This window comes from Mytilus galloprovincialis, chromosome 9, assembly GCF_965363235.1.
Source record: "Mytilus galloprovincialis chromosome 9, xbMytGall1.hap1.1, whole genome shotgun sequence".
Lineage (NCBI taxonomy): Eukaryota > Metazoa > Mollusca > Bivalvia > Mytilida > Mytilidae > Mytilus > Mytilus galloprovincialis.
The window spans coordinates 14062356-14188647 of NC_134846.1; the positions used below are offsets into that span (position 1 = coordinate 14062356).

The following is a 126292-nucleotide window of genomic DNA, read 5'->3' on the forward strand; positions in this document are numbered from 1 at the left end:
TACATAAGGGGAACATCTCTACTGCTGTCCATACACGTAAGGAGAACATCTCTACTGCTGTCTATACAATAAAGGAGATAATCTCTACTGTTGTCCATACATGTAAGGAGATAATCTCTTCTGCTGTCCATACATATAAGGAGATAATATCTTTTGCTGTCCATACATGTAAGGAGATAATCTCTACTGTTGTTTATACAATAAAGGAGAATATCTCTACAGCTGTCCATACATGTAAGGATAACATCTCTACTGATGTCCATACATGTAAGGAGATAATTTCTTCTGCTCTCCATACATGTAAGGAGAACATCTCTAAAGCTGTCCATACATATAAGGAGATAATCTCTACTGCTGTCCATACATAAGGAGAACATCTCTACTGCTGTCCATACATGTAAGGAGATAATCTCTTCTGCTGTCCATACACGTAAGGAGAACATCTATACTGTTGTCCATACATGTAAGGAGATAATATCTACTGCTGTCCATACATAAGGAGAACATCTCTACTGCTGTCCATACATGTAAGGAGATAATCTCTTCTGCTGTCCATACATGTAAGGAGAACATCTCTACTGCTGTCCATACAACATCTGTACTGCTATCTATACATGTAAAGAGATAATCTCTACTGCTGTCCATACACGTAAGGAGAACATCTCTACTGCTGTCCATACAATAAAGGAGATAATCTCTACTGCTGTCCATACATGTAAGGAGATAATCTCTTCTGCTGTCCATACATATAAGGAGATAATATCTTCTGCTGTCCATACATGTAAGGAGATAATCTCTACTGCTGTCCATACATATTAGGAGAATATCTCTATTGCTGTCCATACATGTAAGGAGATAATCTCTACTGTTGTCCATACAATAAAGGAGAATATCTCTACAGTTGTCCATACATGTAAGGATAACATCTCTACTGTTGTCAATACATGTAAGGAGAACATCTGTACTGCTATCTATACATGTAAGGAGATAATCTCTACTGCTGTCCATACAATAAAGGAGAATATCTCTACTGCTGTCCATACAATAAAGGAGAATATCTCTACTGCTGTCCATACATGTAAGAAGAACATCTCTACTACTGTCCATACATGTAAGGAGATAATCTCTTCTGCTGTCCATACATGTAAGGAGAACATCTCTACTGCTGTCCATACAACATCTGTACTGCTATCTATACCTGTAAGGAGATAATCTCTACTGCTGTCCATACAATAAAGGAGAATATCTCTACTGTTGTCCATACAATAAAGGAGAATATCTCTACTGCTGTCCATACAATAAAGGAGAACATCTCTACTGCTGTCCATACAATAAAGGAGAATATCTCTGCAGCTGTTCATACGTGTAAGGAGATAATCTCTACAGCTGTCCATACATGTAAGGAGAACATTTCTACTGCTGTCCATACAATAAAGGAGAACATATCTACTGCTGCCCATACAATAAAGGAAATCATCGTTTTTTCTGACCATACCTAAAAAGAGAACATATAAAAGGACTTGTATCGTCAGATAAAAAGCCGGCAACAATTTCAACAAGCACAAGGCATGGTAGGTTACTTTGGTTTGTTTGTTGTTGTTGGTTTTTTTTTTGTTTTTTTTTTTAAGCTGCTTATTCAACCTTGCATCAGGTCCATTTCAGGCATGTTCAAGGGATAATTAAGTGTCTTAATATCATAATACCAATCTAATGAAAATATTGATCTCCGAGTTCGTCTCATGTGTAGTATAACGAAATCAGAGATCAATATTTTAATTAGATTGATCATAATACATGTACATGTATGTCGTAGACGAAAATATTGGTTTGGAATGTCCTCGTTAACACGCAGAAAATATTTGAAACTATATATTATTTTATTCTGGTATCACCTAAGTTGGACAAAGGTATACAGAAAAACATATTAGTTTACATTACATTGCATATATATACATTTGTTGAGGAAGCATTAAATATGAGTTTTTTACAACGGTATGATCAGTATAGCCGACAGGAGATTCAGCATGCAGGAATCAATCGTATTTGTTGATTTGCATGAATGGAATGAGAAATGACATTCGAAACCTTTTCTTTTTTTTTTGGCGAGCCTTGGAAATAGAATTGACCGTTAAATTAAGTTTTAAGGGTTTAAATCTATTCAGAAATATAGCATATAACGTATTATATTATAACCAATTTTCCTAAAAAAAAAAAAAAAAAACTTCTCATTTAAATACGTTAGTAGGTACTTTTTTTAATCAAAGTCTTCCTTTTTGTAAAATACGTAAACATCGTCTTGACCTTTTTCTTCTTCTTCTTTGTGTCGCAACATATGATGATATTAATTAAAACGATATCTTCCCTATGCAAGTACGTCGTCCAATTGACTTTCCAACTTTAAAAATAAATAAAAGATAAGTATACAGAAGTCGCCGAAACATAATTTTTTCTCTAAATTGAGTCTTTTCTGCATGGTATGTTTAAGCTGAACATTTCACTTTACTTAATATTAAAATTATTATTTTTTTAATATAAACAAATTCTGTTTTATTATTTAGATTCAATATGAGACTAGAATAATACACAAGCAGCTCAAGCACAAAAAAAAAACACTTCTAAGGATATTTATTTCATATAAATATGTTTTAATCTTTAATCTTTAAATTTTACGTCTCTTGTAATGCAGTGCACTTGACATTGGTCTTTATTTTATTATTTTTTTTTTTTTTTAGATTCTATTGAAAATTGAAAATTACATAAAATAATTTAAATTGTTTAATTTCCAATTGAGAATCCACTAAATATATGTGGGCATAACTGATTATGCATACCATATTTTGTTCAAACACATTAGTGTTTCAAAATAAATTATATTGGGAAAACTACTTTACCAGTTAGGCAGCAACCATTTGATTTTCGGGGGGGGGGGGGGGGGGGGGGGGGGGGGCTATGGGTTTTTTTTCTGGACAAATTTTTTTTTTCGACTGCGGCGAAAAACAATCTATTTTTTTCGCGACAAGTCGAAAACAATTTTTTTCTTTCAATTTTAGCATTACATATAGTGGCAGCTGAGGGTGAAACAAACAATTTTTTTTTCTCAGAATCAAAAACAATTATTTTTTTCTCCAAAAACTGGAAACAAACTTTTTTTTCCAACCCCCCCCCCCCCCCCCCCCCCCCCCCCCCCAGAAAATCAAATGGTTGCTGCCTTAATAGTTATTTTTATGAAAGTTGCAAAACATATTCTTCTTGAGAAAAAAAAAACAATGTTCCTATAAAATACGGCCTTATAAATATCGATATGATTGTTTATTATTCATTACCACACGTGCCCGATAATGCAGGAAAGATGCGAGCGAGGGACGGAGAAGTAATCATATCATATTCTCTCCATCACTCTAAACTAAGTACGCACATCCGGGATCTTCATTTGGTGTAATTGACCCACTTTTCGACAAAAAGTAGCAGACGAACTAAAGTTGATTTTGTGAAAGTTTTTAAAATGTCCGAGGACCAACCCGTCTTCGTCCAACTAAGGAGAAAGGATCCTTCTGTACAGTGGGGATTTCGTATGAATGGAGGAAGAGATCAAGGATCTATATTATATATTCAGAAAGTAAGTTTAATGATTATTTGCACTAAACATATATGTGAAGGTTGCAGTGATGCAGCATACATTTGATTACAATAGTATCTTATCTTGTAAATACAGATGGAGATTTGTGTAGGAGGAGGTATAAAATTAAAGCTGTATTTTACAGAGAGAAAAAAAAAATATTCTGAACAGACATTTTCGCACATTATTTTTCTAAAATATGTTTACAATTAAAGCAATGGTAACCGTTTTACAGTGGTTTTGTCAAATTGCATTTTCTAAGTAAATGTATAATCTCTTAGTTTGAAGCAAAATAACCTCTCCCCCTTTATTTTCCAATCGCTAGTTTCCAACATAACGCGACCATACATTTATATATCATTAAAGTTCAACCTCTCATCATTATTTCCAATCTCTAACTTCCAACATTACTCGACCATATTTTTATAAATCATTAAAGTTAAAATTGCATGAGAATGGAAATGGAGAATGTGTCAAAGTTGTGTATTTGATACATCGATATTTACTATAAATATCATCGTATAAATGTAATTTCAAAATATTATATTCATAATTATATTACATGTAACCGAAGGGTTGACATTAATGTTTATTTTGTTTATCTTTGAAATCAGAGACTTTTACTTGTAATTATTTGCATTCCTGAGTTGTATGAATACATCGGTGATACATATGAATATTTGGTTAATAACACTTGAAATTAAATCTCATGAAGTATTAAAGCAACTCAAAGAACAGAAGAAATGAATAGCGATAGAATTTCAATTTTGACGACGTGATAAATATCTGACCCTCTTAAATAATGTCTTATTTGTACAACTATGAGATCAAATGTACATTAACAAAATGCCCTTATACATTTTTAAATGCAGAGATATACATTCCACATCGGGTCCATAGCATTACTAAGTAAACCTTGTTCAATAATTATTTGCTATCTTTTCACTCTTTCCCATGCATGTGGAGTAAGACATTACAACGAACATAAATTAAGAAAAACTCAAATGTAAAAACTACAGATTATTTTCTTTCATTCGTTATCAAAAGATCTTTCATCATTTAGTAGTTTGGTTAAGATGTTGTTGTAAACAAAAATATACCTATAGGGATATCTGACACAAGGACCATAGGCCCTCATTATTCATACTGATCATACATTCGTGACAAAAGACCATATCTCATACTGTTCAACTTAACAAGCCAATTAGGCTGCTGGGACATTTAACATGTACATATTTAACATTGAACATGAAATTATTATACGTTTGACATAGTACAGGTTATTTTATTCATATATGCTGACAGGGGGTGACCTCTCCCTCTTTTTGTGACCATTAAAATGCAGAGACAAAAAAAATCACCAGATATACGTAAATCGCATTGAAGCTTTGGTACAATAAAGTTTTCTATTCTTTCTGAAACTGTAAAATATATTATTGATATGAAAGCACGAATGTAAAGACTGCTACCAAACAACTAAAAATAAAAAGCGGCAACTAATGGCCAGCTCAAAAGAATATACTTCGTGTGCTCATTTTATAGTCAAAAAGCCCCAAATGTTCGCCAAATTCTATTGCTTGCATAGTTTTTTTCTGCTGATTGCCAGTTTACTGTGTGCCAAGTTTTCTGTTGATGATATTGCGAAAAAAGCACTGCCAGATGTGTTAAAACAACAATGATGTTTTATTATGATGAATATTCTGGAAACAGATAGCAATCAGTAGCAACATGTATTATGTGGATAACTGTAACTGCTACTTAATGATAACAAATTGCTGTAATTTTTGGTAATTTTACAGTAAAGTTAAATATTTAATACTGTAAATTGAATATTTAGTACTGAAATGTCAATAAGATTAACCTTGTCTGTGTTTTATAAGTACATAACAAAACGTTTTAACGTATGTGTCCAACTGTTTATGGAAACATCTCTTGTTATTATTTTTTTTTTTTGGGGGGGGGACACTTCCATTGTCAAATCTACAAATATTTTACATTCATTTTACCAACTAATAGGGTAAAGTGTTTGAAACAGTACTTGACAGAAGAGCCAGTAACTGAAAATAATACACTTAGAAAGAAGATAGAAAAACAGGTCATTTTTTTAAAGAAAAAAAACCAATATTTATCTGAAAACATCAAACAGAAAGATGATAGCTTTCCGTTGACTTATGATTTTCATAAAAACGCTCAAATGTCTTCAGAAAATGTCCATAAGATCTAAGAATTTAACTTATGGAAAAAATCGAGTGGGAGTTAGTGAAGTAGTTATGATGAAAAAAAGGAGTAAAAATTAGAAGTCGTTGACGTCTTACACGACTTCAAATAAGTTATGATTGTTTGTTTTATGCGGTTTTATTAAGAATATAACCACTTTTATCGTAGTATGTGTAAAAGGATAGATCAACACCACAGATGCTTTGAACAGGTTTTTCCTATTTTCTCGAAGTAGTTAGGAAAATAGTTGTCTTTCTGTGAAGCAACAATTGTCAGGACACGACTTTAAAGTGTTTTTAGTAAGAAATGGAGTGGTGGATTATGAATGTGAAGTTATTATACTTATAAGATGTCGGTAATAGACAGTAACATGTGAAGTATATCACGTATAGGGGTCTAACGTGACTAAATCATAGCCCCCCCATGAGGAGATTGTATTACGTATTGATCAGTCTTGTTATTGAATGATTATCTGAATATAGCCAAATTGTTTATGATCATTTACACATGTATCAATCAATGCTCTTTCTGATAATCATGTTTGATTACTATTATTACGAATCAATATGAATCGGGCATATTGCTATGTAAACCCCTCCCCACAAAAGACCCAAACCCACACACGCAAACATTTTTTAACAGATCTAATATGAAATGTACTGTTATACCATGAAGTTCCGTTTATTTCAAACAATAAAATAAAAATAGACGCAGAAAATTGCAATATTTGGCAAAATAATGTTATTTATTACAAAGTGCCGTGTTGATAAGTATATAACAGTTGCTGATAGCTATAAAGCAGTTAATGAGTTCACTTTCTGAAGTTCTATGAACCTCTTTACTGAATGGTGCAACAAACAACATACGTTTAGGCAATGACTGGTTGGTCGGATAATCTATGTTATCTAAATACTTGAATACCGTATGCTTTTATATTGCAAAAGAGTTGGGTTTCGTCTATTTTTTCATTCAAATCACATATTAAGTGTTCACCAAAGAAGAACCTGGTATTAGTATCTAATATACAACATGCAGCGTTTGGTCTTTTGAAACCTTCAATATCTTGTAGCTACTGTCTGTAGCAATGTTCAAATATTCGGTAAAATGGGCATGGTTTATGTTAAAGTTGCATCTTGCCAAATTGTCTATAAATATATGATCAATAAAGATGTACATGTGGTTACAGGTATCACAAACAGGTAGTTTGTATTATAACTAAGATTATTAGATAGGTACTTTGAGAGAATGATAACAGATCAGTGCCAGCATTAATTTCTCTATCTGTAAATCTCATCAGAAGATTCTGAAGTGGAGGTGGAATATGACCTCCATTAAGGTCAAATGCATGCTCTTTACAACTGACAATGATTATCATCTTTTGATTTACTAAATACATTATCTTTATCGTAATACCCTGTAATGTTACAGATAAACTCGTGCACAAGGATTCTGTAAACATGGTAAAAGAGGAGGGCTTTTCATCTCTATAAAATAGAGACATGAAGTCGTATTTTTCCGTTTCTGTTTCTTCGTAAGGCACAAATTGAGGTATCCATATAATACTTTTATTTTGCTTATTTATAATTGATGAATATTTCAATATAATAAGTATGTAAAATGCACAAAATATACATTCATGACATTTTGCAAAGATACTTAAATGTGTATCACTCTTCTCAGTTCTCTCGTAACTGTGATGTATTAAAAAGATGTAAAAGATGTACCAGCTGTACAACATAATGTCACTTTGATGAGTACAGAAGACTTTTACTGGCAAATGTACATAATTAGATTAGTAAAACTAAATATTAGTACTACCATGAGACGTCACACACAAATATATTAAAATAAAACGCTACTTGTCGATAACTTAGATAATTGCCTCGAACTGTCAGTTTAATTTTTTTTTACTTACGAGAGAGAAAAAATGAACTAAATAAATTCACCTCGGATTATTACGTTTGAACTTTCAAGTTGTCATGCCACAGGTTATCCTATTATTTGTAATGCATGGTATATAATAACCTATTAATGATACATAGATGTCAAGGTACTTAACTCTAGGATGGACGAACTCGGTTTTGTCACTTTTATATTTAAGTATGTAGGATTGAAATTATTTAATAATGATACATTCTCTTAATGAAGTGCACCACAAAAGAGATATTTGATTCTAAAGTTTTTGACGTCAATTTTGATGTCAACGAACTTCGTTATTCATTGCTCTTGAACTTGATTCCTCAAATCATTCAGGAACACAATAACGCTAATCATTTTACAAAGTTTTGGGCCCGGCATCATAGAAGTGCACAGTCCTTTTAGGGTAGAGTTATATGTGGTATCCTGGGTATAGAGCCTTCGATCGTCGGCATGGGGTTATATAGGTGCTTACACGGTTTGTTTGTGTACACAAATGCACAAACAAACGGTGTAAGCACCTATACTATTATAATAGAGCGAGATGCGTTTAAATGGATAAACATCATTTCAAAAACACCTCCGTGTTTCTGTAAAAAAAAAAAAGAAGCAAACTATCAGGTGACCCCATCCTGATATGTTCTCATTTTCCAGTATTCTGTCGGTCAAACCACTTTCATTGGTTTAGCGTATTAATTAATTGCTTCGTCATTAACATGTGTTTGATATTTGCCGCTGAACATTGAGCAAACAACTATCAAATTATTCAAAACGATAAGATAGGTCATAAAACTTAAAAGAAAGCTTTTCATATAATTTTTTATCAAATTTCAGCTATCACGTAATGGCGTAGGAGACCGGAGTGGCTTACGACCGGGGGACGGAATTCTCAAAATAAATAATGTACCAGCAACGTATCTAGACCATGAACAAGCTAAAATGGAAATTATCAGAAGTGGAAATGAACTAGATTTTGTGGTGCAAAGGTATGGTTATACTTTACATTTAGTTAGATCAAGTACATGAAACTAGCGCCAATTGAATAACGAGTGAAAAAAAGACTTACGAAAAAAGTGTTGACAACAAGCGAAAACAAGAAGCTCAGAAGGCAAGCTTAGTATATGGTGTCCTTGAATTAAATATACAGGGACTTGTGAAATATGCGCAACGAGGCAGCTACCCAACGAAAATACACGACAAAGAGGAAAATTAACATATAATCTTCCAAAATCATTCACAGGTTCCATAACATAAATACACACCGAAATTGTAAGACCGAATGATGAAACATTGTATAAAATATGTACTTCATTGTAGGTCAAATAAGACCATGAATGCATGCACCTCCTCCTCCATTGCTAGACGTGCATTTTATTGCAGTCGGCTTACTAAACACATTTTTTTAAACAGTTATTGGCATGACACGGGTTATGTTCTTCTCATATATTTTATGATAGTATGATACTAAACCCCCAACGGGAGGGATTGTGCCTGATATTCATATGATGAAGACATAATCTTTCAATCAGTTTAATTGAGGTCTGAAGCTGGCATGTCAGTAACTGCTAGTAGTCTGTTGTTATTTATGTATTATTGTCATTTGTTTATTTTCTTTGGTTACATCTTCTGACATCAGACTCGGACTTCTCTTGAACTGAATTTTAATGTGCGTATTGTTATGCGTTTACTTTTCTACATTGGCTAGAGGTATAGGGGGAGGGTTGAGATGTCATAAACATGTTTAACCCCGCCGCAATTTTGCGCCGGTCCCAAGTCAGGAGCTTCTGGCCATTGTTAGTCTTGTATGATTTGTAATTTTAGTTTCTTGTGTATAATTCGGAGTTTAGTATGACGTCCATTATCACTGTACTAGTATACATATTTTTAGAGGCCAGCTGAAGGACAACTACGGGTGCGGGAATTCTCGCTACATTGAAGACCCATTGGTGGCCTTCAACTGTTGTCTGCTCTATGGTCGGGTTGTTGTCGCTTTGACACATTTCCTTTCTCAATTTTATTACTAAAGGCAGCATCCACCTATCAACTTGCGTGGGACTGACTTATGGCTTTATTTTTGAAAGGAATGTAGATTTATTGGTACTCTGTACTCGACAAACTAGTTAAATGCTGTCGGAAGCTAGACTCTCAGAAATATAAACTAATGTGCTTTACATACATTATTCTTTAGTTTTCTATGTTGTGTCGTGTGTGCTGTTGTTTGTTTGTCCTTTTCATTTTTAGCCATCGCGTTGTCAGTTTGTTTTAGATTTATGAGTTTGACTGTCCCTTTGGTATCTTTCGTCCCTCTTTTATCGTGCTGAAACCATACCTGTTAAAAATGACACCATTTTGTTTAATTCGGATTTTTGTGACTCAAATTAATCGTCTCAGTCCACTGAGTTAAACAGAATAAAACAAAACATACAGGAATTCGTTAAAACAGTAAATGTACAACATTACAAATGTAAACGAAGTAAAACGCACTTATGTTATTAATTCAGAATGACATAATACTACATCTCTTAGACCATGTAGACTAAATGTAGAATAATAAGATGTAATTCCAACAGAGTAATTATATAATAAACTAATTACTGTTCTGGTATAACTTTCCTTTTTACCATGTATATCAATGAAGTTATGTGAAGGCTGTCTGACGCTACATAATTAACATTGTGTTACAGCAAATAACAGTTGAGGAGAATTAGACATGTGACAAATATTAGCCAATCTATAACTTCTAAACAAGTCTTTGCATCTCATCTTTAATATGAATGAGATTACTAGAACAACTATTTTCAGCTAATTTTACTCGGTTCCATATATCAACTTTCTTTCAGTTGTCCCTTTGTAATAAACATTTAACATGTGTTCCTTCCCTTATAGGAAAAGCTGACAAAATATGGTTTAGGCTATTCTTGATTTAATGTTCACTATTGAATGTATTTATCTTTTGCTGTATGTATGTCCGGCATGTAAAGATCATCTGACCTTAACCTCATTTTTATGGTTCATTGGTCAATGTCGTGTTCCATGGTAAGGTCATTTCTCATTTACTATAGTGATATGGTCAACTATATTTTGTGTACGGTTTGTCTGGAAGATTTATCGTACCTAACTTTGGCCTTCGCCTCATTTTCGTGTTGAAACAGTCGCCAATATGTTGGCTTCTCGGATGATATAAGAAATTATAGGTTAGTATGGCGACATTGGCACCCATTAATTATCTTTTAAATCCAAGGACAGTCTCCTCTAAAACTGCAGGTCGAATTAGATAGAAATATCCATTATTTCGAGATAAAAAGCATTGTCATAAATTGTGGGTCTTGCTGGAGGTATATACTCTTTATTTAAAACAGTTATGCATGGCTGATAGTTTATTATGTACCTTCTATCCAAGACAAAAGTTTTATGAAGAAAACAAATCATAAAAATTCAGTGGCAGGTCTGTGAAAGGATGCAGTAGGTGTCCATCTTCTACTCTAAAGGAAAACATCGCCATCGGGTAATTGGCATAAAAGAAACCCGAAAAAAATATTGTCTCGTTCTGTTCACCGAATATCTAAGGGTTGCAATCCCTATTATCAAAAATTGTAATCACCCCCTGACTCAATCTAAAGAAACGTGTGTTTTTAAATTGTTTATGCAATATGACGAATTTCAATGGTCTCTTTTATTGTGTTATTGTCTAAATTTCAGTTTGAGTTAACTTTGATCGTTTTGAAGACGTAAACAACATGTACTCGGTATGCATAGTGTTAAATCTCATGAAAAACATGAATTTGTCACAAATAAGCCGTTAGTTTTCTTGTTTTACATTTTTTCATTTCGGGGCCATTGCTGACTATGCGGTAAAGGCTTTGTTCATGGTTAAAGGCCATACGATGACCTATAGGTCTTAATTTTTTATGTCACATGGTATCTTGTGGAGAGTTGTCTCATTGGCAAAGATAAAGTATGATGATGATATTATCAATCATTTTGGGAAATTTTGTTTTACAAAGCCAGGATAACAGACACAGGTGCTTGTTTCTGTAAAGATAACCTGTTTATTTGGGTTAGCTTTTTCAAAAGCTGAAGCCTGAGGTAACAAAAAGAGAGGTACACCTAATAGTGAGATAGAAAATATATATAAATATAGACAGTAAAATGACATATATATGTTTTTATTTCATTCTTTTGATTTTAGAGATGCCATAGATGTAGGTCAGCATAGAGGAGCACAAACTAAACCAGCACCAAAACAACGTTCTGAAGTTGACGAGGAACCCTCGATGTATAAGGGATACACAAACCCTAATGTACAGTCTAGATCATTTAAAATATTACAACAATCATTAAATTATTCAGAAGCACCACAAGGTAATCATCATTTGAATAATGACTTGCAAGAAGAGGGCGGGTTTGGATACTGCACCAATGTTGCCCCAACAATCATTGTTAAACGCGCAAAAGGTAAAACGTGTCGAAGATTTTTGTTGTGTTTTGTCTCTGTGTGATTCAGATGTCCCTTATTATTGAATGACATATTTAATATTTTTGTTTCGTTTTGTTTTGATGGAGGTTGCGAAACGGCAATGGGGTTTCGATGTCATAGATGGGGGAGGGGATAGCGATAGGGAAGAGTGTTTTCAGATGTCAACAATGGGGGGATAGCGGTAAGGCAATGCGTTAATCGATGTCATAGATTAGGGAGGGGATTGTGGTATGGCAGTGTATTATCAGATGTCATACATAGCAGAAGAAAAAAGTTGCTAAATGGATGTACAAAGGATTTTTATTAATCTGGTTGTATGACAATGTTAGCATTTATATGTATGTTGTACAAACATCTACAGAAAAATAGAAGAATTTATTTTCGTATATCTGTGCATTATTTAGCATATATCTGTGCATTATTCAGATATTTTGAAACAAACCGGTCCGCTCATCTTTTCAACTTTTGGCTCAATTCTTAAAGAAGAAATAAACTTTGAGCAAACAATACAGGTTCTGGTCAAAATTGTCCACTATTGGTTTAATTGTACAAACAATTGTGATATTTCACTCTTGATCACTCTTTGCACGCTGTTATAGTAAATATTATGGATGGACTTGAGATGGTCGTTAATTGCTTTTTACAGATGGACCTGCCAGTGAATCTGGACAAATGAAATTGATGACAATGTCTGACTTCATGTATTCTACAGGAATGTCTGATTGAGCCACAATGATATCGTCATTTCCTTATATTTCGAAGTTGTTTCGTTTTTATTTACATTCCTCTGTCCTTCATATGGTGTCATGTTCGTCTGCACAGAATTTTCTATTGTTGGCCTCGGTTGGTTTGAGAGGGCCGTCTACGCCAGACTGAGAGGTAGTGTGATCAGTCGGCTACCAAAACCGAGGGAATACTTACAGCTATGTTAAAATTACAGAATTGTGTTAATGTACGAAAACTGATTATTCCGATTTTAAATTTATCGTTTAGAAAACAACCATTCAACATTTATAACCACTCGGATTTGGTAGCTGGAACCAGAGCTCTAAAGCTGTTGTTCGTATTCCATCACTAATACTCGCACCACTACTAATAATTTATTCTATTTGATCATTTCTGTTGTCTTTCACATTTTGTTCTGCATATTTTAGTTCTGTTTGTTTCAAGTTTTAATTGTCCCTCGTTTATTTACGTTACTATGTTTTATAGTCTTTTGTTTTATTTCTCTCAGTTGTGAATCGTGTTGTTTTCTTCTGTTTATGTTGGTTATGAAAAGTTTTGTAAAAATGAAAGAATGCGTCTTTTCTATCTTTGATTTTAATGTATTTCTGTACTGAAATTTAATATGATTCGGAAAAAAATAATGGTTTTCTAATTTTTTTTTCAGCAATTGTAATTGGAGAAATATTTTAATTCTTCACAGTTTTCACAGACTTTAATTGTCTATAAACTGTCATGTCATTTCTTAAAAGAAAATACGGGTCAAAATTTCACCAAGCAGAACTAAAATATGTAAATGATATTTTTTCAACAGGCGATCATTATGGAATAATCAAAGAAAGATAACTCTAATTCAACAGACAAGTTAAAAACAATATTTAAGATTTTTTTCTTCTCTTTTTCAGAATCAGACTGAATAGGAGCATTTTTGCAGCCATACCTATCCAGGTTATTATAAGAGGAGGAGATTATAAAACACTCATCATCTAGACTAAATGTGATGCACCATTCCTAAAACTTGTATACTAGCGATGGAAAGTAGTTTGAAGGCAGTTCTTTTATTAGAGAAAATTAGTTATGATTTAGTGTTATGCAGTAGTTTCTTTCAATGAGGGCTATACTGAGGCACCTCATTCATCATATTAACTAAGTCACACATTTTGCATGTCTCATCAATGTTGATCTGGGTTTTTTTTATTTGTTTATCAATTTTTTGTTGTTGTAAATTGACGATTTTATATTTATATAACCTAACCGATATTGTAGTAAATTCATGTTTATGTGATAACACACTGTTTGGATGTAAAAAAAAGTCACATGAAAAAATTAGTGAAAAAGGGGTGAAATTACCACAAAAAAGCAGTTTATATCTCTGTTATATCCTCTTCAAACCGGATTTATTTTTTCAGCAAAAATTTACATTTTGTTAGAATATCTTGCAAAACTAGCCTTTATTATTTATTTTATCTTTGTTTTGTTTTATCTTTACTTTTTTGTGCAAACAGTCGCTTTCAAAAGCGAGGATTTACCTTTAAAAAAAAGTAGTTGCCATTTTTACGCGACAATCACAAGTTATATTTATATAAGCGATGTATCAAAATACTGTTTTATATATATATACAGTCCTGGAAAAAGATGCGTTTGACCTCCTGTTTGTCAGTCGGACAAGGTTAGGTCAGACATGAGCTTTAGGTCTTGATTCGGAGATTGTATTTGTTGATATTATTTATAAATATGATATTATATATATATATATGTATACTGGAAAGTTATTCCTTATATTTTTGCGTTATAGTGTGACGAGATTGAATAAATATTTTATGTTTAGCCCGTTGTTTTTTCTTAATAATCCACCTATAAATGGTGTTTGTTGGGTTGATTGGTTGACTGTTGGTTGCCTAACGTCCAGTGGCCGAAATATCTCATTCCTTTTCAGGTTGAGTAGAAGTTAACAATAAATACAATAAGTATAGGTCTTGTAATAATAGAGGCCATCCGGGATGATGGTCGGGGAAATATGGACTGCCACTGGAAAATGAGGGTAAATTGGAAAGGGAAAGAACTTTTGACATTCTCTTTACACGATTTAACTTCCCCATTCTGACTGGACGTGGCTGTAAACTAAGTTACTTGATACATCCCGCACAGCCAAACAGACGCCCCACTTTGGCAAGCGTTTTTCTGCGACTCGGAAGAATACCAAGTGACCATATTGCTATTCGCCACTCACCCTTGGAGTGTGTGTGAGTTGGAACAGCTGTTCTAGATTTACATTCATTGGAAACCCTCAAGTTCTCAAAAATAGAAATGTTAGTCAATATAAACTCTTTATAAGTTCGAAGCTTCATACGACTATCAGAAGCATTAAAAGAAACATAGCAAAGTTCATCAAAAACCAATATTGCCCGAGTAGCTGACACTTAATATAAACTTTAAATTTCAAAATCTATTGTTTAATATCCTCCAGGACCACCAGCCCACGCACCTAGTGGCATAGCTTGGTCCTTATTTGAAGCTAGACGTACGATTTGAGGTTTTGTATACAATGCCTCACCACTGTTGTAAACGATTGAAAGTTGAGACAAAACAAGCGTCGTAAAAGAGTAAAAATGGAATAAGTCGATTTTATTTTTCTGATCAATCAATTCAGGTTCTTTGCTTAACGCCCTGTCATTAAAAAAGTCGTGCATTTTCAGGACGAGTACAAATCAATACGTGTCCAATAGATGTTTATCTATCTGTGTCGATCAGAATGAAGAGCACAACTTTCGACTGCAACTGTAAAAAAAAATTCGTGTTAGACATTGAGAGAAAATAAATTTGATTTGCATTGAAACAGCACCCCTACAGACTATTCAGGTTCTTGCTTAACGCCCTGTCATTAAAAAAGTCGTGCATTTTCAGGACGAGTACAAATCAACACGTGTCCAATAGATGTTTATCTAGCTGTGTCGATCAGAATGAAGAGCACAACTTTCGACTGCAACTGTAAAAAAGAATTCGTGTTAGACATTGAATTTGATTTGCATTGTAACAGCACCCCTACAGACTACTGTAAGGTTTTTTTTAAATACTTCTTCATCGTGAAATAGGCGTGGCACTCTACTTACACGAGGCATAGGATTTAACGCTGCCAATCAGTTCGACCGTACTGGCGTGGCTAAGTATTTATACATCCTACACAGTTATTGTTAATCCTTAATCGTGGGTTTTACTGCTGGCAAGATTGCCAATGAGACAACTCTCCACAAGAGACCAAATGACACAGAAATTTTACAACTATAGGTCACCGTACAACCTTCAACAATAAGTAAAGACTAGTGTTCGTTTTCTTGTCTTTTTTTACAGGAGGTAAGGATTGGCGCCACACTGGTAAAAAAAAATATATTTTGTCTTAACTTTAATAGATTAAAAATCACTGAGATTCGTGGAATTTTTATATCATTAAATGTTATTTTCCAATACGCGTTAAAAGTAACTACTAGTATGCTGGCTAGAATTTCATTCTCGTTAACCAAATTAAGAAAGATCCTGACTACCAAAATGAATATTTATTTTCTGTAAAAGTTCTCGATTAGAAGATATTCCATATCGATTAGTTTTATCAAGGAATTGTATATTTAAATATACAATTCCTTGGTTTTATCAAGGATTTGCAAATCCCGTAGTTGGATTTTATATATAGACCCCTTTCATAAAATTTCAGTTGATCGTATCTATGAAATTATATAAATACTACAATTATCAGGCCGCATTATCATTTTCGAAATTCAGACGCAGTTGAACTAGTTCCGTAAACCTAATCATTATACAAAATTTCATCAAAATTCGAAAACCGCCCGATTACGTATGCATTACTGCAATGCAATGTTAATTTCAAGTTCGCAGCGAAAAATAGAGAAGATGAGGAGTACTGATTTACATCACCTAGACTGGCGTGAATCTGTTCTGCCAACAAATCATGGCGCTGACAAATCAAGTTACAAATAACTCTTTAAATTGATACAAAAAAGTACCCACATGAAGCTGTAGTCACTGGACAGCACAGGTATGACCTACTGACTCAAAAGAGTCTGTATTATATATTTTAAAACCTGTACAACAATCATGTCCTCAGCGGTTTTATTCGCTATGGTACACATACGAGCATCATGCACAACGGATGGCACATGTGGAACAGGGTGTACTTACCTTCCTAAGTTCAAACCAAGGGATTTTTCTCTGACAAATTATTGATTTTCACTGTGTTTTGTGTGGCTCATTTGCCGTGAGTAAATTTATTTGCATTTTGTACACATTTTATTTCTGGCGTTTTTGTTGGGCAAAACACTCCGATTTTAATCATTCAATATTTGTTCAGTTCTAACAGAGATATGTATTTATATGTCTCTGGTTCTAACAGAGAAATACAATGGTACAAATCAAAAGACAAGCACTGAAGTTATAAAAAGGCCCAGCTATTGAGAGAGATGCAAAGTAAAGCACTCACGGTATATCTGCAGTCCTTTATATCTAAATATACAATTCCTCGAGTCCTATATTGGAGATGTTTAAGTCTGACAGCGCTGGAGATAGAAAGACCAGTGCTGACTTCAATGTTGCGCGGTCCGCACTTGAATTGATTCATCATGAATTTACAGAGCTCTATGATCTGGTTTTTATATCTGCAACGCTATATGTACTGCACTAGTAATCTTTGAATAAAACACACTTAGGGTAGAGCTCTGTAAATGCCGAACCAGTCCACGGGGCGATGAACAGTTTTGAACAAGGATTTGTATGGAATGGACAAGTTGGAGGTAAAAACATTAAACATTCGTTCCTCTCCCCTTTTTGGACAATTTCTGAAAGCATGGAAGACATATCAATTTTCGAAGAGGAGCCCAAATGCGAGCCTAAATGTATGAAGATGAAAACCCTTGTGAAGTTTGTGTCCATGTCTAATCCATTATTATATGATATAAGGAAGATAGGGTATGAATTATTAAAACATTTGAATAATTTAATACTTTAGTCTTTACTTTGCCCAAATCTGGTTCATTCAAAGAAAGATCTTCAAATATTTGAGACGTCTTGATAGGTAATTTTTAATTATTGCTGCTGCGCCTCCCTGGATGTCAAAAATACATCTAACATTATCATCATATGACATCATAAAGTCAAAAGATTCATGGCATCATGTTTTTTTTTCCCCCATTTGAACCAATGGTTATACTAGAGTTATCCCTCTTTCCACTTTTTAAAGTTGTCAATGTGAAATTGTGCATTTCATACCGTGTTGAAATAACCTGTCCATGCTATTCAATATTTCATCAAACAGTAGACATCAGTGGAGGATCCAGAAATTTTCATAAGTGGGGGCCCACTAACTGATCAAGAGGGAGCCCGCTTCTGTCACGCTTCAGTGATTCCCTATATAAGCAACCAAATTTTTTCCCAAAAAGGGGGGGGGCCCCCTCTAAATCCGCCTCTGGACATTTAAAAAGAGGACATTACTGTAGAATTATTAAAAATAAAGAATTTGGCAGAGTATAAATTTGAAAATAAATGAGTCTTCAAGGAACTAGATAGACAGTTTTCTGAACAAATTCATTCCAAATTTTATTGTCAAGTGAAAATAAATATAGATAAAAAAAAACACACAAGAGAAAACATATTCCTAAAATGTATGAGAGCAAATAATTCTATTTACATATATATGTGTACATACACAATATGAATAAATAAAGTAACCCTTAAATTGCCCTCATGTTGCATTGTTTTAGTGTCTTAAGGCCACGGTTTTTTAATTTGTTGGTTTACGGATTTTTCTCATAAAAAAGTCGGGTCGGTCGGTCGGAAAAAAAAAGAAAAAAAATATCTTTCAAAACAGGAAAATATGCAAAATAAATATATATATTTCACCTTACTTAACAAAATGTTTGTCTTATTTGCTGTTTTGTCATCATTTTTTAACATTTAGTTCGATGAAATATTATTGATCAGTGATCATGAACATCGCATGACATCGTTTAATAACTTCCTGTGAAAAAAGGGGGGAAATGCACGGACAAAGACGAAATTAAATCGTCATTTCACAAACAAGAAACACAGATTCCCGTAGTTCTCAATCATTTCCAGAAAACTTGGTAAATAATGATCTTCAGTCACAAAAGCTGATAAAGAAAAAAAAATGTAAAAACGTCGTACAAAAATGAGTTTCAACACACGTGTCGAAAAACGTAATAGACTAGTCCACTGGAAAAACGACAATATCGGGTTAATCAGTTGTCATGCAATCCGGTTTCTATCACAATGATTGATAATATGAAACAAGAAAATTTCAAATGATTTGTTAATATTCAGTACTTTTAATTGGTGTATTCCACCTGTCAACATTTGGACAAGTCTATTTCTCTGAGATGATGCATCTTACGGACTGATGACAAATAAGGGAAACGAACTTATTTTGTAATAGGTTTTCAACACAGGTTTCGTTCCGCAAAATTATTCGCGCAAAAGACATTTCAAGGTCAGTTATAATTGATTTGTCTATTTTTAGAAACGTAAATTGGAAGTTTTATTTTTCACAACAGAAAGTGTCATCAACTTTGTTAATGATTAATGCATTTCATGTTATAAAAAAAGAAATTTTAATTATTTTTCAGGGATACTGCATTGATAAGGGTCAGCAGGAATAAAAAAGCATGAAAAGTCAATTTTATTTTTATTCTGAAAATCAGCAAAATCGGGTCGGCGGATCCGTAAACCAACAAATAAAAAAACCGTGGCCTAATGAAATAGAAAAATCCTGGTATTATTTTAATTTTCCTTTTTTTTTATTGGCACAACTTATTTTATATCTAAAATGGAATAAAAGGCTAAGAGTACAATTGAATTAATAAATTAGATGTCCAACATCTAGAACAAAGAGGGAGACAGGTGTTTGTTAATTTTAAAAGTGCATGCTGAAATGTACATCTTTCAGCCAAAAATAGACTAGAACTTTATGAGCATGTATATTGCCTGCAAAGCATGTCTGAGGAGGTTAAAAGTTGAAAGTCAGGTGATCTTGAAATTTACATCCAACCAATCAAATTTGTTCTTTGATATTATTGACAGATGCCAGTCGTAAAGTTTTGTAAAAAAGCATGAGACAAACCAATATTTAAGAAGACAGATGAAGGCATTCAAGAACAAAATAAAAAGAAACCAAAATGACCTGCTTCTTTTCATATGAAAAATTGTAAGTAAATCAATAAACTGTCTAACTATCAAAAGTCAAAAGTTATTTTTTGTTTGTTTTGGTTGTATATATTTAGGGAAAAGACTATAATATTAAATTGTTTCATTTGCTAGAAGTTTCCTCCTATTTAATGCTTTAGCATGAGGACAAAGTTATGAAGGTGAGAAATTGGCATGCTGTTTCAAGTGGGGGCATAAAAAATTTGTGAAATATAAATACAGTGAAACCTGTTTAAACCAAACTTCTCCGGGACTTAAGACTTTGTTCGGTTTTGGCCAATGTTCGGTTTTATAAGGTTCAGAACGCATGAAATTTGATATAAGTATTTTTGTGAAATTGACCCCAGGTTTGTCTGTACTCTGAGTAAATTTTGAGGTGAAAATGCAGCTATTTTAGCCAAAAGTTCCACATGAACCGTAAAAACATTTTCAATCCAAAAAGCCTTGGGCTAAATACTTAAGCCTACCCTGAAATGGGTAATTTAATCGGACTCATACTTCTCTTGAACTGAATTTTAACGTGTATTGTTATACGTTTACTTTTTTGCATTGGCTAGAGGTATAGGGGAGGATTGAGAAGTCCCAAGTCAGGAGCCTCTGGTCTTTGTTAGTCTTGTATTATTTTCAAATTTTAGTTTCTTGTGTACAATTTGGAGTTTAGTATGGCGTTCATCATCACTGAACTAGTATATATATTTGTTTAGGGGTGAGCTGAAGGACGCCTCAGGGTGGGAAATTTCTTATGCATTGAAGACCTGTTGGTGACCTTCTGCTGTTGTCTGCTCTAGAACTCCAGAACATGCATACAGATATCTGTGTTGAAATTTAGTATAAGAAGACTAATACTTCTGTGTTTTTGTAGGTCATAATGAAAAGGAAACCAGTCCAGAACAGTCAGTGATATAAATTTCTATATCATGGTTGTCAAGATGATGATGGAATTGTTATACAGGTATTTACTCAGTCGGGTTGTTGTCTCTTTGACACATTCCCATTTCCATTCTCAATTTAATCAAATAGGTCTATTTTTTGTTTTGTTTTAACAAAAATCCTTATTTAAATAGAAAAAAAGAAGATGTGGTATGAATACCAATGAGACAACTCTCCACAAGAGACCAAAATGACACAGAAATTAACAACTATTGGTCACTGTACGGCCTTCAATAATGAGCAAAGCCCATACCAGATAGTCAGCTATGAAAGGCCCCGAAATAAAATTGTAAAACAATTCAAACGAGAAAACTAACGGCCTTATTTATTTATATAGAATGAACACAAAACAAATATGTAACACATAAACAAACGACAACCACTGAATTACACACTTATGACTTGGGACAGGCACATACATAATGTGGCAGGGTTGAACATGTTAGCTGGATCCCAACCCTCACCTAACCTGGGACAGTGGAAAACTTTTTTCTAGGTATCATTGCTACCTTTGCATGCAGTCATCTATCTATTAGGTACTGTACATAGTTGTCAAAAATAAGATCTAGAGTTCAAAGGGAAAGACTGTGCATTTTGTATAAAATTTCCATATGTTTAGCATTGAAATAATAAAAGGGTACATAATCCTTAAGATTAACCTGTATTAGCATGATTAGCATTGACATACCTCATTGTTAGGGAGATTATTTATTTCTCAGATTTCAATTGGCATTATTTTTTCTTTACTTTAAAAAAACTTTTGCGGATTTTGTACTATTTCTTTGCAAAATTTTTAAATAAGAAGTTGTATTTTACACATCTTGATTGTCATGATAATATTATTATGTGAAGATATTTTTTTATAGGAGGAGTTTTTAAGTGTTACCCTTGACCATCTGTCCTGGAATCCTTCTTTCTGACTTTGTGTCTGTTTATCATTCCCTCAATCTTTTCCTTTGTCCCATTAATGTTTCTTATTTGTTATTTGTTATTTTGTTATTATGTTTCTGCAACCCTCCAAATAATTTTGTCCAGGGGTCGGTATTACGAAGCATTCCTAAGACCTGTCATAAGATATATCTTAGGACTTGTCTTATGATCCTCTTAGGACTATATCTATGACATATCTTTATTTGATGAATTATAATTGTGAATGTCCACTTTAAAGGCATAGTAAAATACTTTCATTCTAGTTGACACTAAAAGACATAAGAGGATAGCCAGGATAGATGTGTCTACAAAGACAATTGGGAATGGAAATGGGGTATGTGTTTAAAAGACAACAACCCACCCATGGAGCACACAACATCTAAAGGCCACAAATACATGCTCCCAAAGTAGAGGATATATATTTAAAACATCAAAATGACAATCGCTTCATGCAATGCAAAAAAAAAAAAATGAATTTAAATTTACATAAGTCATGCTGAAGGCCAAAAATGTTGAAGAGTAGATCCAAAGATATTGATAATGAAGCGTGGTCCAATGAAGAATATTTCAGCTCTCTCTTGCTTTTAAAGAGTAAGCATATAAGACATTGTTTTAGTCTTTGCATGCTATCAAACAAGAGGTAGGAGTATTACCCAACATTATTAGGCATCGTTCTTTAAATTTTTGGAAGAATTTAGTTACTAGTATCTAATGTAATAGTCATTGAGGGAATGCAAGCTTTTAGTAAATAGTGTCACACTTATTTAAGCCATAATGGACTGCATAAATCATACAATTACATGCAAACACATTTTGCCAACATAAGTCATGAAAAATATATTTCTGAAACTTTGTGAGCATTGTCCTCTACAAAAATAGACACATTCTGGCCTATTTATTGTGGTTCTTTATGCATTGGTGAATTCAAATGTATATTTTACTTCATTAAGATTTATCTTAAATTTTGTACAATTTAAAACCATTTTTAAGCAATATTTTGTACAGGTTACAACATGTATGAGGTACTTTTGTACATGTTATAACATGTATTTTTGCAATATACAACTTATAACATGTACAATATTTTTGTACATGTTATAACCTGTACAAAATCGCAATTTGTACACGGCATATATACATAGAATTAATTGAGAATGGAAATGAGGAATATGTCAATGAGACAACAACCAACCAAAGAGCAGATAACAGCCAAAGGCCACCAATAGTTCTTTAATGGTGCGAGAGCATCCCTCAACCTGAGATGGGCCTCGGCTGACCCCTCAATGAAAATGGGTACTAGCTCAGTGAAAATAGACGTCATACTAAACTCCAGAACATGCATACATATATCTGTGTTGAAATTTAGTATAAGAAGACGGGTGCCACATGTGGAGCAGAATCTGCTTACCCTTCCGGAGCACCTGAGATCACCCCTAGTTTTTGGTGGGGTTCGTGGTGTTTATTCTTTAGTTTTCTATGTTTTGTCATGTGTACTATTGTTTTTCTGTTTGTCTTTTTCATTTTTAGCCATGACGTTGTCAGTTTGTTTTAGATTTATGAGTTTGACTGTCCCTTTGGTATCTTTCGTCCCTCTTCTATTACTTCTGTGTTTTTGTAGGTCATAATGAAAAGGAAACCAGTCCAGAACAGTCAGTGATATAAATTTCTATATCATGGTTGTCAAGATGATGATGGAATTGTTATACAGGTATTTACTCAGTTTAACTGCACATTAATGTTGAGTTGGGTTTTTTGTCAAGGAGAAACCAGTAGAAGAAAATAAGTAGAACTTGCTCTTTAATACTATATATAGGTTCTGACATACTGTGCATTTTCCAATTCCTATAAAGCCTTGATCTGTTTTCATATATTAGCATAATTGCATTCTGTTCACATTTTGTCATTCTGACCAGAGATGATGAAATTTATAAGATGATCCCTCTTTAATAATTCACAACTTCCCATTACTATCCAATACTACCATTGTTACTACATGTATAAGAATTTGTATTAGAGTAATTAGGAGAAGATCAGACATAAAGACATTATTATTGTGTTTCAAAAATAATTGTTTAACCAAGTTTTCATACATTTTGTTGATTATATCTTTCCTTCAATTTTCTTCTTTTTAAGTTCTCACACAACCATTGTCTGAGTCAAAACTTCTTTTTACCTTTGAACATTGATAAGATTTAGAAATACATTGTTCTAGAGATGTCATATAATTGGTAAATTTACCAATTGATTGCTATTCCCTATAGTGATGTTTTGACAATGAGTCTGGGTTAGCATGACTGATGATGAATTCAAAGCAGGAGACATTTTCCCTCTCACTACACTGTCTAGCTCTGTTTTGGCTTCATATGATTCATTTATACTTTTAGCTTTTTAGTTACTAAGCCTTTTAGTAAATAACAACATTTTGACCAGCTCATCATGTTCAAATTTTTGAATGACTTTTTGGCTGAAATGAACCTTGGACTGCACAAAAATCAAAAAAGAAAAATTTATCTAGAGTTGTCTCCCATTGTTGGCTAACCTTTACTTTATGTAATTACCTTCCTCTTATCACCAGTGAATAATAAAAAATATCAATAATTTTCTGAATTTATTCACAGTTAATCATTAATAACTCTTTTCAGGAGTTATTGCCCTTCAATGACGAATTTTTACTTATTGATTTAGAGTTAATGTTTTTCACTAATTATCTTTAACACTGTTATAGAAAAGTACAAACTGTAAACAGAAAAAATTATCAGCAGTATAATACTAAAAAATTGTCTAGTATATAAACAAATCAATTGGAAGACTTCTTATAGAAGTTATTGCCCTTAAATCACAAAATTTTACTCCTTTCGTTGGAACTTCTTAAAGGAGTTATTGCCCTTGAATGATATTATTTGACTTCTTTCATTGAAAGGTTTTGGTAAAATTATAGTTGATCATAATTCTTTGTCATAAATATATTTCCTTGGATTTTACTTTATTGTTCTTAAAAACCTATATTTGAAAATGAGAAACTTTATATGATTGCAATAAAGTTAAAATAAATATCAAATTGCCATATCTTACAAAGTGTTTAGCAATCTCTTTTTACTCTTTGATTTGTATTTTCGAAAAATCATTTACTCAAGTTTTGAACATTAATAAACTACATTTACCAGTACCTCTTTTTAATGATAAAACTTAGAAATAAAATCTGTAGATTAATTATCAAAATTTGATATACCAACTGTTTTAAGGCTAAATACTTCAGCCTTAATATGAGACTTTTATAGAATTTTTTTTCAAATAACTGACTCTTAGAGCAGATGCCTTTTTTCACTTGGAAAATATTAATCTATTTGATGTAAATTGTCAATATCTTTTAGTTTTACATACAAGCATAGGACGTTTTGATTAAAAATTGTGTCTGGTTTTGAATGGTTGACTAGAGCTATTGATTTCTAGCAATTTTTGTTTGTTCCTTTCTAAAGATTATTGAAATATGATAACCTGAGTCTAACAAGAGAAATCCATATATGTAATATAAAGATAGTTTCTCTCTCTATGAGTGGGCAATATTAATTACTCTGGATAGATTTAATACTCTAATTCTTGTGATATTACTGGTTTATCACAGTCCCAATACACCATTTATCAGACATAAACATTCATGTTATATACTACAAGGTTTGTTCTGATTTAACAGGATTCAGTTTAAAATCCATAGAAATTCATAAGGAATAACATTTGTGGTTATATATATTTTTACAATTATTAGAAAAAATGTATGTCCAAAAGTACTGCAAAAAATTGTTAAATGAAAAGAAAAAATTACCGTAAACCAGAATAAAATAAAATTTATTTATTGGTTTAGGTAAATGTGTTATTTTTGAATGTATCAAATGCAACTGTTCTAAGGCCAAATAAAAATTAATGTGTGGTTCCAGTAACCCTACCGTCCCTACTTTTTCAGCTTAAAAATAGCCTACCCTAAAGATTTTATTGTCATTTTTCATTAAGCACTGTAAAAGTCAGAATGTTGCTCCCATAGACTCAATGTAAAAAAAAACATAAAATAAAAAAAAATCCCTACCTTAGTAACCTACCCAAACTTTTTTTCAGCTGTAACTGGAACCACACATACTTTTTTATTTGGCCTAATCTTAGTGCTTCTGCAAATGTAATAACAATGCAGGTACCTGGAGTTACCACATCTGTATATAGAAAAAGCTATAGTGAAAATCTAATACTGGTAGTCATTACAGGTTTAAGATATAATGAATTATGCTTAGAATCTGCCTCTTGAGTTGTTAAAGATACTACCAAAATTGATTTGAATGGTTTATATTTGAAGTAAAAGTGGACCAAAGTATAGAATCACCTAGTATGAAAAGTGAATGTCAGATTTCATCTTCTTATGGTATGACAAATCTGTTTTTATAAATCATTAACTTGAATCAATGAACCATTTCTTCTAAAAATATTTAATAATTAGGAAGTGTTTTGAAGGGAGAAATTGATGTATTAGTAGCTGTGAACTCAACTGGAATAATCAATCTGTTTTCTTGAAGAAATATTTCGAAGCAAGTACAAATTAAACAACTGCTGTTTTTTATTAACTGAAACTTTACTTTGTACGCATTCATCTCTGATATATGTCAGAATACTTCATTAATGGGCCAAATTGATTTTTTGTCTGAAATCATTTTTTTATTAGAAGATTAGAAATGTTTAGGTCTTGTCAAAAAAGATATTGGCATTTTTTTTTTTTTTTTTTTTTTTTTTTTTTTTATCTATGAGTGACTTTATCATGCAGAAAATTAGGTTGGAAACTTTTGAACGAATGTTGTACTATACATGTAATATCTTGTCAATGACATGAAGAAAAAAGACATTAATAGTAATACATTTAATATCAGATGGGTGAAATAAAACAAGAAACAATTATATCATTGTATATGGTCACATGTTTGTTGTTGCATTGAAAACATACAAATCAATCTGCTATGTTTGCATGATGGTAGACCTGACTTTCCAATACTCGTCTTTTATGTCTTTCTTCTATACACATAATTGTAGGTTGTCCGAACTGAGTCTGATATATGGAAAGTCATTTTTGGCTAGTTTGACGAAAATGGACTTGTTTCCATGGTAACAATTGTGCACTTCGTCAGACACCAATATTTAAGAAAAAGTGACAAGCTTTGATTATAAGGAGTACGTGGTCTGATATATGGGACATTTGAACTTTTTATAGGATTGGATTATCAATAACGAATATTATCAGAAAATTTCATTGATGCTGAAATGAATTGTCGATTTGCAAGAAATAAAGTCAAGGCTTTGTTTTAATTTCAAATTACAAATTTTTCGATTATATCTCAAGGAGGTTGCATTGATTCTCATTTGCTAGTTCCATAAAAAATTAATTCACCACCCACAAAAGTGTCTTCAATATAAACACGGAGTTGTAGAATAATAGCATTTTTGTTTTTTGATTTTATCTTAATCAGCAAGAATATCAAGCAAGTCCTGGTGAGCTGATAGTCAAGCTCAAAAAAAGTATATAAGCTTCCTTTAAGATTATTTTTTCAGCAGTTTTCCTTATTTTAAGCACTTTTCTGAAGTATTTTAATACATTGATTACCTTAAAAATAAATCTGACCATGTGTAGATATAGTATTTTTATGTTATAATTCATTCCATTTTCTAATAAAAAAAAAATATGAACAGCTTGTCTGAGGATTAGATGCCGGTGTCTATGAAACTTTTGTTGAAATGATTGTTTTCATTGGGATATTTGCTTTAAAACATTCTGTTGCTAATAATCATTTATGTTCAAAGTTTGGTCATAGTCTTACTTTCATTATTTGCAACTATTTCTATTTTAGTTATGGCTGCCCTGTTTTGGAGGAAAGATAACCACCAAGAAGTCAGCTTGTTAACAAGATTTCTGCAGAGTGTTTGTTATTGACAGTTTTTGAGACATGCAAGTTATTTAAGCTCAGAATTTGTAAAGTGAAACAATGTATCATTGTCTTTAATTGTATGAAATTCCTTCATTTCATGCTCTTTGCTCATTTTAACATGTGCAGGCATAATTGTTGATAGTTTACCCAGAATATTAGCAAGATATAAAATATAGTCAAATATAATGCCTATTTTTGTAAGAAAAAAGCACAAGACATAAACATGATAAAGGAATTATTTCTATACTAATAGGAAAAATACTTAAGAAATGTTTGGCTAAATACAATTTTATGTAAGCAGCAAATACATATTGTTTAGGATAAAAACAGTTTGTGTGCATGTGTCAAACATGTTTTGTGCTTAATTAGAACACAGCTTTGTATGCAAAGCAAAATGAATAAAGACATCATATTATTCTTCCAAATTCAAACTTCATTTGAAATTTGTATTGAATATTCTGTTTTTAAAACAGTAAAAGGATTCTCTTAACAAGCCAGGATATTGTATTTGCTTCATTATTGTCAGCACCTCTGCAGTTTTAAAAATAAAAATGAAATAAAATCAATTTAAAGAACCAGAAAAATATCTCTGACAATAAATTAAACATGAAAGTAATGATGTATTTAAGAATCGTTGAAAATAAAAAAGTTCAATAATTATGACACATTTATGTAATAACTAAATTGATTTGTATTAATCAGCCAATATTCAGGAAGTTAATTTAGCATTGTTGTTCTGTTGCGTATTATGTCATTGTCTGATTGATTTCTGATAATTTTAAATATTGTTCTCCTAACGTGTTATATTTGAGTATATGTATCTTCTTTATTTACCAAAGTCATAACAACTATAGGCATACAACATATAAACTACACAAGTATACATAGATAGCAGAAGGTAATGTGTTTAACATATTACATCATGTTAGATCTTAATTTTTGTGCACGAAATATAAATTTACCCAAATTACATAATTCTTTAAGATTATTAGAACTCATTAATTGTATATATTTATACATAGAAGGTTTTCTCCAATAATATGGTTTTATAAAATAAGATCTAAGACCTTGATAAGTAGGACATTTCAAAATAAAATGCATCTCATCTTCAATGTCGTCTTTACAAAAACTACATAGTCTATTACTTCTTGGAATTGCAGAATAGCGACCACATTCTATAGCTAGATCATGACTACTAAGTCTTATTTTGGTAATACATGTCTTATAAATAACTGGTATTGGTTTACATAAATAATTTTGTAAACAAAAATTATGAACCATATATCTATAACTTGTACATTTAACTAAATTATTCATCAAAATACAGTTTGTAGTACATAACAGCTTAAACCAGTATTTAAAAATTCGACATTTTCTGGTGTGCAATAATGGTAATCTACCTAGCTCATAGTACACCATGACATTACTAGTAGAGCTTTTTACTTTCATAATATTTTTACAATAGCCCAGATGTATCCTTTCTATAGCTGGTGCCTTGTGAGCACCCCAAATTTCACAACCATAACAAAGTACACTGTTTATATAAGTATCAAAAAGTGAAAGTAGAGTTACAAAATTCAAATATATATCCTTTACATTTCTCCTTAAGGCAAACACAGCTTTTCTACCCTGTTCTGAGAGTTTCTGCTGTAACACATTATATTTACCATTAAAATTCAACAAAATACCAAGATAACTAAACTTATCTACAACTTCTATTTCCTGGTTATTATAATACCATTTTTCATTGCCATGTATTTTTCCACCCTTTCTAAAAACAACAATTTTCGTTTTTGCTATATTCACACTAAGTGACCATTTAGAGGTATAATCATACAAAGTATCAAGTAACGTTTGTAATCCAGATACAGTTTCTGAAAAAATAACCATATCGTCAGCGTACATTAGTAAAAATAAATTTAGTTCCTTCATCTCATAAGGAATAGAGTCACTATTTATAAAAGCCATTTCACAATCATTGACATACATAGAAAAAAATATCGGTGATAATACTTCACCTTGCATCAAACCTACTTCATTAGTAAAATAATCAGAATTGAACCCATCAACACTTACACAAGAAGTGACATTAGAATACATAGCTTTGATAACCATTAAGAATTTACCTTGTATACCAATTTTTGATAGTTTATACCATAACATATATCTTTGAACAGTGTCAAAAGCTTTCGTGTAGTCTACAAAACAACAATACAAACGATTTTTGGCTGATAAAGATTTGAAAATTAATGATGTAAGAGCAAAAATAGCATATACTGTACCCAGACCGGGGCGAAAGCCGAACTGGGCATCGGTCACAATATCAAATGTTTCCGACCAGTCTATTAAACGTTGATTAAGAACGGACGTAAATAACTTTCCAAAATTACTGACTAAACTAATCCCTCTGTAGTTGTTCGGATCAAGCACATTACCCTTCTTGAATATAGGTATAAGTATGGCTTTTGCCCAATCCGTAGGGAAAATTCCGGACTGTAAAATTCCATTAAAAATGTACAGTAATACAGGCATAAACACATCTTTGTATTCAATAAAATATTCGTTAAGAATTCCATCAACTCCATGACTTTTATCACGTTTAAGGTTACGAATAGCTTTCAAAATGTCATTTTCTGTAATTTCTCTATCAAGTTCCTCATATACGCATTCACCATCAGTGTTATTAAATTGGCTGTCGTCCAGTACAGCATCTGTGTCTGATGAGCACAATGACTTAAAATGTTCATGGAACAACTTTAATGGTACAGCATGTTTAGGAGACATTTTTCTTTTAAATTTCTTGTAAAATAATTTAGGGTTTGTAAGTCTCATTATGTCTAGCATGTTTCCTTCAGTGCGCATATACTCATGTTTCAAGCGACGTTCTAGTGTTTTATAGTCCTTTTTAGCTCGGATTAAATTACTATGGTTTAGTTGCGATTTTAGTCTATTAAATATATTTAAACAGTTTATATAGCGGCGATGAAGGTCTTTACACTGGGCGTTGAACCAAGGTTTATCATCACAAATGTTAGATCTGCAAGATTTAAAATTGATTGTCCTCTTTTTAAAAAATGGTGCCATAATGTCATTTAACGTACTAGTGAATTCGTCCAACAAATTGTCGAGTAATTGCTGCCCATCAAAGTCAATCCGTTCACGACACATATTTATCTTTTCCATATTATTCAGTAAACAATCTCTACATTGTTCTTTTAATTCATCATTCCATTTAAATTTGTCCTGCGACAGTTTCTCTCTGTTTTCATCATCCGGGAACCGAGTTGAATTTTGTTTGTTACACAGTAATGAAAGTTGTATATGTAGAAATGCGTGGTCGGAAAAAGTTGTAAAATTAGACACAATAAGTTGACGCACTATCGGGAAAAGTGACACTGGGACTAATAGGTAGTCTATAACGCTCATTCCATTCGCACCACAAAATGTAAAATCATTGGCAAAACCATTTTTATGCCGGCCATTCAATATTCTCAAACCCGAGGCTTTACATAGCGAGATAAGTTTTGGACCATAGCAGTTTGTATTGTTGTCCGGATTATTTCTTACATTGAGTTCTATATCAGCAGAATAATCAAAAATATCATCAAGTCTATTCCTTATAGTAATATGAATACTATCGTTACTCACAAAATCATCTATTGCCCCAGTTCGACTGTTTGTATCACCCAAAAGTATAACATCACCAAGTGAAGAGTAAAGTTCAATGCTATTTTCTAAATCAACAAATAAATCACAATTATAAAGTTTATAAAAATTTGATCTGACAGGGGGTATATAAACGCAGGCAATAAATAAGTTTTTATCACTTGTAACAATATCCTTTTCAATATTCAACCATATAATTGTATCATGAATACATGTTTCGATAGAAATTTTATTAGAAAAACACTCTTTTATTAAAATTACAATACCTCCTCCTTGAATAGATTTAGACTTGCGTCTAGCATACAAAAAACAATCATAACCAGGAATAGACAAACTAAAATCATTTTTAAACCAACATTCTGTAAGAAAAACTATATCATATGTGCAAATAAAATTCAAAAATGCAATGTTATCAAGTTTATTTTGAATACCACCATTCACGTTCCAAGAAATTACTTTCAAATTGTCACAGTTTTTTGAATGAGACACAAAACCTCCAACGCTATCCTAGTCTTCTTTGGTAGTAGCCTGCTTCTCGTCAGTTTGATGAGTTGTCTTGTCAGTACATATATCTACCTCGATCTTCTCATTCGGTATCTGAGTTTCCATTTTCGGTAAGAATTGTTTGTGCTTAATCTGATCGAAAAGCTCGTTATTTATATACAGTTTATCTCTGATCATCACTGCTTTAGCTTGTTGAGCACGAGCCTCTCTTTGAATTGGGAGCAATTGTTTTCTTTTAGCGAGCACATCTGGTGTATACTGTACACTGAGAGCTCTTCAATTTGTAAGCAGATGACTTCACTACCTCACGCTGTTTAAAATTGTCAAAAGTTGCAATTATTGGCCTTGGCTTGAATTTGCTATTCATACGTCGAACACTGCGGAAATTGATATTTGTTTTAACATCCATTTCATCGCGAACAAAACCACTCAGCAGATTTTGGACATCCTCACCTGGCATGTCCACAATACCGTAGAATATTAGATTGTTTTTTGTAGCCTCATATTGCAAATCAGACACGGTTGACTTTAACTCGCTGTTTTGTTTATGTATTTCAGCTATTTCTTTCTTTAATTTCGACCCCTTTCCTGGACTACCAGAACCCCCAGATGCCTGTGCAATCCACAAATTATCCTTTTCTGCATTTAATTCGTCAAGTTTGATATTAAAACTGTCACACGTATTATTTAATTCAGATACTTGAGAAGTTAGTTTTTTAACATCAGATTCGGATGTTCTTACCCTGGTGAATAAACTATCAACTGCCTCACAAAGACCGTCAAATTTATCCAGTTTTTTATCCATACTTTCAAGTTTGCTCAATCTAGAATCAATAGAACTGATGCTGTACATAATATGACTGAGAATACTACTATCCGCAACGAGTAGTACCCATTTACTAATGTATTGTTAAGCATACTTCAGATATTGAATACTGTGAATTCATTTATTTTCATGGATACCAATTTTTGAGGATTAAAGAAAACTTAAATTTCCGCAGACTGATATATAATTTTGTGGTTTTACAGAACTCTGCATACAAAGCCTATAAAAAATTTGTTATTCTTAGAACATTTAATTTAATGTTTAAATGTACCCACGGTATCCGCAAAAAATGGTATCCAATGAATAATAATGAATCCACAGTATCATTTTAAAATTTTGTACAAAAGTTTTTTTAAATCTTCATTGAATTTTCATTTCAGGAATTTTGTAAGATGGTAGAAAAGTGTGTACGAAATTTGCTAGGTAAGGGTAGTTTAAACCTCTTTCAATATTGTTAATGCTTAGATATTTCCAAACACCTAGCCTTTATTATATTGTTAATGCTTTAGATATTTCCAAACACCTAGCCTTCATTATATTTGTTAATACTTAGATATAGCCATACACTTATTTAGACCTCCATGCTATTACTGTGAATTGCTTTTATAATTGCATTCTGAGAGGTTTTTAAGTTGTTTTGTAAAAATTTGTCATAAAAATCTTTTTAAAGTGTATACTAATGATGTCCTGTGTACTTTTACGTTACAGTATTGCACAATTCTTAGAAACTTAATTAAATTTTGTCATGCTAAGATGTCGTCTGTGCATACTATTCACAGGAAGCTAGGGTGCCCGGAGAAAACCACAGACCTTCGATAGGAAAACTGACAATCCTGGTCAATTAAGATTGGAGTCGAGTGCATCTGCATGAGCAGGGTTCGAACTCACTATTTCAGTGTTGACTGGCTAGTGATTACAGTAGTAACTACTTAGACCACTCGGCCACCGAGTCCCCACCAATCCCTTTGAAGGAAATGGGTACATACATTTGATTCAAGTGGGCTCTATTGTTAAGTGCTTTGTGGTGTGAAAATTTTGAAGGTACTTTCATTTAATCTGCGTCAGCTTTTCATTAGTGGAGCACTTTACTTGGAAAGTGAGTTTGAATGGTTATATAATTATATAAAGAACCATTTTCTATGTAAGAGTTCAAAAGTTCATGTAGTGTATGTCCTAAGAGAAAATTAGTGAATAACTGCTGTTTAATTAGAAGGTTAGTAAATTAAACATGTTATGAGTAAAGACAACTATTGAATTTTGGGCTTGCATGGTTTTTTTTCAGTATGATGACATTAGGGAGCTACCATTTGATTTTGATGGGGGGGGGGGGGCTAGGATGAAAAATTTTGTCCTGCATTTTTTTTTAGCTGTAATCTCTGTCCTGCCTTTTTATTTTTCACTCTGTTTGGTCCTGCTTTTTTTTTTTTGGTTTATCCTGACTTTTTTTACCTAAATTGTCGTCCTGACTTTTTTTTTTGGCAATTGTCTCATCCTGCCTTTTTTTTTACTCAAAACTCCTGTCCTGCCTATTTTTTCAAATTTCATCCTAACATGTTGTCTGGTGGGTGAATTTTTGTTGGCAGAGGTATTCCAACAATTATATTTCATTTCCCTACAAGTGTGGACATGCACTTTCTAGTGTTGTCTGATGGGTGAATTTTATTAACTTGTACATGTGCAGTATGTGGCAGCATGCACATTAATGAGGTACTCTAAAATCTTTAATTTTGTTGTGTCGTCTGCTGGTCAACTAAAGAGTGTTTAACATTGAAATAGTAATATAGATATTTTAGGAAGTCAGAAAACATTAACAGTGAACAATGGTGAATGACTTTCAACCTTTTTGTGACGTACACTCAGGAGAATTGCTTGAAATTAACGATGACTGGTGTGGTTTTGCAAATATGTTGCATATTTGATTTTTTCATGCATATACTTTAAATACTAAACTGAAATTTGAAGAATTTAAATAAAAATGTTATTTGATAGAAATGAATTTTAAGCATCTGTTTGGAAATGCGGGTTCCATCAAATTTACGCTGTTCAAAATGTGATCATTCGTAATGGAACACATAAGAAGGTATAAGTATTTTGGTTTTTCTATTTTGATTTCACCGTGACTCCTACATTTTTTCCTGTAAAAAATATAAGTTGACCAAATCTTTTGAGTTTTGACTCTAGGGTATGCCCGTAGCATTAGAAGGCTTATTAAGTTGCATATATGAGTTGACACTGTGATTTTTTTTTCTTGAAAAGAAAAGAGAAAATGAAAATGTTTCATTTATTTCTGTTTATTATAGGTATAAATTTTGATAGGTGGGAAATCAAATTGTAAAAAAATGAAATGAAATGATAGCTTTTGAAGGACCTGAACATTATCACTGAACATCTAAAAAAATTTTAGATATATAGGCATAAATTTTTAAAAGTGGGAATTTGGATTGTATCAAAAATGTAAGAAATAAAGTAATCTTTTGTTGATGTGGTTCATTTTGGTGGACAACAAGTTTTTCCTGTGTCCGTCAGTACGTCTTAAAGTTTAGTTGTAAGAAAATATAATTGAATTAAGGAAAGCTTTAAATCATTCACTGTTCATAAATGTGACATGAAGGGAAATACCATTGTTAAGAAAAATCTTTTTAGTGAAACTGTTTCTTATGGAAATAATCTAGACTAAATAATTATGTATGCATATTGCTTCCAGATTTGTAAAGTTTTTGTCAATGAATTTCCTATATGCTTCAAAAGGTATTGTAACAGAGAACAGATTTCAACTTGACATCTCTATTCAAACTTAGTTATGTTTTTAATTAACTAAGATCTTGCAGTTTTTAGTAGATAATCAGTTTAAGACTTGTCAGGAAATCACTTTGGAAACATATATACAGTAATTGTCAATTTCATAAGTATAATGATTAATCACAAAGTGATCAATTTCAGAGAAGGAGGAGTCATTTATATTGATCAGTCTAAAAAGGAAAACTTCTCAACCCGATACTTTTATTCTGGTGTTAATTGTGAAATATTTTTGGTAGGAGTGAGGATATAGATTTTTGTCGTCCTGTATGGATTATTATAGTGAGAAGTTTATGTAACGATTTCTATGATGTATTTGTAGATGGTGGGTAGATCTCTAATCATGGATCTAACTGGTTAACGAGTGGGTAGTTTTGGTTTGGTTGTACTGTCTAAAAGAAACTTATACTAAAGGTAAGATTTTAACTGAAAAAAAACAACATTTTCTTGATTTTTTATATGATATATTTATTTATTTATTTATTTCATGTTTAAGCAGTTGCTATTGTAAGATTATATTTAGATATAATTCAAAAAATTCTTAACTTGAATAAATTATGTAGGATGCAAAAAAAAATCATATTTAATACTGTTACTGCAGAAATTTATTCCAGACTCTGATTCCAAAACAAAATGTGGTAAAGAGATAAGCTTTACATATAGAATTTGAACTACTTTTATATTTGTCTCGTTATTTCAATTATATATAAGTCAAAATAGTCTTGTATAGTTGTAGGCATATTTTAGTTTATTTTTTGCTTTAGATAAAGTTAACAAAATAAAACACATCAAAATAAGACTTCCTTAAAAAAAATCAAATGCATTTAGGCTTGTAATTATCATTAGTGAGCTATTTTAAAGTCATAAGAAACAAGTGACTGGTGAAAAATAATGTTTATCCAATTCTTGAACCAATGCATGTGTTTATCATTAAAGATTGCATATTTTGGCATTAATATTGATTCACTTATAGGGTCTTTGCATTGGAACTAAACACATTTATTCAAAAACCAGTTGTTGGCAAGACACGGGTTATGTTCTTCTCATATATGTTATGATGGTATGATACTAAACCCCTAACGGGAAGGATTGTGCCTGATGTTCATATGATGAAATCATAATCTTTCAGTCAGTTTAATTGAAGTCTGGAGCTGGCATGTCAGTTAACTGCTAGTAGTCTGTTGTTATTTATGTATTATTGTCATTTGTTTATTTTCTTTGGTTACATCTTCTGACATCAGACTCGGACTTCTCTTGAACTGAATTTTAATGTGCGTATTGTTATGCGTTTACTTTTCTACATTGGCTAGAGGTATAGGGGGAGGGTTGAGATCTCACAAACATGTTTAACCCCGCCACATTTTTGCGCCTGTCCCAAGTCAGGAGCCTCTGGCCTTTGTTAGTCTTGTATTATTTTAATTTTAGTTTCTTGTGTACAATTTGGAAATTAGTATGGCGTTCATTATCACTGAACTAGTATATTTTTGTTTAAGGGCCAGTTGAAGGAGTCAGGACGCCTCCGGGTGCGGGAATTTCTCGCTACATTGAAGACCTGTTGGTGACCTTCTGCTGTTGTTTTTTTTCTATGGTCGGGTTGTTGTCTCTTTGGCACATTCCCCATTTCCATTCTCAATTTTATTAGTCTTCTGTACATGATTTTATCATTTTTTACGCAAAAATGTTGTATAATTGTCAATTTTTTTTTCTGTCTGTCTGAGTTGAAGTGAAAATATGGCAGCTGATTAATTGTTGTGTTTTGAAGCCGTAGTTTACTGATTGTCACCTTGTAGTAAACAATCAACAAAGAAGCATGGATATTTAGCATGAGTATAACATGTACAATTAGATGAAAAGTTTATTTTAGTGACAGATCCGTGCGTATTTCCTTCACCAAATTTTTTCAAGAAAGGTCACCCTGCGGTCACTTTGAATAAGGAAAAAATGTCGGCAAATTGCTTCCTAGAACCAAGCAATTAAAAAAAGTAAAATTCTTCTTTATGTGGACAAATTAAAGAATTTTCTTCAGAAAAAAAGTATATGTACATAAGTTTAATAATGACAACTATCCATTTTGTTATAAAAAAACATATGCATAATTTTTTTTTTTTTATTTGAGGTTTCATATGACTTTAAGCCTCGATAGTCAAAATGAGAACATCAAATTTATATACAGCATTTAATAGTGTTATTGAAGTGAAATGATGAAGGACTAATTTAATTACTTTACATGATATTAACTTTAAAAATAGACAATCAATAAACAGGACCAACAATAGACTATTTCCAAAAATATCATGTGACTGATACCATCAGTTGTCTCTGAAAAGATGTTCTATTACTAATAGCATTAATTTAAATTGTACATAGTTTAATAGCAAATTTGAGATTTTTATTGCACTTTAATTACATTTTGTTTAAATTGGGGTAAAAAAAAAATTGTAAATAGTCTTTGTATGCAGTATGTAATCATCGTTGTCAATGGAATAATGTATTCCAAAAGAAGTTATTGTCCTTCAATGATATTTTTTAAAGATTATAGCATATTTGCCAAAAATCTTGAAAAACTGTGATAAATAAACTGTAAAGGACTAGCAACAATGAATAATGATACAAAATGTACAACAAAGCAAAAAACAAAAAATACTGAATTGTAATTCTCATCCGTTATTTTATTGATTTTGTATTTACATTTTTTCATAGATCAAATTTTTTATGTTCAGTGTATGTTCACTTGTGTTAATATGTTGAGGTAAGCCATTTTAATTGATATTTTATAGTGTGTCTTTCCATATTGTGATGTTACACTATTGTTTCAGGTAAGGGTGAAGGTTAGTACCTATTAAAATGTTTGAACCCGCTGTATTTGTTTGCACCTGTCCTCAGTCAGAAACCTGAATTTCAGTGGTTGTCGTTTTGTTGATGTGATTTCTTGTATATTCATTTTTGTCGAGCCTGCAACTTTTGTTGCAGAAAGCTCGACATAGGGATAGTGATCCGGCGGCGGCTACGGCGGCGGTGTTAGCTAACTTCTTAAAAGGTTTATATTTTAGAAGGTGAAAGACCTGGATGCTTCATACTTTGTATATAGATGCCTCATGTTACGAAGTTTCCGTCAGTCACATGTCCAATGTCCTTCACCTCATTTTCATGGTTCAGTGACCACTTGAAAAAAAAGTTCAGAATTTTTGTAATGTTGAATTCTCTCTTATTATAAGTAATAGGATAACTATATTTGGTATGTGCGTACTTTGCAAGGTCCTCATGCCCGTCAGACAGTTTTCACTTGACCTCGACCTCGTTTCATGGATCAGTGAACAAGGTTAAGTTTTGGTGGTCAAGTCCATATCTCAGATACTATAAGCAATAGGGCTAGTATATTTGGTGTATGGAAGGACTGGAAGGTGTACATGTCCAACTGGCCGGTGTCATCTGACCTTGACCTCATTTTCATGGTTCAGTGGTTATAGTTAAGTTTTTGTGTTTTGGTCTGTTTTCTCATACTTTATGCAATAGGTCTACTATATTTGTTGTATGGAATGATTGTAAAGTGTGCATGTCTAGCAGGCAGATGTCATTTGACCTTGACCTCATTTTCATGGTTAAGTGGTCAAAGTTAAGTTTTTAAGTTTTGGTCTTTTTATCTAATATTATATGCCAAAGGTCAGCTATATTTGGTGTATGGAAATATATTATGATCTATATGTCAGTCCCGCAGGTTTATTTGACCATGACCTCAATTGCACGGTTCATTGCACAGTGTTAAGTTTTTGTGTTTTGGTCTATTTTTCTTAAACTATAAGTAATAGATCAACTATATTTGTTGTATGGAAGCTTTGTTAGCTGTACATGTCTGCCTGGCATGGTTCATCTGACCTTGACCTCATTTTCATGGTTCATTGGTCTTTGTTTAGCTATCTTGGTTAATGTTAAGTTTATGTGACAGTTGTAATAAAGCTTTATACTTAGGACTTTCAACATAATATCAATGATTAGTAAAGAAGGCGAGACATTTCAGTGTGTGCACTCTTGTTTATATATATACATTAGACAGTTGGTTTTCCTGTTTGAGTGGTTTTACACTAGTCATTTTTGGGACCCTTTGTAACTTGCTGTTTGGTGTGCGCCAAGGCTGCATGTTGAAGGCAGTACTATTATAAATTGTGACTTGGATCGAGAGTTTTCTAATTGAAACTCATACCACATCTTCTTATATTTATGAACTTATATAAATTTTTAGATTTATTGTCCATAAAAACAATAGTCAGGTTATAATCTTGACATCTGTGATTCAAGTGAGCCGATTGGATCAGAATTAGGATTTGTTCAATTTAAAACATATTTGATCTCACACCCTGTGACGATAAAACATCTTTGATATCGCTTAAGTTTCAAAATTTATTACCAGCAGATACAACCCCGCAGCTGGTTTCCAAAAACTTTGGATTAAACAGGACTTGACATGAAAGATGTTATTTTCTCAAAATGAATGCTTTTTTAAATCCGGCTGTTTTAGGTTTGATTTCTAATCTATGGTTTGTTGTGAGGTCTTACGATTTATTGTCCTCATTGAAAGCTCGGTTGTTTTTTGGACAGGAAGACTTTTGATTATTATCCCTCATTCAAATTCAAACATTAGGAAGAATCTGTTGTCAATGTATTACAAATATTTATAATAGACATGATATTTATTGCAGTTCCGCCACTATTCAAATGCAGATTTTCAGCATTTCCCGCCATTCATTTATGCATTTAATTTGTAAAAGATAACTGATTAAAGGAAGTCGGTAAAGAGTCTGAAGTGGTTATTAAAACAGAAATTTCCATTGATTTTTGGATTGGAAGATGTCTTATCCTCAATTATTGTTATATTTAAGGGGGTTTTATTGCAATTAAAGACAGTAACAAGAATATAAGCCTGTCAATACTAGGGATGAAGTTAGAGTTATAAACAGCCTGAAGCTCCTTTTTGACTTTTACTCAAGTGGTGATATGTGAATGGATTGTGATTTCATTCTAGGATTTGTTTTGTTAACCGGAAATGTTTCTCTTGGAAAAAAAATATACATTTTTCAAGTGTTGTTTTGGATAGATTTTAGATTTTGAATTGTATTTTATTTTTGTCAAACGGAGAGAAAAAAATCTTATGCCTGGAGACAGTATGTGACTTTCCTATAATTGAGTTTGGGGTGCCTTACATTTAAGCAACAAAGCCAATCTTCATTTTATCATGTGACACAATTGCTCCCAGGAATTTAATTATTAAAAGATTGAAGTTTTTTATCATTTGAAGTCAGCTTTAGTTGCAAATTTCTCAAGTTAAAATAAACAAAAAAGATTTAACACATACTGACAATAAAATGGTGTATAACCCTGACCAGCAACTTCAAGAAAGCTCACTGACACAATAAGCTTCTACTTATAAAACGTAACTTTAATGAACAGACTTTTATATATCTACTAGTTTCCACATACATTCATGGTTCATTAGACAGAAAAAAATCTACTGACAAGGTTAAAAAAGCACAAAAAGGACAACAACTGACTACCTCTGTACAAACCTATTCTGAAAAAATTTAAGAGACCTCCACCTAACACAGTTTGACAAATATATTATCCTGATGATTGGATGAATTCCAAAAGAAACATTGTAATCTTAAATAAACTTTCAAATGTTCAAACAATTTAAATAAAAACTGCAGGGGTTGACTCTTTTCTATCTTTTTTATGCCCCCACTGTAACGTAGGGAGCATTAAGTTTTACCCTTATTCCGTCCGTATGTATGTCATCCCAAATTTGGTTTCATTCCCTTACTTTCGTTCTTTAGTTTGCCTTCACCAAATGTTATCAAACTTATACACAATGCTGATAACCACAAAACACAGATCAAGGTTGAATAATGGTGCCCTCACTTAAACTGTTTTTGTAAATTTGAGTTATGCCACTTTTCAAATGGGAAAATTGCTGAATTTTTTCGTCTAGTTCTCTAACTGTAATTTGCCTCAACAAAATGTTATGAAACTTATACAAAATGCTTATTTCTACAAAATACAGATCAAGTTCACATTTGGGTAGTGTCACTTTTACTGTTACATCCCTTTATAACTTTATATACACATCCCCATTTATTTGGTTGTGGAGGGCTTTGATCTTGCTGAGAAATTTTCAAACCCTGCTTATCAAGTTCAGCTGTCAAATGACTTTGATAATGAAAGGAAATCAGATTCAATATTCATTCCTCAACAATAGAGCATGAAATTAGAATTCTGGAGATAAGAATTTATATATCTCAATTTTTGTAATCCAAACCCGAACATATGAGATCATATGACTTAGTCCAAAAATATGTGGTTATATAATCTGCTATCTTAAAACTATACTTTGTCATGAAACCAAAGATCAGTATTGAAGAAAAAACACTGGGATTGGTATTGGAAAAATATATAACTGGAGAATGCTTACAATACTTCTCCACTTATTTTATGTGCATTCTATACAAATCTGCCTTGTGGTTTGCTATTGTTTCAATCAAATTTCAAAATGAAGAACAGAAGTAAATACACTGGTTGATATTCAGAACACCATTGTCAAACTTCTTTGCATATCTGATAACATTGCTTATTGATGGTAATTTGACATGAAATAAGACTTGTGTTTAAAATGAAAATAGGATGATTTTTAGATTATCCACACATGGAAACTCAAAAAGATTAAAGAGGGGCGTAAAGGAGGGATATCTGCATGGAAGAACGTGAAATAAAGTTGCAATTTCACGATGAATGAACAATTGAGAATTTATTGCAAGTTGATCTTTTTACCGATTTCACAAAACATGGTAAATAACAAACCCTTTTCACAGCTGTATGTGAAATAAAAATGACAAAACATGTTGCTTGAAATAACCCTTTACCACCCTCATAAAATGTTTGGTTGTGAAAATTTTTGTTCTTGATAAAAAGTTCCTACTGGTAATATTCACTTTAGCATTTTTCCTTAATATTTACAGATAAAATCAATGTTTTTGCCTTTATAGGCCTTCATTAATTTCAAAATTTTCTGTTCATTCTTTGATTTTACTGATGTTTACAGCTAGATGTTTTATTATACAAAAATAAAACTTTTCATTGGACATAATACATATGCTTATGACAAGCATGAGGTGATTCTACAATTTTTTTTTACGGATACAAGGACTTAAATTTTATGCAGTTAATATTCAAATACAGTTAGGATGGGGTTAAACTTGTTCTGACATTATTAACTTTGTCAAATTATTATGGAACTTTGATTCTGGAATATGAATATTTGATTGTGTTGACCTTTGATTTCTTTCAGGCAAATTAATGAATATTTTATCATACTGTAAACCAACTTATTTTCGCGAGTGATTTATTTTCGCGACTTTCGCGAGGAGAAAAATAATGTGAATAGGGAAATTGTTATTAATCTACATCAAGTAAATAAGAAAATCGTGAATTTTAAAAGCTGCGAAATGGACTAGAATTGGTAAAACGCGAAATTAAGTATCTGCGAAAATAAGTTGGTTCACAGTATATCAATTTTCATGTCTTTCTTTCTTTAGATATAATTATAAAATGATTATCCAAGACTTTGTCCACTGTCAACATCAAAATCTTGAGTTTTGCATTAATGCTATTTCTTTCTTCAAGGGAAAATGCATGCATGCATGCTCAAATTATGGAAATATTTTACTGTTTTTTTTTCCTGGTGCTTTTGTTGTCGGTTGTAGAAAAATAATAGGCTTTAAATGTATGGCTCTAATGAATCATTGTGTTTTCTTTGTATAATAATAGTCTTTAATGTGTAGCACTTCTATAACAAGTATATCTTTGAAAATTTATTATAGGTTTATAAATTTGAAAATATCATCTGCTTTTACTTTAGTTGTCAAGCTTTACTTTACATCTCTGTTACAAGCTCACAATTGCAAATGGAGGATCAAAGTAAATATAACATGTCAGAGTTATTTGATGTTTGGTGCTCAAAAGTTGAATCATTGTTGCAGTTATAAAATTGTTAGAAATAAAAGAGCTTAGATCCATCATATTTAATCTTACTCTGATTAAAGTTTGAATAGTAACTTCAAACAGTCACATATGTTGTAACAGCGTCTTTGTTGGGATTTTCTTTCAACTAGATTGTTCACCACTGTATGTATGTTATATTTTAGAATTGATTTTTATTCCATGTTAAAATCTATGAGCCTTATTTGGAGTTTTTCTCAAGAAGTGGAATAAATTGTTTGATGAAGACCTTAAAAGTGTGGTTAGAAAATGTAGGCAATTTTCGTTATGTTTGCCTATCAGTTGAAAACCAGATATTTTAAGAAGTTTATTCAATAAAGAATATAATTGGCAATACTTCTATATAGTTTTATGGAAAATCTATTTTGACATGGAAAAGTAATCTGTAATGATATGAAATTACTTTAAATAAACAGAATAATGAGAGAAATTATCGATGAAAAATCCATAAACATTTTGTTTTTTCTAAACGTCTGTTATGAGATATAAAGTTATTAACTATAAAAACGTCGGAAACCTGAAGATTAAAAGTTGATCAAAGAGTCTGACCTTTTGTTAATGATGGTCCTTGCTAGACAAGGTAGCTATCCCTTAATGAGGTATACTAATCAATAAACGACACTTTTATCATTACCCTAAAATGAAGGGGAATCAATACACGGGAAACATTTCTTCATTGACATGGAAAGAAAATTTTATAAGAAATTACACGGTTAGGGATTAGATGGTTTGCTTGCAGGTTTCAATTCAAAAGAAGATATTTATGTAGTTTCTAGAGTGAAATTCTTTGGGTAATTGGTCAGATTTATTTTTTATAAGGTATGTGAATTAATATGTATTGTAATTATTTTTGTGATTTTTTTTAACTGTAATAACTTAACACATAGCTTAACATGAATGAGTTTTCAGTAAAGTGTATGCAACTGAAAACAAATTCAAAATTGATTTTGGAAACAGATGAATTTAGGATAAAAAATTAATCTAATTTTCATTTTTCAGAACAAATGTATTATTATATTTGACTATTTAAAACATGAATTCACTTTAATTGTTTAATATTATGATTTTTTTTTAGTATTCTTCGATTTATTTGAAATACATTTAATGCATGCATTTTAGAAGATTTATAATTCTGAAATTTATTTGTTAGGTTATTTTGATATTATTAAATGTTCATGAATTATATTGAGTTTTGTTAAGAGGAGGTTACAATAGTAATACATCATAATGTAAAGGATTAGTTTATATTTACATTTTTTTCAAAATTACTTTATTTAATAGGCTTTGGCCTTTAAATTATATTCATTCTTTTAGAAATTAAGCAAGCTAGGTGGCAAAATATGCAAACAGTATAAGAACATCATTGAAAGTACCTTATCTTATTTCAGATCAACATAGATTGCACTCTTTTCCAGTAAACTAGTTTTAATTGTCAAAAATTATGGGCACAAGTGTTCCAATTTCCACAATATTCATTCAACACTCTCAAAACTTTGCTGCTCCAACCTTTTATATGATGGTAGAAAATAGATCTGAACATATAATGGGCTTACAATGGTATTTTCGTATGCACTGTACTTTATCCTAAGGTCAATATTATTATATTTAAGTTATAGATTGTTGATATTTTAAAAGTTTCAGACTGATATGATTTTTCTGTAATTCCCCTCAAAGATTGATGTGCTTTTTGTCATAAATCTGTCAGTAATACCAGATCTGTAAATGTCTTCACTTAGTTAGCGAGCAAACCTCTCTTGAGATACAGCAGAATATTAGATTTAATTTCACTGCCTATTGAAGCCTAATGAACAAGTCATTTTTCTGCAAAAATAGGAACCTGATAATTCTTCATCATGATAGGAATTATGCAATTGGTTTGCTTCAGATTATTTTTGCTGACAAATCAATTCTAGAAATATCTTCAGATTAATAAGGTTTGACTGTAGATGAGTAAAATCCCATATATCCTTGATGTGATATTTTTTGTTCCTCACAAATGAAACTTTTTGATTGATATTTAGTCAAAATAATTTTATCACATTTTACATGCTATTTTTTTTCCCATGTTTTTTTTTTTTGAAAATTGAGAGATAATTTGACTTGCTAAATAGCCAAGTTTCTTATAAATCCTACATCTAATTGTTTTATTTGTTTCTTTAATGTTTAGAAAATGTATTTCCAATTTATGATCTCAAATGTAATATGTTCAATTGACTAATGTGGGAAGGAGGGGGAGAGATCAATCTCCAGCGCAGAGTTCATATCCCTTCCATACATGCTTTGCAATACTGCAATATTAATATGTTATATGTCAGAACGAATATGTGATCTCTGCGCTGGAGATTGGGGAGAGATACCAGGATACCATTTAGAATGCGAATGTGATGTTGAACATTAAAAATTTGGAATATGAATTAACTTGTTATTTGATCAAATTATTGTCTTCTAGTCTTTGGTGGATATTTGTTTCATTGGCAATCATACAGCATCTCCTCATTGTCATCAATAACATATAAAATGTTAGTTCCCAACCATTTGATTGTCTGTCTCATTAGTCTGACAGAATACTTCTTCTCTGTGAATAAAGTTAGATAAAAAGATGTAGTCCATTAATATTGTAGTGTATTTTTAGCTCACCTGGCCCAGAGGGCCAAGTGAGCTTTTCCCATCACTTTGCGTTCGTCATCCGTCGTCATTAACTTTTACAAAAATCTTCTCCTCTGAAACTACTGGGCCAAATTAAACCAAACTTGGCCACAATCATCATTGGGGTATCTAGTTGGGTGACCCGCCCAACCAACCAAGATGGCTGCCATGGCTTAAAATAGAACATAGGGGTAAAATGCAGTTTTTGGCTTATAACTCAAAAACCAAAGCATTTAGAGCAAATCTGACATTGGGTAAAATTGTTTATCAGGTCAAGATCTATCTGCCCTGAAATTTTCAGATGAATTGAACAATACGTTGATGGGTTGCTTCCCCTGAATTGGTAATTTTAAGGAAATTTTGCTGTTTTTAGTTATTATCTTGAATATTATTATAGATAGAGATAAACTGTAAACAGCAATAATGTTCAGCAAAGTAAGATTTACAAATAAGTCAACATGACCGAAATGGTCAATTGACCCCCTAAGGAGTTCTTGTCCTTTATAGTCAATTTTTAACAATTTTAACATTTTCCACTGAAACTACTGGGCCAAGTTCATTATAGATAGAGATAATTGTAAGCAGCAAGACGGTTTAGTAAAGTAAGATGTACAAACACATCACCATCACCAAAACACAATTTTGTCATGAATCCATTTGCTTCCTTTGTTTGATATTCACATAGACCAAGGTGAGCTACACAGGCTCTTTAGAGCCTCTAGTTAAATTTTAAATGAATATGAATTTGAATTATTTAACAAATTTTTTTTCAGCAAATCAGGAAACCTAAGATTGCTGTCTTATAGAAGAGATTGAATTAGATAAAATATTTATATTGAACGATCGTTGTACATACTGAACATTTATTGGACGAAGAATAAGGAACTTTCAGTGAAGGAGTAGATATACTAGTGCTTAAGGAAGATATCAGTATTTGTTTTATTAAAAGAAAGTACAGGTGGGTTTAAGAAAGTAACCAAATAAAAGCCCAGAAAGAATTGATATCTTACATGTTAATGCTCTGTAAACGATAGTTAAGTTTTGTAATGCATGAAATAATTTGCCACTGGTTATGAAGCAAGCAACTATTAATAACAGTGGCAGATCCAGAACTTTTCATAAAGGGGGAGGGGCGGTGAATGACCTTAGGGGGCCCGCTCCAGTCATGCTTCAGTGATTTCCTATATAATCAACCAAAATTTTCCAAAAGAGGGGGGGGTGGCAGGGCCCCCCTGGATCCACCTATGAATAAACCAAAGATTGCCCTAACTACCATAGCTTGTTGGTGTATTACCCCCTAGCTTTGAACTTAAAATACTGAGACAAACTGTCCAAAGAACACAGTTATTTTGTAGTGGATTTCTATTAGACAATAAACGAATCAAAATTTTAAAACCCCACACACACTTTCTCATTTATATTTTTACAGTGTGGTGCACTACTTATTAGACCAATTATGTCAAAATTATAGAAAAGTTCATTAGCTCTTAACTCAAAATATGGACAATTTTATGTTTTGGGATCTTGAATGCTATGACAGTTTCCAAAATACTAATGTCAACTTTTTCAGTTTGATGATGCTTTAATATATCATTGTACACATTAAGCCTAGAATTTTTTGTTATTGTCTGGGTTGAGAGATTGAATCTTGCACATGTAAGGAACATGTTAATGAATTGTATTTAATAATCTTGTGTCATTGCCATTTGTCCTATAGATATAAAAGGATTATTATGCATGTATTTAATTTTCAATTAGAATTTCAATGACATTCTTTTTCTCTCCGTTAAAATTTCCTAAATTTGAAATTCATAGGTTATTTATTATTTTTGCTTTTTCATGTAAAGAATTTTCCTGTTTACAAAATGAAATACTAAGATATATATTTTTAAATGTCAGAAAAAGAAATAAAAGATTTGGTTTATGATAAATGTTGTTGTAGACTGGTTTATAATCTATAATATATTTTGTGACCTTAGATTTACAGTGACTTGACTGTTAGTGTTGCTATTCACCAATTGCAACTCATTCAAAATTTTGACCCAATTGCAATTTGTTTTATTAAATCAAATTGTTCAACTGGTCAAAAATTTGAACAAACTGTTCAGCCAAAATATGAAAGTGCAAAGTGATAAAATAAATCATACTTACAATCCTATGTGTCTGTCACTCCACTGTATTGATGTAATTCCTAAATCAGTCTATCAATCTGTATAGGTATATTACAGCCATTACCATACTAAAGGTGAACTGTTTTATTTTGAATTGCTATAAAAATGTCAAAACTAAGCTTTTATACAGTTTTTCTTTCGAAAAGTATTCTATATTTATAAGAATCACACATTATGTGAATAAAAACATTTCATATTCAGTAAAATATTTGAAATTGCAATATATTTGTAGGAAGGGGAGATAATCGCTTTTTGGTTTCAAAAAGTCTTTATTCAAAAGAATAGTATTTTAGGTTATCTCCCCAAGGAAGCATATTGTTATTTCATACATATTTTACTGAATATGAAATGTTTTTATTCACATAATGTGTGATTCGTATAAATATAGAATACTTTTCGAAAGAAAAACTCTATAAAAGCTTAGTTTTGACATTTTTATAGCAATTCAAAATAAAACAGTTCACCTTTAGTATGGTAATGGCTGTAATATAACTATACAGATTGATAGACTGATTTAGGAATTACATCAATACAGTGGAGTTACAGACTTATAGGATTGTAAGTATGATTTATTTTATCACTTTGCACTTTCACATTTTGGCTGAACAGTTTGTTCAAAATTTTGACCAGTTGAACAATTTGATTTAATAAAACAAATTGCAATTGGGTCAAAATTTTGAATGAGTTGCAATTGGTGAATAGCAACACTAACAGTCAAGTCACTGTAAGTCCAATTGCTAGCATAGCATGGAGTTGGAATAATAGTTCCTTATGCGTGTATTGTTCATTTAAAAGTGGTTCAAATGTAAAGTATTTTCTGACATTGATCGTGTATATATCCATGCAGGGACTATATTTATAAGCCTTTCTATCTTAAAATCCCGGAAATTGACACTGAGTTCTTTCTTAGAATTAGAAAATAATGGAAAGAAAACATTTTTCTTTCTGTAAGTGACCCAATATAACATGAGATATTTGTTGTTTAGAGAAATAACATTCTTTAAATTAGAAATCGTGACGAGTCATTGGTTGTTCCATTGTATAAGATTGAAGCAGTAAATGACATTAAGTCACACCGATTGACGTTTATTGAAGAAACAAGTAGCTTGATTAAAGATAACTATATTGTAAACGTGGGACTTCTTGTCCTATAATTGATTAGTTTTCTCCATACATTAGGTAGCAGTGATTCTCTGTCCAACATCATTAAAAAACATTGACTGAGTTTAATGATATATATGATATGGAATGGTTGCATGAAGATGGGTCTCTGGAAAGGTTGATATTCCAAAGTTTACATGAATGGAAATCATGTCAGTTCAAATTTGAGCACTTTTTAAATACACTGTATTTGACAGTAATGTAGTGGTTATAAGACATCTTATACACATTGTTGCTTGGTTGGTTTTGGTTGTTTTAAAGTAATATGAGTAGGATTATTGGTTGGCTTTTGGTTGTTCATGTTAATTAGTTAACTTGGTTTTTATACAACCGTAGAACTTTTTTAGGGTTTGTGCAATGCTATGATGTCCTTGTGGTTTTGTGGTCTGAAGACACATTTGGTTTCCAGACACATTTGGTTTCCTGACAATAACTTAAAGTTAAGTACCTTGGATATTGATCTCTATAAAGTAGATTCAATACCACAAAAGGAAGGTTGGGATTGATTTTGGGGGTTATGCGGTTCCAACAGAGTAAGAATAAAGGACCAAAAAGGACTAAAGACAAGCATTTTTGTAGTTTCCTGACAATAACTTTGGTGTAAGTGTATGGATCTCTCTTAAGTTGTACATTGTACTACAAGACTCAATACTACAATGGGAAAGCTGGGATTGATTTTGGGGTAATTAATCCCAAGTGGGGGAGGGGGGGGGGTAAAAAAGATTGGGGGAGATTTTTGATTTTTATGCCCCACCTACGATAGTAGAGGGGCATTATGTTTCCTGGTTTGTGCGTCTGTTCGTCTATTGGTCCGTCCATTCGTTTGTTCGTCTGTCTGTTCAGCTTCAGGTTAAAGTTTTTGGTCAAGGTAAATATTGATGAAGCGGAAGTCCAATCAACTTGAACCTTAGTACACATGTTCCCTATGATATGATCTTTCTAGTTTTAATGCCAAATTATAGTTTTTACCCCAATTTCACAGTCCACTTAACATAGAAAATGATAGAAGGAGTGGGGCATCTGTGTACTGGGGACACATTCTTTTTTTCACTATTTTTGGCTTGGGGTTCATATTTTTTTCTTCTTCAAAATTTTTGAAATGAAATTTTTTTCAAAAGAGTTTATAGAAGAAATCTTTAATTGAACAATTTTGCACAATTAAGCACAGTAATGTGCAATAAATTTTTAAGATCTTTGACCACACATATTTTGTGTCAGAAACCTGTATTATGTTGAAAATTTGATCACAATCCAAATTCAGACAGTATTAACCTTGAATATTGTGTCCAAACTTTCCCCGACTGTTCGGGGTTCAACCTCTGTGTGGATTATCAGGCTGTGCTGCGCTCAGCAAAGCATTTTATTTATCTCTTGTTATACTGTATTGAAGGGTTTGTAACTTTGATGTTTATTGAAAATATAAATAGCTTTTGAAATACAATTATGTTAGAAACATGAGACTTCTTGTCCTGTAATTGATTAGTTTTCTCTGGACATTTAAGGTAGCCAGGATTTCTCTGTCCAACATCATTAAATAATTTTGGCTCAGTTTAATGATATACTACGGATCAATGTAAAAGTTGTTTCATGAAAAAATAATTGCTATATGTAAAAAGGAAAGTTTGACTCAATAATGGTGATAGACTATTGAAGTTAAACTTGTGGGGGTAATAGATGAAGTTTAAGTCATCCTGACCATGTAAAGGGTTGATATCCTTGTAACTTCTTAAAACATTAAAGTTAAACTTGTGGGGTATTAGATGAAGTTTAAGTCATCCTGACCATGTAAAGGGTTGATATCCCTGTAACTTCTTAAAACATTAAAGTTAAACTTGTGGGGTATTAGATGAAGTTTAAGTCATCCTGACCATGTAAAGGGTTGATATCCCTGTAACTTCTTGAAACATTAAAGTTAAACTTGTGGGGTATTAGATGAAGTTTAAGTCATCCTGACCATGTAAAGGGTTGATATCCCTGTAACTTCTTAAAACATTAAAGTTAGACTTGTGGGGTATTAGATGAAGTTTAAGTCATCCTGACCATGTAAAGGGTTGATATCCCTTGTAGCTTCTTAAAACATTAAAGTTAAACTTGTGGGGTATTAGATGAAGTTTAAGTAATCCTGACCATGTAAAAGGTTGATATCCTTGTAGCTTCTTAAAACATTAAAGTTAGAAATGAAGACCATAACATCATGGTTAATAATCTAGATTTGTTGTAAAGTTTATTGAGACTGTAACACAACACAAATTGAACAAGATAGACCTATATCTGGTCACCTTCAATAGACAATTGCCCACAACTCCCCTCTGTGAAATTTTGTGAAGTAGAAATGCTATAAAAACTACCTCAACAAACACAACTAAAAAAAAATACTTAATTGTGAAGAAGTTGCTGTTACAGATAGTATGATATGTGCATGTATGGCAGCCTAATTTTCCCAGGCATCTTTTCAATACTAAAACAGGTGTACTAAATCTGTATGAATTTCCCAAGGTACTCTAATACTAAAACAGGTGTACTAAATCTGTAGGAATTTCCCAAGGTACTCTAATACTAAAACAAGTGTACTAAATCTGTAGGAATTTCCCAAGGTACTCTAATACTAAAACAGGTGTACTAAATCAGTAGGAATTTCCCAAGGTACTCTAATACTAAAACAGTTATACTAAATCTGTAGGAATTTCCCAAGGTACTCTAATACTAAAAAGGTGTACTAAATCTGTAGGAATTTCCCAAGGTACTCTAATACTAAAACAGGTGTACTAAATCTGTAGGAATTTCCCAAGGTACTCTAATACTAAAACAGCTGTACTAAATCTGTAGGAATTTCCCAAGGTACTCTAATACTAAAAAGGTGTACTAAATCTGTAGGAATTTCCCAAGGTACACCAATACTAAAACAGCTGTACTCAATCTGTAGGAATTTCCCAAGGTACTCTAATACTAAAACAGGTGTACTAAATCTGTAGGAATTTCCCAAGGTACTGTATCTATATGTTTTTTTTCACATTTCTCACAATACGTTTTTATTGCAACTTATTCCTTAAATTCCACTTGGGGGTGGGGGGTGTAGTTTAATATGTTTCATGGCCATACAATTCAAGGAGAATCCTCAATATGAACAAACTTGATTCATTGTGAACATTTCTTGCATGAATCATTTTTTAATGCAGGTTTATAAAACTATGATTTTAAGAATATCTTAGTTTGTGTGTATTGCTTACATGGTTTTGTTACTGTCTGAGTTTCTGCAATAATCTTTTGTTTGTTCTAACATGTAATTTGATAGATTTCATTCCTTTTGCATGTACTGACCTATCAGCTTTTACTCTTTTTGAATGCTGTATAATGAACTGTATCTCAAAGTAACCTTTAGTCTGTCTTTATGGGATTTTCTTAGACATTTTTTTGATATTAATGAATATTTACTAAGTTTTTGTCTGGTGCTTCTTTTAATTATAGGTTTTAAAGTCAATAGTCTCAATACAAGAACAGAATCTATATCTGTTATTACTTTGCTTCATTTAAATATGCTTTCAAAAATCAATTTCAGTCCCAAGAAAATCTTTAACAGTGGAAGAATTTGGTTTTAAGAATCTTAAACATTGTATCAGACTCTGTATAAAACCAGTTAATCACAGCAAGATAAATCCGTTAATAGAAAATTACTTCAGAAAATAGCTGGCTTTACATCATGTTAAATGGATAAATTGATCGCACTATTATAAGCTGGATAACGAGTTGGTTTAGCCACTATAAACCGGTGTATTGATCTGAACAAACATGTAAGGGATAAGCACCCTGTGTCCACAAATAAAAATGATTTCCGATCTCCATAGAAAGTGATTGTTGTTTGTTCAAGATGTCCTTCTAGGCAATTATCTGAAGAGTAAAACTATTTGTCTCAGTGTGAGGGAAGCGTTCCTTAAACATCATTCATCGTTGAATTGTCAATATATTTACTTTTTGGGGATCGACAAATTTATGTTTTAATGAAACCATGTAAATAGTCTGTAGGATTATTGACTTCTTCTGCTTGGGATGGTTGTTTCTTTAAGTAATTACACGGGAGAAGATTTACTCAGATTACAGACTTGTTCAAGAAACATCAAAATTGCTTTCTTTTATAATGTCTAATTTAGAAAATACAAACCAAATATATTGTTTTCAGTTATTGAATATTATTTGGGAATGCCATGAATGCAATATTTAAAAAGTTTTGTTATTTATGTAATAGTTGTAATAATTAAGTGCCAGTTTTTGTAAAAATCAGGCAATTTAGGTAAAAATTAAAACATGATTAGAAAAAACCCACTGAGCTAATCATGCTATTTAATACGAACCATCATCCTGAGTTAAAAAGTATTAGTCTTTCGTTTGTGTGTGTCTGGTAATATCAAATAACTTGGTTAGAAAATTGGTTAGAATGATAGCAAATTACAGAGTTATCTCCCCTTTTTTGTTAATTTCTAATGCATTTCAACCAAATTGTATCTTCTATTACCAGAACAGAAAATGGAAATGAATGTTATTTTTGTGCATAACTACATATTATGAACTGGAATCAATGTCAAATAGGGTTGGGTTTTTTTTATCATGTTTTCACCACTGCCTGATTCTTAGGCAGACTGGCACTTAAGTTGCCTTTGGTAGGAATGCTGATGTGTATGAGCATGCAGTCAGTACCAAAAACCCATGTGATTTGAAAAAAACAGTAATATACCAAGGTGATGATAAAAAATCAAAGACAAAGAGAAAACTCTGAAAACTATGGTGCTCTTGGAGTGTATGCAGTTCCTGCTCAAATTGTGAAATCCATCTTAAAATGAACCACTTGTTTCATGAAAAATTTCATCATATATGATAAAGAAACATTGCATAATATGATTTAGGAACATTTCATCATTTGATTTATGAACATTTTATATTATGATTAAGTAGTAAAATCACAAAAATACTGAACTTCGAGGAAAATTCAATCGGAAAGTCCTTAATCACATGGCAAAAACAAATGACAAAACACATCAAACGAATGGACAACATCTGTCATATTCCTGGCTTGGTACAGGCATTTTCAAATGTAGAAAATGGTGGATTGAACCTGGTTTTATAGGGCTAAACCTCTCACTTGTATGACAGTCGCATCAAATTTAAAAACCCTTTTATCTTGTAATTTACTTGTATGTATCCTATATCTTTCAATTTTATAATTACTTTTTTCAGATTACTGAATCATAAAGGATGGCGGTTAATATTCCTGGATTGATCTCGGTCATTCTTTTCTATGTCCTAATTCTACTTGTGGGATTATGGGCAGCGAGGAAAAAGAAGAAAACTTCAGGGGAGAACACTCTAGAGAGTGAAGATGTCATGTTGGCTGGCAGAAATATTGGTTTACTCGTAGGCTCTTTTACAATGACAGGTGAGTGGGTGTGACAGTGTGACCTACTTGTGGTTTTTGTTGAGCCTCTGACTTTTGTCCCAAAAAAGCTTAACATATGGATCAATCCAACGTCAGAGGCATTAGCTAACTTCTAAAAAGCTTTATATTTTAAAAGGTGTAAGACCTGGATGCTTCATACTTTGTAAATAGATGCCTCAGGTAACAAAGTTTCTATCTGTCACATATCCATTGTCCTTGACCTCATTTTCATGGTTCAGTGACTATAAAAAACATTTTTTGTAATGATAATTTCTCTCTTATTATGAGTAATAGGATAACTATATTTGGTATGTGCAAACCTTGCAAGGTCCTCCCTCATTCCTGACTGACAGTTTTAACTGGACCTCGACCTCATTTCATGGATCAGTGAACAAGGTTAAGTTTTGGTGGTCAAGTCCATATCTCAGATACTATAAGCAATAGTTGTAGTATATTTGGTGTATGGAAGGTCTGTAAGGTGAACATGTCCAACTGGTAGGTGTCATCTGATCTTGACCTTATTTTCATGGTTCAGTAGTTATAGTTAAGTTTTTGTGTTTTAGTCTGTTTTTTGTCGAGCCTGGGCTTGCGACTTTTGTTGCAGAAAGCTTGACATAGGGATAGTTATCGGGCGGCCGCGTATGCTAACTTCTTAAAAGCTTTATATTTTAGAAGGTAGAAGGCCTGGATACTTCATACTTTGTATATAAATGCCTCATGTTACGAAGTTTCCGTCAGTCAATGTCCAATGTCCTTGACCTCATTTTCATGGTTCAGTGACTACTTGAAAAAAAGTTAAGATGTTTTGTAATGTAAACATTTTCTCTTATTACAAGTAATAGGATAATATATTTGGTATGCGCGTTACCTTGCAAGGTCCTCATACCTGTCAGACAGTTTTCACTTGACCTCCAACTTGTTTCATGGATCAGTGAACAAGGTTAAGTTTTGGTGGTCAAGTCCATGTGTGGATGTGACTAAGTGACTGACTTGTGGGATCTTTCAAAATGGCAGGTGAGTGGATGTGACTCAGTGTCTGATTTGTTTGATCGGCAAGTGGGTGTGACTGTATAACTTTTCAAATCAATATTTGAGTGAATTACTTCTGACATTTTTTTTAAAGAGGGGTTCATGTAGTGTTTTTGAGGCAATGAACAAAATCAGTTGAAACAGGCTTCTTTTCCCAATATAAATGTCAAAGTTTGATTTTGTGAAAAATTACATTAAAATGTTAGCAGCCTCATGACCTCCCCTGATAAACTATATGATATGTTCAAAGATATTTCTCCATAACTGAAGTATAAATGGAAATTGATTTTTGAATACTTTGGAGTTGAGTTCATTGTATGTTTTCCCTCATATCTCTATGTAAATTCTCAATTCTATGTTAAGAGTTTGTGACACAAAATAATTGACAGTTGTATTGGATTTTGTATTCTTATTATGATCTGTGCAGAGCCTTGACTTTCTCATAAAGAGAATTGCAAATTTGAATTTAAATATCTGGTAAAATTGAAAAGGCATTTGTTCTCGAACCATGAATACTGTAAAAAAAGTGTTTTTTTAACATCAAAATTTGGCTCCCAAAAGCAACCATGAAGGTCATGAATTTGAAAATTTAATGGACACAGAGGAAATTGCTAAAACCAGGATCATCTGAACAATATGGATCCTTTGGGGAAAAAAATCATGATTTTCACTTTTAATAGATTTGCCAAATTTTACCTTAAATACCACAAAAAGTATCACACTTTCTTCTCTCTTTGAGGTAGGACAAGAGTATAAATCAGATAAATATGAAATCATATATATACATAATTTAAGCAAGTTGAGGTTCTCTCTGGATGTAGTGTTATTCCTTATTTAAGCATCAAGGGTATAGCATATTTCAGAAATGGCATCAAAATAAATTCTCAAAAACCAGATATATGAATTATAGTTTACTTCTTGTATAAATTCACCTTAAACCATGATGATGTTTTGTGTATTTGCATGAACTAATGGTACTTGTTCATGATGATGTTTTGTGTATTTGCATGAACTAATGGTACTTGTTCATGATGATGTTTTGTGTATTTGCATGAACTAATGGTACTTGTTCATGATGATGTTTTGTGTATTTGAATGAACTAATGGTACTTGTTCATGATGATGTTTTGTGTATTTGCATGAACTAATGGTACTTGTTCATGATGATGTTTTGTGTATTTGCATGAACTAATGGTACTTGTTCATGATGATGTTTTGTGTATTTGCATGAACTAATGGTACTTGTTCATGATGATGTTTTGTGTATTTGCATGAACTAATGGTTCTTGTTCATGATGATGTTTTGTGTATTTGCATGAACTAATGGTACTTGTTCATGATGATGTTTTGTGTTTTTGCATGAACTAATGGTTCTTGTTCATGATACATGTGCATTTCATTGGCAAAAATTACAGGCCATATATGTTTATGTAACTTAAGTGTTGTACCATCCAAAAGATAGCTATAAGTTTACATTCTAAACAAATTTTTTAAACACTATATTTTGGGTCCTAAAAGGGGTCTAATCGGGCCACTCCTTTAAAGAATTTGAATGTTAAGGCTATAGAATTGTTAAAGGAAAATAACCCCCAAAAAAATATTTCATTGATTTCAGCCAAACATTTAAAAAGTCATTGTTAAGACTGTTGTAGTTAATTTGTGGCTGAAACATTTCCTATGTTTAAGGAGAAGAAATATTTTTCTGGACTCCAGTTTAGTTGTAAACATTATGTAGAATACATTTTCCCACTACAGTAGTTGAGCCTTTGATAATTTTCCAATTGTCCTGGGTAATATAGTAATTGAAAAATTGTACAGACTCTTTAACCCTGAGACAGCAATAAATTGGTGTCATACGTATAAACTGTTAGCAGGATTGCAGATGTTTATACCATGTTCAGAATTGGCTAATCAAGTAACTTGTGAAGTCAGTTGGGAATCCTATTAGATTAGGTCTGTTATAATATCAGATTTTATTTGATACCATTCTGTGTACAGTGGAGATTGATATTGACAAGTTAGATATGTAAATCTTATCAATTTACTGTATAGTCTATGTCTATAAGATTATAGCATTCTATTCACTGAGTTCTTTTTATATATACACTGGTACTATTGAGTTACATGGATTTTATTAACTGATCTTACTTTTAATAGGTTTTCATTGACATAGGTTGTGTGAGAGTTATATCCCTTTGCAAGTTCAAAAATTCCTTCCTGAATAATCATTTTTTTAAGCATTGTACATGTTGTATATATTTCATTACTTGATTGTCCCCAGGAGCTATCATTCGTTCACATCATGTCCCCAAGGGCGTATTGCACATTCACATGTCTGACCCCTGGAACCTGTCATACATTCAGATAGCTGTCCCCAGGGAACTTATTGCACATTCACAGGCCTGTCCCTTGGAACCTTGTCAGAAGTTGTGAAAATATTCATACTTAGTATTACAGTGTAGAAGATCATCATATTCTTCCATTGCCTTTTTAATTAATTAAGCATATATGACACTGTTATGAGTTTTCATAGAATTTTAAACCTTTGAGAACTAACAGGAAAATGAACAATAAGTCAACATAACATTTTAATGCATAGGGTGTTAAATATCTTGCCTGAGTCTTTAAATTTTTCTTTCACAAGCACAATTCTGACCTTAAACGCGTAAGTGGGTTAGTTATTGCTCAAACTATCATGTTGGTACTTTGGTTAATGTACTCTGTAGTATTTAATGGTCCAGAAGTGTATTGACAGGCACATTAAGACATCACTAGATCTGTCTGTCACATGTTAAGTGCTATACAACAGTAAATGATACTTTTATCATTGATTGTGGAAAAAATTGCAAAGAATATTTAGAGTTTCTTATAGTCTTTAATGCAATCTACAAGAATGCTGACACTTTACAGGATTTTGTCCCCTTAATGTGGCTAAATGTTAGAAGTATGAGTAATACACAATGATACATGTTGAGATGTTTATTTAAGATTCCAATTCATGTCATTTAAGATATCATTTTTCTTGAAATGGAGAAAAGTTGTTAATTTGTTGAGTTTAAAAACCATGGCTCACTAAATCTGATATAGAATGCATCAATTGAAAATCTGTATTTTGTGTACTTATATTTGTTTACCACAATATCAAGAACTCAAGCATTTTATTCTGGTAACAATATTTATGTGCTCAAAAGTGGCATATTATGCACTCTTGGTGCAGCTGCTTATTTTAATCTCAATCGATCAGTAGATTACCAAAATGTTTGTTTAACTCAGATTTGTGCCTCCTTCCTGTTTAAGGGAAAGGTTTTAACCATGAAATTGAGACCACATCATTGAAAACTTAGTACACAGTAGTTTAAAATAGATGGATTTGTCCTAGATTATTTGGTTCGATCACTCAGCATTGAAATGTGATAGTGCAAGTGGGTGTGCTGTCCTATGAAAACATATTTTTGAGAAGAAATGAAAATATTTGGTCTTTCCAGACAACCAATGAGATATAATCACTCAACAAGATGAAGCTTAACGATACATCATCAAGAAAAGAAAAACTAAGAATAAAAAGGAAAAAAATTCAAGCCGACTATAAATTTTGGAATCAAAATTGGTATGTATTTTGTTTAACAAGTGTTTGTGTTGAAAATCAGTGATCATATATTTTTTTTAATTTTCAGCAACATGGGTGGGAGGAGGATTTATAAATGGCACAGCTGAAGTGATATATCAGAGTGGATTTGTCTGGTGTCAAGCTCCATTTGGATATGCTCTCAGTCTTGTATTTGGTAAGTTTATAATGTCTGGTGTCAAGCTCCATTTGGATATGCTCTCAGCCTTGTATTTGGTAAGTTTATATGACAATAAGTTTTTTACATGCCATTCAAAGGTTTATAGATGCCATATATAACAAGTTTGTGGACTATTATTGACTTCTGTGAATTTATTATTATTCGTTTGCAGTGATATTGTTTGCCACAAATTACAGCCGAAATTCGGCTTTTTCCCCTAGAGAAAATTCCCAACTACTAAAAAAAATGGCTTAAAATTCCTCCCAAAAAGTTTAACATTTTCCCCAAACAGTGATGGCATTGATAGTAATGTTTGTAAATATCGTATTCATGTTATTATTTTGATATTAGAAAGCACTTTTGACAATGTTTGAGATCCGGTTTTCTGATGAGAATCATCATTGTGTTTGTAACACATGTGGGTTTCAATGCATTAAGTACCATCATTGCTTCTGTTTCTTTCCCCTCTCCGAAAAGTACCTTTCAGGTTGAAAATGTCTGACAACCAAAATATACATGAAAGAACAGTACAAAAAAGACAGCAAAGGTCAGCAAAAAATCGAAGATGTGTTTAGAATAAAATATACAAATTTCCCAATTTCATTAAAAATTATGCATTTTCCCAATAAAAAACGGTAGAGGTAGTTTTGAAAAAAGACAACAATATCACTGGTTTGGTACAAACTTTCATTGATTTCGTGGACACAAGTGAACCATGAATCCAAAAGTTCAACAAAATACAATTTTTCTATATCTAAATATATGTAGACTCTGGCAAAACCAAGAAATCAAATATCAACGAAATTGCAAGTTTACAACAAACAACGAAAATTGGTATACACTAAAATAAATGAATCCACAGAATCTGTCACAGACAAACATGGATATGTTTCAGTTGTCATATAAACCACAGTCCAATCCTCTTTTCATCGATTCTGACATCACTACATGAGAGTTCTACATTGAATTTGTACTTTAACCTTGAGCAAAACAACAGACATTGCTTTTCGTTGCCTTTGAGTTTAATTCTTGGTAGTGGTATTATTAATTAAAAACCAATATTTGTATATATTTAAATCTGTTGAGTTCCAAAAAAGTATTGAAACAATTCTTTTGTCTGATATTAAATTAGTGGATTAATCTGCATCCAGTGTTCGTAAATTGTTGTCGAATTACCTTTTAAAACTATTCTATATCAATGATTCATTTGTTTGTTCTTTTCAACTACTTTCTAACAGGTGGTTTATTCTTTGCCAAAAAAATGAGAAATGAAGGATATGTAACCATGTTAGATCCATTCCAACAAAAGTATGGTGAGAGGATGGGAGGATTATTGTACCTGCCAGCATTGTTAGGAGAGGTCTTCTGGTCAGCTGCTATATTAGGAGCATTAGGTATGTATTAGTCTGTGCATCTGTTTATTTGTTCATCCGTTCATTTGTTCATCCGTTCATTTGTTCATCCGTTCGCTTGTTCGTCCGTCTGTACGGTACTTCTGCTACAGGTTAAGTTTTTGGTCAAGGTAGTTTTTGATGAAGTTGAAGTCCCATCAACTTGAAACTTGGTACACATGTTCCCAATGATATGATCTTTCTAATTCTAATGCCAAATTTAAGTTTTGAACCCAATTTCATCGTCCACTGAATATAGAAAATGATAATACGAGTGGGACATCTGTTTACAACGGACCCATTCTTGTTATTACATTGTATTGCAGGTTTTTTTCTTCATGAAAATAAGAATAGATGCAAGTGAAATTTTCTGTGCTTTATGGAGGTAAATTCTTTCAAAGGTTTTCTTTTCAAAAGTCAGTTATTTTATACCAACCATGTGTTGCATCAGCCATCCAAACTTGATGCATAATCTTTCAAAAAGTTGTTCCCCAAGAAAAGAGGAGGGTAATTTTCAATTTAAAAGTTCTAGTTTTTTAAGGGTAGCAAGATTTAATGTTTAGATCGAATTAAATGACGCTTTATATTCTGAATATTTCCAGATATAGGCTGTCAAAATTGCAACAACAACAAAATATAATTTTAAAAACAGTTGTAAGATGTAACTCTTGAAAACCTCAAAGCTGTCCAAACATGTTGTCCTGTTCCATGCTAGAGACTAATTATTGTTGTTCACTATTTCAAGTACTACTTCCAGTAAGGATTCTCAATTTATAATTAGTAAGACAACAATTTAAAAAAAATCAATATACACTTAATATACTTTTATTTGTTTTGTGTCATTTTAGGAGCCACATTATCTGTTATCATAGATCTGGACACCAAATCCTCCATTGTGATCTCATCATGTATAGCTATATTTTATACTTTGTTCGGAGGACTATACTCTGTGGCCTATACAGATGTAGTCCAACTTTTCTGTATATTTATTGGACTAGTAAGTATACTTGCACCACATCTTCCTATATCTATATATTTAGAGGACTGTACAATGAGCGTATGCATAACACCTTTAAGCTGAGTTACAAGTTAGCAAACTCAGCTTATAATACTGTGAATTCACTAATATGCCTTGGATTATATTTTTCGTGGATTTCGTGGGTACAGGAGAACCACAAATTTAAATATTCATCAAATTACAAATTTTCTAAAAGTATGTATGCAGCAGTCTGCACCAAAAACTTTTTCAACTACTAGTCCGAAGACCAATATTCGGACATTTTTGTTATTGGGCCAAACAAAGTTTTGCAAAAACTTACTAGTCCTAATCAAATTTGACTAGTCTGTGGCATCGGACTAGTGGCTAACCGTGCAGACTGATGCAGACATTGCCAAAACCACGAAATTAAATATCCACGAATATGCAAGTTTTCCTCAATCCACGAAAATTGGTATCTACAAAAAATAAATCCACAGTATAATGAAAGTTGTGCAGGTATCACCCATTAAGTTTGTAGACAAAATCTATTAATACAATATTGTCACCATTACATCTTTTAATAACACCTCATGAAATGAAAAACAACCCTTTTGAGTTTGATTGATGCCACTAAGTCAAAGGTAAAAGTCATAGCTATTGATAAAATGATTTTTGAAGCAACATTTTGGTTTTCAGTTGATATCTTTTGAGTGTATGCCTATATATCAAACCACATTTGATAACAGCCAATGGAAAAAATCTCAATAGGTCATTGAGTAAGGTCAAAGTATCTATAAATAATTTTTGTTTTTGAAATTTTGGAAAGGCTTTATGTCTGGACAATATCTTTTGAATTTGTGCTTATATCCTTTGGGGTGAAAGTCGTCTATTGATACTAAATCAAAGGTCAAGGTCTCATTATGCCCAAATTTGCTCCAAGCCTTATTTGAAATTATGTTGCTTTTTGGATGTTTATTGATGAGTTTTAGATCTGTTTTGATTGTCTGTATAAAGTATTTTGGTGTTTCTGTCTAATTAAGCCACATATCTTTTTTTTTTTAAAAACGGTCAAGCTGTAAGTGATAATTTATAATAAATCAATACGTAGAAAAAAAGAAAATGTCCTCTCATTGTAAACATTTCACCTTATAATTTATCACCACTATGTACCAAGGAAAAAACTTTTCTGTTTATGATGAACATGGTGAAAGTATTATAGTTTTTTTCAGTGGTTAACAATTCCATTTGCTATGGCAAACGAAGCTACCACCAATATTGGTTTTAATGCAACAACAAAGTGGGTGAAAGACTTGGATCCAAAGTACACTGGCAGCTATATAGACAGTTATTTGCTGTTGATATTTGGTGGTATACCTTGGCAGGTATAGTAACTTTAAATGTAGATTGATGTATTATCCTTTGAGACATTTTAATTTACCAGATTGGTCGAAAGAGTTTCCTGATAGATTTTATCTAAACTTGGTCAATGCTTTTTTTCATGATTAATCTATTTTATGAGTTATTACATTTGATCTGAAGAATGATTGTAATGTTACATGTACATTTCCTTCTGACGTGCTTCATCTAACCATGACCTCATTTTTATTTTATACTCCTTTTGGGCTCATGAGTTTGAGTTTGATGAAACTGTCAGTTTAAGTAATAAGTACATTACATTTAGCCTATGACCTATAGAGAAAAAGAAAGTATGTGGGGTATCCATCTATGATACAAAATCAGAACATGTAGAGCAAAAAAAAGCTAAGGAACAGCACTTTTATTTCTGTTCTTCATCATTCCGGGTTGGCATATCTGTCTGAATTCATCTGACCTTAACCTTATTTTTTATGGTCTAATGATAAATGTAAAGATTTATTATAATGTGGTTTATGTAACTTTTGAATATAACATTGATTAATCTGTGTTTTTACAGGTATATTTCCAGAGAGTTTTATCAGCAAAGACTGCTGCCAATGCCCAGATTCTATCCTTTGTTGCTGCTGTAGGATGTATCGTCATGGCTGTACCAGCAGTACTGATTGGTGCTATAGCAACAGAAACAGGTGACTTTTTCGTATTTACTTAATGTTCAAACAACATGTTAAAAGCCTGAAAAACACATTGGAAATAAGAAAACTGTTCAAAATGGGAAAAACAAAAATTTAGTATGTTTGATGGTTTGTTAGTGTTTAAAAGGCTTTCAGTTACTTGGGAAGTAATGGAGAAATATCACATCTTAGCAACATAAATATCTACAGTAAAAACAAGTCATATTCAATTATTGTTGTTGCTGCAATTACAGTTGCGGTATAGAATCACTGAAAAATTGTGATTTTTGCATGAGTTTTTATTACTATGGTTTAAACTTAGAGCTAATTACTATTAAGACTATAATGCAGATAATAATTGATCATTAGTTTTTTTTTAATCAAGGGGCTTCCTTGTCAAAGAGCATCTATTTTTTTTGTCAAATTTTACTTGTTGAAAAAAATGTGCCTGTTGAAGAAAAAAATCCTTTGACATTGTTAAAATTTTAATCGACCTCTGTTATGCTTACATTGTAGACTGGAATATGACAGATTATGTACAGGTTGAAGGACACAGTCCAGTGTTTAAGGACGATGAGGTTAAATTAATTCTACCATTAGTATTGCAATATCTTTGTCCAGTGTGGGTATCATTCTTTGGTTTGGGAGCTGTGTCTGCTGCAGTTATGTCCTCTGCTGATTCTTCCATTCTGTCTGCTAGTGCCATGTTTGCCAGGAACATTTACAAGTGTGTGTTCAGACAAAAGGTAATATTTTAAAGTACATCTTATGTCCTAATAGACCAAAAGTCATTGGAGAAGAGAAAAGTTGTTAATCAACCAGTAAATCAAACATTTTCAATTGTTGGTTGTCAATTTTCTTTACATAATTTTTTTTATCAATTTAATTTTGATGTGGTTTTTTTCTCTCTTAGAAAAATGTATTTTACAAGGTTTTAAGAGTCCCCTGTGTGGCATGTTGCAAAGAACATAGACAAACTGGTTGTCTATCCATCTGTACTTCATTGCACTATAATGGTTTATGTCCGCAATGACTCTTGACAAATTAAAATATCAGTGCCAATCAATTATTTTTAGAAGAGTTGTGTTCCTTGGAAATATTAGTTATATGGAATATTGCATTGTAGAGGCTCTTTTGTGTAGTTTTTTTTGCCAGATTTTTATCAATGGTTATATCAGTAATCTTTTGGACAATTTAAAAAATCAGTGTCGAAAAATATTTAAAAAGAGTTATGCCCCTTGGAAATATTAGTTGCATTTGCTCGCTAGCATTCATTTCTGTAAAATATTTATAGAAATAATTAAAGAAGAAAAAAAAATGTATTCCCCTGGGACAGATCAATTATGTGCAATACAGGTGACATTGAAACTCTGTTCTTTTATTATTACTGTTATAAGCAATATTTTAAGAGTAGTTTCCAACTAAAATGAAATAGCTATAGAAAAAGAAAATTTAATATTTGTTGTTATGCCTGCCCTTAATATGTAGCTCTTTAGCAATCTCTTATTTCACTGATTTCTGTAATTTTCTTATTTCAGGCATCAGAGAGGGAGATAATATGGGTTATGAGATTTGGAATATTTGGTGTTGGTGCTTTGGCCACCGCTATGGCTATTGAGGTAGACTCTATCTACGACCTATGGTTCCTATGTTCAGACTTAGTCTATGTTATATTGTTTCCACAGCTAGTATCCGTGGTTTATTTGAAAGGAACTAACACCTATGGATCTCTGGCTGGATTTATCTTAGGATTATTTTTCCGCATCGCTGGAGGTGAAGAAAGTATGAATATTTCTCCAATAATTAAATACCCTTGGTACGATGAAGTGGAAAAAAAGCAGTTATTTCCCTTCAAAACTTTAAGTATGATCATGTCGTTTGTGTCTATTATAGCAGTTTCTTATCCACTTAAATATTTATTTGAGAGTGGAATGATACATCGTCGCTTTGATGTATTTATGTGTATTGTAAACACTCCTGAAGAAACATTATCATTAGCCGATAAAGGACCTTCAGAATTAACAGCCATTACACCAACGATAGAAAGTCGTGGACAAATAAATCCAGCACTTAAGATCTCAAGAGAAGATTTACATAAAGTTAATGGAACATTATCTGCTGATGAACGATCTCTATTACATCCTAAAACTGAACAAGTAGATGATGATTAAAGGGAGACAAATAGGATGATTAAAGGGAGACAAATAGATTTTCCAATTTATATTATTTAACCAATGTTTCAAAAATATTAAAACTCAGTACTCAAATACAACCATACTACAACTTTAGTGTAATTTACGTTTAGATGAAATTTAACTGCTGGGATTCAGATTAGGTTTTTATGCCCCACCTACAATAGTAGAGGGGCATTATATTTTCTGGTCTGTGGGTCCATTCATCTTTTTGTCCATTTGTTTGTCCCTCTTCAGGTTAAAGTTTTTGGTCAAGGTCGTTTTTTATGAAGTTGAAGTCCAATCAACTTAAAACTAAGTACACATGTTCCCTATGATATGATCTTACTAATTTGAATGCCAAATTAGAATTTTTACCCAAATTTCATGGTCCACTGAACATAGAAAATGATAGCGTGAGTGGGGCATTCGTGTACTATGGACACATTCTTGTTATACTTACCCTAATCTGGGCTCCACTTAAAATATGTGAACGCTCTCTAGATGTCAATTTGTCAGCCTTTCCGTCACTATTTAATGTGAGCATAACCAATAGTTAATCATACTTTTTGTAATCTTTTGTATAATGCCAAAAGAATATGTTCATAATTTTCTCTTCTTTTAAGATTATTTTTGTAGTCAGAGTTAAAAAAAAACGAATCATGTGGTATGCATTCCAGTGTATATATTGAAACCATTTTGTTTTGTTTTACACTTTAGAATATATTATTTTACACAACATTTAATTCATTTTTGTTGATATGTCAGATGATTATTTAAAAATAAAGTCTTTCATGTTGAACAGTTTATTTGCATGTCATCAATTATTCCTTTAGCTTGTCTGTCATATGTTGTTTTGTTTCATTCCAATATGCTATTTAAAAAAAAATCATTATCCACCAAACTCATTACCTAACTTAGCCTGAACGACTTCAGAACCAACCATGATATCTATCATACCATGTTATACAATGTAGTACACACTAATCGTTTGGTTAAACATTAATTATCCATTTACTTGGATTTCAAGCTGAATGTAACCAAGATAAATTTAAAAGCTTTTTCAGACCTATTCCACTGTCATTTGTTTTTTGGAGGGATATATGTAAAAGACCAGTGTTTTTCTTTTCTAGTTAGGCATTTAAGATGGATATAAACCTGATAATTTATTCAAATATTTCCAAAGTTTAGTGCAACTGCGCTTATATTTCCTTAGATCTTATAATGTGCAATATATATATATGGAATTTTGACATATTTACATAGATTTATAATTTCATTTTGTTAGAGGGGCATTATCAACAATCTTGATATTGGTTGTTGGCAATCAGTTTGGTTCAACTTTGTGAAAATGTGCTTAAAACAATGCTCATGTATTATTGGCTTGCAAGTCAATAATTCAACATTATCAGGAATAGTCATTTCATTCACTGATTCAGCAAAAAAAAAATCATTGTGATTTTGGTAAAACACTTATTTACATACATTTTTAATCTATAACTTGAAATCAAACAGACCAAGAAAAATCATCTTAATCCAATAGCAGGTGCAGTTTTTAAAGATCATCTCACTAAATATATAATTAGATGGATTAAAGTTTTAATAGCACAAAATGCTAATACATTATAATGAGTCTGTGCATCATGAATTGTTTCCTTTGGACATTTTTAACTTTAATATACATTTTAGTATGTTATAACATGTATAAATCAAATAAAAGAAATTTGGGTCAAATGGGTGAATTGCAGCTAATGCCCCTTCAAAAATGTACTGATTTCTATTAGAAAAGCCATCACTTATACATGAGGAGTGGAGTGAAGTGGTGACTGAAATCAAATCATATTATTAAGAAATTTAGTTATTACTATTTTGTTCTGTTTTTTTACTTTATGTATTACATTTGTAAAAAGTTGTTAGAATTTTGACTTTTGTTACAATAAAGTGAATAGATTTTTCATTGAATTATTGAATAATAAAGTGTTACATTGTGAAATAATGTTCAGTAACAGGTTAGAATCAAAGCCCTGCGAAAAGCCACGGTAAAAAAAATGCCAATTGTTTTCAGGCCATACAGTAACCTATAGATTTTAACCTATTATGTCATTTGGTCTCAGATGGAGAGTAGTCTCATAATCAATCATACGACATCTTTTTATTTTTATCTATAGATCAGTTGTATTGGCTCCTCATCCTAGAGTTAAAATATATGAGTGCTTATTGTTGAAGGCCATACAGTTACCTATAGGTGCTAACGCCCACATCATTTAGACTCTGGTGGATATTTGTGTCATTGGCAATCATACCACATCTTTTTATTTTTATCAATAGATCAGTTTTATTGGCTCCTCATCCTAGAGTTAAAAGATATGTGTGCTTATTGTTGAAGGACATACAGTTAGCATTTAGACTCTGGTGGATATTTGTGTCATTGGCAATCATACCACATCTTTTTATTTTTATAAATGAATAGGAATGTACTCCTCTTTAATCTATGACATTATGTTGGGCTGGATTTTGAATGTGCTACCTCACAATACAAGAGAATGTAGAAGTGGTCAAAGAACCCTGAACCTCACCCCTAATTTTTCCACTGACAACCCTAACACATAAGCCTGGTCTTCTTTTTCAATTATTTTTGTGTATTGTAGAAAAATTAGATTTTTCATGGATATTTGATTTCATGGTTTTGCTAAAATCTCAAAACAAGCTTATATAGATATAGGAAGATGTGGTGTGAGTGCCAATGAGACAACTCTCCATCCAAAACAAGCTTATAGAATGTTTGACCTTTGTTGAACTTCACACAAATAATATGGAATCTACAATTTGTGCTTACTTGGTAAGCAGAAAATATTTAAAGTGTTAAGTTTAACCACGATTGCAATAGAACCATCAACCTTGTTTATGAGGCATGCATACTATCACAAGATGATGGAGCCCGAGACTAGCTATAGACTCATCCAAATAAAGTTTAACAAAAAGGCAAATGGGAGACAAAAGATTGCAACAATAAATGAGGAATGGGACACATATGATGCTCCCGCTTGCATACAACATTATAAAGAGACGTAACTCAAGAACAGTAAAAGTGGCACTATTCAAATTTGTATTTGATCTGCGTTTTGTGGTAATAAGCATTGTGTATAAATTTCATAATTTTTGGTTGAGGCAAACTTAAGTTAGAGAACAATAAATGGAGAATGCGTCCATGAGACAGATGATGCCTGCTCTTACATAATTATCATATAGTTATAAAGGAACATAACTGAAGAACAGTTAAAGTAACATTACCCAATTTTGTACTTGATCTGAGTTTTGTGGTAATAAGTATTGTGTATAAGTTTCATAACATTTGGTTGAGGCAAACTTAAGTGACAGAAGAGAAACCAACTTTGAGACGTATATAACTCAGAATCATATCCTTGAAAACTCGACTGGTTATGATTTTAACAGGTGTTTGGCAATGTTGATGAATTAGTGATTGTAATCTGGTCAAGAATGCATAATTAAATTAGAAACAAAAACAATGAGGGTAAAATTAACCTGGTCATAAGCTACAAATATGAACTTGATCTATAACTTGTCATGATAAAACAAAACACCAAATATCAAATCAATATCTACAAGCAGGAAGAAAAAATGTGTTGAAAACTGATTTGCCGGACTAAGGATGGACAGACAGACGAACAGAGTGCAAACCTAAAGTCCCCTTCGACTTCATCAGTATGGGACAAATAATGAATGAAAAACCAACAAGTGAAACTGCGAGCTACTGCTCACTGATGATACCCCCGCCGCAAGTGGATAATATTAATAGTGTAAAAATATGCAAGTGTTCGGTAAACAGGAAGTTGTCGAGTGATTAATCTGAAAACGCATCACACGGTATAGCTGACTTATAAAAATCCTGAAACCAATCAGAAATCCTTGTATTGTAGTTCCTGAGAAAAATGTGACGAAAATTTTTAACTTGGTTATCATGTGTAAAATCATACAAGTGTTCGGTAAACAGGAAGTAGTCGAGTGATGAATCTGAAAACGCATCACACGGTATAGCTGACTTATATAAATCCTGAAACCAAATTTCAGAAATCCTTGTATTGTAGTTCCTGAGAAAAATGTGACGAAAATTTTCAACTTGGCTATCATGTGTAAAATCATACAAGTGTTCGGTAAACAGGAAGTTTTCGAGTGATGAATCTGAAAACGCATCACACGGTATAGCTGACTTATATAAATCCTGAAACCAAATTTCAGAAATCCTTGTATTGTAGTTCCTGAGAAAAATGTGACGAAAATTTTCAACTTGGCTATCATGTGTAAAATCAGACAAGTGTTCGGTAAACAGGAAGTTGTCAAGTGATGAATCTGAAAACGCATCACACGGTGTGGCTGACATATATAAATGTTGATACCAAATTACAGAAAGGGTGGATGTGTAGTTCCTGAGAAAAATGTGACGAAAGTTTCATGGGACAGACTGACTGACGGACGGACTGATGGACGGACGGACTGATGGACTGATGGACTGACAGACAGAGGTAAAACAGTATACCCCCCCTTTTTTAAAGCGGGGGTATAAATATACACAGAAAAAATGACAATGACAACAACCACTGAATTACAGGCTCCTGACTTGGGACAGTCACACACATAATATAGCTGGGTAAAATTAGTCTGAGAGAGTACCAACACTCCACCTTAGTTCTTTTTGGGTTATATAACTCCTAACGTTGCAGCTTATGTATGCAAGCCTGGCTTTCAAATATGTAGATTTGATGATTTCTGATGAAGGTAAGTATAAACTACAGCTGTTTGTGAAAAAAGTCAATAAATAACGATTTAAAAAATAAATTTTAATATAAATATCGATCCCAACAAAAGTATACCACAAAAACAATTTGTTATAAAAGTGCAATAAATTACTAAATTCATTAAGAATTCATTACGCCCAAGTCATTCCAATTTAAAACCTATAGAAAATAATATTGCGTTGCTGAGCTCAGATAAATTCCAGTACCATACCATATGATCAAAAGGTTATACCTTAAGTAAGCTTAAGTGTGGGGGCTTCTGAAATTCAAAAAGAATCATTCAATTGGAGTTTTTAACAACTGGAATGCATGTTTAAAAACATTAAACAAAAGAAAATAAAGATCTGTCTGAACTTGTTTTGTGATACAAGCATCCAAAACTGTCTACTTTTAATATATACCAATATGGAGGATTGACTAAAATAGATGTTCCTTTACTCAAATTCTTTATTTACAGAAATCTTTGGTCTCGTACCATCTTTCCTGATTTCATTGCATACCAGATAAATTTTGTAAGAGAGACAACTCTGCATTTTCAAGTTAAATGTATATGTCAGTAAAATAAGATATGGTTCAGTACAACGGTTGGAATGAATGGACATTAAAGCTGTAATACTTACTGTATGAATCAAACTTTTAAAAACAAGTTCAAAACATGATTTCTTTAATACATTTGGTGTTCAAAACATTTTGTTTATAAATTATTTGAAGAAAAAGTTTTTTGTATTTGGTACAAGGAATATCCAACCAAAATGTTGTCTTTTATAATCTAATAAATGATTAAAACTTTTTAATTTTATTTCAACTAGAAAAACAACTAACTCAAGTTTGATCCTTTGACTTAAAACTGTAAATTTATCATTATTCATCAGATACCAGTTTTCATGCATTTTTATGACTTAAGATTTTCAATGAAGTATTAATTTTCTTTTGTCTTGTATGAAAAACTTTGACAAAACCACAAAATCAAATATCACGAAATATAATATATTTTTCTTCAAACTGAAAATAAAAAATCCACAGAAATAGTACATGTAATGGATTTCACAACTGTATAAAAATGTCTAATACTCAACACATCTTAAAAATTAAATGCATTCTGTCAAGTATAAACCATAGATTGTCCCAATATCAAATTTGTATATAAAATTATTCTAATCTTTGAAAAATAATTCTGTCAACTGTTTCATTGTATCTTCAGGTGATGTGACCTTATGACCTATTGTTCTTTCATCTGCATATATTTCATGGTCATTTCCTCCCTGAAAAAATAGATAAAATATCAAAAAATAATCCACTATCATATATATTTAAGAAGTCTATGAAAAATTCATTAAAGAAAGGAGAAGGGGCAATAAGGCCCTTATTTGGCACATAAATTACTGCAAATTTAAAAGTTATCATACATATTTTTAAATTACTGAAAAGTATCTAAGGTACAAGGTATTTAGGAAAACAAAACAATTTTTTACATTAAACAAGTTACCATGGCAACAAGTCGTGGCTATATTTGCATATTTTGTAAAATTTAGTGATTTGCTTTGGTTTTCATCAATTTTTTAGGTATATTTTAGTTTGAAAAAGTATGTGCGCACCCAAGAAACAACTTTTTATTTGGTGAGATTTTGTCAATAGTTATGATAAAGCTTCTGTCAAATTATTTTGTTGTTTCTTGGCTGCGCACAATGTTTCCACAAAAGAAATAAAGATAGAAAACAGCAAAAATTCTGTATTTTTCATCCTTTTTGTGAAAACAGTGCACATAATAACTTTTTTGTGACGTCATCACATTAAAATCTTCATGTTTTATATTTCTTGACCCTATTCATTTCTAAAAATTATGTGCCAATTTGAAAAAGTTAATAAACATTTTATTTTCTTGGGCCAAAACCAGGTCTTAATGCCCCCTACTCCTTTGATTGTTATGTCTGTAAATCTTAAAAAACAAAATGAGAATGTTTACCATATAAGAGAACTAGGTTTAACAACTTGGAATAATTGAATATTGCTTAATATCAATTGTCTTTATATAATTTAAATAGTGATAATAAACTGGCACAAATCTGATTTGTGATTAGGAAAGAATTGAAATTGAATAACTTCAGTTGATATCATTTGATAAAATATTCTCACTGCTTCTGAAACCTTTAAACATATTTTTCCAAGTTACAAGTGCATAAAAATCATCCTGATCCTGAGATCAAAACTTCTGCTTGACAGAAGAGATTCAACCATTGACAAGCTTCCTGACAACAATTATTCAGTGTTTAAACCAGTTTTGTACTTAGTTTTCTCAAATTTATCTTAATCAGTGATCATTCATGAAAAAAAACTAATAAATTTAAATAATGCACATTTAATGTTTTATAATTTATGATAAATTGTATTATAGAAAAAGACAAAATCTAATAATATCTAATAAATCTAAAAAATATATTGTTTGTATTTACTTACGGGATCAGTTTTATCACCAAAGAAATGTATAGTTTTATATCCTCCTTTTTCTATAAACTGTAAACAGAATGTTTTATCCCAGCCGACAGGGAATACATCAATACTGATCTGTCCTCCAATAGCAAACTTCAGTCCAGCATCTGGGAAATTAGCATATAAACTTTCTACAAACTTTTTTCTTATATTATGCTCCTGGAATATAATAAAATATTTATTCTAAACTCCTTTTGTGGAAAAAGAGTTGGTTGAAATACATAAATGAAATGACAAAATACAGTTTAAAATACACAATTATTTTTAACTGGCTAATATCATCAGTAGTATCCTAAATGGTATACATGTATCTTATATTTTATTAAGCATTTTTCTGCATATTATTGACATAATGCCATTTTCTTAATGTATACAGTGCATTCTATAAAATTCATGCATTTATCAAAACCTTTGGAACTCTACTGTGTTATGCTTTTAACAGATGTTTAGTACTGCTGATAAACCAGTGACTGTAATCTGGTTAACACGACTGTGTAAAAATAATTAAAAATAAAGCAGGGTAAAACTAACCTGGTCATAAGCTACAAATTCTTCTCTTTCTTTCTGTGAACAACTTCTACCAACAGGACATATATTTAACATGCTTGATCGAAATTCAACAAAAGTTCCCCTGAAAGATATCAAAATAAGTATTTACATACAAGTTAATTCTGTTGACCAAACATAAAAAATTTAACTTAATGCTGTATAGAAACTGTATAGATCTCAACAGACTTTTAGACAGATACAACCTGGGTGCATTCTATATCCATATCTTGTCTGCAATTTGAATAATTATATACTTCAAAGCACTCCAACATATCTAGAGTTAAACTCAGTATCTATAGACTGCTATAACAGGTTTCCAACTCCCTAAGGCAAAGTTTACCATAGATGAATATGGCTATTCTTTTAAGTTTTATTTTGGTCATACAGCTTCTACATACTTATACATTTCTCTTCTTCAATTTGTTTTAAGTATTCCTGATGAAGGTTAATCCAGAAAAGGGCTTCATATACTATATAATTCCAAATATTGCCAACCTAGGTGATTGTTTTATTAACTCATCCTGCCTGTAATGTATTTATCAAGTTCATTAAGCTAGAGTTTCTTATATAGTTTCTAATTTGTGTTACCAATATTGAATAATTACATTAGAGGTATATTTCATTATAATACTTTAATCTGATTGGCTAACTGCACATCACATGTTATTCCTTAAGCAATTGCATTACTCAATAAAACTTTTCATTCATGATAACACGTGGTCCCACAATAAAGTGCACAGGTGAATTAAATAAAACAATAATAAAAATCATTTTTTCATGATCATAGCTAAAAAAATGTAATTATAAGTATTGAATGCTTCTTTTTGTAACTTCATATGGTTGTAAAAGTGTTGACCAGGCGCACATTTTTAGAATGAAGCGCTTCCAATGAAGCGCTTCCGCGCTTCATACAAAATGTACTTCGGTCAATGCTTTTTCAACCCTATGAAGTTACAAAAAGAAGCATTCAATTCTTAAACAAATCAAAGATATTTGTTAGTAGAATTTCTTCATGTGGGTTCATTGTATCATATATAAGCATTTATAGATCATGCAATTGATCATGTTTTGTCTTAAATTAACTAAACCTTTGACAAACTTTGAAGAGCAAACCTTTTGGCTGGTAATGTTAATTCGGACATATATTTCAGAGCAAAATTGATCACTTTCTGTAGACATTCTTCTCCTTTACATTTAAGTATATTCTGAAAATACAAAATTATAATGAATTCTAACATGACGTACTTCAAACGCTTTGAGTACACACCTGTGGTAAAATTTCAATGTATTGCTTGGGCTGTTCGGGTCGTACTCCCACTTCATATGCTTTTTATGAATGAGCTACCCAACGTCATAGAATGATGACGTCAGAATATCAGCATTTTACAGAAAAATACACGCTTGTGAAACTGAAAATCATCACTAACAAGGAAACGTAAACAAACATTGCTAAAATGTGTTATATAAGCCAATTTTTGTATACTTATAAGACATGTAAGTAAAATTGTCATTTAGATTCATCCAAACCTATCTAAATATTTTTTTGTAAATAGTTTAAGCATGTCACTTATTCAGTTAGTTCCGTTCTTTAACGTCAATTTAATAGTGTGTTTATTTACGGAAATGGCAAATAATGCCTCCTCTTAGAGCGCTTTGATCCAAAACAATTGCCGTATTTGTCCTATTAGAATCGAAATAATTTTATGGGGCTTGAACATATATCGTTAATTTACCACGGGTTGTCTCTCTATGCCATTATTTTACCCCTCGCTATCGCTCAGGGTAAAATATTTGTCATAAAGGGCCAACCCATGGTAAAATCACGAAATATTTAAGCCCTCATGAATTATTTCTTAATTACAATCTGATTTTGTTGAGTAGTTCAACATAAATTTGTCAAATTATATCAATTTCCCTCTCAAATCTTATAGAATGTAATGTTAAGATGTTTCCAATCAATCTAGAAATTGACATGATTCATCAATGAAATGATAACGGCTAACAACAATTTAACTAAATAATGTTTTATCATCATATGAATATAAAGAGTGAAATTCAATAAAAATGTTGAAAGGAAAAATTAAGCAAAACGTTGTGGTAGAAAGTATTATTTTTTTCAAATTTTGTTTTCATATATTGCTTAACCCTTTCGCGGCGAGTGTATCCTTGAGGATACACAATGCGCAGGGTAGATGTATCCTTGAGGATACACGATGCGCAGGGCGAGTGTATCTTTCAGGATACATAAATATTGTCCCAATAAAAGCCGCATTTGCCGTTCTTAACAGTTGAAATCAATGTTTCAATTAAAATCTACGATATCTGAGGGTATTATTTCAGTTCTTCAACAGCATTAAAAACATCGTGAAAGGTAAATATATCAAATCGGAAAATTTTATTTTCTAAAATTAGAACCGGAAACACGTTTTGAGGTCATGTGGGGTTTCAAAATGGCTCCTCTCGATAACGAGGAGTGGAAGTACAGCTGTTTTCTGTGTTTTGATGAAGCCCACTGTAATTCTTAGGTAGTTTCAACTACCGTATATAATAAAAATAAATGGTTCCATATATCTTAAATAAATATGATAGCGATCTTTTTAAAGCCTGATCTATCACTTTGAAAACGAGTAGTCGTTCGTCGATTGACGGAGTTGTCTTTTCATCAATACAAATGGCGGTCGGAAACGAAAAGTCAAACGGTCAATTTATGAGAGATAAAAAGCTTCAGTTTTGCTATACACGATGTTTAAATGACAAAAACGAGTGATAAGATAAATAAGAAGACTCGGTAATAATGATTAGCTGAATATTATCCGTTTAAACACATTTTTAACGTAAACAAGTACATCCGAATGTCGACATTTTGGCAACATTGAGCTAACAAGGTAACAAAAATCGATCTTTCAAGCATTGTAAAGACATTATTCTTTGTTTTAATTTTAATTCACTAGGAAAATCTTGTACAGAGCAACCTTTTGAACTTCTGTATTAGTTGTTTAGGCGATCTGAGACTGCGTTCTCGAGTTACAGCACGTTTTTCAATTTGCAACTTTTCTTGAAGTACCGGTCACGAAATTAATTCAGGCCGGGGAATCTGAGCGTGCAAATTTGCCTCGGCCACAGAAACCCGCAGAAAAAATAAAATCAGTAGTGAAAGTGTTAAGCTTGAAAAATTCAGGGGGGAAAACAAAAAGCCTTGGTTCCTTTATAATCTTCATATATATATACATGTATATAATATATATCATGAAAGTAAAATGTTCACAGCATTAACAAATTTCTTCGAATTGTAAATTTGAGGGGAAAATGCATCTTTCATGTGCATTTATACATTCATAGATCTGTTTCATAGATTTTTAACCACTATATGTATGGAAATATAAGGGCTAAAAATACATATTTTTTTTATATACACATGAGTTTTGAAAAGGTGCCAAATTTAACAAAATGTTTAATAAAAATATGACATACATGTATGAAATGCTACACATTATGATACACTGCCTTAAAACAAGTTAGTTAAACGATGAATATTATTACCTCTTGTCCTACTTGTTAACTATTATGATACTCTGCCTTAAAACAAGTTAGTTAAAGGATGAATATTATTACCTCTTGTCCTACTTGTTAACCATTATGATACTCTGCCTTAAAACAAGTTAGTTAAACGATGAATATTATTACCTCTTGTCCTACTTGTTTACCATTATGATACTCTGCCTTAAAACAAGTTAGTTAAACGATGAATATTATTACCTCTTGTCCTACTTGTTAACCATTATGATACTCTGCCTTAAAACAAGTTAGTTAAACGATGAATATTATTACCTCTTGTCCTACTTGTTTACCATTATGATACTCTGCCTTAAAACAAGTTAGTTAAACGATGAATATTATTACCTCTTGTCCTACTTGTTAACCATTATGATACTCTGCCTTAAAACAAGTTAGTTAAACGATGAATATTATTACCTCTTGTCCTACTTGTTAACCATTATGATACTCTGCCTTAAAACAAGTTAGTTAAACGATGAATATTATTACCTCTTGTCCTACTTGTTTACCATTATGATAGGCTACAAGACCATTTTCAGCAAATAAATAGTCAAATTTCTGTGAAACTGGAAAGAAATAATCAGAATTAAATATTTATTATATACATATATACATTCAAGAACATCAACACAAATGTAATTATTTGATCCGCACTGTTCAAGCCCCTTAAAATAATGTGTCTCAATTTTTTTTTTAGTGTGTTTGGAAAAGAGATTTGTCACTTTTTTTTCTTGAAAAATCTATACATTACAAGGAAACCAAAATGTCAAACATCTTTGATCTGTAACATTAATACATAAAATGTAGAATGAAAATGAGGAATGTGTCAAAGAGAAAACAACCTGACTAAAGAACAGAAAACAGCCAAAGGCCACCACCAATGCATATGCAAAGGGTCTTAAACAAAGCAAGAAAATCCAGCACCTGGAGGCATGCTTCAGCTAGCCCTTAAACAAAAATGTAAACTAGGTCAGTGATAATGGATGTCATGCTAAAAATTGTTTATATGCCACACCTCGTTTTTCTAAAATTTATAATGAAAATATATTTTTTTTTGTAGATTTCAATAACTTTCATTGACTTTGTGGTGGAGTTTTTTGCACAATGTTGTTTTTTTTTAACTCCCACAAAAGTTTTTAATTTTTACTTTACCATGGTTATCAGGAGTAGAACCCATCTGTTCGGCTATTTTCACAAGGTCTGAACCTCCTACTAAGGCAACTGGTACTTTCTGTTTTAACTTTAACAAAAATTCCTGCATTTCTGGACATATTTCCTATAAGTAAAACATCATAAAATGATAACATTCATTGGCACTGAAATACATACACTATGTAATTCAAAACATTTACGTAAAACAAATGATGAAATGTTAAATTAAGTGTCCAAAACTGCCAGATAAAATATGACAACAATTACAATAATTTAATTTTGGATGTAATCTTCTGATTGGCTGACGTTGTTATATTTATCAGCTCATAGACATAATTTAGTCATGTGACTGTGACGTAATCAATGTTTTTTCATAGTTTGCACTGGTTGAAAATGGAATTTAGAATTAAATTATAACAAATGACTGTAATATTTTTTCCGTCTATTCGAAATAACTTTAAAAATGTGGTGCTCACTTTAAAATAACCCACTACATAGGTTATTCAGTGTGCACCACATTTTTGATGTTATTTCTTCATAGACAGAAAAAAAATTACAGTCATTCCTTAAATATTTTTTATTTTGCTTATGAGCATGTTATACATGTAATTACATTAAAGAGGGGAAATGTAACAATTATATCAACAAGTAAAAATTCCTTGGAAAAATGAATTTAAAATAAATTACAAAATATCAATTACTTTAAAGGGGCACTAGCTGTCAAATTCATGGTCACCGATTTGACTCAAATTCTCATATTTGATTTATAACAATGTAAATATTTATCCAAACTATCAAAAGTTTAAAATACACAGTTTACAGAGCATGGGGTAGATTATATATAGGTTCGTTTCGTGTGTGTATTTTAGTCCAGACGCCATCTAATTACCTATCGATTTGACCTCAGATGACCATATAAGCGATGTAAACATAAATAAAGATATCAATAGATTAAACCAATACATGCAATTGGATTTTTATAGGTCTGTTTGATTTTATTTTATAGATTAAAAATAGATGTTTCTCATTGTTTTTTAACCGTATAAGAATGATTTTATGTGCATCGAATTAGTAATCAAATGATTTACCGTAGTTTCACTTTCATTGTTGACATTTTTTCTCCTTTAAATAACCAGTACATGTACAATGCATGCGTTGTCAATCTCTAGCTAGGGGTTAAATTCAAGTTCACATGAATACGGATTTAAAGAGGTCGACTCATTCACTTGCAAGTGAATTGCTAATTATCAATGTTTCTTAGCGTAATTTGATAAAATTGAACCTTTTTGGCTGCAAAAATCAAATTGTTATTTCACTTTTTCACTTTCATTATTGATTGAACAGAAAAAAACAAACTTTAGATTTTTTTATATATATCTCGTAGCTAGTGCCCCTTTAAATGTTGATAAAAATATATGGCTTCACTTCATGTGAAAACAGATTGAACCTTTTGTTTTTTATTAAGAATTTCTAGTAAACTTATTATATGTATATAACCAGAAACATACAAAATTTTGTAATTTATTTTTTTTCTTGACTATGTTGTTCCAGTGTGAACTTCATAAAACATGTTGTGATATTACCTGAAGAAGGTAACTAACAAGTAAAAATATATCTTGACTCTATCACAATATAGTATTCTGATATAAAATAAGAAGATGTGGTACGATTGCCAATGAGATAACTCTCCGCAAGAGACAAATAGACACAGAAATTAACAACTATATGCATGTAGGTCACTCTAAGGTCTTCAACAACAAATAGATAGGAAGATGTAGTATGAGTGCCAATGAGAAAACTCTCCATCCAAATAACAATTTATAAAAGTAAAAAAGCTCATTCCACATAGTTAGCTATACATGTAGGTCACTCTAAGGTCTTCAACAACGAACAAAGCCCATTCCAACACAGGGGCTTGTTTAGTGGGTCAGACGAGGTTTTACTGTCAATGGCGATTGCTATCTTATATAAAATACCGATCGCCATTGACAGTAAAACCTCGTCTGACCCACTAAACAAGCCCCTGTGCTCCTACATGTATATAGCTCCTAAAATAAAAGGGGGGGTGCAGAAATTGAGCCATACTAAAGATCCGTCTTATGTATGGAAAACATTAATTATTTGTTTTTTTTACTGTAAGTTTATATATTATGAATTATGAATGATTTTGGATAATAAATACCAACATAATCATAGATAAACAAGTCCAAACATCCGGCTTGCCGGCTGACGCAACACCATAAAACATAGTTTTCCACTGTCTGATTAAAAAATGGTAGTGATGATAAACAATGAACCGAATTAAGAGAAATGTATGATAATATTGCTTATCGATTAACCTGTCTTGCTGCGGTCAAAGTTCCATCAACATCAAAAACACAGATAGTTGACGTGTCTCGTTGGTTTCCAGCCATGTTTATCTAGAGTTATCTCCACTTGTAATATTTTAAAACTGCCCAAATGCGGATAACATTTCCGTAAAATATAGAAAAAAATAATTAACCGAAATTTTTAAGTTTCCGTAATAAGGGCAATGAGACTATATATAAAAACATAATCCTTTACAGGTTTACGTGGATGATTTGCAATTCAATGATTGTTGTTTTTAAAAGTTGTGAAAGTGCGGCATATTTCCTAGAATTTAACGTGATTAATTTTTATGTCATAATGATTCTAAAAATATAATGGATATACAATTCCTTGGGATATATTAGTCATTGTTAGTTGATGTACCAAATATTTCAGATTTTTTTCTATTTCTTATCAAAATTTTGTGTATGTATTACCGGTCAAATTTTAATAACAGTATATAAAACAACGATCACATGTAAAATTTATTTTTATTTCAGGAAAATGTATACTATTCCAAGATTATTTCAACCATATCTTTATAAATTTATAAAGGTTTTTTTAAGGACACAGGGGAAATATGGGTGAAAATAATCATTATAGTGTCTCAACATGTAAGCATGATTACCATAAACACAATTCTCATATTCTACACACTGAAAACTCAAAATTAACAAATCATGTTTAATTTTGGCACAAAAAAACATTCAGTTTGACAATAAGTTACATAACAAACAAAACGCCAGAACCAGTTCAAAGTAGAAAATGCGGTTAGTCGAAGTTACATTTTATACAATGGAAAAATTGCAATCTTGAGGGTAGAGTTCATCAAGTTGGTTCAATAAATGTCTACTGATGATAGTTTTTAACAACTTTATTAATTACTTTGTTGTGAATGCTAGTATGACAAAATCTTGTTAACATATTTGTATATTCTCTATACAGTAACGGGTTCTAGATTAGTTAACTTACGTCAGTTGTACTGTGTCGGTGAAATAACCTTGTGCTAGATTTACATTATGGAAGGAAACAGTTTTATATTTACAAAGCAAAGTAAAAAATAATAAATATTTTGTAAATTTTCTTATTTTACAAAAATTAAGATTGAAATGAGAAAACAAATCTTAGTGTGTGTAATATTCATTTGATATGCATGAGAGAAGAAAGTTTTTAAATGAACGAACCTTTTTTACATAGAAGGCGTTGGCGTTTTGAATAATAACAATACGGAGATGGTTGAATTTCATTTTTGCGTGCACTTTTCATTGATAAAGTCTTAATTCGGTCACTAGGCATATTTTGAATTGGGCGTCAAAGGTTAAGAAGTGTTACCATGCACATATAAATGTATGACGTAGTTTATTAACTTGTCATGATTGTCCTTGTACTGAAGAACATATACTTCTGTGGCACCAACATCTAAGGTCTTGTTTGGTTGATAATGTGACCTAGTTTGTATTACTACAGAAACTTTATTGTAATGATGTTTCCCATACTAGTTGTAATTTTTGTCGAGTGCTATACAACCTCAGTATCAGGAACATGTTGTGTACCTCCTGTTTTCCAAACAGAAATGGATGTAACCGGTGGCTTGATTAATTTACAGACAAACCATAAAGAGTTCTATGACGTAATTATTATATTTTTTTTATCTTTAACTTCAAAACTTACAAAAACTAGGTTATTGGTTCGAAGGCTGTATTGCAAAAGCCACTCTCTATAAAAGACATACAGATACATACTTTAGTTCCTTTACAAATGTGATTTGACAATTTTTTTAGAATCCAAAAAATAAAAATATGCCGGCTGCCAATGAGACAATTCTCCAACAGAGATCAAATGATGTAAAATATTAGCCAGTTGATTTGACCAGAGACATGGATATAATGTAGAAAGCGGCGTCATTGTTTTGCTCTTGGCATTGAAAGGCGAGCGCCCCGGAATTATATGTTATACATTAGTAAACAATACCCCTATTTTCGTTTGATTTATGAAAAGAAATATACCCGAAAAGGGATTTAACGTCATGTTGAAAACATTTCATTCGTAATCATGACTATACTAAATGTAATAATAAGAAGATGTGGTATAATTGCTACTGAGACAACTCTCCACAATGGACAAAATGACACAGAAACAAACAACAATAGGACAAGACTATCATTTGCCGTTTGGGGCCCTTTATAGCTTGATGTTCGGTGTGGGCCAAGGCTCCGTGTTTAATACCATAATTTGACCTATAATGGTTTACTTTTACAAATTGTGACTTGGATGGAGAGTTGTGTCATTGGCACTCATATAACTTATCTTCACAATAAAGAAAAGGCCTAGGTTTTTTCTTTCTTAAATTTGAACATTTATTATATGTCAAACATTTATTATATGTCAAACATTTATTATATGTCAAACATTTATTAGTCAAACATTTATTATATGTCTAAATTTCGAATTAAGTCTTTTTTCAAAGTTGAATAATGCAAAATTGGGAATATATATAAGTACGTCCGAGCCACTAATGAAGCCCAGGTGGTCGTGTAGCCTAGCGGGACGGCTACAGTGCAGGCGATTTGGTGTCACGACAGTAGCATGGGTTCGAATCCCGGCGAGGGAAGAAAAAAAAATTGCGAAAGCAAATTTACAGATCTAACATTGTTGGGTTGATGTTTAGACGAGTTGTATATAGTTTTCAATTTAGACTCGTATATATATATATACACATTAGTTGTTTAGCATGGACTAGCCTAATGTTCTGGAAGTTTACGAGATGTTAATAAAAGGTAAAAAGATACCATAGGCAAAAATAATTTTTTTTATAAAACTATAAGCTCAAAAAGACAGATACCAAATTGAATATAGCCATAAGATGAAAAACGAAGGTACAACAGTCCATAAAACGCCATATAGAACACGAATGATTAGGTAACATGAACCTAATGATATAAGAGCAAAGTCGTGCTATCAAAAGTATACATAAGTATTTCCTTGAGTCATGGTGCAGTATGAATGCATGAACGGACTGTACTATCATGTATGTACTGTACCTAATGCGGGGTTCACACATTACCGATTATTGCTCCCGTTTGAAATCAGACAGCGATACGACACGAAAAGTGAAAAAGTCGGATTAGTATCCTCAATTATCTGGAATGTCCTAATATTGTCTGAACGCAGTCGTTTTAGTTCGTAACAGATTCCTACTGGTCGGGAAGGGTCCGAATAGTTCGGCAAAGCATCCCGACAGTTAGGTGCGTCCCGTAACATTCGGGGAAACTCAGTCGATTTTGTCTAGTCGGATTACAATCGTGCCTATGTCTTGACAGATTCTGCTGTATCGGATCGAATTCCTAACAATGTTCTGTGTATTCGGGACGGTTTCCTGTGGAACGGGAATGATCTGGAGAAATTTTTCATTGCTGTTTTTCTGCCGATTGAGTCCAGATTGCATCCAGATCTTGTCGATTGCAAACGTTTTTGCCGAAACCGGTCCGAAACAGTCCCGTTATTAATTCGAAATTCGTCAATGATACCCACGTTAGAGTCCCGACAATTACATAATACACTACGACTGAGACCAGACAAAGCCGTTTGCAATGCGATAGAGCAGACCGTGATAGGATTACGTTCCGACAGTACCTGATCATCCCGAGTATGTCGACAGTTTACGAACGGATAACTTCCTTCAGCGTCGGTTCACTGTCTTGTCACTATCTGATCTCTGTCGGATAACATTCGGTAGAATCGGGGCGCAGTCGTGACAGACTCGGTCGAATTTTTCCTGGCGAAAGATACAAATCGGGTTCGGAGCGGATTTAGAACGGGATTTTTGGGATAAATTCGCTTGGAAACGGTTGAATATCGACGCTTCCTGAACAATATCTAATTGTTGTCGTGATTAAATTATTTTTTTTACAAATTTTAATTAAAGTTTGAATTTCCATCCACGATTCATAGGATCTTGATCAGACTTTTAATAAGTTTTAATCGGGAATGGTCCTGTCAAGGACGGCAGTAAAAATCGTGAATGTGTGATCCCAGCTTAAGATCCTGCTAGAACACACTTTAAATTTTCTAAACGCATAATTTGTCCCGTTTGGATGCCCTAGTCTGGATAATATCTAGGCTCTACAATATTTATTTGTTTTCAGAGAAGAGTCCATTTGTACTTTGATTATCACAGAAGAATGACAAGAACTGATACGATTGTAACCTTGAGTGAGAATATGACCTTTACACACACTGAGATTGTGGATTATCACCATGTAAGGACATGACCTTTACCCTACTTGTGGATAAAACATCGTATAAGATAAGACAAATTTAAAGTTCATTAATTTTAGCTATTCTGAAACACAATAAGGCAAAGGCCTAAGTGTTTTCTTTCTTAAATTTGAACATTTATTATATGTGATTTTTCAAAGTTGATTAATGCAAAATTAAGAACAATGAGTTGTTTGTACCCACGATGACACGAACAAAGGGTATCTTTTTTTTGGAACCGCAAACATAGAGCACATGCCACTTTGTACCAACTAGATAATTAAAAGCAATGTTGAAGAGCCCCATTAAAACATGTTGTAATGGTACTTGCACGTGCTCTCTTTTCACACAAACATACAAAAAAATAATAATTTCGTAAACAAAATTCCATTTTCGTAGAAAAATTGGTAATGTGCTATTTTCCCCTCCAAAATTCAATAATTTGTCTCATATAAAACAAAAATTGTGAAATGAGACTACATTGCAGCTCTGAGAGACACTCTGTCGATTATATTTTTTATTTAAGAATTGCAAAAAGAGTGTTTCAGCAATGCATATATTACATCAATTATCTTTGCGATAGAATGCACATCTCCTTTAAACTTCTTTTATGTACAGTACTGGTCGTTATCTTCATTATTAAAGAACAATGCTCGAATTTGTATACCATTATATGTATGTAATAAGAGTAATGACATATTTCAGGGTAAAAGTTATAAAATAGATATGGGACGATGTTCTGTAGAGCAACTGACGGTACCAATACAAGATCAATGTATACCAAGTAAGTTAAAACTATTAGAGATAAGTTCTGATATCATTCAGTAGGAAATTACTGATAAGATGAAGAACTATAGAGCAGTACTAGAAATTTTGAAGAAAGTATAGAAGTAATATATCACCGAGTATAGTACAAGTAGCAACAGTTAGTATTAGTAGAATAAGTAGTAGTAGTAAAAGTTTCAGTCAACATAGACGTTTATTGTTGTAGTAGAATATCAAGAACGACCACTGAAGTACATGATAAGGTCTACCTTGACATAACTGTAAGACATGCCTCAAGTTCATTGTTTAAGATATTAAAGCAGTGTTTCATGTTGAATCGAAATAATTCCTTTGTTATCAACGGAGTTGGATTTGATTGATAACTGATTTACAGCAAATATAGCATCGCTTCTTTACGTATACCAAATCACAACATAAAAATTTCATGAAAATAACTGAATAGTAGCAATGAAAACTATTTAGATATTTGTATATAATATTTTTCCAATCATTAACAGAAGATGCACAACTGATTGCGCAACGATCAATTGGGCCGCCGGATAACAATTTAGAAGTTCAGATCTGGAAATACGTGATACCCAGTACCAATATGACAGTTGTGCGCTCTGTAACTACACCAGATTGCTGGCCGGTTTCACAGATTGAGTATGGAACATTCGAAGGAGGTACAGCAAATATTTCAATTTGTATTACATTCATACCAGTTAGCTAGCTGCTGAACAAGTCCAGAAGACAACTGTCTTACAATTTTCTCCATATAATAATATTATCATGCCGCATGTGTGCGCCTGTTCTATGTCAGGAGCCTCTGGCAATTGTTAGTCTTGTATGATTTTAAATTTTAGTTCATTTATATGTTTTGGAGTTTAGTATGACGTCCATTATCACTAACCTAGTAAACCTTTTTGTTTATGGGGCCAGTTGAAACACGCTTCCGGTTGTTGGATTTTCTCGCTGGTTTGAAGACTCATTGGTGGCCTTATGCTGTTTTCTATTCTTTGATCGGGTTGTTGTCTCTTTGACACATTCCCCTTTTCAATTCTCAATTTTAAATTTAAAGTATGTCTTAATAATGATAATACTGTGCGTAATCGTTAAAATATTGAACAACACATCGTTGATTGAGTCCATAGTAATGCAACAATACATTTTCTCTATGTTACAGTCACGGAAATTAAGGATGCAGAGTTCGGTATTTTTGTTATTTTACTTTTTATTTGTTGTTTCTTTTTTATATGACATATTTCTAAGCAGTTACTTTATACATATTTATGTCTAATGTCTGCTACATTCGATGATTCATTTTACTTTTTAGGTTACACAGCTATGTCATATACTACAGCAGATATCAGTATACACCCATACTCTGAGTCAGTGATGACTCGACCAAAACATTGCCAATGGTAAGTAAAAGTTAAACTTACTGTTTTATATTTTCTCTTAAACTTCTTATGTACAACAGAAACAGTAATTTCAAGAAATGGCACATTTGCCAAAAAAGGTTCAATTTGGAGTATGATAAGCCACAATTATAACAGATATGTTACTGCGGATTCATTTATTTTCGTGGATATTTAATTTCGTGAATTTGGCAAATTCAGCATACACTCCGTTGAACATTTAAATTCGCGATTCCCTTGTTCCCACGAAATCCACGAAAATTGGTGTTCAACGAATATTGATGAATCCGAATAATTATATAATAATATAAAAATAGCTCTTTGCATACACATATTCATAGACGGGTTTGTCTGTCCTGTTCGAACTCTAGACTCTTTCCCTGCAGAGATCCCCTTTTAGTTGTCCAACTTTTTTTTTTTGATTTATACATATATCTATTACTGTCAGTGAACATTACTAACTGAAGGGACTTTCCGTTTGAAATTTTACTCGGATTTCGAAATTTTTAGTTATTTTACTTTCATTGTGTTTGTTAATTCATGTTTTCTTCTATCAATTTTCAGATACGTTCAGGATTATCAAGAACTGTTATAGGGCCAAGTTATGTTTAAAATATAAAATATATTGTGTAAATCGTTGAGATTATTATATCATTATATAAAGAAGTCATCGCATTATGATGACGAATATACTCAAAGAGGAGGGAAAATAGCGAGTAGTAAGATCATTGAAGAGGAATGCAATTTGTAAACAAGTATCCTTTTATGGTGAAATATGAGGGGGAAAAAAATTGTTTATGGATATTAAAGAAAAGAACATGCAATAATGTTTAAAAATAGTTCCTAAGATACACTTCATTTCAACTCTGTTGGATATTTGTCTCATTGGCAATCATATCACTTATCAAATTAAAGTAACAGATAACCATACACAGAAATAATATATTGACTTTGACCAATGCTATATAATTGTTGTGTTTGTACTTATGTTGAATAGCTTCTGATGTTAATGTGACATTAGATATTGTCTGATGATTTTTTTTTATTGTACATATTTGAATAAAATATTACGGAAAGAAAAGTAATTCATTTACAGTGACCACTATTTCCCCGATGGTATCACTAGCCCAGTAGTCAGCACTTCTGTGTTGACTTGAGTTATCATCGATATGTTCATAATTATAAATTAACTGTTTACACAACTTTGAATTTTTGAAAATCTACGGCTTTTCTACCTCAGGAATAGATTACATTAGCTGTATTTGGCAAAACTTTTAGGAATTTGTGGTCCTCAATGCTCTTCAACTTCGTACTTTATTTGGCCTTTTAAACACTTTTTGAGTCGAGCGTCACTGATGAGTCTTATGTAGACGAAACGCGCGTCTGGCGTAAATATAAACTTGTAATCCTGGTATCTATGATGAGTTTACTTACAATTTATCAAAGAATTTCAAAATAACTTAAACTATGACCATTTCAGCAGGCAAGATATTTAGACATGTGCACTTTTGTTGCTATTGATATTGACCAAAAGGACACCCAAACAATAGTCGAATCCATCTGTGGTCAACTTTGCCTGAATAAGTTGAAACCTTATTTTTTTCTTTAATTTGAAATTTATAAACGGTCAATTTTAGAAATGTTTGTTATAAATCATGTAAGTATAGAAGTTCCAACTACTATGCTGACCATAACCCCCGGGGACTGGTAGACCACCAGCAGAGGTGTATCAAACCATAGAACATTCCGTATATATGTGAAAAAACACTCATTGATTCATATAACGAAAGAACTACAAGCAAAATGGTATAGATACGTACGCGTGTTAGAAATCTCTATCAAATACAAGTCAATAAACTCACCAAGGATACCAGGATTGAAATTTGTTTCCCCAGACGCACGTTTCGTCAACAAAAGAATCATCAGTGGCGCTCGAATAAAAAAAAGTACCAAATAAAGTACCAAGTTTGAGAGCATTGAGGATCAAAATTTCCTAAAAGTTTTGCCAAATACAGCTATGGTTATCTATCGCTGAGGTAGAAAAACCTTAGTATTTCAAAAATTCAATGTTTTGTAAACATTTAACTGTTTTTTTGTTCTGTTAAATTGTTCCTTTTAAAATTGTTACACGATGATGACTGGTGTACCCATATTTTGACCATTTTATCATTTATTATGTCTGTTTAGTTCACGCATCATTGTAAATATAACGGAATTTGATGAGACTGTCTTCAAAGTGAGAGGTTTAGCGCTATAAAACCAGGTTTAATCCACCATTTTCTACATTTGAAAATGCCTGTACTAAGTCAGGAATATGACAGTTCTTGTCCATTCGTTTTTTATGTGTTTAGTCATTTGATTTTGCCGTCTGATTATGGACTTTCCGATTAGATTTTCCTCTGATCTCAGTATTTTTGTGATTTTACCGATTTCTTATATTTATGACCATATCAATAACAAGTCATTTCAACACGGACGTGCTAACTACTGGGCTGGTGATACCATCGGGAGGTGTATTAAGAAAAGAACAGAATGTTCAAATTGCATAAGTCAATGGTATAATCTAATTAAAATTAAATCCTTTAATTGCTCCCGTTCTGATATGTCGCGCATCAAGGCTTAACTTATAAGAACTTAATTTTAATTAGATTGTCAATGATATGTAAAAGCATATTATATGACTAGGAAACATCTTTATTTTTGGTTGCGATTCATTGTTTCTGTTCTTTCTTTGTTTTCCTCTTATAGCTGATGTGGTTTCGGTTTGCAACCCGGATTTGTTTTCTCTCAATCGATTAATGACTTTTGAACAGCGGTATCCTACTGTTGCCTTTATTTGAGTTAATTTGGTAACAACCTTAGTTTGTAAAGGCAAATTATACGAACAAAAAACAGCACAAGTTAATATGCTATTATTTTTAATATGCTATGTTTTGTGTTCAGCTCTCTGTACAATTCTGTGTTACCTGGAATGCTGTTGCCTCTAGAGTTATATATTGTACGTTGTGGTAAAATATTGTTGTTTGCGACACAACTGAAAAAAATATGAAATGTTTATGATTTCACATAAACAAAGTTAACTAATCATTAACAAATCATATCAAGTAAGAGAATTCATCAGTTCGATACCTCACAAGATGGTGGACTGAATTGCATCAGAAGACGAAAACATATTTGGGTAGTACCATACGATTAAATTTGTTCTTTCCTAAATTCTAGCTAATAGCTAACATGATAAGAAGTGTTTGATAGATTTGTACTTTAAAAGAAATTGTATGGTTTAAAAATTATTGTATAAATAGAGACACGAACAACAATAACTAACAGCGCATGGTCTAGGTAATATATATACAAGAATTGGTACAGAAATACTGTGTTTATTTGATATAGGCAAAACTAGTTTACCGAAGTAAATATCTAATACAACAATTCAGGTATCGCGACAAGTCAAATGCTGAACTCGTTTATTCAGGAAACCCAAAAACCCCCGAAAAATCCGTTTAATTACACACCGGAAATTTCAAAGACAAATCAAGATAGCAAACAAAAACCGAGGCAAACGCTCTATCTCGTACAGGAGCGATACCAAATACGTCGACAGGGTAAACATCGCCTGCTATGTCTGCAGTGAAAATGTCATATCTGGTATAGAACACGATTGTTAAATAACAGATACGACGACTATTCTGGAATCTTAAGTTCTAAGACTGCGAAAACTTTTCGTTCAAAGTTGAGACGCTTATTTTTTGTATATTGGCCAATCAGTTCGTGATCGTGATCGGAAATTCAATCTAGTGGGTTTTTTTAATTTCAGACGTTCTTCCTTAAAACTCTTATTGACCTATTTTAGTGTTAGGAGCCTCATTATCTCGAAGTCCGTATATCATGAACATGCACTAGCGTTACGTTTCAATTAAGATATTTAAACACCAAACAATGGACCAAAGGGTATTTAACGGCTGAAAAAGGGGAAGTTCGCAATTGGAATGTTGAAGTCATCAAACTGGTTAACGATAAACTAAAATGAGAGAAAAACTAACCATTGTTTGCATTTGTACTGATTCCTTGCACTACCAGGGTACAATCATGTGCCATCACAGATACTGTGAGGTTTCCCCATGAGGAGCTCTCGATAAACCATGTGTCCACGTCATAAGCTAGTCATCACCAATATTGTTCCTTCCTCTGTATGTAGCATTGCCTAGTTGAAAAAACAAGATTGGTAATCAAGTCTGATGAGTCTTTTGACGATTGTAAATTAGAATTTTTTTGTATTCATGCGCGTAGATATGATGCAACTGCTAGTATCAAATGACAGAAAATCCAAAATAATACACTTAAAATTTGTAAAAAAAACAAAGCATTATAAACTCACTTTGTATGCATGGTGGCTGCATATTTAATCCATTTGGTAAGTCCTTTTTACTACATGATTTTCCAGACAATGTATAATGCTTTTTCTAAAATGAAACACAAGACGACTTAATCTATATTAAATATATTATCACTTGAATGAAGGCTTACCGTTGTTAAATAATCACAAAACGACTGAGCGAGAAAAAAAATCGGGTCACTAAAGCAAAATCGATAAAAACTTATCAACTATAAGAGGAAAGCAACGGAACAGCAACAAAAACAAACGCCAATATACTGTAAACCAACTTATTTTCGCGGATACTTTATTTCGCGTTTTACGATTTCTAGTCCATTTCGCGGCTATTTAATTTCGCGATTTTCTTATCTACTTGATTTAGTTTGGTCCAAGCTATACATATTCGCGACGATTTATATTCGCGTTATTTTTCTACACACGAATGTCGCGAAAATAAATCGCTCGCGAAAATAAGTTGGTTTACAGTACTTAGAAACATTTAACAATTTTTCGTATTTTCGTAAAATAAAATTGTTATTTAGTGAAAGCTACATGTTATCGTTAAAGGCTTTGTGCGATGTTTTTTTAGTATACTCACATGATTAAAATCTTGTACGATAGCTGTACCATCTAGTCGTTCCATTTTCATCATCAAATTATCGTAGTCATAATACAACTTCATTGAAACCTGTGGAATAAAGAAATACATCAAAATGTACCGTCATTTAACATGTTGAAGAAGGAATGTTATCATAATGTAACGCCATGTATCATGCAGAAGACCGAATACATTGTTATACCATACTTTTTTCAAAATATTAAATGAAGTCACATGAGGATGTATTTTTTTCTTTCTTCTATGAGAAATGTGACATCATAAAGGCATTCTTTCATCCACGAGATACATGAAGTTAAGTTATAACGGTATTCTTTTCCTCCACCTATGTTATGACGTACAATTGTAATGGCATTCTTTTTTCTACATGTTGCAGGACGTTACATTATAAGGGATTTCTTCATTCGTATGTTAAATGACGTTACATTGTAATGGTATTATTTCTTCAACGTGAAAGAACGAATGAAATTAAAGCGTTACGTCAAGAAACATTTAAAAAAAACTTCCTTATGTAACGTCATTTATGGATGTACTTTATAGGTGAAATTTTAAAATCAAGAATTCAATTTTGATACAATAAGCCAAAAGAGCATCAGTTAAGGAACAAAATAAGCTAAAATAGTGATAGGTCATGGAGCTCCTTTTCGAGATATTTGAGTTTTTAAGTATGGCAGGGAAAAGACCGACTCGGACTTTTTCCTTATATTTGCATATGTATTATTTGGGTCTCAAATAAGAAAAGAAATCTAGAATTTGCTTAAATTTTGGAAAATACCTGACACAAATTCTAAAACCTCACCTAAATACATCCTTAATACGTGAAAGAAAAAAATTCATAATAATGTCACGTCATGTAAAAGAGGGGCGAAAGATACCAGAGGGACATTCAAACTCATAGATCGAAAATGAACTGACAACGCCATTGCTAAAAAAGAAAAAGATAAAACAGACAAAAATACGACACAAGGCACAACATAGAAAGTTCAAGACTAAGCAACACAAACCTGACCAAAACTTGTGGTGATATCAGGTGCTCCGGAAGGGTATATAATATATGCAGATCCTGCTTCAAGTGTGGTACCCGTTGTGTTGCTCATAAGACAAAAAACCATTATAATGTATCGTTATTAAATATGTATCCCGTGGAAGATTGAAAGTCACTAAAATGTTACATCATTAAACATGAAGAAAGCATGTCATTATAAAGTAACGTCATGTAACTCGTGGAAGGAATAATGACATTATAAAGTTACATCATGAAGCATGTGGAATTAAGAACCTCATTATAATGTAACGTCATGAAACATGTGGAGAAAGAATTTCATTGTAATGTAACGTCATGAAACAGGTAATAAAAGAATGACACTATAATGTTTTTATAATGCAACGTCTTGTATTTAATGCGTTTCTCTCAGTTTTAGTTTGTAACCCAGATTTGTTTTTTTCTATCGATTTATAAGTTTTGAACAGCGTTATACTACTGTTGCCTTTATTTGTAATATGTGGAAGAACCACGTCATCATAATGTAACATCATTCAATGATGTAGAAAACGAATTTTATGCTGAATATTTCAGTCTGTCGTGTTTGTTATATAATGTTTTGTTTATTTTGTTACATATCATAGCAGTTGATTTATAATGACTTCTATTAATTCTTAAAGTTTTGAGATAAATAAAAAACAGTGGAAGAAAGAATGCACATGCAACTTTGGAAAAAATATCATTTGGTCACAGTTGGTTATATTTTTTAATCTCATTTGTTTGGCGGTAGTTAGTATGTTTATTAAACTAGTTTTAAATTCATAATTGATCAAAGGAAAATTTCTACAAACAAATCGTCAAACAAAAATTTATTTTAAAAAAGAACTTTAGTCAGTCGAGACGAGCATATAATCTTATTCGAACTATCATTGTGCCAATGTCAATAATAGTTAGAATTATATTATATGGTCATTCCCTCGAGAGAGAAAAATAACACGCGTTTGCAGTAATGTCTTAATTTAAGAACCAATTAAGATTGACTCTCAAAAAGTAAAACGCAATGGGTGGAAATTATACTTTCAATTAAGATAATCAAGTTATTTTTTCTTTCAATTTTTTCTATCATGGTATATCAATAGTAGTGCATAGTTTCACGAGTGATTCAACAAATAACTTACCTCCAGGGTAGAAGGAGTACCATTGACGTATGATCCAGTGACCTGGTGAAGATCAGCTGTTAATGAATGTTTTGAGCAACAAATTTTCGGAGATACAGCAGCCCTTGTGACAGAAAATAGAACAAGGAAGCAAACAAAACGTTCCATCGAAAATTTTTAAAGAAGCAATACCAAGGTCCTTACCAATAACCATGTCTTAAACTTATCAAAATTACTATCTTCGGTTTTCCAGATGCGTTTTCAAATTCAATAGATAAGTTTATAACATATAGATCTATTACAAAAACATTTTACTTTTCGTTTTCAGATTGGTTTGAAAAAACTCAAACATTCATGTGGAATATATGGGTAAAAAAATGATTTAAATATCGAAATACTATAAAATCTAGAATTGTGTGGGTTCTGCAGTTTCTGCATAATCATACAAAAAGCACACAAAAAATGCAGAGACCGCAACACGAGTTTGCTCAATATATTTGACATATGAAAGAATTCATACAATAAGAACTAAAAGAAGTATAAATATACTATTGAAACGTTTTAATCTAAAAAAAATATTTAACAGAATACTCATTTTAATATGATTTTTCGTCAGGATTTTCTTTTTCCGTAATCAATGTCAACTACTTCATGAATTTATCAGACTGTGATTCTTAATTTGCAGTAAAAAAAAAGTTGTGTCTGTTAGCTTTTTTCGTTTTTAGCCATGTCGTTGTCAGTTTATTTTCGATTTATGAGTTTGATTATCCCTCTGGTATCTTTCGTCCCTCTTTTAATGCCAATGAACAGTAAAAAGATAATGTTACAGTTGGTAAAATTTTACATAAAACTTTGACTCGCTGAATTATATCTGAAAATTAAAAAAATGATGTACCAATCTCTTTTATTGTATGAAATATAAATGATTGGATTCTTTGAAAATAGTTGAACAATTGTATAAGGAAGGACTTAAGACTGACAAAAAACGTTCATAAATCTGTCTTAAAATTATCAAATTTCCATTTTTTGAAACATACATTTTTCTTTAAAACCTTTATGTTGTTGATACTTACATTTTCTTTTTTAACGATACCAGATAATCATATCGTCACCGACTTCAATCTTGGCGTATGAACCCATTTGTGAATTTAAGGTAGTAAAAAATGTCAGAAAACCCGACTTTTCATGTCCTAAAACGGGATCTCGTTACGATTATTTCGACATTTTGTAGTATCTTTTTCGCCAGGTTAACAACTTTTATTGATGTATGCATCGTGTCAACATAAATAATATTCAATTCAATACAGAATTATATACCTTAATCATAGATAAATGTATATGCATAAGACACAAGAACTAGAAGAGCATTAGTTAAAGAAAAATAAGCTAAAAATATGGATCTCCTTTTTGAGATGTTTTAATATTTTGTTAATGACGGGAAAAGGCTGACTCTGACTTTTACCTTTATTTAGGATTGGTAAACAGCCATCAAAGGCACCAGGCGTATAACCCAACACGCCAGACGCGCGACTCGATTACATAAGACGCACCAGTACAGTTGGGGTTAAAATTGTAAGAAAAAAAATTAGAATTTGCTAAAATTTTGGTAATGAACTTTTTATGAGCTGTTGAAGTCTTGTATGAAAAGAAAATCAGTAGATATGAGGCATTATATTTTACCCTGGATGGATATATGAGATTTGAACATGGGTAAATTACTGTTAACTCCTATTCAAAAACTGGATTGACAATAACAACGTCCATTATTAGATATTTTCGGTTTATCTTAGCTATAAAACCAGGTTCAATCTTCCGTTTTCTACATAACAAAATACCTGTACTAAGTCAGGAATAGGCTAGTTTTTATCAATTCGTTTGATGTGTTTGTGCTTTGATCTTTGCCATTTGATTAGGGACTTTCCGTTTTGAATTTTCTTCGCAGTTCAGTATTCTTGTGATTTTATTTTTGTGCTAATATCAGTTTAATACTTTTTTATTGATCTAAGATATATTGATTTAAAAACTACGAAAACAACTGCATGACTCGCATGTGACAACTTGGTTTAACTTTATGGCATGATGATGTAGTTCAATTATGTGTCAAATCATGTTTAGAAATTATTTTACATTAAAAAAAGAGGCGAAAGATACCAGACAGACATTCAAACTCAAGTCAAAATTAACTAACAACGCTATGGCTAAAAAAGAAAAAGACCAACATACAAACAATATAATTACACAAAACACAACATAGAAAATTACGACAAAATAAACAATAACTAAACCATTTGTATAATCAGAAAACGAGAAAAATGTCAAAAGGAAATAACCAGCAATAACTAAACAGTACACAGAAAACTTAAGATTGAGCAAATCAAACCCAAATAAATCCCGGTGACGAGCACAGGTGTCCGGAAACATACGATTCTCGTTCTAATCTGCAAGTATGATACCAGTTTTCACGTTGTTTATGCTAACTAAACATCCGTCGATGGGTCTAATTTCACAATGGAGAAAAAGAGGAAGTGGTTGTGATGTTATTTATATGTACGACCGTTTGCGTAAGTTATTGATATGTTAGGCATACGTATAAGTAGAAATCATCACATTGTTTTATTCATCTGAAATTAATACAGTCTGTCATTCAGTGTTCAATGCCCAGGACAAGGTTGTGGTACTTGGAATGTAGTGGCGGCTAGAGTTGGAAATTGTACGTTGTGGTAAAATACTGTTGTTTGTGACACAACTGAAAGTACGAATGAAATGGTTATTGTAAAGTTTACAGTATTACATGAACAAAAATAATACATATGCCAACAAATTCAGGTTTATGGTAAACTTTATTTAGTAAACCTTTATAGTTAAAGCAGTCTTTTAAGTTTTAATAGTGGGCTTTCATCACTTTCAGTCATGTTTTATATCCATACCTTACATTCTCGATTCTTAAATCATGAAAGACTAACAAGTATCTTTTTTCAATAAATGCAGTGTGTTAAGAAAATCTGAAACCTTTTATGTTTCACGACATGTGATCAGATGCGATTAATAAATGACGAAGAAAGAATGAAAATACATAATGGGTTCCATCACATTAATTTGAAATTTGATACATGCCTTTCAATAAATAGATTTTTATTTATTATATTGACTCTTAGTCTCGAATGCTTCAATCTGGATAAATCATATATCACTGACAACAAAACCTGGATTAGGGTTAGACGTAAATTCTATACAAAAATCTATTTACACATTCAACAGACGTTTGCATAGATAAAACAGATAAAACAGATTAATTTTCCGAAGTCTAAAGAACAAATATAAACTAACCATTGTTTTCATTGGTGCTGGTTCCTTGCATAACTGGTGTGCAGTCGTGAGCCATCACAGACACTGTTATATTTCCCCATGGGGTGTCCGCAATAAACCACGTGTCAACATCATAGGTGACGTCATCACCGATAGTTCGTCTTCCTCTGTATGTAGCATTACCTGAATAACAAATACATCGGAAGTTAAGTCAGTTCATTTGTAATGCCTATCATAAAACGAATAAAACAAACAAACCACCCAAATAAACCGCCAGATGCCTCTGTAAAATCTAATTACCATTTTTGTTAACATGGTTAAGTATGAGAACTTTTTTTAAATTTGATCACAGCTTATATAATGTCGGATCACCGCCTATGTAATGTCGGATCACCGCCTATGTAATGTCGGATCATCGCCTATGCTCTGACGAATCACCGCCTATGTAATATCGGATCAACGTCTATGTAATGTCGAGCCAACTCTTATATAATGTCGGACCAATGCCTATGTAATGTCGGATCAACGCCTATGTAATGTCGAGTCAACGCTTATGTAATGTCGGATCACCGCCTATGGTATGTCGGATCACCGCCTATGTAATGTCGGATCAACGCATATGTAATGTTAGATCAACGCCTATGTAATGTCGAGTCAACGCTTATGTAATGTCGGCTCACCGCCTATGTAATGTCGGATTAACGCCTAAGTAATGTCGGGTCAACGTCTGTAATGTCGAGTCAACGCCTATGTAATGTCGAGTCAACGCCTATGTAATGTCGGATCAACATCTATGTAATGTCGGATCAACGCCTATGTAATGTCGAGTCAACGCCTATGTAATGTCGGATCACCGCCTATATAATGTCGGATCACCGCTTATGTAATGTCGGATCACTGCCTATGTAATGTCGGATTTACGTCTATGTAATGTCGAGTAAACGCCTTTGTAATGTCGAGTCAACGCTTATGTAATGTCGGATCACCGCCTATGTAATATCAGATCAATGTCTATGTTATGTCGGATCAATGCCTATGTAATGTCAGATCAACGCCCATGTAATGTCGAGTCAACACTTATGTAATATCGGATCACTGCCTATGTAATTTAGGATCAACGCCTAAGAAATGTGGGATCAACGTCTATGTAATGTTGAGTCAACGCCTACGTAATGTCGAGTCAACGCTTATGTTATGTCGGATAAACGCCTATGTAATGTCGGATCAACATCTATGTGTCGGATCAACGCCTATGTAGTGTCAGATCACCGCCTATGTAATGTCAGATCAACGCCTATGTAATGTCGAGTCAACTCTTATGTTATGTCGGATCAACGCATATGTAAGAGACAATAACAATCAAAACCAAGGAGTAAACAAAGACTCACAAAACCAAAGGACATTTACATCAACAGTTATAAATAATAATTAAAAAACAACACGAACTCCACTAAAAACCGGGAGTGAAAGAAATCAGGTGCTCCGGATGGGTAAGCATTTCTTGCACCGTATACGGCACCCGTCGCGTTATTACTTTGTTCAGTTCGGTAATGATGAAATGTAATTATGACTGAGGAAAAATATCAGATATGATTACTGACACACTTTTGTCATAATGGCCAATCAGCTCATGATGGCGACCGTAAAATTTCTTGAGTGATGACCTTAATTTGATTGATTGATAGATATAGGAAGATGTGGTGTGAGTGCCAATAAGACAACTCTCCATCCAAATAACAATTTTAAAAAAGTAAACCATTATAGGTCAATGTACGGCCTTCAACACGGAGCCTTGGATCACACCGAACAACAAGCTATAAAGGGCCCCAAAATTACTAGTGTAAAACCATTCAAACGGGAAAACCAACGGTCTAATCTATATAAAATTTAAAAACAAAACGAGAAACGAGAAACACGTATAAATTACATAAACAAACGACAACTACTGTACATCAGATTCCTGACTTAGGACAGGTGCAAACATTTGCAGCGGGATTAAACGTTTTAATGGATCCAAACCTTCTCCCTTTTTCTGAAACAATAGCATAACATCACAACATAGAATAACACACGGTAAAATATCATTTGGTAGGCTTAACTCAATCAAAAAAACGTACATTAATACACTATAAACGAATAAATTTGATCTGCGATATCTGAATGCAAATGCACAGTTAATAAAATATTAGGGACACACATTCAAGGCCAAAAAGCAAACAAACAAGTCCAAACAAAGCCATGGCAAGTCACCACTGCGAAATATTTAACCCTTCGAAAATATTCACTTTAAAAAAAAACGGTTCTAAAAAAATACAGGTAAATCTTGAAGTTCATACAAATGTAGTAAGAAGAAGTGAAACTTAGAATATATTCCAAATAATCAAAGCTGGTATATAAACAAGATCCATATAAATATAAAATAACAAAAAAGGATTATAAACAGTATCAACAGGTCGAATTAACAAGAAAATAGATTTGAGAGTACTCGCAGTTACTGACAGCGAGTTAAAAGTAAAAAACAATCAATAATAAAAAAATCATGCATCAGAGACTAAAATCAACTACAATACATCACAGGGATTTAGTATTTTAACGTCATAGCCCTGTCTTAGTAACTTTTGAGAAAGCAGTATTCCTCGTACAACAAAATCAACGTACTTTGAGCTAGCTCTAGACGTATCAATTGAAACACATATACTTCATATGCTGGTGCCGCTGGGATGTTGCTACACAGAATTGGAAAGTTGACTATAGGAAAATTAAAATCATCGCGTTTGTCATAAATTTTGGTATTCAACCTACCATTAGTAGTTATTTCGAGAAAAAGGTCTAAATATGAAGCAGATTTATCTGTGTCGGAAGTATCTTTAATTTCAAGTTCACTTGGATATATTAAATGTAAGTGATCACTGAATCTATTATTATTTAGAGACAGTACGTCATCAATATACCGAAAGGTGAAATTAAAAGACTGGGCTAAATTCTTTTCTCCTTTCTGTACAAGCCCTTTGATAAATTCTGCCTCATAGGAATATAAAAATAAATCTGCAAGTAGAGGAGCGCAGTTGGTACCCTTTGGGATTCCAATAGTCTGTTTGAAGACCAAACCTCCAAATTCAACAAATATGTTGTTAATTAAAAAGTCCAGGATGGCAGTGATATCCTTGTCGGTATATTTTTGACTCTGTATGATTTTTCACAAAGTAAGCTGAATTCCAGCCCAAAACTAGATATTTAAAACGTCTAGTGCCCTTTTTGTTAAAGAAACATAAGCTGGAGAGTTCTTTCAGTCGAGCTTTAAGTTTAGTATGTGGAATCGTGGTATAAAGAGTTGAAAAATCGAAGGTTTTAATGTTGGTACAATGTTTTAATGATTGAGATTGTAAATTCACCAATAACTCTTTTGAATTTTTCAGTATCCACATCTGATTAACACCACTTCTTGAATATGCCGTTTCAGAATATTTCTGAAGTCCTTCTTTGACTGCAGTGAGTATGGCAGTAAGAACTTTAGAAAGGGGTCTAGTGGAACACTTGGAAGATCCTGCAACATACCTTTCCTTATAAGGATTCTTGTGAAGCTTAGAAATCCAATATAAGGATGGAAGATCCTGATCTCCATCCTTTGGATTAACATCAAAGGAGATTAGAACCGATTTGTGGTTTTTCAGGATCTCCTGCTTCGTAAGCGTACTTAGTGTATATGTAGGATTTCCAAGTGTGTTATTTATCACCAGTTCCTTAATCAGGCAGTCAATGTAGTGTTTCTTGCAAACAAAAACAATATTGTTTGAGGATTTGTCAGCTGGAACGACAACATATTTGTCATGGAGGCACGACAACTCCTCTATGACATGAGGGTCTTTAAAGATGGAAGGAGCGTTGGTGCTCATTGACCCTTTAAGCTTACTTACTCTTATCTGAATCAATGACCTCCCTGATTTTAGCTACTCCAAAAGAGTGTCAACCTCAGCCTTTTCTCTTTTTGCCCAGTCTTTTGCATAACCCTCAACAGAATCCACTAGTAGTTTGAAGCTCTGCTTCCAATTGATTGGCCGTGGCTCGCGGACCCTTGGACAAAAGTTGTCTCAACTTGTAGTTATTGACTATGTTTAGGTCTCCAGAAATTACATGGCCAGCAGGATTATACACGAAATGGTAATGTGAACAGGCACAATCAGGTGGATTAGCTTTGAGGTCATCAATATTTAGATTCTGCAACACTTTTTTGTGATTAAAATTTTTAGATGCAACAGGGCTGGTGTAGGAATAGGATACTATAGGAGAAGATTGATCCTTAAAGTAAAAAGGGATGTTGCTTTTTACTCTTTTATGGTGAAGAATATTACTTATATTTATAGCATCAATATCCTTGTTTGTGAACTTCAAATTGAAGAATGAACGTTTTTGCAGTTCCTCCAAATGTTCAAAAACGGGTCTGAATAATCTATGTTTAGGAATATCCATCACCATGGCAACTATGTTATACTTCGTAGTTCGACTATATAAGCTATCTGTAGTGTGGCATTCTTAACACGCTTTCAATAGAGAGTTCAGTCTAGAAAGCGGAAGTGAGCACAGTTTAGAGCGAATGTGATGAATTCCAAGAGGTTTTATGTTGCAGTACCTAATTCTCTGATCCAGTATTCTTCTCTTTGTCTGCGAAACGGTGTACTTAATGTGGGATTATTGGTGTGGTGATCAATTTTTTTCTAAAATGCGAACTTTAAATAATGGAATTTCCTGAATGGTCAATTTGGTTGAAATGTTGGTAAACGATCTGTTGGTTATGAATATCGTTAACACTTGACCTATGTCCATTCATCAAGGGTGTTTAATCTGCTCTTTGTTTCGTCTACATATATCAAACAACACAAAGTACACACAATTCCGTAAACACGATTATGTCGGATCACCGCCTACGTAATGTCGGACCACCGCCTATGTAATGTCGGATCAACGCTTATGTAATGTCGAATCACCGCCTATGTAATGTCGGGTCAACGCCTATGTAATGACGAGTCATCGCCTATGTAATGTCGGATCACCGCCTATGTAATGTCGGATCAACGCCTATGTAATGTCGAGTCATCGCCTATGTAATGTCGGATCAACGCCTATGTAATGTCGAGTCAACGCCCATGTAATGTCGGATCAATGCCTATGTGTTATATATATATATTAAACATATATTTTAAGTAAGACCTTTGCGACATCCAATTCGAATGCCTAAATTCGTCGAGACCTTTTACGCCACAGAAATTATTGACACATTCCCAACATTGGGATCTCCGTTTGTACATATTCAAGTTCGCATCATTCTTAATTAATAAAATCAAATTATAAGTTTTATAAAGAAAATATACTTACTTGGTACACATGGTGGTTGTAGTTGTAAGTCTGTAGGTATTTTGTCTTTACGACATGATTTTCCAGATATTGTATACTGCTGTGTCTGCAATAGAATAATATATTGAAAAATGCTGACGATCAACAACTTTTTTTTTATCTTATTTAAACAGATTAAAAGATTTTTGCTTGACTTATGTTCTCTTGAAGTTCTTACTTTGTGATGCTAATCAGATGTAAACTTGCTTATTATGTGAGTTTCAAATCTATGTTCTTATGATGATAATATTCTTTACGAAGGACAAAAATGTCGGCATTCATCTCAAAATCTAACAGAACCTTTGAGCAAACCAATTCAGAAGGGATATAGTTACGATACTTTTGTCGGTTCATTAAAGATGACATATTTCGGTATCAGTAATATTGATTTACTCATAGGGTCTTTACATCAGAAATAAACGTATGTACTCTAAAAACCAGTTGTTGGCATAACATGGGTTATGTTCTTACATATACTTTATGATGGTATGATTCTTAACCCCAAACGGGAGAAATTGTGTTTGATTTTAATATGATTAAGACAAAAGTTCTATCAGTTTAATTGTGGCATGCCAGTAACTGCTAGTAGTCCTTTGTTAATATATGTATCATTGTCATTTAACTTAGTTTCTTTTGTTACCTATTCTGACATCGGACTCGAACTTGATGAGTTTTACTGTGTTTATACTGTGTGTTTGTTTATTCTTTATTGGCTTTTTATATAGAGAAGGGTTGACATCTCACAAAACATGTTTAACCTCGTCACTGTTTTACGCCTGTCCCGAGCCTCTGGCCTTTGTTAGTATTTTTATTTTATCTCATTTATATGTTTTTGAAGTTTAGTGTAACGTTCATTTTTCTGAAACTAGTACACATTTTCATTTCGTTGTTCGGTGGGTCTCAGCTGACAACTAAATAAAAATATGTACTCAAATACAGTACTATATACCTTCTTGATTTATATCCTGTATGATAGTTGTGTCATTAGCTTGCTCCAATTTTATCTTACTATACAAGTCATTGATATACTATATATACCTACTTGATTAAAATCCTGAATGATAGTTGTTCCATCAGTTTGCTCCAATTTTATCATCTTAGTATCGTAATCATACTGTATTTTTATTGCTGCCTGTCGAAGAAAAAAAGGCATTCAATATAACAATTAAGAAATGATGTCGCAACAGGAACCGTCATGTCTTTATGAGATGGATAAGCATTGGTTCAAGGGTGGGAAGGAGGATGTAAACACAGATTCATTGTAAGCTACCTTTCTATAATGGAACTTGATGCGACTGGCATTTAAAACCAGGTTTAATCCATTGTTTCTACATTTGAAAATGAATGTACCAAGTCAGGAATATGACAGTTGTTGTCCATTCGTTTGGTGTGTTTTATCATTTGAATTTGCCATTTGATTACTGGAAGGGACTTTCCGTTTTGAATTTTACTCGGAGTTCAGTATTTTTGTGATTTTACTTTTTTCTAAATTGTCGTGAGTTTACAACAACAAAAAATGTAAAATGTAGTGATTTGTTACATGAAATGAGACTAGTTCGGTGCAGTTGATCGAAACAATGATCTTTTAAAGAATGTTTTCGTCATACAATTCATTATTTGCGTCATACAATCCTATTTTGTAAAACAAAATTAATGAAATGTGGTATGATTGTCAAGAAAACAGATATGAGGCAGAGAAAAAAGAACGAGGATTTGATTAAACACAGGTTATACGTCCTTTAAATAAGCAATGAGCAAAATCATATAAAAAATAAAACAGGCCCAGACATGACAAAATCTAACAATTGAGAAAACAGAAAATCAACGGTATTTTTATTTTATAATCAACAACGTTAACGAAAAACATAAGACATGTAGCAACCACTAATATCACTATATTACAGGCTCCTGCCTTGGGATAGGCATATGATGCATGACTGTTGCAGGGTTAAACATATTTGTTCTATCACACCCTCCCCTTAACCGAAGACAGTGGTGTAACAGCACAACAAAAGAAAAAACTGTAAACATCAGTGTGAAATTGCTTTACTTTGCTCAAATCGAGTTTGAAGTGACTTTGCTTTACTCAAATCGAGTTTGAAATGGCTTTACTTTACTCTAATCGAGTTTGAAATGGCTTTACTTTACTGAAATCGACAATAATCATACGTCAAACCGGTTTCTATGTATTTGGGAGACCACACATCCTTTTTGAGAAGTTTAAATTGAGACCGTGCACATTTATTACAATGATGGAGAATACTTACCTCCACAGTAGCAGGAGTACCATTTGTGTAAGATCCAGTGATCTGAACAAGCTCAGCTGTCATTTGATGTTTTGCACAGCATGGTTTCGGAACTACTGCTGCAGAAGTGGCAGAAAATAGACCGAGTATACAAACAAAAAGCAGCATCTCAAAATTTGTAAATGCAGGAATAAAAGTTAATCACTATCAGCTAGACTTATATCAATCTTATTCAGAATGACTAATATTTTCCAGATGGTTTTTTCACATGCAGTAGATAAGTATATTACGTATATACATGTAAGAACTATTGCACTTTTCACGTTCAGATTGAGTGAAAAACATCACCCATAAACATCATGCGAAATGATAATTCTATGACAAAAATGTTAACTGTAAGAGCATATAATTACATTAGATGTATGTTTCATTATAATATTTTATTCTGATTGGCTAACTGCACATCACGTGTTATTCCGTAAGCAGTTGCATTGCTCAATACAACTTTTCATTTATGATAACACGTGCTCCAACAATAAAGTGCACAGGTGAATTAAATAATAAAATATATAAAATTCGTGTTTTCATGATCATAGCTAAAAAATGTAATTATAAGTATTGAATGCTTCTTTTTGTAACTTTATAGGGTTGTAAAAGCGTTGACCGTGCGTACATTTTTAGAATGAAGCCCTTCCGCGCTTCATACAAAATGTACTTCGGTCAACGCTTTTACACCCCAATAAATTTACAAAAAGAAGCATTCAATTCTTAAATAAAAACAAAGAGTGCATCTGATAAGATGTCTCGCCCGTTTTCTTGTGATTGATGTCCAAAGTCTGTTATATGATGTTTTATTACATTTGTCAAATAAAACTTAACATTATCAATGCATGACAGCTACCTATCCAAGAAAATAAGGCTGAAAGATGAACCATGCCAGACAGACATGTCCACCTTACAATCATTCCACACATCAAATGTAATGGTCAAATTACTTAAAGTTTCTGAGAAACAAACGTAAAAAGATTGTCCAATAAATCACGAAATGAGGTCAAGGTCATATGAAACATGCCAGACAATGTACACCGTACGATCATTTGATACACGAAATTTGATTTACCTTTTGATAAAAGTATCTGATTAAATGTATATTGACCAATGACCCATGAAAATTGGGTCACGGTCATATGAAACAGCTCAGTTAGACAAGATTCCATACACAAGATATAGTATCTGAGAAATACACCAAACCACAGAAACTAAACTGAGTCTTGATAACAGACCCACGAAGATAGTTCGAAGTCAAGTGAACCTTGTCTGACAGATTTAGATTACCGTAGCCATATTTGGCACATTTTTTTGGAATTTTAGGTCATCAATGCTCTTCAAATCTATACTTGTTTGCCTTTCTATTTTGATCTGAGCAACACTGACGGGTGTGTAGACGAAACGCGCGTCTGGCATATCAAATTACCAGCCTGGTACCTTTGATAACTATTTACACCACTGGATCGATGAAACTGCTGTGAACGTTTCGTCCCCGACGGTATCACCAGCCCGGTAGTCAGCACTTCGTGGTTGACATAAATATCAATTAAATGGTATTTTCTTTATAAATTAACTGTTTGCAATAGTATGAATTATTCGAAATGCCAAGGATATTCTCATATTATAATTAGGCATAGGTAACCTTAGCCGTATTTGGCACAACTTTTTGGAATTTTGGGTCCTCGATTTTCTCATAGAGAGGGGCGAAAGATACCAAAGGGACAGTCAAACTTTATACTTAAAATTGAGAAAGGAAATGGTGAATATGTCAAAGCGACAACCACCCGACCATAGAGCAAACAACAGCCGAAGGCAACCAATGGGTCTTCAATGTAGCGAGAATTCCCGCACCCGTAGGTGTCCTTCAGCTGGCCCCTAAAATATGCATAACAGTACAGTGATAATGGACGTCATACTAAACTCCGAATTATACACAAGAAACTAAAATTTAAAATCATACAAGACTAACAAAGGCCAGAGGCTCCTGACTTGGGACAGGCGCAAAATTGCGGCGGGGTTAAACATGTTTATGAGATCTCAACCCTCCCCCTATACCTCTAGCCAATGTAGAAAAGTAAAAGAATAATAATACGTACATTAAAATTCAGTTCAAGAGAAGTCCGAGTCTGATGTCAAAAGATGTAACAAAAGAAAATAAATAAAATGACAATAATACATAAATAACAACAGACTACTAGCAGTTAACTGACATGCCAGCTCCAGACCTCAATTAAACTGATTGAAAGATTATGTCTTCATCATATGAAAATCAGGTACAATCCCTCCCGTTAGGGGTTTAGTATCATACTATCATAAAATATATGAGAAGAACATTTGTTTGGCTTTCTTACTATTTTGATCTGAACTGCACTGATGAGTTTTATGTAGACGAAATGCACGCCTGGCGTACCAAATTATAAGCTTGGTACCTTTGATGACTACGGTCCTTGTAAGGAACATATATACCGATTATTGTAATGAGAGAACTTTGAATGAACTTTTTATCAATCAAGTCACTAAACCTTGAAAACGAGGACAAGAACAATGGACATATGATAAATGGAAACTTGGTAACATGATTGATATAAGGTACTTAAATACAAAATGATACAAGGTATGAATCAATCTTCGTCGCATATCTTCTGAAATATAAAGCTTAATAAAAGTAGATAACGTTACCGCTGCCGACGGATTATCATCCCTGTCTTGCATTCTGGAGAGAAAAAAAAAACAACTTAATGTTAAATTTAATTCTTTGGACATCCCGTCTAAAACAATAAAATTGTATGTACTATTCAACGAAATGAATAAATATACAATACTAGTATATGGGATATTTGTCATTTAGACATCAGTAGTACAACACACAAAAAACATGCTTTCCTTGAGTTAAATTGACTTAAGGATTGATCTTTGTTTGTTCAACTATCATATGATGTTAAGACCAATATAACCGTTTAAGACTTTTTCAAATTTATTTACTAGTATCACGTGTCAGCTGGATTTGGCAAAACTTTCGGAATTTTGGTCCTCAATGCTCTTCAACTTAATTCGTACTTTATTTGGTCTTTTTAACTTTTTTTGATTCGAGCGTCACTGATGAGTCTTTTGTAGACGAAACGCGCGTTTGGCGTATATACAAAATTTAGTCCTGGTATCTATGATGAGTTTATTTAAAGTTGAAGTATTTGCATTGTCTTAAGCAATTTCAAAAAAATCTGTATACGTGTTGTTTGTTATTTTAATATTATCATGTGATTAATATGGAAGAAAATGTTTTTAGAGCTAAGACATGCAGTGTCGTATCTAGAAATTTTCATAAATATATTTTTCAGCGTTTCGCAGTATAGCGGAACATACTGTCTTAAAGTTTCTATATTTTGTATGGGTCAATGATGTATGATTTGATAGGTCAGGTGACATAATGTTTTGTTATGTTAATTTGTTTTTCGCGGGTTCGTGAAAAATTGTCTATGTGGTCATTCTAGCCGTAGACATCGTACAGTTAAAACTAGTCTGTCTGAACAGCATAATGCATATTTTAGTTGACTAATTTAGTTGGCCAAATTATTGTGTAGTTAGGACATATATTTTTCAGCGTTTCGCAGTATAGCGGAGAAATACTGTCTTAAAGTTCCTATATTTTGTATGGGTCAATAATGTATGATTTGATTGGTCAGGTGACCTAATGTTTTGTTATGTTAATTTGTTTTTCGCGAGTTCGTGAAAAATTGTCTAGGTGGTCATTCTAGCCGTAGACATCGTTCAGTTAAAACTTCCTTTTTTGCATAAAAAAAAATGTTTTTTTTTATATTATCACGATCATGATGGAGTACGGCATCATTACCAAGAAACGGTTCTTGCATTGCTCCGTGCGCAGGTTTCCAAACTATATAAGTTGGTTTTTTATGACGGGTATTCATAATATGATATTTAACATTTGGAATGTTCTTGGTAGTTAGATATTTATTACTATTGTTGTCGGAAGTATATTTTTTGGTTCACAAAGTTGTGTGTTAGATACTATTACTGTGTTTAATAAGATGTTTGCATATGTATATTTGAGATTATTGTATTGTACTGAATAATAAATTTGATTAAATGCTGGCTCCAGTCTGTCTGCACGGCATAATGCATATTTCAGTGGAGTCTAATTTAGTTGGCCAAAATTATTGTGTAGTTAGGACGTGGGGCTTACTGGCTGCCTAAGAGGGGGCCCGCTTCAGTGATTCCCTATATCATCAACCAATTTTTTTTCTCGAAAAGGGGTGGTGGCGAACCACCTGCCCTCCCTAAATCCGCCTTCGACATGTTCTTTGATTTCGAGGTAAATCGAGATATATCTACCCTTTTCTGTGCTTGGTCTATAGGCCTTTCTGTTTCTTTGATACATATGATGCGTCTCTGTACTTATACATACCGTCATTGTTATTGTGCTGTAGTACATTTTTGAATTGGTCTCTCATTATTTTTTTTTTTTTTGAAAATGTGCTTAATCTCTATGCCTTTTTGTGCTTCTTTGCTTAAATAGGAATTAAGATTATAACACAATGTTGAATGCTGTAACCCTATTTTTTAATATTTATACCTATTATAATTACATTAGATGTATTTTTCATAATATTTTATTCTGATTGGCTAACTGCACATCACGTGTTATTCCGTAAGCAGTTGCATTGCTCAATACAACTTTTCATTCATGATAACACGTGCTCCAACAATAAAGTGCACAGGTGAATTAAATAATAAAATATATATAAATTCGTGTTTCCATAATCATAGCTAAAAAATGTAATTATAAGTATTGAATGCTTCTTTTTGTAACTTTATAGTGTTGTAAAAGCGTTGACCATGCGTACATTTTTAGAATGAAGCGCTTCATACAAAATGTACTTCGGTCAACGCTTTTACACCCCAATAAATTTACAAAAAGAAGCATTCAATTCTTAAATGTCTGTTTGATTTGTTCACACATCGTTGTCAATATAATGGAATTTGATGCGACTGTCAAACAAGTGAGAGGTTTAACTAGCTTTACAACCAGGTTTAATCGTGTCTACACGAGATATTGCCCGTACCAAGTCAGGAATATGACAGTTGTTATCCATTCGTTTGATGTGTATGAGCTTTTGATTTTGCCATGATTATATAATTACGGACTTTCCGTTTTGAATTTTCCTCGGAGTTGGTCAGTATTTTTGTAATTCTACTCTTTCCTACATGTATAAGTAACATATAACTTATAATGTTAGTATATATTCCTGTAGCTTCAATTTTGTGGCTATTGGTACTTAACGGAACGGAACGGAACGGAACGGAACGGAAAGGAATTTCATTTAAGGTATCCAAAGGGGGCATTTATCAAAATTTCGAAAAATCTTTAAAACAAAACAAACTTTAAAATTTCTGTGTTTTACGGTTTTCCATATACAAATAACACAAATGTATACTTAATCTCATCTTCACAGGTGAAATGTGTAATAATGTATAACATCGGGAAATATTCTGTAGATGAATATGTCGGATTGTCCTGATAAATTATCATGAAATTAGCGCATTTGCAAGTCGTGCATTATGATATCTAGACTGACCTCACGTCGTCCTTGATTAGAGACAGTGATCAAAATGAATCTGATTTAAACTTTTTAATTTATTTTTCCGTTCCGTTCCGTTCCGCAAAGTACCAATTGCTCTGAGGAATTGGTATTTAACGGAAAAAACGGAAACAGACATCTTTAATGTAATTAAAGCAGTATGATAAAAAAAAATTGTCTGACACCTCTTTTTGCATGAGTGGTATGTGTTTTAGATAGCATTTTCGACTTGATCAATAATAAAAAATTTAACACGAAGGCAGGTTACACAAAAAGTCTTTCTCCTTCCATCGGTAATTATATCTTAAAAAAGAGGCCTTCAACAGCCCGTTCCGACGATGATTAGAGACAGTGATCAAGTTGAATCTGATGTAAACTTTTTAATTAATTTTTCCGTTCCGCAAAGTACCAATTGCTCTGAGGAATTGGTATTTAACGGAAAAAACGGAAACAGACATCTTTAATGAAATTAAAGCAGTATGATAAAAAAAATTGTCTGACACCTCTTTTTGCATGAGTGGTATGTGTTTTAGATAGCATTTTCGACTTGATCAATAATAAAAAATTTAACACAAAGGCAGGTTACACAAAAAGTCTTTCTCCTTCCATCGGTAATTATATTTTAAAAAAAGGGGCCTTCAACAGCCCGTTCCGACGATGATTAGAGACAGTGATCAATTTGAATCTGATGTAAACTTTTTAATTTATTTTTCCGTTCCGTTCCGTTCCGCAAAGTACCAATTGCTCTGAGGAATTAGTATTTAACGGAAAAAACGGAAACAGACATCTTTAATGAAATTAAAGCAGTATGATAAAAAAAATTGTCTGACACCTCTTTTTGCATGAGTGGTATGTGTTTTAGATAGCATTTTCGACTTGATCAATAATAAAAAATTTAACACAAAGGCAGGTTACACAAAAAGTCTTTCTCCTTCCATCGGTTATTATATTTTAAAAAAGGGGCCTTCAACAGCCCGTTCCGACGATGATTAGAGACAGTGATCAATTTGAATCTGATGTAAACTTTTTAATTTATTTTTCCGTTCCGTTCCGTTCCGCAAAGTACCAATTGCTCTGAGGAATTGGTATTTAACGGAAAAAACGGAAACAGACATCTGTAATGTAATTAAAGCAGTATGATAAAAAAAAATTGTCTGACACCTCTTTTTGCATGAGTGGTATGTGTTTTAGATAGCATTTTCGACTTGATCAATAATAAAAAATTTAACACAAAGGCAGGTTACACAAAAAGTCTTTCTCCTTCCATCGGTAATTATATTTTAAAAAAGAGGCCTTCAACAGCCCGTTCCGACGATGATTAGAGACAGTGATCAAGTTGAATCTGATGTAAACTTTTTAATTTATTTTTCCGTTCCGTTCCGTTCCGCAAAGTACCAATTGCTCTGAGGAATTGGTATTTAACGGAAAAAACGGAAACAGACATCTTTAATGAAATTAAAGCAGTATGATAAAAAAAATTGTCTGACACCTCTTTTTGCATGAGTGGTATGTGTTTTAGATAGCATTTTCGACTTGATCAATAATAAAAAATTTAACACAAAGGCAGGTTACACAAAAAGTCTTTCTCCTTCCATCGGTAATTATACTTTAAAAAAGAGGCCTTTAACAGCCCGTTCCGACGATGATTAGAAACAGTGATCAAGTTTATATGATCTTTAAGGACGGACCATTTAACTTGCAGAGGGGGAGGCATGCGCGCATTTTATTTTTATTTTTGGGAAGTGGCGCGACAAATTATTTTTTTCAAATTTAACATTATTTTTTTATGGTAAATATCCTCTGTCAAAATTTTTTTTCTCCCTTTGCTGGCCAAATTATTTATTTTCTCTATTCAGAATCAACATATTTATTTACGAAAAAAAACATTAAATCAATTTTCAATAAGGCTCTCTATAGACACAATATTAACAACATCAATAAACATAATCTACTACTACGGGTTTTTTTTAACGACCTTGACAAAAGCCCTTGCACGGTTGATATAAACCAAATCAATCTAGCAATACACAATGATGAATAATAGTATAAATATTAAATTACATAAACAAATACATGAACAAAACGGATTACATGATAGTGTTTTGAGTTTTATTGTTAAAATATATAATGATTTGTAAGTATACTTGAATGACGATACATTTTTTTGATTTTTTGATTTCTTTGGATAGTGAATTCCACACCTTTTGACTACTAAAAGAAAAGCTTGGTTTGTATAATTCTGTATTTGATTTTGGAACAATACAATTATCTGAAAATGAGAGTCGAGTACTGTATGACTGTTTGCTATTTGTAGTTACAATAAGATTTGACAAGTATTGGGGTACCAATCCATTGTTTTATTCATACATTGATAAGGACTTGTGGTATAATATTCTATTACATGTATTTACTGGAATTATTCCAGATTCTTTAAAAAGTTCAACAGATGGTTTTTGAAAATCGTGTTCATTTAAAATAATTCTAGCTTCCCTTTTTTGTAATTTAAGCAAACTGTCGATTAAAAATGTGTTACAGTTGCCCCATATTGAACAACAGTAGTCAAAATTTGGAAGAATGTATGCATTATAAAATAAAATTCTTGCATTATGATTTAAATATTTCTTGATCCTTTTTAGTAGAGCTAAAGGAAGAATTTACCTTAAAGTTTTTAATAACATATTTGATATGATCAGACCAAGACAGAGTTGCGTTTTTACCAGTAACAGAAATAGTACTATCATCAGCCAAAAGATCACTCTTATGATTTGGATTACACAAAGGCAAAAAATTAATGAATAATAAGAATAATATGGGACCTTAAACGAACCCTTGAGGTACACCTGTTTTTACTTTTAATACACCTGAAAAAGTATTTGAAATGTATACAACCTGCTGTCTATCAGTTAGATATGAAGTAAGCCAGTGCAGTGAAGAATAAGAAAATCTGTATTTTTGTAATTTCTGGAGGAGCAGTTTATGATGAAGAACATCAGAAGCTTTACAAAGATCCAGAAATACTGCTCCTACTAATTCGCCTTCATCAATTGCTTTTAACCATTTATCTAACAAAGTTGTCATGGCAGTTTGACAGGAATGGTTCGAACGAAAACCTGATTGCAGGACATATAACAGATTATATTGTCCGTATAGTTCATTAAATAAGTTTTTACGTGTCTCTCAAGTATTTTAGATACTAATTGTAAAAATGCAATTGGTCTGTAATTAAATACATCATTTTTTAACATTTATTTTCAAAAACTGGTATGACTTTAGCTAGTTTGAATAATGATGGATAAACTGATTTTTTAATGCTTGAATTAAAAATTTGACATAAGGGAACTGAAATAAGATGAGAAGTAATTTTTAAAAACTTTGCACTGATATTATCAAGACTGCTTTTATTACATTACAGATGCCTGTTTCCGTTCGATTCCGTTAAATACCAATTCCTCAGAGCAATTGGTATTTTGCGGAACGGAACGGAAATCAGATTCAACTTGATCACTGTTTCTAATCATCTTCGGAAGGCCCCTTTTTTAATTTATAATTACCAATGGAAGTAGAAAGACCTTTTGTCTAACCTGTCTTTGTGTTATTTTTTATACGTCCGTCAATTTTGACGGGACGTATTATGGTATACAAATGTCCAGTGTCCGTCCGTCCGTCCGTCTGTCCGTCTGTCCGGTGTAAACATGTCGCACCGTAACTTGAGAACGACTTATCCAAATTTCATGAAACTTAACATAGTTGTTTCTTATGATGGTAAAATGATCTGTATACTTTTTTGTGAAAATAAGATTACAACTTTTTGAGTTACGGCACTTTGTAACTAAAACAGGGGTGTGTTTTTTTCACATGTCGCACCGTATCTCAAAAACGATTCTTGATTATGGATTAAAACTTTAAATACTTCTTAGTTATATTAATCTTAATATCTGTATACTTTTTGGTGATGATTCAAAATTTCATTTTTGAGTTATTGAGTATTTTGTAAAAAAAGGGGGGGGGGTTACATGTCGCACCATATCTCAAAAACGATTTATGATTATTGCTTAAAACTTTACACACTTCTTTGATATATTAATCTAAAGATCTGTATACTTTTTGGTGATGATTCATTTTTATATTTTCGAGTTATTGAGTTTTTTGTAAAAAAAGAGTTTTTTTTTGACATGTTGCGCTGTATCTCTATTGCTTAAAACTTAACAGGCTAATGTTGCGTCGGGTTTCCAAATACATCTTGTACAATCTTCCTATTGAGCGGGAATAAGGAATGAGTCAGGATATACTAAGCATGACATCCTGTACAACCCTGTGTTATTCAAAAAAGATTTATGTTTTTTCACAAGACGACGGGCGTATCATGCGCTCATGGCGCAGCTGTTTATTTAAATATTGATCAAGTCGAAATGCTATCTAAAACACTAACCACTCATTCAAAAAAGAAGGGTCTGACTTGTTTTTATCATACTGCTTTAATTACATTAAAGATGTCTGTTTCCGTTTTTTCCGTTAAATACCAATTCCTCAGAGCAATTGGTACTTTGCGGAACGGAACGGAACGGAAAAATAAATTAAAAAGTTTACATCAGATTCAACTTGATCACTGTCTCTAATCATCGTCGGAACGGGCTGTTGAAGGCCTCTTTTTTAAAATATAATTACCGATGGAAGGAGAAAGACTTTTTGTGTAACCTGCCTTTGTGTTAAATTTTTTATTATTGATCAAGTCGAAAATGCTATCTAAAACACATACCACTCATGCAAAAAGAGGTGTCAGACAATTTTTTTTATCATACTGCTTTAATTACATTAAAGATGTCTGTTTCCGTTTTTTCCGTTAAATACCAATTCCTCAGAGCAATTGGTACTTTGCGGAACGGAACGGAACGGAAAAATAAATTAAAAAGTTTACATCAGATTCAACTTGATCACTGTCTCTAATCATCGTCGGAACGGGCTGTTGAAGGCCTCTTTTTTAAAATATAATTACCGATGGAAGGAGAAAGACTTTTTGTGTAACCTGCCTTTGTGTTAAATTTTTTATTATTGATCAAGTCGAAAATGCTATCTAAAACACATACCACTCATGCAAAAAGAGGTGTCAGACAATTTTTTTTATCATACTGCTTTAATTACATTAAAGATGTCTGTTTCCGTTTTTTCCGTTAAATACCAATTCCTCAGAGCAATTGGTACTTTGCGGAACGGAACGGAACGGAAAAATAAATTAAAAAGTTTACATCAGATTCAAATTGATCACTGTCTCTAATCATCGTCGGAACGGGCTGTTGAAGGCCCCTTTTTTAAAATATAATTACCGATGGAAGGAGAAAGACTTTTTGTGTAACCTGCCTTTGTGTTAAATTTTTTATTATTGATCAAGTCGAAAATGCTATCTAAAACACATACCACTCATGCAAAAAGAGGTGTCAGACAATTTTTTTTATCATACTGTTTTAATTTCATTAAAGATGTCTGTTTCCGTTTTTTCCGTTAAATACCAATTCCTCAGAGCAATTGGTACTTTGCGGAACGGAACGGAACGGAAAAATAAATTAAAAAGTTTACATCAGATTCAAATTGATCACTGTCTCTAATCATCGTCGGAACGGGCTGTTGAAGGCCCCTTTTTTTAAAATATAATTACCGATGGAAGGAGAAAGACTTTTTGTGTAACCTGCCTTTGTGTTAAATTTTTTATTATTGATCAAGTCGAAAATGCTATATAAAACACATACCACTCATGCAAAAAGAGGTGTCAGACAATTTTTTTTATCATACTGCTTTAATTTCATTAAAGATGTCTGTTTCCGTTTTTTTCCGTTAAATACCAATTCCTCAGAGCAATTGGTACTTTGCGGAACGGAACGGAACGGAAAAATAAATTAAAAAGTTTACATCAGATTCAAATTGATCACTGTCTCTAATCATCGTCGGAACGGGCTGTTGAAGGCCCCTTTTTTAAAATATAATTACCGATGGAAGGAGAAAGACTTTTTGTGTAACCTGCCTTTGTGTTAAATTTTTTATTATTGATCAAGTCGAAAATGCTATCTAAAACACATACCACTCATGCAAAAAGAGGTGTCAGACAATTTTTTTTATCATACTGCTTTAATTTCATTAAAGATGTCTGTTTCCGTTTTTTCCGTTAAATACCAATTCCTCAGAGCAATTGGTACTTTGCGGAACGGAACGGAACGGAAAAATAAATTAAAAAGTTTACATCAGATTCAACTTGATCACTGTCTCTAATCATCGTCGGAACGGGCTGTTGAAGGCCTCTTTTTTAAAATATAATTACCGATGGAAGGAGAAAGACTTTTTGTGTAACCTGCCTTTGTGTTAAATTTTTTATTATTGATCAAGTCGAAAATGCTATCTAAAACACATACCACTCATGCAAAAAGAGGTGTCAGACAATTTTTTTTTATCATACTGCTTTAATTACATTAAAGATGTCTGTTTCCGTTTTTTCCGTTAAATACCAATTCCTCAGAGCAATTGGTACTTTGCGGAACGGAACGGAACGGAAAAATAAATTAAAAAGTTTACATCAGATTCAAATTGATCACTGTCTCTAATCATCGTCGGAACGGGCTGTTGAAGGCCCCTTTTTTAAAATATAATTACCGATGAAAGGAGAAAGACTTTTTGTGTAACCTGCCTTTGTGTTAAATTTTTTATTATTGATCAAGTCGAAAATGCTATCTAAAACACATACCACTCATGCAAAAAGAGGTGTCAGACAATTTTTTTTATCATACTGTTTTAATTTCATTAAAGATGTCTGTTTCCGTTTTTTCCGTTAAATACCAATTCCTCAGAGCAATTGGTACTTTGCGGAACGGAACGGAACGGAAAAATAAATTAAAAAGTTTACATCAGATTCAAATTGATCACTGTCTCTAATCATCGTCGGAACGGGCTGTTGAAGGCCCCTTTTTTTAAAATATAATTACCGATGGAAGGAGAAAGACTTTTTGTGTAACCTGCCTTTGTGTTAAATTTTTTATTATTGATCAAGTCGAAAATGCTATATAAAACACATACCACTCATGCAAAAAGAGGTGTCAGACAATTTTTTTTATCATACTGCTTTAATTTCATTAAAGATGTCTGTTTCCGTTTTTTTCCGTTAAATACCAATTCCTCAGAGCAATTGGTACTTTGCGGAACGGAACGGAACGGAAAAATAAATTAAAAAGTTTACATCAGATTCAAATTGATCACTGTCTCTAATCATCGTCGGAACGGGCTGTTGAAGGCCCCTTTTTTAAAATATAATTACCGATGGAAGGAGAAAGACTTTTTGTGTAACCTGCCTTTGTGTTAAATTTTTTATTATTGATCAAGTCGAAAATGCTATCTAAAACACATACCACTCATGCAAAAAGAGGTGTCAGACAATTTTTTTTATCATACTGCTTTAATTTCATTAAAGATGTCTGTTTCCGTTTTTTCCGTTAAATACCAATTCCTCAGAGCAATTGGTACTTTGCGGAACGGAACGGAACGGAAAAATAAATTAAAAAGTTTACATCAGATTCAACTTGATCACTGTCTCTAATCATCGTCGGAACGGGCTGTTGAAGGCCTCTTTTTTAAAATATAATTACCGATGGAAGGAGAAAGACTTTTTGTGTAACCTGCCTTTGTGTTAAATTTTTTATTATTGATCAAGTCGAAAATGCTATCTAAAACACATACCACTCATGCAAAAAGAGGTGTCAGACAATTTTTTTTTATCATACTGCTTTAATTACATTAAAGATGTCTGTTTCCGTTTTTTCCGTTAAATACCAATTCCTCAGAGCAATTGGTACTTTGCGGAACGGAACGGAACGGAAAAATAAATTAAAAAGTTTACATCAGATTCAAATTGATCACCGTCTCTAATCATCGTCGGAACGGGCTGTTGAAGGCCCCTTTTTTAAAATATAATTACCGATGGAAGGAGAAAGACTTTTTGTGTAACCTGCCTTTGTGTTAAATTTTTTATTATTGATCAAGTCGAAAATGCTATCTAAAACACATACCACTCATGCAAAAAGAGGTGTCAGACAATTTTTTTTATCATACTGCTTTAATTTCATTAAAGATGTCTGTTTCCGTTTTTTCCGTTAAATACTAATTCCTCAGAGCAATTGGTACTTTGCGGAACGGAACGGAACGGAAAAATAAATTAAAAAGTTTACATCAGATTCAAATTGATCACTGTCTCTAATCATCGTCGGAACGGGCTGTTGAAGGCCCCTTTTTTTAAAATATAATTACCGATGGAAGGAGAAAGACTTTTTGTGTAACCTGCCTTTGTGTTAAATTTTTTATTATTGATCAAGTCGAAAATGCTATCTAAAACACATACCACTCATGCAAAAAGAGGTGTCAGACAATTTTTTTTATCATACTGCTTTAATTTCATTAAAGATGTCTGTTTCCGTTTTTTCCGTTAAATACCAATTCCTCAGAGCAATTGGTACTTTGCGGAACGGAACGGAACGGAAAAATAAATTAAAAAGTTTACATCAGATTCAACTTGATCACTGTCTCTAATCATCGTCGGAACGGGCTGTTGAAGGCCTCTTTTTTAAAATATAATTACCGATGGAAGGAGAAAGACTTTTTGTGTAACCTGCCTTCGTGTTAAATTTTTTATTATTGATCAAGTCGAAAATGCTATCTAAAACACATACCACTCATGCAAAAAGAGGTGTCAGACAATTTTTTTTTATCATACTGCTTTAATTACATTAAAGATGTCTGTTTCCGTTTTTTCCGTTAAATACCAATTCCTCAGAGCAATTGGTACTTTGCGAAACGGAACGGAACGGAAAAATAAATAAAAAGTTTAAATCAGATTCATTTTGATCACTGTCTCTAATCAAGGACGACGTGAGGTCAGTCTAGATATCATAATGCACGACTTGCAAATGCGCTAATTTCATGATAATTTATCAGGACAATCCGACATATTCATCTACAGAATATTTCCCGATGTTATACATTATTACACATTTCACCTGTGAAGATGAGATTAAGTATACATTTGTGTTATTTGTATATGGAAAACCGTAAAACACAGAAATTTTAAAGTTTGTTTTGTTTTAAAGATTTTTCGAAATTTTGATAAATGCCCCCTTTGGATACCTTAAATGAAATTCCTTTCCGTTCCGTTCCGTTCCGTTCCGTTCCGTAAAGTACCAATAGCCAATTTTGTCACCTCTTAGATTAATTTTCAGTAATTCTGAATAAAAGTGGCTTACTATATTCTTGGCTTTCTATGAGGGTCTGGATGGAAGGGGGTCTGTTATTCTGTAAATATTTAATTTTCAACCCTTTTTTCTCTAATCTTTAAAAATTAACCCCTTTTTCTTTAATCTTCAAAAAATTAACCCCTTTTTTCTCTTATCTTCATTTTTTGCCTGTTATTCTCTAATCTTCATTTTTAAGGGCATTATTCTTTAATCATTTAACCCCATCCAAACCCTCTTCTATCTCTTCTATAAGCATATAACAAATGTATGAATATATATTCCTTAATACCAGATATCTGCCATTGTCGTACAACTATCGAGTATCAGAATACCATTGCCACCCTTTCACAGACCATAGATGGAACTCCGAAACGGTCAATTTTCTTGCTGTGAAATATTTCATCCATTTCTTTGGGAGATGACAATTTAGGAAATATGTTATTAGCTGACAATTTGGGTCTTCGCCAGATTAATACATAATGTCCATTAATGAGTTTGCTCCTTTTGAAAGGTCACTACAAGATTGAAGGCAGTGAATCTCGAAAACATATTCCAAACTTAGTACGTTGTTTGGGGTTCTTTTTTGTAGGTCATTTGTCAATATGTTCATTAGTGTGAATTTTTACTTATGTAAAATGTATAGATGAAATAGTCTAAATGGGTCTCTATACAGCTATTTTTTCATCTCTATCATATACAGTCTGTGGACAAAAGCGAGTTCCCAGTTAAAAAATGTTCTATCATTTCAACTAAAATCAATATTTTTCAAAAAAATATTACAAAGTAACTGTATGAGCGATTTTTATAAAATAGATACCAACAGATGTAGAAATGTCTGAAGTTTTATTGTTTATTTGGTTATTATATCATTCATGCTCATTTAAATTTTCTGATGAGATGAACACATAGAAAAAATGTTTCTTGAAACGTTTGCTATGTATTCTTACCAAATGAAAATCGTAAAAAATTTTGTGTTTAAATCAAAATTATGGAAAAATAAACAATAAAACTTCAGACATTTCTACATCTTTTGGCATCTATTTTATAACCAGATGCTCCGCAGGGCGCAGCTTTATACGACCCCATAGGTTGAACCCTGAACGGTTGGGCAAGTATGGACACAACATTCAAGCTGGATTCAGCTCTAAATTTGGATTGTGATTAAATAGTTGACACAGCATAGGTTTCTGACACATAATGAATGTGGTCTAATGAACTTAAATTTTTTTTTAGCAATTCACTATGCTATTGAATATTAATCCTCTCAAAAAAAGGTTTGAAGAAATTTTCTTTTTATTTATGAAATCTGAAATGAGAAAAAATTATCCCCCCCCCCCCAAACTGATCTCAATTCAAATTTCTAATGGAGTTTGCAACAATAACTACTCATTCAGTGGCGGATCCAGAAATTTTCATAAGTGGGGGCCCACTGACTGACCTAAGAGGGGGCCCACTTCAGTCACGCTTCAATGATTCCCTATATAAGCAACCAAATTTTTTCCCAAAAAAGGGGGGGGGGCGGGCTAAATCCGCCTCTGTCATTTAAATACAACATAAAGTATTAAAATGTAAAAAAAAAAGTGCTTATTATCACTGAATGGTAAAGATTGTTTTAATTTATCAGTTGGTAGTAAAAGTGAATATACATTGTATATTGTATAAAACAATGATTTAAGTTGATTCAACTACTATTCTGGACAAAGAAAGATAAGTTAACTCAAATTGAAAATTTCTTGCTATTGCGCAATTCTGTGCAATTGAAAATACTTGCTATTGCACAATACTGTGCAATTGAAGATTTCTTGCTATTGCGCAATACTGTGCAATTGAAAATTTCTTGCTATTGCACAATACTGTGTAATCTTCTCATATATGTTATGATGGTATGATACTAAACCCCTAACGGGAAGGATTGTGCCTGATGTTCATATGATGAAATCATAATCTTTCAGTCAGTTTAATTGAAGTCTGGAGCTGGCATGTCAGTTAACTGCTAGTAGTCTGTTGTTATTTATGTATTATTGTCATTTTGTTTATTTTCTTTGGTTATATCTTCTTACATCAGACTCGGACTTCTCTTGGACTGAATTTTAATGTGCGTATTGTTATGCGTTTACTTTTCTACATTGGCTAGAGGTATAGGTGGAGGGTTGAGATATCACAAACATGTTTAACCCCGCCGCATTTTTGCGCCTGTCCCAAGTCAGGAGCCTCTAGCCTTTGTTAGTCTTGTATTATTTTAATTTTAGTTTCTTGTGTACAATTTGGAAATTAGTATGGCGTTCATTATCACTGCACTAGTATATATTTGTTTAGGGGCCAACTGAAGGACGCCTCCGGGTGCGGGAATTTGTCGCTACATTGAAGACCTGTTGGTGACCTTCTGCTGTTGTTTTTTTCTATGGTCGGGTTGTTGTCTCTTTGGCACATTCCCCATTTCCATTCTCAATTTTAATTGAAGATTTCTTGCTATTGCTGAATACTGTGCAATTGAAAATTTCTTGCTATTGCACAATACTTAATATAATTTTGGATCCTGATTTGGACCAACTTGAAAACTGGGCCCATAATCAAAAATCGAAGTACATGTTTAGATTCAGCATAACCAAGAAGCCTAAGAATTCAATTTTTGTTAAAATCAAACTTAGTTTAATTTTGGACCCTTTGGACTTTAATGTAGACCAATTTAAAAACGGGACCAAAAATTAAAAATCTACATACAGTTTGATTTGGCATATCAAAGAACCCCAATTATTCAATTTTTAATGAAATCAAACAATGTTTAATTTTGGACACCGATTTGGACCAACTTGAAAACTGGGCCAATAATCAAAAATCTAAGTACATTTTTAGATTCAGCATATCAAAGACCCCAAGGATTCAATTTTTGTTAAAATCAAACTAAGTTTAATTTTGGACCCCCTGGACCTTAATGTAGACCAATTTGGAAAACCAGACCAAAAATTAAGAATCTACATACACAGGTAGATTTGGCATATCAAAGAACCCCAATTATTAAATTGTTAATGAAATCAAACAAAGTTTAATTTTGGACACCGATTTGGACCAACTTGAAAACTGGGCCAATAATAAAAAATTAAGTACATTTTTAGATTCAGCATATCAAAGAACCCCAAGGATTCATTTTTTGCTAAAATCAAACTAAGTTTAATTTTGGACCCCTGGACCTTAATGTAGACCAATTTGAAAACCGGACCAAAAATTAAGAATCTACATACACAGTTAGATTCGGCATATCAAAGAACCCCAATTATTCAATTTTTGATGAAATCAAACAAAGTTTAATTTTGGGCCCTTTGGGCCCTTATTCCTAAACTATTGGGACCAAAACTCCCAAAATCAATCCCAACCTTTCTTTTTATGGTCATAAACCTTGTGTTTAAATTTCATAGATTTCTATTTACTTATATACTCAAGTTATGGTGCGAAAACCAAGAAAAATGCTGGTTAGGGCCCCTTTTGGCCCCTAATTCCTAAACTGTTGGGACCTCAACTCCCAAAATCAATCCCAACCTCTTTTTTGTGGTCATAAACCTTGTGTTTAAATTTCAATGATTTCTATTTACTTACACTAAAGTTATAGTGCGAAAACCTATAAAATGCTTATTTGGGCCCTTTTTGGCCCCTAATTCCTAAACTGTTGGGACCAAAACTTCCAAAATCAATCCCAACCTTCCTTTTATGATCATAAACCTTGTGTTTAAATTTCATACATTTCTATGTGTCAAAATATCATTGATTTCTATTTACTTAAACTTAAGTTATAGTGCGAAAACCAAAAGTATTCGGACGACGACGACGCCAACGCGATACCAAAAAAAATTTAATTTTTGCGGTCGTATAAAAATCGACAATACAGTAACTTGGTATTATTCTTTTGAAAAATATCGATTTTTGTTGAAATGATAGGACTTTTTTGGAGTGAGAACTCACTTTTGTCCCATGAGTGTAGTATCCGCGAGTGATTGCATCGTTGTCAATATAATGGAATTTGATGAGACGGTCGTTCAAGTAAGAGGTTCAGCGCTATGAAAACAGGTTTAATCCACTTCCTACACAATAAAATGCCTGTATCAAGTCAGTAATATGACAGTTGTCACCATTCTTTTGATGTGTTTGAGCTTTTGATTTTGCCATTTGATCAGACTTTCCAATCTGACTTTTCCTCGGTATTTTTTGTGATTTTACTTTTTACCCATTATGTTCTATTTTTAGCAACAGCTGCTGTTTGGTGATGGATCACATCCCGGATACAGTTTTACCTTACTAGTCCATGAAAGTTTGGTTCAATTAATTCGGCCAAGCAGTTTCAGAATTTTTGGGTTAACGACGACGATGAAAGGACGCCAAAAGATTATTTAAAAGTTCTCGCAAAGGCCAGGGTAACTAAAAAAATATCATTGGAAATTGTGAAGAGTAGATGACTGGGACAGGGCTAAAAAGCTCACATTGATGCAAAAACTGACAATGCATTCACCACAGTTTGACATGAAATTAAAAATATTTACTTTAAATGGTTGAAGGAAATTGTTTTTATTTTTCTTTAATGTTCACCGTAAAATAATTTCTTGCAGCTCGTTCATCATCATTGATTAAATACATGTATGTCTTCAAACTAAACTGGTGTGGTATTTTGATTTTTTTTTATAAATATCCTAAAGCAATGTAATAAGCATCAACTTTTAAATACGCGACTACCTTTTTATTTTAGTAGATCTATCAACACCAGATATTCAAATTCCAAGTTATTTTTTAAAGACAGAAAACTAAAGACTAGTACTAAAGTTATCTTTGACGCTTTTGGTGCCAAACTCAAAAGAATGTACTATTAAAATACTTTATTATTTTACAAATTTTCACTCCTCTCCATTTAAACTAAAAGTCTCCATCCTAAAAACTGGTCAGTGGCGTCGATGCGTTTACCCAATATCATAAATCAGTGCAACTGTTCTAGTAAAATCATTTATCTCAAATACAATAGACAGCAGTTTATGACCAGCAACAATATACATAACTGGGTAAACAGCATATTCACAAGATCTATCCTTGTTCTTTTGGTCCGTTTCTATAGCCTCCACTTCTAAAAGCATCTGATCATATCAGTTGTTTGAATAACTATAGGACGTTATTGTTTGTCATCATAGGAATATCCACCGTTTCTAGGGAATTGTTGTCAACGCTTTCAATGTATATAAAGCACAAGTTGATAAACAATCTAGACTGTCAAACAAGATTTCAAAAATATTTGATGCAATCCTTTACTTGCATAAATCTCGAGTTATTAACAATCTCCATTTGAATAGACCTTGTATATCTACAAGTTT

At 32.4% G+C, this 126292-nt stretch overlaps 6 protein-coding genes across 11 annotated transcripts; 3 read left to right on the forward strand and 3 right to left on the reverse strand.

Moving 5' to 3' along the window:
* The first annotated feature begins 3340 nt into the window (after positions 1 to 3340).
* Positions 3341 to 14777, forward strand: LOC143044471 (PDZ and LIM domain protein 7-like). Of its 3 annotated transcripts, XR_012968683.1 has the most exons (5): positions 3342 to 3616; positions 8585 to 8736; positions 11940 to 12112; positions 12874 to 13106; positions 13856 to 14777. XR_012968683.1 is itself a non-coding variant. In XM_076216509.1 (4 exons), the coding sequence occupies exons 1-4, from the start codon at positions 3503 to 3505 to the stop codon at positions 13864 to 13866; spliced, it is 543 nt and encodes a 180-aa protein (XP_076072624.1). In that variant the 5' UTR covers positions 3341 to 3502; the 3' UTR covers positions 13867 to 14777. The 3 variants fall into 3 exon arrangements, 2 of the variants coding, with proteins under 2 accessions (XP_076072624.1, XP_076072625.1); XM_076216509.1 differs by lacking the exon at positions 12874 to 13106 and having other exon boundaries at positions 3341 to 3616; positions 11940 to 12205; XM_076216510.1 differs by lacking the exon at positions 12874 to 13106 and having other exon boundaries at positions 3351 to 3616.
* An 18584-nt stretch (positions 14778 to 33361) lies between these two features.
* LOC143044472 (high-affinity choline transporter 1-like) lies at positions 33362 to 66637 on the forward strand. 3 transcript variants are annotated; one of them, XM_076216511.1, is made up of 11 exons: positions 33362 to 33407; positions 36103 to 36194; positions 47243 to 47427; positions 55028 to 55226; positions 59930 to 60037; positions 61279 to 61434; positions 62280 to 62428; positions 63640 to 63792; positions 64344 to 64473; positions 64975 to 65204; positions 65997 to 66637. In XM_076216511.1, the coding sequence occupies exons 4-11, from the start codon at positions 55046 to 55048 to the stop codon at positions 66627 to 66629; spliced, it is 1740 nt and encodes a 579-aa protein (XP_076072626.1). In that variant the 5' UTR covers positions 33362 to 33407; positions 36103 to 36194; positions 47243 to 47427; positions 55028 to 55045; the 3' UTR covers positions 66630 to 66637. The 3 variants fall into 3 exon arrangements, with proteins under 3 accessions (XP_076072626.1, XP_076072627.1, XP_076072628.1); XM_076216512.1 differs by lacking the exon at positions 47243 to 47427; XM_076216513.1 differs by lacking the exons at positions 33362 to 33407; positions 36103 to 36194; positions 47243 to 47427; positions 55028 to 55226; positions 59930 to 60037 and adding an exon at positions 60057 to 60096.
* Positions 66638 to 71470: 4833 nt separating this feature from the next.
* LOC143044474 (phosphomannomutase 2-like) lies at positions 71471 to 81654 on the reverse strand. Its single transcript, XM_076216514.1, has 7 exons — positions 81526 to 81654; positions 79187 to 79310; positions 78524 to 78600; positions 75593 to 75684; positions 74462 to 74561; positions 73898 to 74089; positions 71471 to 72705 (listed from the first exon to the last, which is right to left on the reverse strand). Exons 1-7 carry the CDS (start codon positions 81598 to 81600, stop codon positions 72598 to 72600), a joined length of 768 nt encoding a protein of 255 aa, XP_076072629.1. The 5' UTR covers positions 81601 to 81654; the 3' UTR covers positions 71471 to 72597.
* Positions 81655 to 82926: 1272 nt separating this feature from the next.
* LOC143044475 (mammalian ependymin-related protein 1-like) lies at positions 82927 to 89059 on the forward strand. 2 transcript variants are annotated; one of them, XM_076216515.1, is made up of 6 exons: positions 82927 to 83165; positions 85681 to 85794; positions 86498 to 86576; positions 87076 to 87243; positions 87894 to 87981; positions 88543 to 89059. In XM_076216515.1, coding segments are annotated over exons 1-6 (600 nt in total). In that variant the 5' UTR covers positions 82927 to 83015; the 3' UTR covers positions 88544 to 89059. The 2 variants fall into 2 exon arrangements, with proteins under 2 accessions (XP_076072630.1, XP_076072632.1); XM_076216517.1 differs by lacking the exon at positions 82927 to 83165 and adding an exon at positions 84700 to 84780.
* Positions 89060 to 90883: 1824 nt separating this feature from the next.
* LOC143046649 (uncharacterized) lies at positions 90884 to 95312 on the reverse strand. Its single transcript, XM_076219773.1, has 5 exons — positions 95127 to 95312; positions 92949 to 93038; positions 92354 to 92438; positions 92019 to 92179; positions 90884 to 91012 (listed from the first exon to the last, which is right to left on the reverse strand). The coding sequence occupies exons 1-4, from the start codon at positions 95271 to 95273 to the stop codon at positions 92136 to 92138; spliced, it is 366 nt and encodes a 121-aa protein (XP_076075888.1). The 5' UTR covers positions 95274 to 95312; the 3' UTR covers positions 90884 to 91012; positions 92019 to 92135.
* Positions 95313 to 97705: 2393 nt separating this feature from the next.
* LOC143044482 (uncharacterized) lies at positions 97706 to 106419 on the reverse strand. Its single transcript, XM_076216526.1, has 5 exons — positions 106067 to 106419; positions 104842 to 104931; positions 103782 to 103866; positions 98433 to 98594; positions 97706 to 97851 (listed from the first exon to the last, which is right to left on the reverse strand). The coding sequence occupies exons 1-5, from the start codon at positions 106211 to 106213 to the stop codon at positions 97757 to 97759; spliced, it is 579 nt and encodes a 192-aa protein (XP_076072641.1). The 5' UTR covers positions 106214 to 106419; the 3' UTR covers positions 97706 to 97756.
* Between the last annotated feature and the right edge of the window lie 19873 nt (positions 106420 to 126292).

Excerpts from the sequence above, each read along its gene's own strand:
- LOC143046649 (XM_076219773.1), bottom strand. The coding sequence starts at position 95,273 with ATGGAACGTTTTGTTTGCTTCCTTGTTCTATTTTCTGTCACAAGGGCT. Across the intron at positions 93,039-95,126 it reads GTACTCCTTCTACCCTGGAG|GTTTCAATGAAGTTGTATTA; the intron begins GTAAGTTATTTG and ends TTTATTCCACAG. Across the intron at positions 92,180-92,353 it reads GCAGCCACCATGCATACAAA|GCAATGCTACATACAGAGGA; the intron begins GTGAGTTTATAA and ends TTTTTCAACTAG.
- LOC143044482 (XM_076216526.1), bottom strand. The coding sequence starts at position 106,213 with ATGCTGCTTTTTGTTTGTATACTCGGTCTATTTTCTGCCACTTCTGCA. Across the intron at positions 103,867-104,841 it reads TCATTCAGGATTTTAATCAA|ACACAGCAGTATACAATATC; the intron begins GTAGGTATATAT and ends ATTCTATTGCAG. Across the intron at positions 98,595-103,781 it reads ACAACCACCATGTGTACCAA|GTAATGCTACATACAGAGGA; the intron begins GTAAGTATATTT and ends TTTGTTATTCAG.
- LOC143044475 (XM_076216515.1), top strand. The coding sequence starts at position 83,016 with ATGATGTTTCCCATACTAGTTGTAATTTTTGTCGAGTGCTATACAACC. Across the intron at positions 86,577-87,075 it reads ACAAGATCAATGTATACCAA|AAGATGCACAACTGATTGCG; the intron begins GTAAGTTAAAAC and ends AATCATTAACAG. Across the intron at positions 87,244-87,893 it reads GTATGGAACATTCGAAGGAG|GTTACACAGCTATGTCATAT; the intron begins GTACAGCAAATA and ends TTTACTTTTTAG.
- LOC143044474 (XM_076216514.1), bottom strand. The coding sequence starts at position 81,600 with ATGGCTGGAAACCAACGAGACACGTCAACTATCTGTGTTTTTGATGTT. Across the intron at positions 79,311-81,525 it reads CTTTGACCGCAGCAAGACAG|GAAATATGTCCAGAAATGCA; the intron begins GTTAATCGATAA and ends TTTTACTTATAG. Across the intron at positions 75,685-78,523 it reads GTAAACAAGTAGGACAAGAG|AATATACTTAAATGTAAAGG; the intron begins GTAATAATATTC and ends TTGTATTTTCAG.
- LOC143044471 (XM_076216509.1), top strand. The coding sequence starts at position 3,503 with ATGTCCGAGGACCAACCCGTCTTCGTCCAACTAAGGAGAAAGGATCCT. Across the intron at positions 3,617-8,584 it reads CTATATTATATATTCAGAAA|CTATCACGTAATGGCGTAGG; the intron begins GTAAGTTTAATG and ends ATCAAATTTCAG. Across the intron at positions 8,737-11,939 it reads CTAGATTTTGTGGTGCAAAG|AGATGCCATAGATGTAGGTC; the intron begins GTATGGTTATAC and ends TTTTGATTTTAG.
- LOC143044472 (XM_076216511.1), top strand. The coding sequence starts at position 55,046 with ATGGCGGTTAATATTCCTGGATTGATCTCGGTCATTCTTTTCTATGTC. Across the intron at positions 60,038-61,278 it reads TGCTCTCAGTCTTGTATTTG|GTGGTTTATTCTTTGCCAAA; the intron begins GTAAGTTTATAA and ends ACTTTCTAACAG. Across the intron at positions 65,205-65,996 it reads AGTGTGTGTTCAGACAAAAG|GCATCAGAGAGGGAGATAAT; the intron begins GTAATATTTTAA and ends TTCTTATTTCAG.